General features: G+C 43.5%; 6 protein-coding genes across 16 annotated transcripts; 3 read left to right on the top strand and 3 right to left on the bottom strand.

Moving 5' to 3' along the window:
* Positions 1–10,543: 10,543 nt before the first annotated feature.
* gal3st3 (galactose-3-O-sulfotransferase 3) lies at positions 10,544–12,712 on the bottom strand. The gene is made up of 2 exons (XM_071523543.1): positions 12,630–12,712; positions 10,544–11,876 (listed from the first exon to the last, which is right to left on the bottom strand). The coding sequence occupies exons 1-2, from the start codon at positions 12,710–12,712 to the stop codon at positions 10,544–10,546; spliced, it is 1,416 nt and encodes a 471-aa protein (XP_071379644.1).
* Positions 12,713–42,061: 29,349 nt separating this feature from the next.
* ccs (copper chaperone for superoxide dismutase) lies at positions 42,062–48,168 on the top strand. Its single transcript, XM_071523542.1, has 8 exons — positions 42,062–42,190; positions 42,533–42,605; positions 43,268–43,405; positions 43,700–43,874; positions 45,418–45,478; positions 45,893–45,970; positions 46,190–46,293; positions 46,580–48,168. The coding sequence occupies exons 1-8, from the start codon at positions 42,062–42,064 to the stop codon at positions 46,737–46,739; spliced, it is 918 nt and encodes a 305-aa protein (XP_071379643.1). The 3' UTR covers positions 46,740–48,168.
* A 564-nt stretch (positions 48,169–48,732) lies between these two features.
* On the top strand, positions 48,733–59,894 carry rbm14b (RNA binding motif protein 14b). Of its 3 annotated transcripts, none has more exons than XR_011695527.1 (5): positions 48,733–48,766; positions 50,698–51,050; positions 51,613–52,675; positions 53,202–56,686; positions 59,022–59,894. XR_011695527.1 is itself a non-coding variant. In XM_071523498.1 (4 exons), the coding sequence occupies exons 2-4, from the start codon at positions 50,702–50,704 to the stop codon at positions 53,503–53,505; spliced, it is 1,737 nt and encodes a 578-aa protein (XP_071379599.1). In that variant the 5' UTR covers positions 48,733–48,766; positions 50,698–50,701; the 3' UTR covers positions 53,506–56,869. The 3 variants fall into 3 exon arrangements, 1 of the variants encoding a protein (XP_071379599.1); XR_011695526.1 differs by having other exon boundaries at positions 51,592–52,675; XM_071523498.1 differs by lacking the exon at positions 59,022–59,894 and having other exon boundaries at positions 51,592–52,675; positions 53,202–56,869.
* Positions 52,496–102,439, top strand: actn3b (actinin alpha 3b). 9 transcript variants are annotated; one of them, XM_071523496.1, is made up of 22 exons: positions 52,496–52,504; positions 60,846–60,917; positions 80,084–80,198; positions 80,822–80,941; positions 82,293–82,379; positions 84,480–84,567; positions 85,222–85,300; positions 86,271–86,352; positions 86,772–86,857; positions 87,466–87,558; positions 88,869–89,099; positions 89,939–90,086; positions 91,782–91,932; positions 94,156–94,264; positions 94,504–94,644; positions 95,332–95,514; positions 96,656–96,790; positions 97,578–97,757; positions 98,319–98,465; positions 99,177–99,242; positions 99,502–99,660; positions 100,562–102,436. In XM_071523496.1, exons 2-22 carry the CDS (start codon positions 60,849–60,851, stop codon positions 100,718–100,720), a joined length of 2,628 nt encoding a protein of 875 aa, XP_071379597.1. In that variant the 5' UTR covers positions 52,496–52,504; positions 60,846–60,848; the 3' UTR covers positions 100,721–102,436. The 9 variants fall into 9 exon arrangements, with proteins under 9 accessions (XP_071379597.1, XP_071379590.1, XP_071379592.1 ...); XM_071523489.1 differs by lacking the exon at positions 52,496–52,504 and having other exon boundaries at positions 60,596–60,917; positions 91,746–91,932; positions 99,177–99,255; positions 99,500–99,660; positions 100,562–102,439; XM_071523491.1 differs by lacking the exon at positions 52,496–52,504 and having other exon boundaries at positions 60,596–60,917; positions 99,177–99,255; positions 99,500–99,660; positions 100,562–102,437.
* A 38-nt stretch (positions 102,440–102,477) lies between these two features.
* On the bottom strand, positions 102,478–119,599 carry prkd4 (protein kinase D4). The gene is made up of 19 exons (XM_071523497.1): positions 119,485–119,599; positions 118,651–118,799; positions 114,444–114,582; positions 113,319–113,450; positions 112,977–113,131; positions 112,498–112,681; positions 111,374–111,457; positions 110,322–110,481; positions 109,340–109,463; positions 108,865–108,942; positions 108,176–108,395; positions 107,564–107,592; positions 107,367–107,439; positions 106,812–106,918; positions 106,565–106,726; positions 105,766–105,864; positions 104,649–104,916; positions 103,812–103,897; positions 102,478–102,927 (listed from the first exon to the last, which is right to left on the bottom strand). The coding sequence occupies exons 2-19, from the start codon at positions 118,786–118,788 to the stop codon at positions 102,763–102,765; spliced, it is 2,403 nt and encodes an 800-aa protein (XP_071379598.1). The 5' UTR covers positions 118,789–118,799; positions 119,485–119,599; the 3' UTR covers positions 102,478–102,762.
* A 3,689-nt stretch (positions 119,600–123,288) lies between these two features.
* klc2 (kinesin light chain 2) lies at positions 123,289–137,303 on the bottom strand. The gene is made up of 14 exons (XM_071523505.1): positions 137,179–137,303; positions 133,901–134,146; positions 132,642–132,969; positions 129,725–129,941; positions 128,842–129,031; positions 128,385–128,558; positions 127,748–127,847; positions 126,685–126,734; positions 126,362–126,429; positions 125,633–125,741; positions 125,048–125,200; positions 124,609–124,733; positions 123,734–123,791; positions 123,289–123,610 (listed from the first exon to the last, which is right to left on the bottom strand). The coding sequence occupies exons 2-14, from the start codon at positions 134,126–134,128 to the stop codon at positions 123,527–123,529; spliced, it is 1,884 nt and encodes a 627-aa protein (XP_071379606.1). The 5' UTR covers positions 134,129–134,146; positions 137,179–137,303; the 3' UTR covers positions 123,289–123,526.
* Between the last annotated feature and the right edge of the window lie 5,743 nt (positions 137,304–143,046).

Here is a 143,046-nt window from a genome sequence, read left to right as displayed (position 1 = left end):
GCGTGGTCGGCTGTGCAGGGGAACAAAGTGTTGTTTGTTTTATTTTAGATCACAGCTCCTGTGTGGGCACGGGGTCAGAGCGTGGCGCACTGCAGAGGGAAGTATGAGGCGTTGTTTGAACTGCGGTCACGGGAGTCTCGGTAAACAATAGGGCCGTAGGTGGAGGCTCTGGGTCCGCAGTGGATTCGGCTGGAGCCACTGCAGGATGATGAGCTGGGAGCGCAGAGAGAGAAAAGGAGAGGGGGCCGGGAGATAAATAAGCCTTTACGAATGAACGCCGTGGGTTGCTCTCTCTCTCTCTCTCTCTCTCTGTGTATGTGTGTGTTTTTTTTTTATGTGCGTTTTTTTGCCTTTGTGTGCGCATGGATCTGTGCATATGGTGTGGAAGGGCATGTGGGGCAGGAGGGATGTGGATGCAGTCATTTCTCTCTTTTGGTGTGTGTGTGTGTGTGTGTGTGTGTGTGTGTGTGTGTTAGTGTGTGTGTGCTGTGAATGCATTTTGAGGGTGGGGTGGGACTGTGGGAGTTGATGGGTATAAGTTTGTGTGTGCGTGTGTGTGTGTGTTCGCTTATACATGTGGGCTTGGAAGAGTGTGCGTTCATTTGCATGGTTGGTGTACAGTGCAGCTGGGCTATAGGTGGGGTATGCATGCTGTCAATTGTGTGTGTGTGTGTGTGTGTGTGTGCGCGTGTGTGCGTGTGTGTTCATGGCAGGGTTAGTGATCAGCAATCAGCACAGACATACGATAACAACAGACATTCTCTCACTTAATATACAATATATCCTCTCCAATCTAATCCTTTTCCCCTCAACTCACCATCCATAAATATCTGCCTCTTTCCCACTCCTCTCCACTCTACTCCTCTCCTCTCCTCTCCACTCCTCTCCTCTCTTCTCTTTCACCTCGTCTCTCCCTCTTCCTGTGTTTGCTGTTTTCTGCTCTCACTTTCTGCCCACTCCCCACCTACATGCGGCACCCTCAGCCCTTCTCCCCGCTCCTCCCTCAGGCTTTCTCTGTGTCGTTTCCAGCCTTTTTTTTTTTTTTTTCTCTCCCTCTGCTAGCCTCCCTATTTGCATACACAGATAGCTTTGAAGGTAGCCATCCCACACTGCCCCTTCCCCCTCTGATGCTGTTTAATTAAGCTGTTTGTGACTCTGCGTGTCTGTGCGTGTCAGTTGGCGCGTTAATGCGAGAGGCTGCGCTTTCCCTGTGATGCCTACGAGTGCGCCGCTTGTGCTCAAGTATTTGTTTATTTCATTTAGTTGTTTATGCAGAGCCGATTTAGCTCCCCTCTATCTCCCCGAGGCATGCATCCACATCCCAAACACACACACACACACACACACACAGCATGAGGCCGGGCGGGGGGGGGGGGACTAATCAAGTAGGTCACAGAGCTGAGACCTCACCTCCCTGCCTTCGCTCGCCCCTGTAAACAAAAACAAAACAACAAACAGCGACCGACTGCCGTCCGTCTGCCGGTCCATCCGTCCGTCCCTCTGCTGCGGCCGATCAGAGCTTCAGCGCATCAGGCTTCCCTCTCATCCCCGATCCTCTCATCGCTCCATCACTCTGCTCCCTTCATCTGTCCAACAAAGTGACTCTATGTGATGGGCAGAGAGAGGGAGAGAGAGGGGGATGAGGTGAAAGTGAGAAAAAGAGAGTGCAAAAGAGAAAGAGAGAGAGAGAGAGGGTATGGGGGTGTGAGGGTGAAGTGAAAGTCGTGAAAAAGGCAAATATATTAAAAAAAAAATACTCTGAGGCAGATTGGAGTTTTAGTTCGACAAACATTGCTCGGAGGCAGAGCCGCTCCGGAGGCAGAAATGATCCAACACAGCCTCGGAAAGTTTTGTGAGATATGAGCTCAAACTGTGAGATGCAGGTTGTGTTGTGGACACGAATTATGTGAAGATGACGTTCCTCCGCCACAAACTGGATTGGACATTTTCACCTGTTCGTCACGTGGAAAGGTTAGCTAACGGTTAGGGAAAACAAACAACTTGAGTTTTACGGGTAGGATTAAGGTTAGGTTGAAGCAACTGTGGTTAAGGTTAGGCCACTAAAACAGTTTGGTTAAGTTTAGGGTAAGGTTTTCATCATGGTAAAATAAGAATAACTTTTGGTAAAAATTAAAACTTCACTGAGTAGAAAATTTCGCGGCACGAGTTGGGAATCGAATGCGGACAGTCGTAGTTGAGGTAAGTGTAGGCCTATACATTTCACGAAATTTCAGGAGATTCGACTGAATAATCTTATTGGTTGAGTCAAACCACAGTTTTTGGCAAAGTTGAACGGCAAAGAAGAAACTGGTCGAAATATGATCTCTTGGTTTCTTTCATTCAGGTTCAGCAGGCTAACTAGCTAGCTTACCTAGATAGCTGTAAGCTAGTATGGCTAGTTTGAACTTGGAAGCTGGGCTAACTAGTCAGCTAGGCTAACTAGCTAACCAAGATAATTTAGTAGCTAGATTGCATTTTGTCAGTTAGTAGCAGAGCGCTAGGCTTCATAATTTTAGCTCCCTCCTCTCTTACCTCTTTTCTTTTTCACTGGGCTTCAGTTGAAAGTTACTTAAGCCCTATTCGCACGTGACTAGTATTACCTGGGGACCTCATGTGATTTAGAAATTAACGTTACCACCCCACGTCTGTGTTTTGTGCGGCGCATTTGCACGGGATAAGCGAAGTCTGTATTTTACTCGAATTTACTGACATTATAACCCGGATATGATGTCAAGGCTCTGTGTAACATCAACAAAAAACCTTGAAAAAAAAAAAATACGACCCCAAATCACCGAGATGCCGATTCGCATGGGACTAATATTATCACATGACCTCTGTGTTTGGCGAAATATGGTAGGTCATTTGCGGTGGAATTTTTACTTTACAAATTACGGACATGGCAGATTCGCACTGGATTAAGATCACAGACGACCTCCGCAATTATTACAAATTACTAGAGGTCCCCAGGTAATACTAGTCCCGTGCGAATAGGGCTTTAGTCTGTAAAACTCTGGTTCTTTGGCCACGCCCATCGAGGTTTAGCCCAACCAATGAGATTATTCCTGTGAAAAAGGTTGGTATAACTAAAACTCCTGTCTGCAAAGAGGAGAGAGGGAAAGTGAGACGCTTAGAGAGGGGATGAGGGCACATTATGAGGGATAAGCTCCTCTAACAGCCCACCCTGCCTGCCTCCTGCGCCGCTGCTTTGTTCCAACACACTCTGACTCACAACACGCAGGAGTACAGTCAAACCCCGGCACTACTGTAGCTGCCTTGCTCCCTGTGCTGTGACTCACAAAGCCGGACTACATTTAGCCTGCAACATCAGCCGCCAACATAGCCTGACTAAAGAGCTGAAGAGCTGCGTGTAAAAGCTATGATAGCTGACATTATGAAGCAGTGCATGAGGGGGATTTTAGCTTCGGCAGAGAAGAGGGATGGGTAACTCAGGTAGAGATATTGCTATAAGGAACAAAAATATAATGAAAAGGGCACTAGTAGTTATCATTTTCTAATGCATATTGAAAAGAGACAACTTCTCTTATAAATTTGACTAATAGCACAAAATGAAAACAAATTATGGCACTTAATAAAGGATTGTTGCCAAAATGATTTCAGTTTCAGAGACTGGATCTTCCATATTTTAGAGATATTGAATGAACTTGAGGAAATTATTTTGTTCCATGATGGATGTATAGCGTTTAGGAAATCAATTTTAATTTTTGGCAAAAAAAAAAAAAACGGCCTCTATTGCCTTGAGCTTTTGCCGATGTATCATTTCCGCAAGCTGTCTGACATGATACCTGAACACTAGACTTCAGTTGGAGGAACTCCAAGGTTTGCACATAGATTAACTACAGTGAAGAGCCTGCTGCAACACAATATATCCATTTTGAAAAAAAAAAAAAAAAAAAAACATTCGAAAAAGTTCATAATTTGATATCTGTAAAATGTATAAAGAATCCAATGAAGGTTTAATCATTTTGTAAACCAAGGACTTCTCTCTCTTAAAGTCACGATGAAATGAAAAATGACTTATTCACCTTGGTAACGAATTCTCCATATAATAACATACACCTATTTACCTAAGTAAATGCCAGGAAACTACATCTTTATTTTCTCTCAGTTTTATATCTATCATAGAGCTTTGAACAGCCCTCCTCACTCCTGTCATATAAAACCTGCAACTTCACAACGTCCAAAGTGACAGAAGTGGCAACATGATACGAAAAATCTAAGTCACCATGGTTGCACCCCAGTGACTAGAATGAATTCATTTTGAAAAATCTGTAATATGTGAAGCTCAAGACACGTGCAAAGCATTTTTGAACTTCTGAACCCGTATGTCCCGCCCCTCCCTGCATTATGCCCCGCCCCTCCCTGCGTTATGCCCCGCCCCTCCCTGCGTTATGCCCCGCCCCTCCCTGCGTTATGCCCCGCCCCCAACATCCCGTTCCAACCAGAAAAATCCTTCGAATCACAGAAGCAAGACACCACTGAAAGGCAATTTCCTCATGACGTAATAAACTTGAAGTACTCACAATGTGTTCAATCTGTGCTTCTGTACGAGTGGGTGTCACTTTTTTCTCACTTGGGAACAAAACTCTTCGTCCTGTGACACGCGGCAGGCTGCGGTCGGTGCTGGAGCTCAGGCGTAAACACATCTAACCCCGGTGCGAGGGTTCGGCTCTGTGATTACGGCGCTGTGAATCACGGAGGCTTAAATGCCGGCAGGAAGACTTCCTCCCTGCCGACGATGAGCCGCCTGGCATTTTAGGCTCAATCATAGCGCAATCAAGGCGAGGCGCTCCTACAAAACTGTGACAGTTTACCCGCAGTTCCGCTTGTGCACTTTCAAATAAATAATTCCACAAATTACTACACAGAGCGACATGTGCAGCACACATGAAAGATACGGTTATGGAATTAATTAAAGCAATTGGAGTGGAGTGCTTGGGCTTGACTTTGCCTTGGCTGTACTTTGTCTCTTTGTTCGTTGTGTTGGTGTTTGAGGTCTTGTTGTGTTGTTATGTCATTAGGGAATTTGTGTGTGTGTGTGTGTGTGTGTGTCTGAGGCCTGTGTGTGCAAGTGTACAGGCCTATTTACATATTAACAAGGGAAATAATGTGTTTGTGTAATATACAGTATTTGCCTGCGTGTGTGTGCTTATTTGCGTGTTAAACAAGGAATTAGTGTGTGTGTGTGTGATGCCCAGGCCTGTGTGTGTGTGTGTGTGTGTGTGTGTGTGTGTGTGCCTACTTGTGCGCTAACAGTGGGGCAGCAGAATGAGTTCTGGGCTCTCACTGTCTCCTTTCAATTTGTGTCTCATTAGGCGCCTGCAGAAGGCGGCTTTGCGGTTTGTTTGAAGTGACAAAGATCTGAGACGCCCAAAGCAGCCTGATGAGACGCCACCGCTCAGCAGAAAGAGAGAGAGAGAGAGAGAGAGAGAGAGAGAGAGAGAGAGGGAGGGAGGGAAGGGAGGCCGGAAGAGAGAGAAATGGGTGTTGACAACTTATTTGGATTTTGGGCAATTTCTGTTCCTTTCTTTCTTTGAGCATCCTTTTTTATACAGTGATTATTATTATTATTTTGAATTGTCTTGATGAATGATGTGAAATTCCATGACAATAAAGGCCACTGAATTATTGAAAGAGACTGAAAGAGAGAGAGTTAGAGAGAGAGAGAGAGAGAGTTAGAGAGAGTAAGGGTTAGAGAGTAAGAGAGAGAGAAAGAGAGAGAGAGAGAGAGAGTAAGGGATGAAGTGTAAGAGAGAGAAAGGGAGAAAAAAAGAGTAAGAGTAGGGGAGAGAGAAAGAGAGAGTAAAGGTTAGAGAGTAAGAGAGAGAAAGAAAGAGAGAAAGAGAGAGAGAGAAACGCTTGTTGACAACTTGATGTATTTAGATCTGTTGTTGCCAATCAACAGGCACTTTATTTCATGGTCATTATTTTATTGTTATGATTATTATGATTACAATTACTACTATTATTATTAGAGAGGTGGAGTGGGAGAGTGGCAGAGAGAGAAAGGTAGCAAAGAAAGACTGCAATATCTATATATAAAGAAGAAAGAAAGAGCAGAGAAAGCAGACGAAAAGGGAGATGTGGCGAGGCAGCCGGTCCAGAGGGCCGCCTCACAGCAGGCGCCGCCATGGCAACAGCAGACCGTAATGACAGGGGGGCAGAGGGGGACACAGCATCATGATTGCTCTAATCATAGTCATATCAAACACACTGTTTTGCATTTTGTTTTTTGCCCCTCTGAGAAGCAATTTGTTCATTCGTTTAAGCGGGGCAGGCTGGATGGAGGTAATTTCCAACGACTGATTGCATTCTAAAATGTCTGGTTTGGGTCTTCTGGGAAATAGAAGCCATTTAGAATCTGAATTTTAATTGAGCTACTGTCGCTGTATGTTACGCATTGCTGCTGATGGAGTGTGTGTGTGCGGGTGTGGGTGCATGTGTGTGTGAGTGTTACTGTAATATTCTGTATAATTCGACTCGGTGCATATCTGCATAAATCTGCATTGAACGGAAATAATGCAGTAATGGCAGACGCAAAAAGCACTCACACACAGCTGAATTGAAATCATTCAAACTTTATTCGTCGCGTTTCCCTCGTTACAAAGCTTTGGGGCTCCTAGCTGATTGTCGCTAGCCATTTGTTCAGAGCCCACCCATCCACCCATCCACCCAACCACCCATCCACCCAGCCACTCCTCCACTCAATCACCGAAATGAAAAAAACTCAATTCCTTTCAGTTTGTCAGTTCTTTCAGTTCCTTCCTTTCAGAGGTCCATAAACAGAGAATGGAAATAAATTGGGAGCAGATCAGAGAGGAAAATATGGTCATAGCATGATCAAGTATGTCATTTTCACCCAATGATAATGAACTATTTGTTTTTTTTACTTCCTGGCAACATAAAGACTCAACAGAAATCTGAAAATTTGTTTTGACACCATGAGAAAGAATCCCACGTTTCAGTTTTAAAAAAACAACAACAAAAAAAACCAAAACAGCTTTGCATTGTCACTCTAAAAGGAAGAGGGGGGTGCGAAACGTTCCGCGGCCCCTCTAGCATTTCCAAAGAAGAATAGCCGACACTCACAGATGACGGCGAGGTTGTTACTGGAATTCTCTCACAAAGAGGCAGAAGAGCCGGGCGGACCGACTCGCACAATCAAAGAGCACTTAGAGAGTCTCACAGCCACGGAGAAATGGATCATGAATGAACAGTTGAGGAGGAATGAAGACATATTCTTCACCTGAGTCCGGTCAGACACCACAGACCTCGGCCAAGTAGTATTTGCAAATACCTTTCGTGATTTATTTTGATCCTGCTTACTTTGCCAGTGGGGTGTGGTTTGCCACAAATGACGCAAAGCATTTGAAAGTCAATTTATTATACTCTTTATGCGAGTACTGACAGTACCTGACACTATCTGTGCTGTGTGGTAAACCCCACCCATCTGGAAACCCATGCAGGTTAAAACTTATGCTTAGAGTTGTGTGCCAATACAAATTGACCCAGATCTGACAGACAGACTACTTCAGTGTTTCCCTGTTATTGTACAGCGAGTTTGGGCTCAATTCACATTTAGTTGAATGAAGTCAGGAGCTGAATTATATCCAATATTCAAATACTGAAACACTTTTCACATGTAGAGGTTGTATTCAAAACTTATCAAGAAATAACTGAGAATCAGCATCGTTAGCAAATTGATGAAAGTTTACAAGTGATTTGTCCCAAAGCCTGTTTTTACAGTGTATGTTACAGTCGTACCTGGGAAGAAATACATATCTGAACACATCCGATAAATAAAAACTCTCGCCTATAATTGTGCATCTCGTGCTTTTACAGTTGAGGTTACCTGTCAAGTTCAATTGAGCACACTTTTGAAGCGGTCAAATATTCACAACCACTTCATACACTGTGTATCCGCTCCATCCGCTCCACGTTTTATTCCTGTAACATTTACAGAGTAGTGATTTGTGTGTTTCATTATTGTAACCTACAACAGACTCTTAACCACAAAAGCATTGTGTGGCTGAGCACTTAAACAGCCAAATGAAAGATTAATTTTAAAGCGAGTACACTTGTTTCAACGTGCGGTTTTCAGAAGTGGCCTTTGTAGTTTTGCATTATGTAAAATATGTATAAAATTAATATTTTATACCATCACCACATGCCTTGTTCTGTTTCTATTGCCTTAAGTGGTATGCTCAACCTATGATGGACCAATAACTCGATGGCAAAACACAGTTTTTATCCAGTGATTCATGAAAAATAAAGTTAAAAATACAGTAAAGGAACTCTTTAAGTCCCAATAATAAATAATACACTCTTGTAATAACACTCGTACACAATATTTCCTCATGTTGCCATGTCAACTAGACTGGCCACTGAAAAAAATACAACATGAAGACCACACACACACACGCACTCACACACACACACACGCACACACACACACACACACACACACACACACACACACACACACACACCCTCCCTCTCCCTCCACCCCCAGTTACTTAGCAGTACCCTGCTGGTCACAGGAGGAATAAAAGAACATAAATGACACATTAAATATGAGCAGAATGCATTAAAAATGGATCACAGCTGAGATAAGCGATGACATTTTAAGATGGCAGCCGACTGGCCGGCCCACCAGCCTGCGAGGCTTCAGGCTTCCTGCGTCGCTCGCTTCCTCCCTCTGCGCTTCCGCTTCTGCTTCAGAATAAGCAGTTTTTTCGCCCGGTCCATCGCGCCCCTAATGAAAATGTACTGCTGTGTAACCCAAGAGCGCGCAGTCGATGATTAAATATTCAAACACCGCTGTGTTTCGCTTCTCAGCATTCCAGAGGCTTCAAGTCTTGGTCCAGTCAAGTTTTTTCACCCTCTGTTAGCATGAATGTGTGTATGTGTGTGTGTTGGATGGGGTCGGTTTGCTGGTAGATTATTAGATCCACGCCTTTCACACAGGACGTGACCTGGAGATCTTATTGCAATAACACCCAAGATAAAAAATGCCCACACACGCATACACAAACATCACCCCCCCGACATCAAGTCCCGACTCTACAGAAGTCCAGTTGCCCCGATGCGAGTGTGTTCTGAGCTGCTGGTCCAGAGGACGGAGGGCAAACTGGGGTGAAGAAAGCAAGATGTCAGGGCCGCTCTCTGTACCAAGCCGGACCGGAGGGTAAGAGGCAGGGATGTAAGGAGGGAGGATGGAGAGACGGACGGAGGGGGGGAAGTTAGAGAGGTCGAAGGCTGGGAGAGACATTGTGTGTGTGTGTGTTCAGTCTTTGTGTGAGTCATCGCTATAACAGCAGCCAAATTGAGTATCCAGCAGGCTTTATGTTAACCCCCTGGAAAAGGTCTCTCACTCTCTCTTTCTCTCTCTCTCTCTGTCGATCTGCCTGTCTTACCCCCCATGACCTAAGGGCCTGGAGTTAAGAGGAGAGGAGAGGAGAGGAGAGAACAGCAGAGAAGAGAAGTGAATAGAAGACAAGAGAAGAGAACAGGAGAGAAAAAGACAAGAGAAGAGAGAGAAGAGAGGAGAAGAGAAGGAAAGAGACGAGGAGAGGAGAACAGCAAAGAAGAGAACAGGAGAGAAAAAGAGAAAAGAAGAGGAGAGAGAAGAGAGGAGAAGAGAAGGCAAGAGACGAGGAGAGGAGAAGAGAACAGCAGAGAAGAGAACAGAAGAGAAGCAAATAGAAGACAAGAGAATAGAACAGGAGAGAAAGAGAAGAGAAGAGAAGAAGAGAAGAGAAGAGGAGGCAAGTGACGAGAAAAGACAAAAGAAAAGAAGAGAAGAAGAGAAGAGAAGTGTTGTTGGTTGTGCTGTTGTATTACCGGTTGAAGGTGATGTCTTAGTCTCTTAGATCTCTTAGACAGCTGATCCCTTAGTGTCATTATGTCTTTTTCAAGGACTTTAAGTGGCATATGTCAGGGAGAGAGAAAGAAAGAGAGAGCGAGAGAGAGAGAGAGAGAGAGAGAGAGAGAGAGAGAGAGAAGGGGTTGGAAAAAGACAGAATGAAAGACAGCAACATGATACTAGGCCAGTGTGATACACACAAAGCCCACTCTGTGCCTCACAATAGAGCTGATATCGCCACTTTGCTATTGAGTCCCAGTCACACATACAGTACAGATTTGCTTCAGAGTACCACGTTTCAGCTAAAACTCTCTCCCATCCGCTGTGGTTGGGCTGTAGAGGTGTGCAGTCAAGCCGAGTCCCAGCGTAGATTTCTCCCCTCCTTGAGTCCACTAGCCTCAATAGAGAGGGAGAGCTTCAAGTTCAAGTCCAGATATGTCTAACCTCCTTTCCCTCTAAATCTCCTCATTTATATTTATCCCAAAGACTGTCTAGGAGGGACAGGAGAGACACTGATTCAAGGGTAAACCCAACTTTTTCCCAAGGACACCCTCATGACCACCCCACCCCGCCGCTATTGTCTTGTGGGGCGGGAGGGGCAGGATATTGCAGTCTGTTGGGCACTCTATGTACTCTATCTTCAAGTCTCTATTATCCAGTCTATGAGGCCTGGGTCTGCAGGGATCTGGGCCCCAGCCTTGTGGTCCGACCCTGGGTTCCCGCAGCGGGCCGTGGGGTCGACGTGGAGCCCGGTCCCGACCCGGGGCCTGGGGGTGCAGGGGGCGGCTGGCTGCGGTGGACCCCGACTTGTAGATGCCGAGGCAGGACTGTGCGTATGGGCTGCTGGAGCGGCTGCAGCTGCTGCGGAGGCCGGAGTTGGTAGCCCCGCCGGTATCGCAGCGACTGGGAGCGTAGGAGAACCCGCGTGTACTGGACCTCCGGCATGATAAGCTTGAGGCAGAGCTCCTGGGCCTGGATCGAGGTTCCACGGCTGATGTTAGCCGGGAGGTCGTAGCCCACGATGTCGACCTTCGCGCTAGGCTGCCAGGGGCGGAGATCTTTGTTTTTGATCTGCGCGGCCGAGCGGAGGAGCGGCATCCGCCCGCCGAAGCAGCTCCTCATCAGCCGCTCTTGGGCTCGCCGAAGGAGCCGCACCTCCCTGGCCACGCAGGCTGGACCCAGCGCCGACAACTGCCGCCACAGCGAGGCGTTGAAGTGGTCGTAGAGACGCGCGTCCAGGGAATTCCAGGCACGGATCTTGCCGGGGAGGCCCGGCGTCAGGCTCCGCTTGGAGCTGGGCGTCCGCATGTTGAGCTTCACGTACAGGACGTCGTCCAGGTCCCAGGAGAGGAGGTGGCGAAGGAGAACCAGCGACTCGTCAAAGTGCTCGGCGATCATCACCAAGGAGAACCCCCGCTCCACCTCCGCCACGAAGGCCCGCGCATACGCCACGTCTGTTGCTGGCCGGTCCTTGTCCCCGCCCAGGTCAAAGGTCAATGTGTTGCGTGCGTACATGGAGTCCTTCTCGTCCGGCCGGTAGTAGCGCCAGGGCTCCGCTAAAAAGGCCTCCAAGGACCCATTGGGGACCCTCTTAAAGCTCTGACAGTATTGGTTGTAGTAGCTAAACAGCGACTCGAACATGGAGCCCGGCTCTCGCAGGATTGTAATGTAAACTGTGTCGTTGGGCATGAGGCGCTGCAACTCGGCCCTGTTGAAGCGCATGTGGCTGGTGATGATGCTGGGCGGCAGCGTGTGGGGGTGCACGAAGTGAGAGGTGAAGGAGCGCGGGTAGCAGAACTGGTGGCCGCAAGCCTGGACGGGCAGCGCCACCGTCAGGTTGTTGCGCTCTGCGAAGCGGAAGAGCAGGTTCTGCATGGTGGTGCTGGCCGTCTTGTGGGTCTTCAGGAAGGCCACATTGGTGTGCTTAGGCTTCAGGCCCGGGGAAGGGTGGGAACGGAGGGCAGAGCAACCTAGGTGGAAGGCTTCCATCGTCCTGGAGAGACAGGGGGGGAATTCAGTTATTTATTTGGCCCTATTAACTAAAGAAAAAGCAGCAGCTATTCCATTTGAAATTATTAGCTTACAGACAGAACTGGACAGAAGATGGGAGAGACGGAGGTGAGGAGTGAGAGGGTAAAAGTAGAAGTGAAACGGTAGATGGTGGAATATAGAGGTTGGAAAGAAGAAAGAAGACAGCGAGAATAGGGGAGGACAGGAAGAGGAGTGGAGTGGGATAAAGCCTGCTGAGGGACGGAGAGCGCAAGATATACAGTTGGATTTAGAAAGGGTGAGGAGACACTACGTGAAAAGCAGAGAGAGGAGGGGGAGAGTGATAACGCTCAGTGGAGTGAGACAGAGTAAGGACAGGTTTAGAAAGGAAGACATAAGCAAATCGGGAAGGTCAAAAGGGTGCAAGAGCAGAATACAGGCCTGTCAAAGATCTGTGATCCCTCTACTTTTATAATTGGTCCCAGGACCAACTCGGCAGAGCAACAGGACTCCAAGTCTCCATATCTGACTATTATAATGAGCCGGTCCCGCTACGTACATTTCATTTAGCTCCAATGGAAGAAGACATGAGCTGCCACTGTCAGATTTTCCATTGTAATTAGCACCGTATGGACTAATAACAGAGAGATGAAGAGAGATGGAAGGTATAATGTGTGTGTGTGTCTGTATATGTATATGTGTATGTGTGTGTGTGTGTGTGTGTGTGCACATGTGTGAGTGTGTTTCAATCGCTCACCAGTTCAAGTGGCCCCCGTGGTGCAGCAAAAGACTGACAGTGCTGATAGCAACGAAGACCAGGAATATCTTCTTCTGCGACATCTCTCTCTCTGTTTCACTGGGACTGTGGGAGGCAGGAAAGAGGAGAGAGAGAGAGAAAGAGAGATAGAGGTGATTAGAGAACATAAGCGAAGGTGGGACCGAGTGAGATCGAGTGGAAGAGCGAGAAAACGGGGGCAGGTGCAGGTGTAATGAGAAAGAGAAAATGAGAAAGGTGGAGGGAGAATGACGGTGAAAATGGGCTCTGGGGAATTGGGGAACAAGAGGAGAAAACGAGAGGGAGGTTCAGAGGGAGAAAAGATGAAAGGGAACAGAAATGAGGAGAGAAAGGACGGGGAGAAAAGGGGAGGGGGGGGAAGCGAAACCTAGAAAGGGAGATAGAGCGAGAGAGAGAAGGATTTATTCAACAAATAATTGCCGGGATCCATTAGCAGGAGAGGGTAGTGTGACTTGGCTTTTGTCACTCTGCAATAATACAGTGAACAGCGATACCTTCATTACCTTTCGCTGCAGTAATAGGCACATTCACGGTTATACGCTTTTATGTTCTCTTGGCTCAAGCCCTGTGCAGATGGCCCTGTCCATTAGCTCCCATTGGTAACGAGGGACATGCATATGTTAAAGACGAACAGGACTCCAGAGTGAAAGTCCTCTGTGGCAGAAACTCCCCGTGTCACTTGACCCGAAACGCTACGAAAGCGACGGAACCTGGGAAGGAATCCAAGCCTCTCTCGGCGGCTCCTCACTTGCATAACAATGGCCGACGTCTCTCTCCTTGATTACACCGTCCCGTTACCCTCGACGCACATGCCAGCAGACGCAGCGCCCGGCTCGTGTTACTCCTACTAGCGGTATTTTACACTGCGCAAACGCCATTTGGCGGATGCTTTTATCCAGATCATCTCCGAGCGCCATGGGGACGTGAATTTTTAGCATGGGTGGCCCCACTGGGAAAGCGGTGACCCTGGCAGTGTGTTAGTGCCATCCGGTATCCACTGAGCTGCACAGGATCACAAAGGGTTGGTTTTACCAGCACAAATTTCAGTATGGGGCTGAAATAAATAAGTTCTTTAAGTGGAAATCTCCAGTTTAATGCCTAAACTTAATCCAGGCCTTGTAACCTGGGAGTCTTTCACAAAACAGGATTAAAAAGTAAAACAAAACTTGAATATTAGGTTTAGGAATATGATTCAGTTTATGAATAATAAACAAAATTTCACATATGTCATAAGACTTTTTAAAGTTATCTGGCTAACTTGCTAATCCAGCTTTATAATACCCCCCTAGGCTTTATTTATGTTATGTTTTTCAATCAGTTCAGCTCAATTCAATAAGTAAGTGTCTCATAAGGGATATTTTTCAATCGATTCAATTCAGTTCGATTCCAAATGAATTGTTCCATAAGGGAAATATGGTGTGGTTACTGTGTTTTTGTAAGTAAAAACACAGTAAAACACACAACTAATGAAAGCAAAACAAAATAAAAACAACCCAAACACTAACAAATTGCCACTACATATACTATACAAACACCAGGGAGATGGGGAGTTAACAGCAAGCAATGTCATCCTTCAGTTCAAAATACAAAGTTCTTATACAGGCATGAGGTGCTACATCATTTCATGTGCAAATTAAGCAATCTAATTGCAGAGGGGATAAATGAGTCCCTGGTTCTTTCACTCTCGAGTTTAGATTAGATACAGATGTAAAATCCAGATATATTTCCCGAATAGTGACTTAAAGCGCTCAGTGAAAAAATGATAACTAATCTCATGTCATCTTGTAGCTGATTAAGAGAGAGAGAAGGGTAAATTGACTTTCATTTTTCCAGTCGCTATCGCTCTCAAACGCATGAACAGCTGGGATTGTGCTGCTTCAGTGGCTGTGCTCAGTAGGAATGTGCACACACACACACACACACACACACACACAAATACACATGAAACACAAAGATGCACACATCACACACGTACACACACATGCTCTGACACGAAACAAGCACTCTCATGCACACACACGCTAATTTATGCACAGACTGTTGGTTGTACGCACACAGGGCGATCAGTCTGTTGGCTAGTTATTCTCACCATCACACCAGTGATGGTGCAGTAGACCCTCTGCCTTAGTACTGACCCGGTAGTCGGATCAATACTGTATCTTTTCATCCATATCCACACAGCTGTAGTTATGAGAAAACTAGTTGACATTTATTTATCCGGGGAAAGTCGACTGAGAAGGCTACACTTGCTCTTTTCCATCGATGCCCAGTTTCGCATTCACACAGCTACACACATTCACATCTGGGAGCTGCCCAGTACAACCAAGAAGTACCACAAGTGCCATGCTCAAGGGCACCTCGACAGTTGTTGAGAAATTACCCATTCATAAGGGGAGAAGAGGATTCATTGTTCCCAGCCAGTCTGGGGCTTTGAGCCGGCAACCCTCCGGTCACAAGCCCGCTTCGCCAACCTCTAGATTATTGCTGCTTTTTGACGTTTCTTTTAAAGGAGAGAGGGTAATCTACTCCCTTCAGTATTTTTCTTATCAGTAGGAAGGCTGAGAGGAACAGAGAGAGGCGGCGGCACACTAACAATAAAGTCAGACTTGGCCGAAATAGAAACAAAGTTGAACACAGCGCCACATACAAAATTTGTGTACTCACTGCAGTTGCGTATTGGCGATTTATATAGGCTCCATGCCAGAATGAAGGTTAAAGAGGTAACCACAAAAAGACTAAAGTCATAACTGTAACCTAAGGGAACCAGAAGCAGGGGACAGCAGTGACAAAAACCCAGAAAACAACAACAGCAATGGTGGCGGTGAAAGAAGAAGCCGTTTGATCAGTTATAAAGGTGCAGATATCCTCTAACAAGCTCAGCAAGTCGAGCCTCTAAACAATTAATTTTTAAATAGTGGACCACGAGATGTTAGCACAAGGCAACACGACCAATCATGTGGTATTTTAGAGCAGGTGGAGATGGTCAGTCGGGGCTGGTGTGCGAAGACTTAGACTAGTTCAGCCAGTCTGAAGCCAACGCATAAACCTGCCGAAATTTGTTTCCGCAAATAAGTATAAAGTGGCTTTGAGAGGAGAGATGTTTCTGACAAGATTTGATCCTACACCTGCAACATCTTTGGGCATAACTCATTGCACTTATAAGAATGCAATAAGGTTCCCTAGTACTCTCTTAAAGGATACTACCGGTCTTTTTTTTTAAGTTTATTTAACATTATTCCTGGTGGTTTCCTCCCTTCAGAACAAGCCATTTGCTGCCATTCATTCTTGTACAGCATGAAAAACAGCTTCCACAGACTTCCAAATCCATCACAGTAAACATGAAGCCTTAATGCGGTTTTGTCAAAGTTTCTGTTTTATCGTTATTTCATTGTGCGAGAGTTGAGTGTTTTCATATCAGCACGCGCGTTACTTTGCACTCTGAAATGGAAGTCTCTGCCAGGAAATAATCCCTCAAAAACAGGTCGCCTTATAGACTTCATTATCAGACCCGTGTCTCCTTATTATTCGTCTTTGCACACCGAGGACGCCAGTTAATTTCAAGCTAGGTTTGACACCGCAAAGTTTGCATTAAAAAAAAACGCTGAAAAACGAGTAAAAAAATCGAATTACATAGGGCATGCATTGCAAAGTAATTGAGGGAAATGTAAGCTACACACAGACAGAAGCTAATGGGCTAAAGCTCTAAATGAAACTGAATCTGAATAAAATGGAATGGCCTACGAATATCATCCAGCTTTCCCATTTGCATATGAAAATGTCATGGAATGATTGGTGTTTTTTTTACTTTTGGATCCGGTGGCCCCTTGTTTTTCGGTAATACAAAATGTCAAAAGCGGTGGAATGATCCTTTAGTGGGCCGAGGCTCTCGAACAAAGACCAGTCCACCTCAGTCCGGAACGTTAGAGGGATTCAGAAAGAGCAAGTCCGAGGCTGATGCTAACCAGAGATAGGACCTAGGTAGCACAAAGGACCCAAGCAGCAGCGATGGAGGGCCCTTTTCTTGTGGTAAGAGGAGACGTTTTATAGCTGTGTGTGTGTGTGTGTGTGTGTGTGTGTGTGTGTGTGTGTGTGTGTGTGTGTGAGTGTGTGACTGACGAGGGGACGGAGGTAGATCAGGTGTCACGGAGAGTTAATAAGAAAGGGATTTAAGTGGCTTTCAGCAGACAGACACGACCTCTCCCCTCCTTCTTCCCCTCCTTCACTTGTCTGCTGCCATCTTCTCTCCTCCATCTCCCCTCCCCTCATCTCCTCCTTCCTTTCCTCCTCTCCTCTTCTTTCCTTTCCATCTCTCTTCTCTCCTCCTATTTTCCTCCTCTCCTAGCCCCTCCTCTTCCCTTACCTTTCCTCCTCTCCTCTTCTTCCCTTTCCTCTCCTCTCTCCTCCTCTCCCCTGCTCTCTTCCCCCTCCTCTCCTCCCCTCCTCTCTCCCCCCCACTCCTCTCCTCTTCTCCCCTCCTTTCCTTTCCTCTCCTCTCTCTCTCCTCTCCCCTCCTTTCCTCTACTCCTCTCTCCTCCTTTCCTCTCCTCTCTCTCTCCTCTCCCCTCCTTTCCTCTCCTCCTCTCCCCTCCTCTCTCTCTCCTCTCCCCTCCTCTCCTCCTCTCTGCTCTCCTCCCCTCCTCTCTCCTCCTCTCCTCTCCTCTCTCCTCCTCTCTCCTCCCCTCTCCTCCTGCTGCACCAACACTCTGGTCCGGCCTCACACATAAGGAGGCCTCTTTAATTAAAAAGGCCTGATTAGGTTTCTCTAACGATCGGTGCAGATATGAAAGCATACAGGGACGAAACCCGATCCCTCTGTTAGTGGACTTTGATTTCGAAAGAAGCAGCCGGAGGGAGAGAGGGAGGAAGACAGAAAAATGGATGCATATCGTATGCCCTTCGATAAATTTGTCTGATTCAGTGATTAATAAATATATTATTGAACCATTTGTTGTTGTTGATGTCACATAATCTCTTTTACTTTGAATATTTTTTCTGATTGTGTGGATTTGTGCTTGCGCGCGTCCACACGACTACATCTTTCAGTGTTTTTCCATGATTGCGTGACATATCGGCTTTTGCTCGTCTGTGTGCGCTTACGCACAGAAATGCATAAATGATTTTGGATCAAGATGTGTGAAGGAACGAGGATTGTCAGATTCTCACGTCTCTCTTTGATTCTCCCAGCAGGTGATTCAGACTTTCTCTCGCTCTCTCTCTCTCTCTCTCTCCCTCTCCCCCGCACTTCTTTTCTCTCCATCTCTCCATCGGTTTGCCTCCACCTCTCCCAGCGGTCTTCAGACGCGGTATCTCCAAAATGTCAGCTGCTCAGGAAATCATTTAAAACTTATGCAATAGGTTTATGAAAGGGGTTTTGTAATCTCCGGTTTTCTGTTGGAAAGTTTGCAGCCAGCAGCGTCGACGCGGCCGATTGTCAGCGTCCCCCTGCCTGGCCCGCGCAGATACTACAGCGGTGACAGCAATTACAGTTCAGAGACGTACGCTCATAATGCACACAACACACACCGACACAAAGACACACACACATAAAAAAAAAAACACACCCCCTATTCCCAGAACACACTCACACACAGACACAGATATGCAGACAAACACAACACGCACTATTACCTCTGCACATGAGCACAAAAATAACAACACTATTCCCCATACACTCACCTACTTACACACACACACACACACACACAAATAACAACCCCTATTCCCAATACACACTCACATCAGGCACAAAGATACACACACACACACACACACACACACACACACACACACACACACGGTTGACTACAGCCTAATGAGGGTATGAAGGCAGCTTCATGCTCAGCCCTCCAGGGTGATAGCAGATGCTTCGCTGCATGATCCTGTCATCTGTACTGATCTCATATGATGACCTTTGACCCCTCCTAAAGGACCTCCATAACCCCAGCGTTCTGTAAGTTTTAAGAACAATAACTCACACGCACACACACACACACACACACACACACATAGATGTCAGATGGTTTCCTCAGCTGTTCATCCCCCTCCCAACTCCGTGGTTTTGAGCTCCCATGTTTTAAGAAATATGAGAAAATGAGTTAAGGCTTAAAATATATATATCACCCATAATCTACCTATCTAGAGGTCACATGATCATATGGTCATATGGTGTGTGTGTGTGTGTGTGTGTGTGTGTGTGTGTGTGTGTGTGTGTGTGTGTGTGTGTGTGAACTAGCCAACATACTGAGCCATGACAGCTGATGGCTTATGGCACATATGTCAGCTTGTTCCCCCCTTTTCCCCCTCAAACAGACTGCAACCACATACACACGACACGCACGCACACACACACACACACACACACACACAAAGCTGTTCTGTGCCCAGTCACCAGGGAGATGACCCATAGTGCGGCCACCAGGAACAGGATGACTGTTGCTGCGGGAGACCAAGGGCAAAGCCCAACGCACCAGCTAACACTGTGAACACAAACACACACACACACCCCGACCAGCCCTCAGACCTGAGGGGTACATTAGCATTAGCATTGCCCTAGCATTGCGATGTAGAAAACGCCAGATTGCTAGCACGCAAACGTGCAAGCAAACTGTATGCAAACATAAACAAAAACATTCCTCCGATGATAATTCCATGCTGATTTCCATTCCCAAGGTTAATGCAAGCTCCAGTGACAGTGATGGGTGGCTCAGTGAGCAGGGTGCCCCCCCCTTCAATCGAACGACCCAGGTTCACGCCCCTGTTTTGGGCAGCACACACCCTGCTGAAGTGTCCCGCAGCAACACACCTCCCTCCCAGCTGCAGGGCGCTGCTCTGTATCTGGACTCCCTGTGGAGCGAGGCAATTTTCCTCCCGCGGGGATCAATAAAGTCTCACATTAAATTATTATTATTTACAAAGTGCGGTGACTCAGGCTTGACTCTGTTTCCGAGGTGTAGGGTTTCGCGAGGTGACCTTGTGCAGCTTCTCTCCACTTCCGTGAGGAGAAATAAAAAAAACAAAACAACAACAACTGGACAGGCAGGCGAAGCTTTGCTCCGAACAGCTGCAGCCCGCGACAGAAATGTGTCCTGTCATCAGCATCTACAGCTGCCACCAGTTACTGCTCAAGGACAAAGGCCTTTAAGTGTTTTCTTTTTTTTTTTTAAGATTTGAGGATTTACTCGAGAGGGGGACAAGTGAAATGCTGAGAAGAGATTTTTTTTTTTTTACACCCTGTAGAGAGCTACTGTGCAAATCTTGGGTGGGAGGATAAAAAGGACAGTTAAATTCTAAGAAATCCTCTGTCATAAACTCAAAGGCTGTAATTCTAGGAGATCTAAGAAGACCACTCATTTTCCTGGAAAGTTGTTTGCTTGCGTCTGAGGCTTTATCTGTGAAATCCTCAAAATCAATCTGAGATATGAGGCTTGAAATTATTCTCTACGGTGGCGCCCCCTCCGTTGCTCCACCCATCCATCCACCCTAGAAAAAAAACTTTAGAAACGCCATTCGGTGGAGTGGAGAGCTGAACTTCGCTACAGCGCCGCTCAAGTCCTGGATTTTTCAGCCGCGAGAAGCGCGAGAAGAATGACAGAAAGCGTGGACCAGGTGTTACTCAGCTCGACCCTTTCACATTGTTGGGCGACCTGTGTACTTCCGGTCACCGGGGTGAAAGAGCTGTCATGCTGCTTTCAAGTGCTGTGGGAAAAAATGGAATACGGGAGATGCTGAGATTTGAGTTTACAGGGCGGACAGGGTAGGAAGTGGTGTTAACAACTGAGAGTAAAAGTGATGTATTTTATGTTATTGTTTGGCATTACATGTAAATAATTGGGACTGTTGTGTTTCTATTTTCAGTTTTTTTAACCTTTGATTATCACACATATGCAACTGTTTCCTAATAAATAAATTAAAATGTCATATGTATTTATATGCAAATTTTCTTGTTTTCATTCTGTCGCTGCAGCACAAAGTAGTGCCGCGCCTTTTGATTTCTAAAATAGAACAACAGCCCCCAAAACAGTTACAGTTCAGTTTTGTTACTATTTCCAACCAAAAGCACTTGAGGGTGCAACAAGTCGTATGTATGACTTCTGAACTCTGAGGTACACTGCAAAAAATGACAAGCTGTCCAGTGATTTTTAACTTGTTTCCAGACCTATCGAGAATATTTCGTGGTATTTTTAGTCAAATTATCTCACTGCGCTGGCAGATAATCTTGCTGGTTTCAATAAGTTTCACTTGATACATGCCAAAATGATTCTTTCAAGAAATCATCATAACAAACACAACAAAGAACATTTTGAAACAAGAAACTTTCTCCAAGACAATTTCACTTTCAGTAGTAAATAAGTAAATGTCCTGAAAGTTACATAATCCTGAAAAAAGTCAAATTTGTTGAAACCAAACAAAATAAATCCTACAATAAGCTTGACCATTGAAGACAGGATTAGTATATGTGGCATCAGTGGGACTGGAACCCTTACCGCCGGCATGGTGGGCGCCTCGAGCTTCACAAGACCTCAGCTTCTGTCTGAACCCCCATAAAGACACTTTCTCTTATCACTCTCTCCCTCAAATCCTCATTACTTTAATCTGAACTGCACCTCTATCTCCTCCTCCTCTCCTCCTCCTCCTTCGCTCTCTTGGGCTTTCCCTCTCCATCACCCCCCCCCCACACACACACACACACACACACCCCAAGTCTTTATCTTTACAGTAAAGGCAGTCAATGCTCTGGCTAGAGTCCCTGCGGTGCTTTTTAAGCATCTGCCCCACCCTGTTCCTGGACCTGTTAGAGGAGCACAGAGAGAGGGAGAGAGAGGGAGAGAGAGGGAGAGAGAGAGAGCGAGAGAGAGAGAGAGAGAGAGAGACAGAGACAGAGAGAGAGAGAGAGAGAGAGAGAGAGAGAGAGAGAGAGAGAGAGAGAGCAATCGAGTGTGGATGCATGTCTGTACTCGAACACGTGTGTTTGTGTGTGTGTGTGTGCGCTGAAAGGGTTAGAAAGAAAGAGAAAGAGGGAGAGAGTGTGTGTGTGGGGGTGCATCTGGGTTCGTGCGTGTGTGTGTGTGTGTGTGTGAACGAGCGTGCTGAGAGTGTGTCTGGCTCATTACTTGTCTGCAGGGTAGACTCCCTGTGGACCCACTGATACAGGCTTTATCTAGCCCTAAATGACCCCCCAGAGAGGGGGATGAGAGAGAATAGATAGATAGATAGAGAGAGAAAGGGAGAGAGAGAGAAAGAGAGAGAGAGTGAGAGTGGGGTGAGAGGAGGATAGGGTTAGAAGAGGATGAGGGCAAAAGAGAGGGGCGGCAGCAACGGAGAGATGAAGGGAGACAGAGAGCGAGAGAGAGAGAGAGAGAGTGAGAGAGAGAGAGAGAGTGAGAGAGGAGATTTGAAGATAGACAGCCAGACAAACAGAGAACAAGGGAACAGGGAGGGTGAAAAAAAAGAGGCTGAGACTGATTGAGCCGGCAGAATCAACATCAGGCCTTGTACTTGTGCGCTTATTGATGAAAGCCTTTTAGATCATATCTTACCGGCAAGTGCCTTAAGCCAAATCCAGTGAGAGAGAGAAAGAGAGAGAGAGAGAGAGAGAGAGAGAGAGAGAAAGAGAGAGAACAAGAACAAGAGAGATGAACAAGAGGGAAAGACAGTCGGCATCAGCGGGACATGTTCCCTATGGCGAAGTCAAATGACAAGCACATCCTCTGTTCTGCCTCTTTGTGTGTAAACACACTCCACATCTTCTACTACTGATCCCCCCCCCTCCCACACTGGGATATGATGTGTTTTGCATAAACAATGTTTTTTTCTGATAAGGTCAGAGTAACTGTGTCGAAGGGTGATGGAAAGCACAGAAAAAAAAAAAACACAATGTGCTGCCAAGGCCAGCAGTGAGTGGTTGTGGGGAGGCAATAACGCTCTCAGATGTTACCCACTTTTTTTTCTTTAACTACACTAACAATCACTTTGTGGTAGCTTTGGATTGTCAGGAGCAAATGTTGTGCCGGGCGAAATGATAAAGCCTCTCCGAAATAGGATACCCATCCCGCGTTGAAGTGTCTTTGAAATGCAGACACGTAAAGTTTTTAAACAACACTTCAATTTTCCCCGGGCCTCGGCCAGGAACGAGCAATCAAGCCGCTTTTACTCTTTCCTCGCAGACTTCTCGTCCGAGTCGAGACGCAGCCGACCGCTTCAATCACCACCGAAAAATAAAAAAAGCAATTTCTACCACAAACACTCTGCGACGCTCAAAAGGTTGCTGTTCCGCTTCTTTTGTTTGTGTGTGTGTGTGTGTGTGTGTGTGTGTGTACAGTTCAATCCAGTGGGGGTGATGTGTGTGTGTGTGTGTGTGTGTGTGTGTATGGAGGAGGCTCTATTTCCACATATCACCCCCCTCTCTCTCTCTCTCTCTCTTATTTATCTACATTTGCATTCTGCTCAGGGAACACAGTGTGATCTTGCAACTCAGCTGTTCATTTACATAAGACGCACTCATCCTCGTTGCCAAATTAATTTGATGTTCCGAGGCGCAGCCCTAAAGCACCTCCACTAGACATAATCACCCTCTAGCGCTGGACGGCTTCCCGATCGGCCCGACTGGCGCGACCCGCCGAGTTCACATCGACCGAAATAACCAGAGCGCCGGGCACACTCCGCTTTTTGTTGTTTCCCCCCGGTCACAGAACCGCATTTGTGGGCTTTTTCACTGCGCCGCGCTCCAGCTCGCCGCCAATTACTAGCGCGGGGGCCGAGGGGGCCGAGGGGGCCGAGGGGGCCGAGCGGTCCGGCAGGTTTCGTTTGGAACGCGGCCTATTTTGTCTCCCCGGCTTGATTGGATGACAGTTTATATTCTGCCGCAGTGTGCCGCTTAGGGTTTTTTTTTTTTTTCTTTTTTTCTTCCTCACTAAAGATAAAAGAGAAGGCCCCCGCTTTAGCAGCATGACAAACGAGCGAGATTTAGGAATCTAAACACGCCGCCTTGTCTCGGAGTTACTGTATATTTTCAGCATTACCCCCCCCCCCCCCCCCCCCCCCCCCTAACACCCTCCACCCCACCCCTGCACCCCCCCCCCCCCCCCGCTGGGAGTAATGCAACCCGGAGAGCTTTGATTCTGCTGGCGCCGGAGTCGGAAATCAAAAGAGTGGCCTGCACGCTGCAATTAGGGAGAGCTGCTGTCAGGTTTGTAGACAGAGGGAACATTAAAGGCTCCTCAGCACCGGAGCAGAATATGTACTTGCTTGTATGAAAAGCTTGTCGGCTTTCATCAGCGAGCTGCAACTGATGCTGACGTGGACAGACAGGATGGCCTATGGTAATTAGTACAAAAAGAGACAGCACCTGTAGCGAGTCTGTGTGGATATAACCAGCAGCCTCAGTCAGGGACACGCTCGTATTAGCGATGCACCGATCGGGGCTTCTGGGGCCGATTCCGACTGCTGATGTTTTAACAGTGCGATCAAACGATGGCCGATTCCAAATGATGCATTTTACCCAGACTTTCTACTAACAACGTGCAAAACATCATGTAAAAGGAAGCATACATAGTAAAATTCCATTATAACGCTATATTTAACAGATTGTTCTTATGGCTGCATGACACAGCTGGCCTATCCATGTGTAAATAATTCATAGGTTTTATCCAAACAGTAATTACATGTTAGCGTGTGCTTGATAGCGCATGACATCACATACTGTACTGTACATACACAATAGAGTGACCTGTATCAGACATTTCGGAAAATTACCAGATAGACGACAAGCCAAGGCTGGTAACGTTCTGCTGGCTGCCACAGATTGGCCCACTTTCCTGATCCGGCAACCGAAATCTGGCAATTTTTTTTTTATTTGATCTGGCGGTTGATGACCTATTTAGAATGTTCATCAGCTGATTATAATGAGTGGCCGATCGATCGGGGTGCACCCCTAATTCACATGCCTGGGGTCAGGAACGAGTTTCCACCACAGCCTCCACTTGCAGGAATCAGATGTGGATGTCATTCGAGGGAAAAACAAAATGGAGAAGTGTACACCGCATGAGCAACACTTGTATTTTCTCTCTCTTCTATTCTCTTCAAAAATAAATAGCAATACCACCGACTCTAAACCCATGTCAGCTTTCATAAATCAGCACAGAGACAAAGAGGCTGGCTGACACACCTTAAATAACCTTTATTTACCCAGGAATGGTTTGCTTTCAACACTCTGCTTCACATTCATACAGAATGGATATTCACAGTACAAACACTGTCTTCTGCTGCTGGTGACTGGATCAAATGGGGGTTAAGTGCCTTGCTCAAGGGTAGACTTACCCTGCCCAGATTCTCCCAACCTGCCCAGGGATTCAAACCGGTGACCTTTGTTGTTTGTCTAACCTTTAGGCTGCTGCTGTCCCGTGGTAATTGGCCCAAAGAAGAGGGTCCTATCTAATAAAAAAACACCTGCTAACAAGAGAAGGTATGAGGCGAACAAAGGTGTCAAAGCGAGCACTGAGTAACCTTTTGCATGCAGAAAAAAAAATCGAGTGCTAATTAGCTAAGCCAGTGCATTAAGGCGGCCTTGTTATGATCCTGTATGGCTCAATAGGTAGGGCATGACACCGACACCGCCAGTTAGGAATTCAACTGCTACTGGGGCCTCTCATACTGAAAACATATGCATTCATTCATTTGTGTAAAAGCATCGACCCAACAGCAAAACAGTTAAAAGATAAAGGAGTTTGTGATTGTCTTCATCACGGGGAACGCGTGCATAACAAGCAAATGGCTGGGAAGCTCCATGCAATAGACCAGATCAGATCTTGTTAACAAACATCATTACTGCCGACACTGAACCCTAACCTCGCTGTGTTTACAAACACCACGTAGGCTAATGAGCCAATAAACCCCGCGCAAGCAGCAATAAGTAAGATCCATACATGCCAGATCAATATAACACCGCTATGATAGTGAAAATCCCTTCAAGCAATTATACGCCACTTGAGAAGCCTCCGTCCTCATTCGTACCCAATTATGACTGGGTCAAACGGGCTTAATTGGGTGTCTAGTTTGTTGATTATTGCTGAGGCGAGCGCATCACCCCGTTTATCATATTGATAGAAGAGAGGTCCCTTGGTAATTCGCATTGCGTCTGCGGTGCTAATTGGGGAATCAAAAAGCAAATAAGCGATAATATTTGCGGTCGGCATTTCAAGATAACTTGAGGGGTAATTAGTGGGAGGTCTGGGCAGAAAGGACGTCCAGTCCTGATTAGGACTTGGAGTGAATATTACTCAATGTAAAGGGGGAGAATAAGAGATACTGATGATGATGATGGTTTCACAGCTGAACCGTGCAAGCATGGAAATATCTCTTGATATCCTGGTTTGTATGCCACAGCAGAGACAGGAAGAAGGGCAGGAGATTAATGTAGTGTTAAATGGATTATGTCGGACCATGTGGCATGCACCGCACACAGCATGTTGGAGTAGTTAGAGTAATGGGATTTTTGTTAAATGGTGACGCAACGGCGGTGGATCTGGGCTGTGATAAACTTCTTGCCTGTGCATGGAGCTGCATTCATTTTGTAACTTTAACAATAAACTGTCATTACTGCTTCTACTACCAGGGATAAACTCAATTCTCTCTTGTGGTCCTGGTCCGGTGTTGTCTGTTCAAGATTTAAGAAGTGATCTCTACATTTTTTTTATTTTTTCTATCTCTGTATATATACTTTGTGGGGTGGGAGTGATGCTGGAGGACCTGTTTCTGTGTGGGAGGGAGAAGTGGTGTGTATGTACAGTATGTGATAAATGTAAGATGTAATATATCTTATTATGGCACTGGTTTTATGTTATGTTATTTTTTGTTATACTGTGAATATGGAAAATGAATAAACAGAATTTAAAAAAAAAAAAAAGAAGTGATCTCCACCCCCACGACAACGCACCAGCATGCTCACTCTGACAGAAGTCACAGAACTCAAGCAAACATGGAGGAAAGCTTGCAAAGTTTGGCTTCCATTTTGAATGCGTGAACGGAACATTCCCTCCCAGGAGAGTTGAGTATTTATCTCAGAATTAGCAGAAAAAATACCCTTTATTCAAGAATTCATTTTCCTTTCCTTAACAGAAGGAAAAATGTTGCATTATTTGTACTTTATTTATTTTTGTATTAAAACTTATAAATTGGCCTTTTGTTTGCTGTTTGCTATTCTTAAAATCAGCGCTTGGAGTTACCTTTTTGTCACTCTGAGCTATTTCGATGCTCTGTTAACAACGCAGAGTTTGGAAACATCTGTTGCTGCTGGCCACTAGGGGCGCTAAACCGTCCGTCAAAACATCCTCCATTGATCTCCATCGAACCAGCGGAGCGTGAAAACGACGTGAGCGAGGTGTAAGACTTCTCCCTCCGTGAAGATCTTCCATCATGAATATCTCATTCGTACCCTGTGGCCGTAATGCTCTGAGCCTCAATCAGTCTGTGTGTCGAGGTCAGACGGTAACTGACAGACTGACAGCAGCACGTCTGATCCCGCTGTCGGTTCCGACCCTCAGTTCCGGAATGGAACGGAACGGAACGGAATTGGGACGACGGGTTCTAAATTCCTTCTTCTTCACAGAGCGTCAGCTGCGCTTTGTGCCGGAGATGCCTCCAGATAGTCGGCCCGCTCCGAACGGGGAGCTGGAGTCTGAATAATTAACCACAATGGAACAATAAAGGCGCTGTTCTCACAAGTTCTCCTCATTCTAAAAATGTCAAAAGCAGATGGCACGTTGCCTCTGGCGAAGCTTTGGTTGGAGAGGGAAGAGAGAGCAGAGGATGGAGCGAGATGGGGAAAAAAAAGGGGAGGGGAGATGGAAAATAAGTCAAGGATGGAGAATTTAGGGCGAGGCAGAGGAGGGGAACAGGGAAGTGGTGGATGGCTAACACACCTTTTTACGGATATATCAATTTCTGATCAAATTTCCCTGTAGGGTAAGACATGATGCATAAAAATAAAACATAATACTGCTCTTAAAATATGATTCTTTATATTCATGGTTATAAACAATGGTGGCCACCAACTGGAGCTCAGGTTTTTATTTACCACTGCATCACTGTAGGGGGAAATAGAGGGAAGGACGGGGACGGAGGAAACAGAGCAGGGGGATAAAGAGAGAGAATTGGACGGCGGGGAATTGGCAGGCGGGTGATCACATAGGTGAGTGAAACACAGGGAGCGAGAAAATGGGCAATTTGTGAATAAATAGAGAGAGAGAAGGTAGTCCAAAGCTGCAAAAACACCAGAGGAGGATAAAAAGACAAGAGACCTGGGAACAATGACTGTAACACAGCAACATGCCGGATGGTGGATGCTTTTACCCAAAGTATCTTACAGATCCATGAGTGAGAACATTTTTTAGTGTGCAGCCCCAATGGGAATCAAACCAAAAGGGTTTGTAATTTACTTTTTTGGTAATTTACTTCCCCCCAACCTGCCTCCCCTACTTCTACCTCAGTTAGGGATTTCCTACATTTCCCAAAATGCCTTTCGACAAGCCCCCAGGGAATGGGCGTGAATTTGTTGCATTCAGCTGTTTGTTTTACATATAGGTAGAAAGAGCGATAGATATAGTGAGAAAAAGTGATGAGTAATGCCACTTACTCAAAACGTAACATGTCTTGTAGCTGCATTTCATTCTGGTCTATAGAGGCTGCTGTCGGTGGAGAAATTGGTCTCTCTGCCTTCTACAATGGATTTCTCCCTGTATGATTGTTGAACGTCGGTGTAAAATGGTGAGTCTAGAAAGAAGCCTTTGCACCAAAAAGATATAAACTTTTTTAGTGCAAGTTTGTGAAACTATTCTGCTATCAAACTCCATTGCAGCTACACTGGAAATATCTGTTATCTACAGGAATAAGAAAAATACCCCACCAAAAAACAAGGACCCAGGTATCCAAAGTACATCTCCATGAAACTGCATCTTTACTCCCCTGATTTGATGTATTTCCTATTGAAACAGGATGTTGGGGCGGGACATAAGACAGTGAGGGATCATTCAAAAGTGTAAACCGATGGAATATCAGTCAGGGAGAGAAAGGCAGTTTGATTTGAGGGGCAGCATGAGGTCACCATTAAAGATATTCTGTTTTCCAGGAAGTAAAGGTAATGGGAGTTCATTTCATGGGGACTTTAAACAGTGTTCAGGTGTTTTAGGGTGGATCTTTCCTTTAACGTTTTACAGTGTCTTGCTCACAAACACTTCAACAGGGCATGCTGCTGCTGATAGACGCACATCGGCTGTTGTGGGGATCCGACTTGTGAGCTTTCAGCTGCGGGACGGTCTCTCCAGGCACAGCCACAGTGATGCAGAGCAGAGGAGCGGAGAGGGGCGAGGGATCGGGGCGGGGGGGCAGCTAGACGGGACAGGCCAGGCGGCAGTAACAGTGATAGCCCTCCCGTCGCTGAGGGAAGCTGTGTAAGACTGTAATCAGATTTCACACGCCACTCGAGCATCGCAACCAAAGACCCAGACTCCTCTGTAGTCAGCCAGCCGCAGAGATGCTTATGTGTGTGTGTGTGTGTGTGTGTGTGTGTGTGTGTGTTACAGAGAAAGAGAGAGAAAGAAGAGAAGATGTCTGTTTGTGTGTGTTTATGTGGAGAGGTGTGTGTTTGTGTGTGTGTGTGTGTGTGTATAGGTATATGTGGGTGTGAGTCTGTGCGTGGGTATGTGTCTGTGTAAATGTTTGTGTGGGTGTGTGTGTGTGTGTGTGCATGGGTGCATGTGTGTGCATGTGTGTATGCATATGTGCACGTTTATGTGCTTGCACACCTGTATTTACTGTGTTTCTGTGCCATGCTTGCCTTTATACGCCTGTGTGCCTGTGTGTGCCTGTGTATGCCTGTGTGTGTGTGTGTGTGTGTGTGTGTGTGTGTACCTGTGTGCTGCACTCTGTGATCATGCTGTTAGGACGCAGCCAGGCTCTCTGTAATGGCCTGATAACAGAGACCCTCCGGTCTGAAGACGGATTAATTAACGGGCCAGACTAGAACCCCCAGGGGAGGGCGCCCTCTGCACCACCCCTCCACCCAGGGTACACACAAACACACACACACACACACACACACGCACACACATCCTCACACAGAAACATGCACACAAATGCACATATGCACACACACAGGCAAGCAGGCCTCAGAAACCCACAGACACAATTGTGCTTTAACACACACAAACACACACGCACATTCATAGATACGGACAGGCAAGCATGCCCCAGGAACACACACACACACACACACACACACACACACACACACACACACACACACACACACACACACACAGGCACAGACTGCAAAACAATCCTCACTGCCCCTCTGGGTCTTACCAGGGGGAGAATGATTCTCTCTGCTGCTGCCGGCTCACTGACACTGGCAGGAATCGTGCGGCTCCTGAGGAAACACCTTTGGCACTTCACACAGGGTTTCACTCTCTGCCTGTTGAGCCCAACACACTTATCACGTTTCTCCAGTTTATTGGACAAACTTTATCGCTCCAGGATGAAATAAGGTGTGGGCCAAAAAAAAAGGCTTTTTTATTTAGTCTTGAACAATGGGAAACTTGATGTGATGACATGATGTGAAGGAAAGGAGAGGAGAGGCGAGGAGAGGAGAGGAACTCCACAAGTCCACATTTTAACACAGTATGAAAAATGACACCTGACACATGATGTTAAGGAAAGGAAAGGAAAGTAAAGTAAAGGAGAGGAGAGGAAAGGAAAGATATAGGAAAGGAAAGGAGAGATATAGGAAAGGAAAGGAAAGGAAAGGAAAGGAAAGAAAGGAAAGGAAAGGAACCTCACAAGTCCATAATATTCCAGGTAGCCTCAACAATAACCTATTCTGGTATAATCAGGTTGCACATGGGGGAAAAATCCTTTCAGCATTATCATCTTATTTTGCCCCCGAAATGAATTCTGTCATTTTTTCAACTGCTGAGAAGAGTATGATGTAGAAGAGGCTGTATCCCAATTCATATCCTGATGATCTCCCGCAATATTCGACAAACAAAAAAACTGTCCTGTAATATGCCTGGTCCAAGAAATCTCCTTCAGCGCTCTCCTCATGTAGGCTACTAAATAACAGTAATATAATGGAATGTAATAAAGTGGAAGCTCAGTTCAATAAGGAAGAGACAGGCTATAGTCCTTGAAGACTTTTTCAGAGATTTACATAATGTAGGCAAGTAGCTAAAATAATAAGCACTATTTCTATTTCACAAGCTCTAACTCAGCGAGGAAGGAGCAAGAAGCCGGTTTAAGGATGCAGGACCGCTGTGACTATACACTATTAAAACCACACTACTATGGAAATAGGTGCCTAAAATGTTGTTAAGGGTAATGGTGTCATGCATTCATCACACCCGGAACTTTCTGAATAAACCCTTCATTGAATCAGACAATGAAAAGTGATACTCAGTTTGGAGTATCTGGTTCCCGGATTATTTTGTGCAACCGATGCTATAGATAAAGTATCAAATGGCTTGTTGTTATAGAACGAGGCCGTGGAGCTGATAGCCAACACGGTGTGTCCTTACTGACCGGCGTCACTTGTTCTCTTAGGCGACTGTGTTTTGTTTGATGTCCCTTTTCTGTGCCGTATAAGTCTTGTCTTTCTCCCCTCCGAGAGGCTAGTGTTTCCTCAGGGTTCATGGGAACAGCCCCGCTCGGAGGGCAACCCCGCAGTGTAAATACAACGCCCAGCTTTTCCGATCACAACCGCTGTCGACAATCCACCTAATTCAGCCGTGCCTCCAGGATGTACCAACACACCGGCTGTTCCTGCCCTTGTTTCTGCTGCTCCGTGCGCTCCAGATCAAACCCCCCCCAAATCAATAGAAGATTAGGGACGGATTTGACAAAAACAAGCACCACCTCCAGAAACTCAAACTTCATCAACAGAAAATCCGAGGGATAAGACGTCACAGTGCCACACTGTTTCACTGCCAAGTGATTTCTGGGAAGTGCAGTGCAGAAACGCCACAGTAATGAGCGCCGAGCACCAAAGACGTCAGATGCTGAGTGTCTAAAGTCTGTTTAAAGGCGGCTGCAGAAGTTAGGGATCATCCAAATCACTAGAAAACCTGAGGAGCTTAATTCCAAAATGAAATAGCACTATTTACTTCACTTTTACCACGTTTAAAGTAAATTTCAATGGTTACACGCAGCCTTTTCTTACAAAAAAGTAATGTTTCTGTAGATGTATTTGTCAGAGTTGAATGAATACTGGGCAAGGAGTTTCAAGCGACATTTTCTTTTTCAAAAGGGATATGGCATTATGTTAGTTTGGACTGATAACCCACTGTTCAGACACCAGGTGATCCATGTCACACCAGTGCGCAGCAGCAGATGCCCAGTGTTCCCACTGCGCTGGACGGGTGCGCCAGGCCTTTTGTGTTGTGATGTACCACAGGACCGTCCAGATACAGGACTTTTGCCTCCGTAATCTCCCACGGCCAGACCATTTAATCCAGGGTCTGCTGAAATCTGGCTGTCGGACATCTACAAGTAGATGAAAACGTTCGCACCAAGGGCAGTTCACTGGACCCGGGCCCAAACCCCTACAAAACCCCTGTCCATCTGTTTTCATTTGGCACCAACAGCCACAGTCAGAACAACACTGGTTAGTGTGCCACCACAATAAAAGCCTTTTTCATTTCTCACAAAGGACGAAGAGCACTTTAGAAATCTTTTTTTTCATTATTTTAAAAGAAATTGTAAAGCTTTGGTCCCTCGTCAACAATCGGGAACAAACCTTGGAAGCAAATTATTGATTTACAGGTCAAAATAGGAGTAACAACTAAATCCTGGCAACTGAAACAAACACAGCTTTGCTTCCAACTCCGGTGAAACTTATTTAATTGGGGCGACAGGGTCACTGGAGGGGGGCGTTCAGTTTTGGCCCTTTTGACCCGATGCTGTGCAGCAGAACAGGAGATGACAGTGTACGCATCACCTCATCTTGATCTGGTCAACCTTTAACATCTGTAATGTGGTGATGTATGTGTGTGTGTGTGTGTGTGTGTGTGTGTGTAAATCAATTTGGGCCAGACCCACAACAAAGCAAAATGCACCTATGCACTAATGCATCTAAGTGTCTGAAAGTTGGCCAATATTCAATGTTTGTTTGTGTTTATGTGTGTGCATGTGTGTGTGTGTGTGTGTGTGTGTGTGTGTGTGTGCGTGCATGCACTTATATGGTTCTGTAGGAGGCTTGCCCATGGCCAGCATTAACCCAACAGGGGATCAAATGAGTTGCAGGCCGGCCAGGGTCAAACCAGGAGGTTTGTTAACATGGGGCATTAATCTCGCTTGGGCTCACATCCACACACTGCAAAAAATGCCATTGCAACACGCACACACACACACACACACATTCCCTCACTTCTCTGCGGCAGCTGAGATGCCCACAAGTAAATTTTTAATCACAAGCACTCTAATCACTCCGACTCGCCATCCGTCTTTAACAGCAGTCTCAACCTACACTGATACATATGAGGAAGACCTGATGATCCCGGCTGTGTGTCTTCACTGCCCCTTTAATGTCCTGCTGACCCTGTAACATGTGTGCCTGTGTACTTGTGTTGTTATTTTAGCTGACAATATATCACAATATATCACAATATATAACACTTAATTCTCTATCGGTGCTGCCATACGTTTTTTGCTGCATGTTTGTAATTGCTTTTAGTGGCTTCCTTGCTGTCTCCAAGTCCTTATATCTGTCCTTCCAGCTCATGCCTGTGCTACTTTACTGTCTTTTTCAACATTTCACTGCTTTTATTGTCTTTTCTGTTGCCTTTCTGCGAACCGCTACCTGTCTCGTCTTGTCTCCCTGTTTTGTTTTGTTTTTCTGTCCACTTTCACCCTCAAATTCCCCATCCAGAGGACATATTCACCTCTTGCTGTGCCGTTGTCGCAAATAAGATTTTTTCTCTTAATGGGCTTGCCTGGTTAAATAAAGCTTAAATAAATAAATAAACTTGGCGAATTAAGCGACTCTGATTCTGGTAGAGCATGGCATTGGATACGCTACGGTTGGCAATTCTTATTCGAATTTATCAGTTGTTGTTGTAAATAAAATTATGAGTCGATAAGTCGACAAGTCAAGCATATAGGCAAGTCCTTTTTAAACAGTACAGGCTAAATGTGCAGCGAAGAATGAATGTAGATGTAGATGTGTGATTTAGGACACATACAACCACCAGGATATATATTTAACAAACAAGTTGTGCTGTATCACAGTGTTTTAAGCTAACATTACTTAGTTTCCAACACCGATTCTTAGATATCCATGTACCTAAGGGTCAGTTCTGCAGTATTGGACACCGTCAACACTGGGGATCGAACCGGAAAACTTTCAAACTACAAGATGACAACCAGGCTGCCACTTGAAGGAGGAATGTACATTACATACCAGGATTTCTGAGTCTTTTTTGCTTCCAGGAACCAGTAAACAGTGGTGCTTTTGGCCCGGGGCCAAGGGAACTGTGGTATTACTATCTTCAGGGCCACTATACAGCAAGCAGCCACAGAGCCGTACATCATAGTCTAATATTGTATAAATACACTCCATTCCCAGAACATCGGCCTTTAAAGGGCACCCTCAGTCTAAAAAGACTCTTGTGATGAGGTTTAACACGCCGATGCAGTGAATCTTAGTCAGCACCGCACACTTTATCATATTGACTTTCTCCAGAAGCTTTGTGTGTGTGTGTGTGTTTGTGTGAGCATCTATTTACGAGTGTGCCAGTGCCTATGTGTGTGTGTGTGTGTGTCACTGTTATAACCCCCGTCTCCATTGTTATTCCCCGCATTGCTATTCTCCAACAGAGCACACATTCATCACTTGGTCTTGTGCCTTTCTTGTGGACATGCCAGAAGAAAAGGGAACCGTTTCAGGTCTGTGCTTGTAAATGACCTGCTGCAAAGGGTTTATTAAGTCGCCAGGAGAGGCCCCCCCCCCTCTCTCTCCTCCCTCCTCCCTCCTCCTAACCTAGTTCCTGAAGAAGACAGAGAGGGAAAGACAGACAGACAGACAGACAGACAGACACGGGCAGCAAAGAATCAGAGAGACAGACGATCAGAGAGGAAGAGGGAGAGCGAGATGAGCGAGAAAGAGTGTTAATATTACATCTGTCCTGGGTCCAGGTTCTGTTCAAGGCAGATTGTATCAAATGGGCTGCTTGACTGTTAAATTTGACTCTTCATTATCCACAAATTGAACTGACTGAGCCTGTTGTCTACATGGCAAATATAGACCAGGGTGACATATTGCAAAATGATTAAACTTGATTGTAATGATGTAACATCCCACAGGCCAGCTGGATAAACTTCAACCAACTTCCATGTGATCCGGAGGTTGCATATCCACTCACACACCTATTAATGGGTGGGAATCAAATCTGGGTTATGGAAATATTGAATACAAATGCAACAATTGGGCTCACTATACGCCTAATTTAGCCTATCTAAACGATTGTTCCAGATATTCATACTATTCGTTAATTGTTTTCTCCCTGATGCACAAAAGGTTTAGTCTGATATCTTGCGCGATTAATCTTTGCGTGCAATTTAATTAATTTGCCGGGAGAGGTGTTAACAGTTTTAATCTGATTGAACGGGCACAAAAAAAAAAAAAAAAAAAAAAAAATCAATCATCCCCCTACAAGCCTGCAGGCGCTTCACCCCTCAAGGAGACGATCACGATAAACAGACAGCCCCCTCCTCCCCTCCACACACACACACACACACACACACACACACACACACACACATCACCCCCTCCACCCCATGACGCTTGTTACAGGACACAAAAACAAAAAAATGTCACCGCCACCAGCAGTCTCACACCCAGACACGAATGAATGTGGGCCATCAGATTATATCGGGGTCGAGGAAATCACTCCGCGGCATCTCCAAATGCCACATGAATATTATTCTGGTGTGTGTGTGTGTGTGTGTGTGTGTATGTGCGTGTGTGTGTGTGCGCGCGCGTATGTGGGTAAGGAGGTGTTAGTGTCATCGCTTTAATGGCATCGGTGCGTCTTGTCACAACATAAGGAGAGAAGAAGAGGCGCGCTGACACGGCAACATCCCCGGTCACCGACAACGTGACCGCGCAGACCCCCGAAGGATCAAACCGGGCTCTTCGTTATGAAAACAAACAAAAACGCCTCCTAAATGCCCTCTCGTGCCACGCCGGGCCCCCTTTTTTTTTTTTACACCACACCAGACCCGAACACTACTACACTACTGTGGGGAGAAAGAGGCTGGGATGCGGTGATAACAACTACACAAAGGCACACCGATGGGAATACCGTCACCCACCTTTGTCATCTCGGGGTTTGGAGCTGTGATGGTCGGTGCGGTGATTTCTCCCGGTTCAGACAGCCAGCGCGTCCCGGCTGCCCGCTTCTTCTTTTTTTTTCTTTCTTTCTTTCTTTCTTGTTTTTTTTTCAGCAAAGAAGCCTCCGTTCCTCCTTGCCTAGTTTTCTCTCCATCTGTTTTCTGTCTGTATGCACGCACGCACGGTCGGTTTTAGGCTAACCTACTATTTGGCTGTTGTTTAGGTGTCGCAGGGAGGCAGGTCTCTGCTGTCTGTCATCAGCGCTCCGCGACTCATGCTACAAAACGGGAGACGGTCTCTCTCTCTCTCTCCCTCTCTCTCTCTCTCTCTCTCTCTCTCTTTCTCTCTCTCTCTCTCTCTCTCTCTCTCCCAGCTCTTCCCAGTCCGCTTTTCCTCAATAGTCAATGTGCGCGCACTGTGCACGTGATGCGGAGAAGCGTATTGGCTATTGGCACGCGCGCATTCGAACGCGCTTATAGGCTCGTGTGCACGCACGCGCGCGCACACACACACACACACACACACTCGCGCGCATAAACAATCTGAACGTCAAATGACTTCAATATTCCAATGATATTGCTATAATATTCCTAAAATATTCCAATAGGGATTTATTGTGAATCTGTGGTACTCAATAGTGAGTTATAGGTATGGTATTTTTTATTTCAGGCTGTCTCTTATGGTATCACTATAATCACTATAATATTCCTAGGGACTTAGGGTGTTTATGGTGAACTTATTGTATTTAATGGTATTTTTAAATCTCCTATGATAGGCTATGTCTATAATATATCTTCAGAAAACATTATTTCATATAGGGACTTAGTTATGAGTTATAGTGACCTTATTGTCATGGTATTATTATTTTTTTGATCTCCTATGGGATCACTAGCCTACAATATTCCTACTGGAACTTTTAGGCTTAGTGTGTCTGTGGTACTTTATAGTGACCTTATCATAGCATACTTAAGTGTAATTTTTATATATATATATATATATTCCAATAGGGACTTATAGTGAGTCATTGGTACCCAACAGTCAGTTGAGTGACCTTATTGTACTTCATGCCCTTTTTTTTTTTTTTTTTTTTTTTTTTAAATCTCCTATATTCCATATAGCTTCACTCTCTATAATTTACCATAGGATAATTGTAGATCGTTTCGACAGGCTCAAGGATGCTCGCTGGATCTTGACAGACGCCAGATCGTTTGAGTAATGATCCGGACCCTCGGGTGTAATGATTTAATGAGGTGTTGTGTTTGTTACCCACACAGCGCCATATTGCCTCCCCCATATGGGTCATTCTAGGGGACGGTTGGAGGGACAATAGACCTTGATTAGGCAATGCTATCTCTGCTTATTGATCCTCTGCGTCGAGCTGTAGAGTTTATCCATAGCTTGTTAAACATCCCGCTTGCATTGTAATGCATTGTTGTGGGTCAGCAATATTTGACATCGCTTGCTCTCACTCCTGGCTTTCTTTGCTGAATGGGCGATTTATGATTAAGTGGATGTTTTATGATTGATTGGATGCTTTCTTTTGTTTCCTCTCCCCTGTTTGCGGTGTGTGGTTGATTGGATCGGAAAATGCTGGGAAAGTTTTTCCTAAAGATGAGTTATGATTAGTTTTCCCGTCCATACAGTGAATTCAATATTAATTTTACATGTCAGCTCAGTTAGCAGCGGCCTGGCTGGTTGTTTGTCAATACCGTTTGTTTTTTTATGAAGAGGTTTTAGTTGTAGGCATATACATCTCAAAAGCAATCACATTTTAAAGACAACAAGCTCTAATAAGTCACTCCCCTCTCAACTAAATGACAACCAGCAATATGTTATTCCACGTTTCACTACATTACCCTTTTCTATAATTACTTTTATTGACTCCATCCAGACATTAGGAATCAGGGGAACATGAAATGAGGCAAAGTGTAGAAGTGACTGCAGCTTCATGGGAATCATCTTAAACTGTATTTGTTAGGTTATTTATCATGTGGTTTATTCAGACTGATGTTTATTTGGCTTTTGAGAAAAGGGAGCAGCCTCATCCATAAAAGCTTATGCATAGTTTGCTTTTACTTAACCAAATCATACAAGCATTCACCAGCACACAGGATGTGGTGAGTCTTGCCAAAATCCATCAAACAAATCATCCATCATTTTTCAATGTATAAGTGCTACGGATCTAACTTTCTTATGCTTTATTTTCTCTTTGAAATGATGTAAAAGTGAAACTAGGACAAAGTCAAAGAGCGTGGACGGCTATAAACAAGGCCCCTGCACCTTGTGTGCCTGCAGAGGCGAGGCGGGGTGGGGGTGGGGTGGGGGGGGCTCGGCTGCGAGGCCGTCCCCCGGCCACGCTTCACTTCATCTTCCATCTGAACTGTCAGGGTGCAATCAGCAGACGGGGAGTGCACTCCGGCTGGACGGTGACATTGCTCTGACCTCGGCGGGGTCCCTCGCACCGCTAACAGGCCCCACCGCATTACTCTTCCTCTGGAGAGATGAATAATTAAACGCCACAAGGTCAGGGGCTTGACTCCCACTGGGGCCACACATGCTGTTAAGTACTGGTGGAGCTGTATAATATAAGTGTGCACTAAAGTATGTATATACACCTGTTACTATTACTGACTTTGATCATTGCAGTCTGTCAGGTTCCAACAGAGAACCATGTGCATAGGCTACTGTATAGATCTACTGTATCTTTAATGTCTATTTTACTTTTTTTTTTCTTTGTGTACTACCTCAAAAAGAGACATATCCCATAATGTCTGTTTTAAGGTAAGCTAAGTTGTGCTCAAATAGCCAGAGTCGAGGTGCTGCCTGTAAATAAATGTCAACAGAACAAAAAAGTTAGGCACAAAACTGACTCAGTAGAAAAATATAGACACTATTTTCATGTTTTTAGTGCAATAAATAGTCTATATTTTTCTACAGAGGGAGTGTTGCATCTAACTTTTTTGTTCCCTATAATGTCTATTTTTAAAAGTGTTTATATCACTGTTGCAGTGTGAACACTCCTAACTCTAAATTTTGGTAATTTTCATGTCTGGCTCCTCTGTGGGTGGAGACAGTCACACGGCCTTTTGGGCTGATGAAACCCTTTCAAAACCCCAATGGATAAACTAAAAAAAATGCATCGTCATCAAGCTAAAAACAAGGCTGATTTTCTTAGTCTGAGGTCTGAGGTGACAGCGATGATATACTACTATTTAAAATAATTTTGATGTTGTTTTTGTGTTTAATGTGACCTATAGGAGCAACACACCAAGTCGAATTACTACTAAATCTGATTCTGATTCTGATTCCGATTCTAAAGTGCTCCTTGAGGAATCTGCCTACTGAGCTGGGATCTGCTTCACTTTCCTTAAGTTCCGCCTGTGTTCTTTTAATAAGGAAATCTATCAGACTCCAGGTCAGTGCTAATGGAGGGGAGCCGGTGCCTCATTTAGCACGGATAAAACCTCCACTGTTCCAACCAGAAAGGCTGTCAACGCTTTCTGTCAGCACCGCCCTACACTGCCCTCCAAACACACACACACACACACACACACACACACACACTCACACACACACTCACACACTCACTCAGATGGACGCATGCACATACTCTCTCGCTCTCCCTCTCTCTCTCTTTCGTCCTCTGTTCCTCTCTCCTCCTCTTGGCTCTCTGTCAACCTCTCTCTTTTGCTTTTCTCTCCTGTCCACCTTTACCTTCCTTTCTCTCTCTCTCTTGCTCTTTCTCGCTCCTTCTTCCCACCTCTCTCTCTCTCTCTCTCTCTCTCTCTCTCTCTCTCTCTCTCTCTATACCCCTTCCCTCTCTGACACCCTCCATTTCTTCGTCTCTTTCCCTCCCTCCTTCTCTCTCCTCTCTCTGCTTCTGCGGCTGCGGACAGCGTTCGTGTAGTGATTAGGTTTCACGCAGCTCTCCGGCCTCTCTTATGTATGCGTGCCTCTGTGTGTGTGTGTGTGTGTGTGTGTGTGTTGCAGAAATCCCACTCCCTTGGGCTCAGGTGTCGTTGCAGAGCTCTCTCTCTCTCTCTCTCTCCCTCTCCCTCTCTCTCTCTCTCCCTCTCTCTCCCTCTCCTTCTCTCCCTCTCTCTCTCTTTCTCTCTCTCTCTTAGCACTCCTTTTAACAGAGAGCTCAGTGCTGAGGATCAACGTAAGGGCAAAGGTTTTAGACAGTTTTCCATGTACTGAATAAATTAACCGCTGCTGTGTGGGCGGTTTGTGTGTGTGTGTGTGTGTGTGTGTGTGTGTGTGTGTGTGTGTGTGTAGGGGGGATTTAGAGAGAGCAGAGCACACACACATAAAATACAGTGCTTATGTCTTTTCAGCCTGAGTGCGTTTGTGTACACTTGTATTTGTGTGTGTGTGTGTGTGTAACAGTAGCACACACAGGCCCGGTGTTGCTGGAGTGACACTGGACACTCACAAATCCTGTGGACACGTTACTGAGCGCAGGGTCAAAGGTCAACGCCAACACGCCAACAGGTACAGAAAGACCTGTGTTCTAACAGAGTCTCTCTGTAAATCACCGGCCTCCCCGTATCATGTTGATGTAATGACCGTAGGTTTTCCTGTATCAGATGGAAGGGAACACACACACACAAACACAAACACACACCCCAAACACACACACACACACACGTACACCAGCGTGTGTGTGTGCCATTCTGTACATATTATTATTGGCGCAGAGTCCAGAGAGATTTTATTTTAGTTTGCAGCGCAGCCTAGATATAATGCCACATCACGCTCATCTATATCCTGCTATCAAGAGGTATGACTGGGACGTATAGAGAACACACACACACACACACACACACACACTGCTCTCCCCTGAGCCTCTGTACTTTGAAAATCTGGGTGGCAGTTATCATCTTAGCGGTGGTCTCCCATATACTGAAAATGCAGTGCTTTAATCTGCAGATCAACTTGGTAACAATAATCTATATGCAGATAATGAAATTGAAAGCGAGGCTGCCACACAGAAAGCAATTACCATTACTGCCTACAATCTTCATAGTGCTCCACTTTTATCCATAGGCTACAGTTTCCCCCTCCTCCCCCAGTCTGCCCCCATTCAAAACTGACTGTAATGTTTCTGTTATATTCCTATAAGCAGGTATAGTGTTTCTCAATGGTGGCCTGTTTTTATCTCCTATGGTATCACTGTACTATTCCTATAATATTCCTATAGGGATGCATAGTATGTCAGTGGTACTCAGTATTGCAGTTTAATCTCATTGTACTTTATGGTATTTTTATCTAGTATAGTATCACTATAGTATTCCTATAGGGGCTTAAAGTGAGTCTACGGTACTTACTAAACTTACTGTATAGATCTTTTTCATAAGGGGTTGCTTGAATGGTTTTCTGCTCTTTATACTCCTTTTCTACTGTTGTTACATCTTGTATTGTACTTCACTATATTTTAAATCACATCCATTAAGAATACAGATTTTGTGGGTTCACAATATGCATCAGAAACTGGACCAGTGTGAATTAGCCAATTGTGGAGCCATTCACAGTGAAGCAAAGAAGAGAAGAATAATCTGTCTTTACATTATTTTGTAATTTCTAAATTTTCCAATTAAAAGATTCGAGTTTGTCTGTCCTCTCTCCTGTCAGAATTGCATGGGAAAGATCACAGCTAACAATGCTGTCTTTTCTAAAAAAAAAAATAACTCAGTAACTTTTACTCAGTCTTTGAGTAGGCTATATTTTAAATGAGCTACTTTTTACTTTTGCTTAAGTAAATGATAGTCATGCAGTTCGGGACAAAATCATATCTAACAATAAAAAATATTCTCAGATTTGCGTCTGAGAGACAAAATCTCATCATGTGGGGGTCCGTGGCCCTAATGTGGACTAAATTAGGGGTCCTTGATATGAAAAAAGGTTGAGAATCACCGCTCTAGACTCCTCCACATGGGAAACCCGTTGCAGTGACAGAAACCCGACACCGGGCGGCAGCACCGGTCAAAACGCACGGGCATGCACGGACCTCACAAACATGGCGTCGCCCATCGCCAGGCTTGTTTCCGTGTCTAGAAAAGTGGGAAGTTGTCTAATAAACTCTGTTTTCATCACCCAGGCGGCGGCGGTGCGCGTCCCCAAAATGGACACGGGCAGAGAAACCAAGGTTTGACGCAGATATATTCATGTTTTCGGTTCATGTCATGCTGTGTCATGGCTCACTCTGTCAGTAACAATGCTGTCAAAACAATACCATGCCTTCTGCTGCTGCTGTTGTGATGTTCATGTAGCTAAATACGCATGGTTAACATACATTTTACTGCGGTACCGTTAATGTTTAGAATGACTAACTGCAGTATTGTTGCGCTACACAGTATAATAATAGATAACAGATAATGTTACAGATATACATACTGCCACTTATCGACATGATGCTGGTCAGTAGCTACAGGTTGTCAGGTTGTTACATGTGTTTTTGTTTCATAACAGCCTACTTTCTCCTCCTCAGCTGGAGTTTGCAGTACAGATGACATGTGAGAGCTGTGCAGATACAGTTAGAGCGGCACTGGAGGGTAGACCAGGTAAAAAGACATATTAGTCCAGTTCCTAGTATTTGACATAGCAGAGGATCGCAGCGTACAATATCAGTTAGATCTTATCTGTCATGTGGTTATTATGAGTGCCCATGGTTATTGGACTTGGAGATGCAAATCAGATCAAATCAAATCAAATCATTATTCACTGCACTTTACGCTTTACACTTCCCAAAACAAAGCTACTGCATGTCATGTTAGGCTACAGGTTGAAAAGGAGAAAACTGCATTGTCATGGTGTGTTTGCGCAGATTCAAGATAACCACAGGGCCTTCAAAAGTCAGAAAAAGACTTAAATTATCCAAATTTAGGGCCTTAAAGAAGTATTAAAGTATTAAAAGTATAGTCGATATTATTTTTCACAATGCAGTTTCTTTGTGCTTCATGTCCACACTTAGATGAATACAGAAGAGAGTTAGTTGTACAATAGACCAATGATCCCAAGAAAGTTAATATTAAATTCAATTCCAGGTAGCATTAAAAAGGTCTTAAAAAGTCTTTTATTTGGGTTTCTGAAACCCATAGATACCCTGATGTTGTTCTGCCTCATTTGTTGGTGTGTATGTCAGCATATTTGTGTGTTTCTGTCTCTCTGTCCACCTGCATGTGTGTCTGTTAATGTGTGTGTCTGTGTATGTTAATGTGTGCAGGAGTGAAGTCGGTCAGCATCGATGTGGGGAAGGAGGAGGTGTTGGTGGAGTCCGCTCTGACCAGCGCAGAGGTGCAGGCTCTGATAGAAAGCACTGGGCGCAGGGCCGTACTGAAGGGCATCGGAGGACCGGAGCAAGGTGAGGAACCACAGGAAGTGTGTGTGTGTGTGTGTGCTTGTATTTCTGTTCAAAGGATGAATCTTGGGTAAAAGAACAGTCTATTACTTATTAATTCTGACTATTTAAACTCAATATGGAATCCTAACATGCATTTTAATTCATGGAGGAACAACAAAATTTTGCCTAGGATGTGACGAATGTCTAGCGCCCATGCAGCTGCAAGGGATTCAGTGTCTTGCTCAAGGACACTTCAGCAGGGCGGCTGCTTGCTGCCACAGGCTTGAACAGGGTGTCGCTGTATCTCTGTGACAGACCTGGGTGCAGCGGTGGCCATGCTGGCCGGTGTGGGTGCAGTCCAGGGGGTGGTGCGCTTCCTCCAGCTGTCCGAGGAGCGCTGCCTGATAGACGGGACCATCGACGGCCTGGAGCCCGGGCCCCACGGCCTCCACGTCCACACCCTGGGCGACCTCACACAGGACTGCCTCAGGTGGGACACACACCACTGTTTCTAAAAATATACCTGTCTTATCCGCCTAAATCACAAAGCCGTAGATTCACCTTGTTTGCCCAAATGACATTCTGGTGTCAGGTACGGTCACTTCTCCACCCACAGAGAGTGACAAATTCAAACTTAAAGGAATAGTTCACCCAAAATTTTAAATTGTGTCATCATCTACTCACCCAGTTTGTTAGTCCATATAAGACATAGGGAGTTTGCCAGCACCACTCCGTAGCAGCCTTCTCCAAAACAACTGAATTCAGTGGGGACCGGTTCTTTAGCGTTCCAAAAACATTTTAAAAAATACCATAAAGTTACTCCATGATAATAGTTATAATAATTCAAGTCTTCTGAAGCCAAACGATCACACAGTGAGTGGAAAAGCCAGATATTTACACCAGTATAGTTGCCTCATTTGGATCTAGCGTTACCGTTTTGGTCTTTGGTCTGTTTCCTAGCTGTTGCAGCTTCTCTCCCCAGCGTCAATATTTAAAAAATTATCAGAGTGAGAAGTCTTCCCTGATGGTTCAGCATAAGTCTCAGTAGGCAGGCATCATTGCGGAATACAGAATTAAAAAGAGAATTACCTCTTCTCTGCTATGAACAGAGGTATGTGATTAATAATTTACATGTATAGTGTAGCCTGTTACTTTATCGCTCCTGTAAATTACTGAGGGGGCGTGTTGTTCCCGTCAGATTTCAGAATGCATCTACTGCACAGAGTAGGCAATTTGAAATTTATAAATCATATACAGATATGATTTATATATGATTTACCACCAAGCAGGCTGGTGGAAAAAAAAAGACTATTCTGCGTGATGGGGATGCTTTTGTGTGTTTTTATTGCATCCTTTATCTTGTCTTGTTCTGTGCTTTATGTCTCTTTATTGTCTCACCGCATTGAATTTTCCAATGTGGCATACATGGTATAATAAAGTTTATGTAAGTCATTTTTAACTCGCCAACGTTTGATCTTTGTCCTCTCTCATCTCGTTGGGATAAAGCATCACAGACCGGCCAGGTTGGTAAACATGAGCATGCTATGTGCAGTTTACTGATGTCACTTTACAGGATTTCTGCAAATCCTGTAGCGGTTACCTCTGGCTGCCAACATGAGAATTTGGCTAGTGCAGCTTTAACCAAAGGAACGCTCTTTGTTTTGGCCCTCTGCCCTGTGGTCGGCCCCCATGTGGCAAGACTGTAGTTTGTTTTGGTGAACCTTGTTCCTCAGGGTGTAGTATAGTTTACTCTACAGTATTTGGCCCCGGGTTGAACAAGCTGAAGTTTAAAAATGCCAGGCAACAACATGCAAAACGATTTATTGTCTCAAAGGAAATCCAGCTTGCAAGGGCAGCACAGAAAACAGCATCATACACAACAAACGACACATTCAACAGCAAACCCAGACTATTGACCGTTGTATGAAATTGACCCTGCAAGATATCTTATTTCTATTTACATATGAATAAATAACATTTCATTTTCTACCAGAAAAAGGAAGAATGTCTTTTTGACATTATATCTTTTACAGCTGTGGAGAGCACTATAATCCCTTTGGAAGACAACATGGCGGACCAGGAGACTCTGAACGGGTACGGCCAAATCTACTTCTTAGAGCACTGTAAAAGACAATTTATGGTAAAAAAAAAAGAAAACATTTATGGTACAGCTTCCTTGCTACATGCTCTGGATCAGAATGTATGTATGATTATTTAGAAATATGAACAAGTATATAATATCTTCTATTAAAACAATGAGTACAATCTGCAAGCAGCGTTTCACGAAATCATTCCTGAGATATAATTACATTTCAAAAGAGGTCAAATGTAAGATGTGAGGACCAAATTTGGCCCATAGTTACATTTTCAGTACAACTGTGAAGCAGTATTTTCCGGTTTTGATGTTATATAATGTGTCTAGTGTATTTCTGGCTATGCATCAGTGTTATTTAAACAGTGTGTGTGTGTGATGTCGTTATGTTTAATTCTCACATCATTTTTGTACAGCATGTAGGCGATTTGGGGAATATTGTTGCTGGACCAGATGGCAGAGCCTCATTTAGACTAGAAGACCCTCAGCTAAAGGTAACACACATGCACACACACACACACACACACACACACACACTCACACACACCGCCACATTTGACACTAGTGGTTAAGTCAGGTGACCATACTGACTTCCACTTAGGCTTAGGAAGCAAAGCACTCGTAAATCTGCACCTAATTTCTAAAACACCTTGAGACTGTGGGTTTTAATTTCCTCTTGACCGATCCCTTGCCCCCCCCCCCCCCCGCTGCAGGTATGGGATGTGATTGGTCGATCGCTGGTGGTGGACGCATGCGAGGATGACCTGGGTCGAGGCGGACACCCCCTCTCCACACAGACCGGAAACTCTGGGGACAGGTGGGGTCACGGAAATTAGGAGAGAGAGGTTGAGGCTGAGGCGATAGGAGAGGTGGGAGATGTAGTCCGTGCCAATAATGCATTTGATTTCAGCTCCTGTAGACGTATTTATTTTATTTTATATTTATCTAGCCAGGATATTATCGAGATTTTAAGTCTTTTTCAAGAGAGACCTGGTCAAGAAAGGTAAGATCATGATAAAGATGAAGGTTGCAGACAAAAAAGGCTGTAGTCAAATGTTGTTCCTCATTCATCCATTTTTCCGTCTCTTCCTCTCTCCCTGTAGGCTGGCCTGCGGGATCATCGCTCGATCGGCGGGCCTTTTCCAAAACCCCAAGCAGATTTGCGCGTGCGACGGGATCACGCTGTGGGAGGAGCGAGACAGGCCGATCGCCGGGAAGGGACGGAGCAAGGCCAACGCAGAGATGCCTGCAGCACACCTCTGAACCCCCCCCCCCGGGGATGAAAAGAGGGTGTCAAAGAGAAATGGAGAGGGGACGTTTGTTGACAGAGGGTCAGAAAGGGAGAGAGAGGGAGACAAAGCACTGAAGAAGAAGATGTTGCCAGACAGCTGGGCAAACGACCAAAGAAAAGTGTCCTTATTCTTGAATTTTTTTCCACTGATACTATGAAATGCATTTGCTCTCTGCCCCAGCTTCCTTTGTGGATTATAAAAGCACTTAAGCAGATTATAACACAGTTTGGGACTTTGCGAACGCTCCGATTAGCTAGATGGTGTCCATTAATATTGTTTTATGTACAGTATAACCAGACGCCTGACACAGCTTGTTTCATCGCCATCTATATTGATGCGGCAGGAAGATTTGAGCAATCCGTTTGAGTTAAACACTGGCATGTAATCTGTGGCTTGAATAAATGGGCTTCAAGCTGCCATTAAAATGTCCAAGTTAATTATCCAGACTCCTGAAAAGAATAAGGAGTAAAAATTCATCCCTGATGTTAGTAACCACAAAATCCACCCTCCTATTCTCACATAAGGCACCGGATAATTCGTAACATCCAGTGGGAAGCTGCACCACACTATTATTGTATTTGAACTACATCCATTCCTGCCCTAGTCTGTTCTTTTTAAATCCATAAGGTGGTGTGAGCGACTTGGGTAAGAGAGGTTAGAGAGAGCAGAGAGAGAGATAGAGAGAGAGAGAGAGAGAGAGAGAGAGAGAGAGAGAGAGAGTCAAATTCCAGCCCAAAGAGAAAGGGCAAGAGGGGGTAAAAGCGAGCGAGGGGCGAGCCTCAAAGGATTGCATGGTCAGCTGTCTTTCCAACATGGAGTTTCAGTGTAGGATTCCCCCATCGTTGCCGCGGCAGCAGCCACCTTCAGCGCCACACAATACAGCAAACAGAAACCTTCTTGGACATCTTACGCTATCGATCCTCTATCGACTTTTATTGTCAGAATTTAAATCTGGGCACGACGGTGAAAGTATAATTGGATAATGTGTGAAACTTCTACCTGCTGACACTTGTTGATATTTTTTCTTCCTTGATGAAGAGATCAATATTGGGACGTCGTGTAATTGTATTGCTATGCGACAGTGTAATATTCACTAAGTTTTGCATTGATTTGCAAATTGAGCGTCTGTCTTGTCCCGGTGAAGCCTGAATAAGCTTATTGAACTTTCCTCCAAATGTGCAGTCAGTGTCCGTTCCATTTCAAAGTATACAGACTTCATCACCAGGAATGATTTTGCATTTGAAGAGTTCCACCATCTTAAAAAAAAAAGACACCCACTCTCCTATATTGATTGATTGATTTTATTTGACAGATTTTAAAATATATATAAGTTTGACAGCCTTTAGGCCACAACCACACGCACATGTAGTGAAATTGTATTGTATGTGATTGAATTTAACACTCAATAAAGTAATAAAAAAAGACTTGTTTCCATTGTGGTCCTCGTGTTTGACTGCTGGCAGCACATTATGGGTTTAGTATTGAAGTCAGGAATCATTTTCAGACATTTACTTATAAAATAAAGCATTTTTTTATGACTGAATCATTTAAGTTTTTCAAATATTGCCTCATGAATTCCAGGAAGCAACATTCCCCCCCCAAACGAATACATACAATTGAAACCCATGCACTGTGCTATGCTCTGTACTAGCTGAAGAACCGTGTCACAGCGTTTCATCAACCTCCATAATTACATTTACTCACTTGTTGCTTCCCCCCCTCTATTCAAACGCAGTTACCCTTTGACCCCTGCGGCTTTGCGCTACCCATTATGCTTCCAGTATCTCTTTTAATGTATTAAACGGGCATTGTGTACGTACTGTGTGTGTGTGTGTGTGTGTGTGCGCGCGCTTGAGTCATTTCATGTGTCATTTTGTGAGGATTCAGCAGCATCCTCTGGGTGCAGCACCCTCCCCCTCCGCAGCCTCTCGAGCAGAATGCCCGACATTCTAACAAACGGAAGCAGGCGCTACCATTTTGAAACACAGCACCGCTTAGGTAAGATGGTAGATCCTCTTTTTTTTCGCCCTTTCTTCACTATTATTCTCATTCGAACCGTAAGGGACACGCTTAATTGTGATTTGTGTTAATGCTCAGGTTTGTGTTTGAGTGATAAAAGACCGATGGACTGTGTCGTCGCGCTGGAATCACTCGGTGTTGCACTGTATTCATTCCTGTGCGGAAAAAAAATGTGATTGTCCGTTGTTACATTGTATCGATCCCGTGTCTTTTTGTTCTCGGTTTTGCTATTGGAGCGAGTATGAATAATCCTTCTTGAATGTTACAGTGTGTATTAAATGTTTATGTATCATTTTAGACTAAAATGTTCGCCTCGGGTCTTGTTTTGTTGGGACACACAAGCGAAACCAAGCATCCCCGCTCGCCATTCATATTCACGGGAAACATGTGGACAAAACATTTAGCCGTTAAACGAGCGTAACTCGTGTTTTTTCGCCCTCTTTGTGCCTGGAAATGGCTTGAGCAGGGAAATATGTTTACTCAGCTCCGTGCTGCGTCATCAGAAAACCAGCTTTCCCCTGGTGATGCCTCAGATGAACCCAGTTTCAATGCAGCAGCCATATGCAATGCACACTCAAGCAAACAGCTAGCTGCTGATTTAACTTGTTTCCTATATGAATATCATCCCCAGCTTTGTGTGCGTGTTGCGCCGAGCGCAGCCGCCCGGGCTAAAGCCTAAACCAGAAAATAGAAATGTCATTCTCTGGTGTCGTGTTCCACTTTGCCCTTTGGTTTACAGCCAGACGTTTAGGTCATTCAGGAAGAGAAAAGGTGTTGACCGACCTGTTGGAGCACTGTGCAGTTTGACCTGCAGATTAGAGGCTGGTGGGGAAATACTTGCTGGAGATTTAGGGCAACTGTGCAACGAAAAGGGGCCATTCTGTTTCATGGCATTCTTGAAATTCTTCTTATCACCGTATTTGTCATGGGAATTGATATACAGGGATCCATTAGAAAATTATCTGTGTAAGTAATTGTGTGCTTAAATGTGCTACACTTACATAATCCATTATTTATTGCTCTCACTTGCCAGACTTGGTGCAAAATGCGCTTTTTCCCCTGGCTGTCTGCTGTGTATGACTGTGACTCATATGACTATTGTTCAGATGAATGGAAAGCCAAGGTCTGTTCTTGAATACAATAAAAATCCCCCATCAAAAAAGTGCATTTACTCTATGATTGAGGCTGGATTTATCCTTTCACTACTGTTGTTCCTGGAGTAGCGATGATCTTATCCCTGAGATTCCAGTGGGACCCCCCCCCCCCCCTCTGATTTTGCATAATCTGAGTTAATCTGGGTTTATCATGTGTGAGTAGCCAGCTCACAGCTCGCAAAGATGTGGTCTGTGTGGTATTTAATTTGTGAAATTAGAGCTTTAATCTGGCTGGTTATTCATGCACTCAGATCCCTTATCAAGAGTGCAATATTTATTACTGCAATTTACAAATAAGATGTGCAGAATGTCTTTTTCTTAGAGTGAAAGATGGAGGCTTTACTAAAGTTATTCTACTGCTCTGCTGAATCCCTAGATTTGCATGTTGGAGAAATGGAGAAAGTCTTTATGCAAACTTAGCCTTTCCATAGTGTCAGCAACACCCCTCCCCCACAGACAATGTTAAGCACCGAACTAGGAGTTATATAGAAAATGCTGTGTCAGCTATGTCCACATGTTTTGCAATTCCACCCCAATATTCAGCAAAGACACTGCAACATGACTCTTTGTCCGTGTCGTGCAGCCCTCCCCCTCTCCCCTTACCATGCAGACTGCTATAGAGCCTAAGGTGTGGCGTTGTCTGCGCTCAGTCGTTACAACTGTGACAGCAGATAGTTGCATCCTGTAGTTTATCTCCTCGCTTATCTCTCACTGCAGTCGAACTCATCCCTTCCTCGCTCCTCTGTGTCTCTGCAGCGCCATGGACAAGAGCAACACAGTGAAGCTCTTTGTGGGGAACTTGGCGTTGGACACCACCCAGGAGGAGCTGTCGGCCATCTTCGAGGCTTACGGCCAGGTGGTTAGCTGCAGTGTGCTGCGACAGTTTGCCTTTGTCCACCTGCAGGGCGAGGGCGCCGCCGAGCGCGCCATCCGGGAGCTCAATGGACGCGAGTTTCGTGGACGGAATTTGGTGGTGGAGGAGTCGCGGGGCAGGCCGCTGCACTCCACCAAGGTGTTTGTGGGTAATCTGAGTGGGATGTGCACCACCGAAGACCTCCAGGAGCTGTTCCAGACCTTCGGGAAAGTTCTGGAGTGCGACAAGGTCAAAGGTGAGGCAGGACTGCGAGTGACATAGTGAGTTGTTGGCTGCATTTGAATTGGTTTAAAATGGTCCACTTGCTCCCAAGTTGTCCTCAAATTCACTAATATTGTAGAGCTAGTCTATGAGAGAAGATTGAATTTGACAGTCTTGATCCAATAGAGTTGTTGAGAGGTTGGAGGGCCTAAGAGTGCCTGTAAATGTTCTACATAGGTTTAATAGCTTTGCCACGTGACATGTGATATACCAGTGTAGAGTTCTCAGTGCCGAGAACAAGATCCACTCCCACTCCCATACTGTAAAGACATAGCATGCAAAGCAAACAAACAAAAATATATGATTCACCTATAAACTCTCCCTGTAATCTATTAATATTTGATGACAACATTGATTCAATTCAAATTCAAAGATCTATTTCTCAGTGCCACAATTGGACAAAGTGGTTCCTTTATGGCTGCATTCATACTTTAATGTAGAGTAATAAGGAGTATGAGTGTGTGCCTGTGGCATGCCGCTGTGATCCTAACTGTTGTCCCTGCGCTCAATGACAGCCAGGCATTCCTCTTCCGCAGGCTATGCCTTCGTTCACATGGAAAACAAGGAGGACGCGCTCCAGGCCATCGAGGCCCTGCACGGCACCTCCTTCAAGGGCCGCCCTCTGTCCGTGGAGCTGTCCAAGGTCCAGCCCAGCAAGCAGACGCCCACGGGGAAAATCCCCTGCGTGAGTTGTGGGAAGCAGGGTCACTACGCTGGGGAGTGCCCAGTGGGGAAACCCTCCCTGGAGCAGTACCAGAGTCAGGCGGCCGTTCTGGCTGCCGCCGCCGCCGCGGCCGCCGGCCTGCCGCTACAGGTCCAACAAAGCGTGCACAATTCAGTCTACAACACCTCCACGTTTGATCCCACCTATGCGGCTCTGACCGGGCTCACCACTGGCACACGCACCGACGGCAACCCGGTGAACCCGGCTGTTTACGGTGCCCTCGCCAGCCAGGTGTACGGTGCCAACGTTGCCAATCAGCTCTACGGATCGGTGGCCAATCAGGCGGCTCTGACATCAGGCGCCACGCAGATGTACAGCTCGATGACCCCTAACATCTATGGCCAGGTCGCAGCTACTCCTGCTGCGGCGGCGGCCGCCGCTGCAGCCGCTGCCTACAGCACTCCGGTTTACACCCCGACTATGGCCAATCACCCAGTCTATTTGGCCGCCGCTCCTGGAATAGAAATGCCAACAGCAGCCGCAGCAGTCAACCCAGCCTACACCGTATCTCCAGCGATATATGGCGCCGCCGCGCCGGCCTATGCCCATATAGGCGCCATGGGAGCAGCGGCAGCAATGGGAGCGACGGACCCTACGACAGCCATCTTTGAGGCAGCCAGGCAGGCGCATTACTTTGCCCAGGGCCAGCAGGTTCTGGCCGAGCAGCAGACGGTAGCCGCCGCGGCAGCGGCGGCGGCGGCCAAGTCAGGCGAGAGAGACCGCAGTCCCCTTCGGAGGTCGGCGCCGCTGCTACCCGACCCGGTGATGAAGCCATTCATGTACCAGAGAGCCAAGCCGCGCCGGCCCCTGCTCCCCACGCCGGCCGGCCGAGCAGCAGAAGAGGCAGTGGAGGCCGCAGAGGACCCCATGGCCAGGTAGGAGATGGCCTCCGATTCCCTACCTGTCTCCCTCTCTACTTTTCAACTAAGTAAACAAAAAATACTAAAGTTGAGTAGAATTCCCACACCAACAACCCTAATGTGTGGTTTCTGCTAACTTCAGGGATCAAATTTTTCAGGTTTTTACGGGCTCATTTCTCATGGCAGATTCATGTTTTCCTGCGTTTTCCCTGCTTTTTGTTTACTTGGCCACATCCTTGTTACTCCCTCTGTGTTGCCAAGTACCACCATGAATGCCCTCGCTGTCCTCCTTCCTCTGCTGTCCTTCCCTCTCACTCCCAAGTAACTGTGGATGACTAATAGTACTACTAGTACTCGGTAATCTCCCTGTAGCTCTCATACCTATAAATCCTTTTCTCTGTCTCTCTCCTTCCCTTTCCTGGAACTATGTGGTGCACAACCGTAATGCGCTCCTACCTAAACCCTCCTCTCTCTGTCCCTCCCCCTAACCCGTCTGTCTCCCCTCTTCCCCCCCCCCCCACCTGTTCCTCCCATCTCCCAGGTACTACGCAGAGTACTACCAGCAGCTGCAGCAGTACCCCCAGTTCCAGTATGCCTACCCGCCCCCCAGCGCGGTCACAGCCCTCCCCGGCATGCCGACCGTGCCCACTGTCTCCGCGATGTCCGCCCAGCCGGTAGCCACGCTGGACGCCCTCAGGCCAGTGGTCCCCACCGCTGCGGCAGTGGCAGCCGCCATGGCCGCGCCCAGGGTGTATGAGCCGCCGTTGCCGCCGCCCACGCGCAAGGAGGCCATCCTCCGCCGCCCCGAACTCTCCCTTCACACGCCTGAGCCCCCCTTCCGATAGTCGCACACAACTCTCTGCCCTCCCCCCCCCTCCTCCCCTCCCTCGCGACCCCGAATCCCCATCCCCGACCCATCACCTCTTCCTCCCCAAACCCCAATCTTGACCACCTTACAGCGGCTGTGTGTGTATGTGTGTGTTTGTGTGTGTATGTGTGTGTGTGTGTGTAGGGGCTCTAAGTGTGCTGGGTGGGGTTTGACATTGGTTTAACCTGCTTGAGGAGGGACTTTGATCAACTAACCTTGGTCCTGATCGCTCACACAGTGCAACCAAGACAGGAACAAATTGCTCTCATCTGTTGTACGGGCATTCTTAGTGCTTCTCCGTTTTACTTTTTTATCGTGCCAGTCAAGTCTCACACTTGTGCCAGTATTTGACTGACCAAGTCAGTCGGTTCATATGCCTTTATTTCCGCAAAACCAGTCATGATTTTCTAAGGCCAAATCTATGATAAAAGATTCATCAGCCATTCTCCTTAGGCCTAGATGATCAGTTAGGGCAGCTAATTTGAAACCTTTTTTGCCTTATGTTGAAGTGTTTAGATTTCTGATATGTTTACCTATCAGATGGGAAGTAAGATAAACATACATTGTGTACCGGTTGCATTGCATTGTGTCCAGCAGAACCAAGGTTGACGGGTGGGGTGGGGGTGGAAGTCTGTGTTGAATGTGATGCGACTGTAGCATGAGTGTGTGTGAATGAGAGAGAGAGAGAGATGTGCAGGCTCCTAAGCTGCGATGACCTTGCAGCACACAAATGCAGCAGCTAAGACTGCGCCTTGCAGAAAAACCGTAAAGCACACATATGCGTACTGTAATGTATGTTTGGATTTCTCTGACCCTTCCCTACCTCCACTGTAACTAAGACACTGAAAGACACTGCTTCACCTCTCTCTCTTTAACTACAGCTGCCTACCTCTCACAATGAATTTCAGTGGAGATAAACAGGCTCTATTCTATTCTACTCTACTCTATAAAGTTAATGCTTTGGTAAGCTTTCACCCAGTCAGCAGTTTATCTCCTGCCTCTCATAAAGGTTCAGCGTCAGCAGTTTGGAAAGGGAGGAGACACATTTTGGTGACATTGATTTCTGTATATAAATATATATATATATATAGTCCTACTGTATGTTCAGAGGCCTTTTTACATAGTGTATGTGTTTTGTTTGTTTTCGTGTAGTTTAAATGTAATGCAAGTCAACCTGGGGTGCAATGAATTGTAAATGGAAAACCCCTTGTATGACTACTGAATGAGCTGTTTACAAATAATCGTGCTACTTTAGACTGCATCCTATTTAGAATCATGATAATATGTGATGAGCTCAACTATGTGCCTATAAGCTTTGAGTGAAGTGCATTTAGCGGAGGGATCTCCCATTTTTTAAGTGCTTTTTACAGATTTCTTTTTAATGGTGTTGGACAGAGCTTAGTAATCGGCTATGAACAAAGCACAGTGGAGCTTTCTCATGGACTCCTGTACGGGATTTGTTTAATATCATAAGGTTTTAACAAAGCCACAAACCGGGCCTCGCCTGCCTGACAATTTCCTAATTAGCTACTGGTTCAAGCAGAACGCTAACGGCGATAGTACCAATGAAGTGAGAGATGGGCCAGTGTCTTCCAGTTACCCCAACTATCTTCCTTTTTCCATATACCAGACCTGCTGCAAATGGTAGTTACAAAAAATTCTTAGCATTTGTTTTAATGCAATTGCAGGATGAGATGGGTGGGGTTTACTGCATCAGGACAATTCGGTGAGTGTTACAAAAGCTGTCAGTCATAGAGGAGTATACTAAATTGACTTGCAAATACTTGTTTTATTGTCCTATGTGGCAAACCCCACCCATCTAGTACTCCAGGCAGTTTAAAACAATCGCTCAGAGTTATTTGCAAATACTATTTGTCCACGGTCTGATGCACACACAGACACACCCTCTTAAATCACCTTACTGCCTCGCTGTTTCCCCTTCCCCTCTCCCCCTGTGGTTTTTAGTGGTTAAGTGACTTTTGCATCTCACAATGTAATCTTTCTGTGTCGTATATACACACACACATACCAGTTGCATCCTTTGTAGAATTCTGTGGTTGCGAAATGTCTTGTTTGCCATGTCTGAGACCGTATTTTTTAGAGAAGTATTTTAATTTTGCCTTTTTTTAAGAAAAGACAAAAAGAAAAGTAAAAACCGGCATGCTTTTTATTGAGAATATGTATACTATACACACCATTATAATAAAGAATGTTTGGCTGACTACTGTGGTAAAAGAAAGCACAAGGGTTTGGACATTTCCCCTTCTTCTTGTTTACGTTTTTCTTCTCCACTTCCTGTTTCTCTTGTGTAAAATGACCACCAGACCCTTTTGACTGGGGACCCAGGGGGAGACAGGTGTAGATGCTGCCCCAGCTTTGCTCTCTTTGGTCAGGGTAAGTCTGGGTTGGTGCTCCTATCTCTCTCCAGCCTCTCAAACTGCAAACAAGCGAAATCTTTCACCGTGCATTGTATTACAACAGCTTCTTACTGGTATTCTTTGCTTTATTTGGGCCATACTGTCTGTGAGAGGACCAAAAGAGGATCTATTTGAAAGAACAGGAAATATATTTCAGTATTTAATTCTGGAAAATGTTCTGTCCATCATAAAATAAATACTGAAATATATTTCTTGAGTGCAATCCCTCTGTACAGATAACAGTCTGACAGCAGTGGCCTTTTTACAAATCGACCACAAGTGGCAAGAAAGCAACCATCTAACTTAAATTGATTTTCACGCAGGGAGGGCATCACACACACACACACACACACACACACGCAGTGAAATTACCCTGAGAGCTGGGGAGAGGCACACAGATAGAATGGCCTGGGTGCATTTTGATCTGTGGGGCAGTCCTGTGGCTGGGGGTTGAGGGGTGTGCGTCTGGTCTGGTCTCTCCTTACTCCACCAAAACCTCCCCGTGTGTCTCTGTGTCCACTCTACTTCTAGACCTGCATGTGTTTAATATCTGTGCTCTGCCGCCAAAAGCCCGTGACAGTCCAGCCCTGACTAACTATCTCAACTGAATTAGGTCACCGTGCCATCTGGAACGCCCACTGTGCATCCGTGCGTGAGCGTGGCGGCGCGAGCCAGGGGGAAGACTTTTAGCGTGTGACGCCAGTGCAGTGAGAACTTGTTCTCTCTCTCTCCACCATCAAGGTAAATGAAAAAATACAAAACAAAACAAAGCACTGCCCCCCCCACTCCCCCTTCCCCACCTGCCGCCCCTCCTCTGACTGTGCCTTGACCGAACACTCCTCCCTCCTCTCCTCCGCCATCACCACCTCCCCACCCCCTCCGTAGCTCTTCCTCTCCTGCAATGGCAGTGCCACACCTACAGCCTTGGGCTTCTCCTCAGTGTGTGTGGGGTGTGGGGGGGGGGGGCGGGGGCGGAGGGGCGGGGCTAGCAAACCCCCTCCACCAGACCAAGTGATCTGACTTGTCCTGTCTCGCATCAGCACAAGCGACGACTGACTGTGCCCTCTCTGTCTCACTGTCCCGCTGGTGTGTGTCTGTGTGTAGGGGGACTGAGGAAGTGTGTGTGTGCCTGTGCGTGTGACTGCTTTGTGTGATCAGAAGTGTGTGTGAGAGAGAGGGAGAGAGTATGGGTCATGTGTGTTTTTGTGTGGTGTTTCATTAATTGGTGTATTGAGGCTTGGCACATGCGGACTCCCCCCTCCCCTGCCCGCTAGTCAACTCCTCTCCACCGCCGTATTCGCCGCCCTCCCCCCTCCCCTCCCCTCCCCCCCTCCCTCCCTCCCTCCCTCCCTTCCCTCCTCTCCAAACCCTCCTCCTCCTCCTCAACCACCCCCCTTCCTCCCTTTGCGCCTCTCCTCTCCGCCGTTCACACACAGCGCTTTCCGCCGCCACCGCCGTCGCCATCTTGGATCTGGGTTCGTGGCTCTGGCTCGGACTCGACTTTCCCCCGAACCACCCACCTGACCCCCGACCCCCTTGTATTACCATAGAGACCCGGGCGTGACAATGGACAGTGTATGTGTGGTGGCCCGCCGCCGGACACAATAACATTACACAGAGACTTCAGTGTTGGACGAGTCGCTTTGCTAAACTGTGACTGCTGGGTTTGCTCTACATGGCTGTGACAGGGATCTCAACCTTGCTCTTAGTCTCACTCCCATTTTTCTCCATCAGATCTAAGCCGATAAACCAACCTCATGCTTTCGAGGTGAACAATGGCTAGTTTTCTAACCTTTGAGTCCCTCACAGCCTGTGCGCCTATCAGAAACGTCCTATAAGATAGGCCTAGGTATGAGGCCAGTCTGACCTGTAGATTCTCACCAATCTCAGGATTCCTATAGGACTTTTCTGGTATGGCAGCTCTATTCCTCTCATACTGGGATCAGCTGGACTGGCTGGATATGCGCTCTGACTGATGTGTGTGTATTATCTGTTAAGAATGTCCCTGTGTAAATGCGCACACACACACAAACGCACACAGGGGCGCACGCAGAGTGGACTGAGTTGTCCGGCATTTGCTCTGACAGCTGCGAGATGTGGTGTGGAGTCGAGACAGAAAGAGGGTGTGGCCTTCTGTCTGCCCAACCTGTCATACAAACAAAGGAAGGGAAGAAGAAGGAGGAGGAAAGGAGGGAAGGATGAATGGATAGATGAATTGATTGTAAGGTGAGTTGGTAGTGTAAAGGATCCTCTGTCCAACGCTGCTCCCTAACCTCACTATCCTGATCTTGGAGGACCATTGTGCTTATGTCTAATTTTTTGAACAACAGTGGGCTTGAAAGGGCTGCCATGACAGATATATTGGGCAATCGTGTAATTTAAACATGGCCTATTTATACTGGTTCCTTTTTTTTTTTTTACATAGATCCTGCTTCTCTTATGTGTCATCTTCCTGGATACACCCCACCTTTGTTCTCTAACAAAGTAGAATTCCACCAAAATTGACTTTTTTTTTTCTTATTGTTATTCTGGAAAAGTATATGGGGTTTTATTAGTCATGAGTTCCCAAGATAAAGGAAAATTCAATCTTGTGACAGCAACAAATTGCACTGCATGAGATGACAATTACGCAACTAAGAGACAATTTTAGTAGAATTCCCCTTTAAACAATGCACCTGCAGAATGAGTAGAAACAGGGATGAGTGCCTTTCTGGCCTCCACGATCAGGGCGTGGTGCTCAAATAGCCCCCCCCCCCCCCCCCCCCAAACCCCCCAGCTCCTCACTGAAGGTTTTTGGTGCTTGTGAGTGCGGGCCTCCTATGCTTGGGTGAATGCAGCCACGCATCTCTAAACTCCTGCTCTGTATTCACAGTCACACTCGTACTGACAGCCAAGCTCGCTGCAGCCTCCTCCCCCCTCCTCCTCACCCCGCCACCCACTCCCTCCTGCCTTCTGTGTTTTGGACAGCTGAAGATGTGCCGGCTGTGATCCAGATGCTCAAGCTCTATGTGCGCACATCTACGTATTGTGTTATTTTGATGGGATCCTGCAGGTTACATCTGTTATCGTGCTGCAGGTATCTGCTGAGATGTGCAGGCGTGTGCATCTGGAGCACAACCCCCTCTGCTGGTTTGAGCACAACCCATAGACCATATTGCCTTTGAGTTCGCAAACGGAGATTAGGTAGGTTTAACCCATACGAACATGACCATGACTATTCTAGCCTCACAAATGTATGAGCTACAGACATCATACTCTACTGCAGCTTCTCTACTGTCTTCAGATAAGCATGCTAGAAAGGTAGAGTTTTGTGGTTACCTTACACATTACCTCATCGACATGTTTAGTAGCCACCAGAGGCCAAGTCTGCCTTTAAGCGGTGGTTCTTTTTATTAGTAGGACTCCGCAAACACTTAGTGTGCAGCAGTGCATTATGGGTTCTCACTGACTGCTGCTGCACCTCACCATTTCATTATGTTTACAGTTATCACTTCCTCTCACTCATTCAATTCCCACAGCTCAGTAGTAGCACAGTAATGTAGACTACCTAATGGTAACTACACCTAGTTACACAGTAGCTAAGCTTCTCCAAGTAGGTTAATGGACCAAGCCAAGTGTAGTTACATTTAAATGCCAAGTAATTATGATATAAATCATTCTAGTTTCCAAAGACACCTCAACACCCTGTGCAGCAAGGGTAACTGAACTATGTGTTTCCTCTAGAGGAGAGAAATCTGGATCTGATCATTTCAAGGTCATTTGTTTCAGCACAAGATGGAAGGGGGTTTTAATTTGATGAATGTTAGATGAAATGTTTGAGAGTTGACATGCTTACTGTGAATGACAAATCCTGATATAACGGAAAATAATATTGTAGGCTTGTGTATGCATATATGCCTTTTCCTTGCATTTCTCAAAATGTCCTGAGGCGTTGTTCAGTCTGCATGAAAGTCACAAATAAATTAGTTTTTTTTCTCATAAAAAATGCCTGATTCTCTTTTATTCTAGTTGAATTTCTGCACTGTGACAAAAGCAATTTGCAATGCCATATATTTCCCCTGAGATACATTGTTAGGTAATTTGTAGTTCAATATATGCTAGTAAACAGTAAACAAAGAGCCTTAAACTACACATTGACTTACACATTTATTTTCAGCAGTGCAACAAGGTAGTTTTAGCTCCTATCAGTCATTGCAGTACATTAGTAGGCCCATGGCTACTTTTCTTGGAGGCTTGGATAGCTGTTTGCATATTGGAGAGCCTCACAAAGCATTTTTAAATGACTGTCAATCACACGTCAAATGTTTTTGGTGAATCGCAGAGCTAATTCTTTGATCCTGCTTTGTGGAACACCCCTCAAACTATCCCAGGCCTGGGTTTGCCATTGAGTGTCACTAACAGCAACAGGTGCATCGCACAAGCCATAAAAACCTCTCTGCAACGAGGAGGCGTGATTGACGTCCCTTCTCCCCAATCACAAGCCCGCCTGCCCTGCCCCGGCGCCAACAGCCCCGCCCTTCACACCTTTTTAGGGTCAGAACCCGATACTTAGGCTGTCGGATCCCATACTTATTGGCGTGCGGTCACGTGTGCCACTTTTGACCAGGAAAGGAGCACCGGCCAGCAGGGTCTTCTGGTAGTGGGAGCACCACCTCCGCACAGGCACCTCGCACCAGTGGAGTCTGGTCTCTGCAGCCCCTCTCTCTCTCCCCATAGCGAGACCTCTTGTCCCAAGGAGGTTCCTGCACTCACGGCCCAGACAGACGTCGTCGTCGTTGTTGATTAATTTTTCTTACTATAAGCTGAGGGGGACGTACGAAGTCCTGACAAAGGCGGCAAGATGACAGCTGTCGAAACCCAAATTAGTTACAACTCCTACACGATCCAACATGAAGAGCAGTACATGACTCAAGAGGACGATTGGGACAGGGACCTGCTGCTGGACCCCGCCTGGGAGAAGCAGCAGAGGAAGGTAGGTTGGATTTGGAAACTCAGGAGAACGGGGTTATTTGGTGCCACCGTGCGTAATTACGCACGGCTTGACCCATGCCCTTACATTATCAACGAGCGACTATTTATACATTAAACATGTCAGTGTGACAAATGGGTTGGTTGTCGGATAGAACGGGGCCCCTGATTGTGTATGTAAAGTGTAAAACAGCCCAAAACGAAACACCAGGGAGTTGCGTCTGGCTTGGCCATTAGTTGTCTTCGCACCTGGCACTCCAGTCCTGCTGGAAGCTGTGTGGGCAGATATTTTAGGTCGTGCAACTTTCTCAGTGTTGTCTTTCAGTTACCCCCGACTGCCTCGCGAAGACTGTCTAAATATACCCTGCCAGTCCTCAGCCCACATCTGAATGCTAAGCTATAAAATACATTGGAGTTTTGTCTGGGTTCATCACCATCAAACCCATCTGGAACAACTCAAAACTGAGAGGCCGGGGATGTAGTGGAAGGAGGGTTAAAAAAAAAAAAAAAAACTCACCTAAAGTTAGTTTATTAGCTACTGCAGAATAGAGTAGAGAATAGAGTTTACCCGCCATTTTAGTTTAACATATAGAGAGAGAGATATAAATTAACAGTATACATCATCGCAAGTGGAATCAAAGTGATGTAAAATATACAAGTATTGGTTATTTTAAGGGGGGGAAAAGCATACATTAACTATTACTTACTTATGTACTTAATTTGTGGTTCTGTAGGTGGTGGTTTACCTTATATCACCGACTGGAGGTCACAGTTTACGTCACCGATACAGGCCTAGCATACATCTAACACTGACACTAGCTCAAATTAAATCAAATGCAACTCATGTATGAATGCAGCCAATGGATTTTTATATATGCTAACTGTTGCATACTGTCTAACAATGTTAAATACCTGACTACGAAGGCAGAGGACGCGTCAAAATTGGACTTTTTACACACTTAAGCTAGCCCGGGGTGGTGTGAGGGGAGGAGGAGGCCAACCGTTGCCTTGGCGACCAGCTGGCCTTGTCGCGAGGACGAGCGGGACAGGTGCGTTTAATGAGCTGTCAGTGCTAAAAGTCAATGGACAGAGGTGACGTCTGCCGCACCTAAACTGAGACAGTCACCCCACCACAATAATAGTCAATACAGTCTTATGACTAGCATAAATGTTTACCTGACACACGCACAAGCTGACGTCCCCGTTGTCCCCGTTGTCGTCATTGTCTACCAATGAGATTTATTATCCTTCGCTGGCAGGCAGGTAGGTTTGTGCTGCTGGCTACTACTTGGTGGCCATGTTGGATATCCATTAGCAAAGAAATGACTGCAGTGCCTATTCTCAACCACAAGCTAATGAAGAACAAGCTGAAAATAGCTCCCAGGTAGATCATTTAGATCATTTATTATATAACTATATCTTAGAGTGGATTGTTTCCTTTTCAAATGCTATTATTTTACATACATGCTGCTATTTATACATTTTTCATAGTTTCATTCATATATTTACACTTAATACAATGTATTGTTGTAACTGTTGGCTATGTTATGTTTGATATCACCCCATTTGTTCTAGTCTTATTATATCCTATTTTTTCTTTGCTGTATCCTTTTATTGTACTGCTGCCACAGCCCCATTCCCCCACAAGGATCAGTGAAGTTTAATCTAATCTAATCTAATCTAATCTAATCTAAAAGCACCTAATCTGCATTACTGCGTTGCATTACAGCAGCACAACACAGTGTAATGGGCATGTTCAGATGGCACCGGTTCCCGTGAATCTGCAGAATTTATCAGTCTATGCAAAATGCGGCATGCCCCCCGCTTATAGAGCTGGAGCACTGCAGTTCGCTCTCAGTGTGACAAGCCTGAGAGACCTCAACAGATGGTGGCAGCCAGAGAGAGAGAGAGAGAGAGAGAGAGAGAGAGAGAGAGAGAGAGAGATGGCAAGGCTAGTAGATATACACCCGGGTTGGTTTCACAGACCCACAAATAAACATCTTCCTAAAAATACTTTTCAACTTGCTCTGCTCCACCTCCCCACCCTCCATTTCTCTCTCTCTCTCTTTCTCTCTCTCTCTCTCTCTCTCTCTCTCTCTCTCTCTCTCTCCTCCAGTCAGGTCCAACACTTCCTCTCTTGCCCTCGTTTCTGAACTGCCCCCCTCACACCTTCTCTCGCCGTCTGTTTTTCTTGTTTCTTGTCTTATTCCTTTCGGGAACAACTTTGGACTCTCTTTTTAAATTATGTGTCTGTTAATCTTTCTAATGTAAGACGATATAATCGGCCTTGAAAAATCCACACGGAGCAGCGCCTTTCTTTAGCGTTCACCTCTCAACCTCTCTGGGGAGTAGGTCACTATACTCCATTGCTCTCCTCGGCATGTAAAATACAGCTTAAGGAGCTGATATCAGTCCATAAATATAGACGGAGCATCATTTTGCGGTGTAATGAATATGAAAGAAAATCCCCGCACCACCTGTTCTCTCTCCCATCCTTGAGATTTCAGTGGAAAAATCTGCTCACTGCTTGACACAGTAATAAAGTGTTTGTCAACACACAGTGATGTTGAATCTGATACGAGACATTAGAAATAGAGTTTGTGTGTGTGTGTGTGTGCGTGTGTGTGTGTGTCGGTGCGCGTGTCTGAACTGTAAATTTCGACATTGGTGTATATCTGTCGTGATGAGACTCTTGTAGAGTGTTAGCTGATGATTCCTGACTCGGTTTGGAGAGGGAATTTCATTTAATAGGACCTGGCAACCGTTGTGTGAGATATTGCATCTAGCGTTGGCTGTCAGAAAGAACGAGATGCATATGAAAGGGAAGAGTGATGAGATCTGGCTGCATCCTTCGAGATATATCCTTTCCAACAAAGCGACTGTAATACTAGAGAGGGGAGGAAGTGCAGGGATGACAGTTCAAGTCAGTTTTATCTTTGCTCTGGTTACTCAAGGGTCTGTGTCTATTAGAGAGTAGAGAGAGAGATGCACAAGCCGGGGACAGAAGTGGATGTTTCCGTAAACTATCCAAGCGTATTGATGTCTGCTTCTCCCCGGTGCTGCCCCGACAGCTTAGAGAGGTCTTACTCGAGTACATCCACGTTGAGAAGGAGCGATCGCTGAATGAGGGATCAATAGCTGTTTAAAAGATTAACTCTCACAGCCGCAGACTGCTGTCACAAGGCCATCTATTCCTCTTAAGCACAATTAGAGTCTTTGCATGGCATACAATACTGTAAAAGCTTCATAAAATGACCTGCACGTATAATAGCATCCATACGTCATAGTTTAGCTACTTTTGGTGTTTACATAATACACTGAAATAGTTTGAATGCATCTTAATAACACACCATAAACAGTTGAGCGCTGTGGCTGAAGTCATCTCTGCTTCACATAGTCTGGGCGTTCAGCTGCTAACTGGCTAAGTGAATGACTGGCCGCACAGCGAAGCTTATGCTAGCACTAACCTATAAATACCCATTACATATGGCTATCAACAGCCTTATTGGCTCAGCTGACCTATTAGCCGCAGAGGATGGTGGGTGTTCTGTAGACGTACACACACACACACACACACACACACACACACACACACATAGGGCAAAGGCCGTCCCTCCTGTTCAAGTTGACGTTTGTCTCCGGAAGTGTAAAAATTGTCACCTTCTATCTTTGTCAGTTGTGATACTTGTGTGTGTTTTACACTATATCGCTTAAGTAGTAGGTAAACTGTGTAATCATGTCAATTAGTCTGACTGATGCATCAAGTCTTAGGCAGAGTGAGTGATCTTTTTAGCACAAGGCCTAATTATAAACATTTATTCCCAGCATTAATTATATAATCTTGTTGCATCCCAGTATTTTAAGCACTATGCTTTTCACACTTTTTTGTTATTTTTGTGCCTTTTCCCACACTTTTAAAAGGAGCCTTACAACGAAACTTTAATATTTTCGGAGACTTGAGTTCTTGTCGACTGCTTTCTATTCTATTCTATTCTATTCTATTCTATTCTATTCCGCAGGGTGTAAAATGAATGAAGTGGCCAAAGGATTGATCTTCATTAGCGTCAGGTGTTATAAAGTTATATACAGTAATGCGATATTTATCCGCTCAGGCTGATGTAGTATCTCCTCTGTGTGGGCGAGCTGAGATCTTGGGGTGCTGCGTAATCTAATCTATTCTGGTCTAATCTCATTTTGCACCTTAACAACTCAGCCAGTAGTGCGGCAGCCAGATGGGGTCACTGATCTCACCTCCCCTCTGACTCTCCTGGAAACAATGTCAAAACAATGTCGGCTCTTTCTCAGGAGATGTCGAAGTAGCGATATGCATTGGCTTTTGAAGTAAATCCAAAATGACGCATTGTAGTTCATCTTGTTCTTACACAAAATATCATAAGAGAGTAAAGTAAGCAGTTTTGCCAGCATCTCTTTCTTCACTAGATACAGATTATCTATAGCAGTAGCCTATTGTTGTTTGATGACAGAGATATTCCAGGTCCGTCCAAGTGCTTAAGACATTTAAGTCTTCAAGCCCCATATTCTCACCCATATTTTCACTGCGTTTGGTTGCACTGTTCCCATTTATTTATTGCGATTGTGTAGAAAAGGTGCATTGCAGCAATATTGATTGGATCCAGCATTGGTCTTTTGCCTTCTCTCACCCTCCTGAACCCTTCAACCAAAACTCTGTGACTTATAAAATGGGTTATAAAACACAGTATGCTTGAGATATGCATCAGGCTGAATATCAGTGTGACTGGAAATGCTGGTATCACATGTTACCATTGGTATTTATTCCCATTGGTATTTATTTCCATGATGATGCAGCATATTGGCCAAGTTGCTCCAACTTATCTCATGCAGTTAGTCCCGTTGACATTTCAGGTCTCTTTTAGAAGATGAAATGATTGAAGATGATGAAAGAAAAGACACTTTAGCCTAATTTGTCACTGAGCACTAGCTTGAAACCAGCTTTCCCTCCTTTCAATCCAAATTTTGACCATTACTGAGGAATTTGCAAATCCTAATTCCCCCTATATATATTAGTCTTGCTCCATTGAGGTGTGCCCGCTGCCCTGGCTACCTAATCCCAGGATGCAATGGGGAAAGGGGAGAGGGGGGCGGGAGGTGTGTGGGGAGGGCATCTTAGATTCCCACCCATGATTCACTCTGTCAGGGTCATGTGATCCCAGTGCAGGAACAGTTACTCTGCTGAGGTGATCTCTGGACCTCTCAGCATATTTCCACTCACATATGCTGCTTATCTACACTTCTTCTATAAAGGATTATTGAGTTATGAGTTAAATATTCTCCAGATGTCCCACAATCTATGAGTCGCTTTTATGAAATCTCACAACACAAGGTTTGGTTTTAGCTGGCCCACTGACCAGTGAATTTAAGACATTTAAGTCCTCCAAATTGTACCAGATATTTACATTTATATCCCCAAGCGAGTTCTATCAAAATAATAAGATTAATTAATATAACGTGCTGTGCCCGTGTTGTGAGATACGTGTGGAGAGTATGCGTACGGGGGGTAAACGTAAGCGGAGAGGTGAGAGAGCCTGCAGTCAGATCAAATAGCAGTTGCTATTCCAGAAGCTGTGTCCATGTAGGGAGGCTTCTATAAACTGCTTTAGTGCAGCCACAGGAGCCCTGGGAGGCCATAGGAAGGGCTGAGGAGTGTGTGTGATCCGTGTGTGTGTGTTTGATATATTCTCGATTGAGTGTATTTTACTTGTATAGTTCATTTGTGCGTGAAAATCCGTGTTTTGGTGAGTTCTGTGCACGGATTCTGGTGAGGATCAGGACACAGTTTGACAGAGTGTCGTAATGGCGACAGCAGACACACTATACAGCCGCGGTGTCAGAATCCACTGAGCGAAAGTAGAAATGTTGATTGATGGGCTGAGAGAGCGACCATCTTGGATCTCACCGGAGCGGTCCTGTATGTTTGTGAATGTGAACCAAAATGGTTTCTCGACGCGGTGATTTGACTTTATCACTTTTGTTGTGTTTATAGCTTGTAATTATAGTGATTGAGTGGAAGATGACGATGTTTTTAACACACTTAATGCGTTTTAGTTGTAATACATTAGCTTGGCTCACTGTACCTGAGCCAAAAATGTTCCTATTACTCATTTGTAATATTAATCATTTATATATAAGCATTAAAGCTTTTAGTAGCAAGGGAAAGGTCTAATGGCTCACAATGCGGTTACCGCCACCATTATTTAATCGCTAATAAATAAACTACACTAAAACTAAGCATGAGAGCATTCAGTGTCATCAATAGAAGAGTCAATCAATAGTCAGTCAAGTCTTTATTGTAATACTTTCTACAGTCCAAAGCTGCAACCATCCTAGTTTTAGTTGTTATTATTCCCCAGGATCTAGTGCTGGAAGTGAAAATGGAGATCTGAGGTTTATGAGGAAGCAGATCGTCACAAACTGTCTAATCTGTGGCTTCAGTAACAATAGACACACAGTGGATACACGGCTGAACACCAACACCTACAAAATGTCACCTCATCGTCTCTCATGTTGAGTTTAAACCATTTTCGGACCGCTCAGCTACCCGCAGTAATGAAACCGACAGTCAGAACACTGAATTCGTCTTTTGTGAAAATGAATGCTAAGCTCATGATGTGGAGGCTGATGCCAGCTGTGTGCGGCGGGTATTTATAGGTAAGCGGTAGCAGAAGTTACACTCGTCAGTATGATGATAGGTCTCTTATAATAGGACTCAGGTCATGAATATATCACAATGTCTGCACTCTCAAAGTTTTCTGAAATAACTCCAGAAACAGCCTTGCCAGCTCCAGTTCAGATTGCCATAATAGCTTTCCTTGACTTTTTGCTTTAGATGTAACTTTAGTTTTTTTTGTCAATATGAGTGATTGAATAAACCACGTTAGATAGATAGATAGATTAATTTGACAAAAATTGAAAAACATACATGATAGACAATCATGATAACAGTCCCCATATAAGATTTTTAACACGTTCCTGTTTGGTTTATCACATTCTAGCTGCATGCAGTCAATAAATGATTGAAATGATTGAAAATATTGTCATAGCCCGGTGTTTGGAGCTGTTTAATGCACAGTGAGATGTTTATTAGCTGCAGCATTATACAGTACATAGGTGTTAACAGCTGTGTGTCAATGCTAACTGAGGTCTTCCTGAATGTCAAGGCGTACAGCAGCAGTCACATGTGGTCAGTCTGGAGTCACTCTGGTTTTATACACTAGAACTAAGTTCTGGAACAGATAACAAAATGAAATCAAAGTTGTAGATCATCCAGACTAGAGAAGTTAAATAACTGATTGTTTAGTCACAATGTTGATAGTGACTTGCTCTTTTGGCAAAATTAATGCTAGGTCGGTTGCAGGTTACCATAGATAACCTCAGGTCAGTTTCCTGCAAAGGTTCCTGTTCAGACAGAATTAGCTGATCCTAGATCTGCCTGGACAGTTTTGCCTCTTATTTCAGAGAAAGAACACGCCTACTGAAATTAGACCCCTTCACCTCCCTCCACCTCCCTCCACCTCCCCCCTCCTCCTCCGAGACCCCCCCCCCCCCCCCCCCCCCCAAACACACACACACACACACACCTTCTCAGGCCAGGCGCACGGTCATAAATCCTCGACAACCTCTTACACCAATTTATCTCTCTCATCGTCAATCTCCGAGCCCGGAGCTCATTAAATGACAAAGGAACTCGGCGTGCCGCTGCCGCCGCCGCTGCCAACCGCCGACCTGCCCCCTCACCTCTGTTCTCCGCCATCGATCACTCTGTCAGTCAATTCATCTGTCGGCTCATAACGGCGAGAAAGAGGGTGAAAGCAGTACTGGAGTAAACAGAGTGAGATGAGGACGTTGTAGGTGGGAACCAAGGCTGATCACATGAAAACTCGCTGAGGATTAAAGTCACAATGAAATGAAAAAAAAAAAAGACTTTCACCTTGTTAGCTAATTTTCCATGCTGTTATATACACCTACTTAACAATACATGCCAAAAAAATTACCCAAACAAATATTTTCTTGTATTTTTATACCAAAACCCCATTACTTTTCCTTTGAAAACTGTGTATTTTTAGCGGTTACTGAAAAATCCCAACCAATAAAACCAAACCATTACAGATTTTTTAACAACCCCCCTCCCTTCCTCCCTCCACCCTTCCCATTATATAAAACTGCCTTCCTCTCCCAAACTGCTATCCCATCAGTTTATACTGCCAGCCACTTTTGAGCGATCCTTCCCCGCGTTAAGCCCTGCCTCAACACCCCGTTACCACAATTTGAAATATGTCAATTACGGAGGCAGGAGCGCTCTCAAAATGCCACTTCATTGTGACTTTAACAAAAAAAAAGCAGACAGTGTTGTTTTTTTTGTTGTTTTTTTTATAAATCACCTACACTGTTTGTACTGCCAAGCCCTGCACCGCTCCGTCCCATCCTGCTCTCTCTCCTTCACACCGTCGATAAAACCAGACATCTGAAGGCTGCGGCACACTGTTCCTGCTCTTCAATTCTTGTCAGTCACACACACACACACACACACACACACATGCCACGCTGCTGGAGGAGCACATTGTTAAGTTCTGGCTGGCATTTCGGGCCGGCATCATCACTCCGGTATAGCACAGCAAACCGGAACAGCGTGGCAGTGGGATACAATTTAATGCGGTAAAACGGAACAGAACAGGATGTACCGCAGTGTGTCTCCCCGCATCGAAACGAAGCAATTAATGTGACGATGCAGACAGATGGTTGTGTCAAAACTAATGATTGACTGAATCGGGTTAGCCGTTCGTCTCTTGGGTTCCCGATTGAATCAGCCGCGGGCAAAAAAAAAAAAACGTACTGTACCTCATTTGCGGATGATGCTAAGCGGGATTGTCACACACAGTACCTGCGCCTCCCCGCTGCACAAGTCATATTGGGGGTTTTTTTTGGTCATAACTTTACTTCTTAGAGCACAGTGAGGCTTCTTCGTGCGCTCACGTAATTGTTGGTTTGGATTGATTCGATGGTTGTGTATTGCGGTTGTCGGGGGAAAACCAGCCTTGTATCTCCAAAATGTAAACTTTTCAGGAACTAAGAAAAGCTGCCTTGTTTTCAGCTTGACCACCATGTGTTTTTCAGTTCATCCAATGAGGTTTAAAAGGTTTTCAAAAGACCAAGAGTTGTGGAATATTCTCAACCTGTTGGAGAACATGTAATCCTTCAACTGGAGTTAAAACATGAAAGTCAAAATCATATCAAAATTGGAGTTACAAGGTTTTCACTTGACAACAGCTACCTGATGTGTTAATACAGCTTGGCATTGCAGATATACAGTAGATTTCAATATAGAGGCTAATATTATGTACTTTATTTGCAGCCTTGAATCTTCAGGTTTAAGTCTAGTGGTAGCACATGTTAGAATTGTTTCCCTTTGTCCTGTCTGTGTGTGTGTGTGTTTGGTGTGGGTGGAGGACTGTTGTCTTTCATCAGGTGTTCCACCTGTTCTCTCACTAGCCAGAATCCCTTGTGCCCACTGCATATCTCACTGGCATCTGGCAGAGGGTTGGCACACACACACACACACACACACACACACACACACAGAGGCAGGCAGATTTGGACTAGCAGAGGTGTCCTAGGCCTTTCATCCTCTAAGCATAGACATAAATCCTTGGGTCTGGACCCGGGCCCTGGCTGGCAGGCCGGCGGTGTGTCAGCAGGGTTTCTGGGACATTAGCCCCGTAAGTCGACCTTCGTCCCCTCTGATCCCCTTCATGAAGAAGACGTTGAATCGAAATCACGATTGGGATCGATTCACTTACAATTCAACCTGCTGAAAATGTGCTTTGAAACTGCCTTTCACGTAATAATCCTGGATTCCTGAACTGAATTGAGAGCAGATTGATTGGCCATGGTTAATATTCAGGGTTAAGGACAAGTTGAGCTGTTCTGTTTGTTCTGTTTCATTTCCTCTTTGTCCTTAATTACAGTATTGCCTCAGCTGTGTTCACCTTGTTCTTTATGACAGGCTGTGTTCACCTTGTTCTTAATGACAGAATTTGCAAATCTAAGATTTTATAATCCCTCAAAACTGACCCAAACTGAAGCATCCTTGTAGCTCAGTGGGTTAAGGTGTAACGTTTCTCTTTTTGTCATTTCAGCCCTTTTTATATTCCATTTCTCTCATTTTTGCACCATAATCCTCAGTGTGGACTTTTCCCAACAGTGTATGGGTTCGTTTCCTGTTCTGATATTTTTTGTGGTTTTTTGTGGAACAGACACACTTGTGGCTGACATTTATACAAGAGGTTTCATTCTAAAACGTTATAAACCCACTGTGTAAGAATGTTGAAATGCATGAGTCAACATTACACAAATTCTGATGATTATATCCTCAAAAACAACACTTACAACGTTTTTGTAAGCGAAGGTCTTCAAATGACTCATAACTTTAATAGAAAACCGTAATCCATGCCAATCATTCTGCAAGATTAGGATTAAGATTTTTTCAGATTGTGAGCATCTCATTTTGCCACAGATCTCTTTGTATGGACATGGTGACCACAGACTTACTTCACCATTTCTCATGAAATTAATAAATAATGATAAACATTGCCCCAGATCATCTGTAGTGACAGAGATGACATCATCACAGAAACCTATTTCTTCTCCCAGCTGTTCCATCCCATGTGTTTTTTTGATGTAATAGTTGTTGAGGTGTTAAGGGGGGGATTAGAGTTGGGGTGACGTGGTTGATGGGTTCAGGTTGGTGTATCAGAGGTGTGTATGGGGTGGGGGTGTTTTAGGGGGCGGGTGAGCGGGTGTCAGGGAGTTAGAAGTGGGGTCTCAACTCGTCTCTTATGTCATTGTCCCAAATCGTCCCTATGGCACCCAAGTTCAGGGCTTCAGGTCTCTGTGAGAGGAGGGATATTTAAAACCCACAAGGGGAGGAAGGGGACGAGGAGGAGGAGGCGGAGGGGGGGTGGGGTGTGTGTGGGGGGGGGGGGGGGGGGGGGGGGGTGTACAAGGAGGGATTAGTGGCTCCTCAGTGTCCGTCACACCTGTTGTGTGTTGTAACTCCCCCTCTCCCTCCACCACCTCCACCGCCGCTGTATCAACTGTCGAAACTCGGTGTAGGAATTCAGGGCGACTATTGTTTACAACAGACCCGATTACAAGTTTCCCGGGACAAGGACATGATGTCAGTCGTGGAGTTAGGTGCAAACAAACCTAAAAATACTGATTTGTCAATAAAACTGTAGTTCGCTTTGTAAAAACTTCAGTGTAGATCCTTTGAAAAAGTCGGTTTGCCTACAATCACTGTTCTGTGCTTAGGAAACAACAAATAGTGTGTTTTTCAAAATATATTTTATAGCTGATTTCACTAACAACACATTACATGGACTGTGTTCTGTGTCTGTGTTTTTCCTTAATGTTTATGTTCACCATGTTGTTTCTGCTCATGTCTGAGTCATGCATATCACCTTTGAGGCGCACAAAATAATTGTCAGTGTTAATTGAAGTGTGAGAGTGTAAAAAACCAACACAATGCCGGTGTTTATATCACTTCACACCCATCAGAGCCTCGTCATCTCTACGAGCGGACAAACAACTCACAAACAACTCGTCGCTGAGAAATCAATACTTATTTACGCTGGGAAATTTGCTGTGGTCTGCTCTTGAAAATCAGTCATGATGGCAAAATCTTGGATGTAATCAGCCACGGACACAGGAAATTTCCCAGTGTTAAGTATTGATTTTTCAGTGACACGGTACAGCTGTTGATTGGAGAGTTATTTGTTCACTGATTGAGCTGATTGAAGTGTGTTGAATAAACTCTGATGGGAGTGAACTTAACCAAACACTGGCATTGTGTTGATTTTTACACTCTGATTTGAATTAACACTTGACGATTTTGCTGTGTGCAAGTCTAAAAAACGTCATGTCAACAGTATGTGAACATGGTTAAAATGGTGTAAGTTCAAAGTTATCTTGATCCATGTTTGGATATTGTTGAAGCCACCTTTTTGTGGAAGGTATGGATGAATAGAAGTACAATATTTTCACTCAGCCTGACAGATGAACAAATTAAAGCCAGATCCTCTGCTCTATTATCTGCTGATGGATGGACAGAACCTGTTATACTTCTTACCTGTCGAGGGATTGCGTTGCGTAGCTGCCTGTTGGGACGTTCAAACGATGGGAAATTGCAAATGTCAGCCCACAGTGTTAAATACTTACGATGCTAAAAGAGTGAGAGAATTTCCAAAACACTATATAAGCATTTTGAAAAGAAAAAAATACCTGAAGTTTGTCATTCAATATCTGTGAAACAGGGAGGATACAGTCTGTTTAAGTCTTATGATTTTGTCATTTGGGACCTACGTTACTTACAATCCTTTAAAAAATACAATAATTAGTTTTAATGCTGTGCTATGAATCATTTAATGAGAGTAGGTATCACTTTTTTCACATGTGGGCATCTCATTTTGGATTGAAACTCATTAAATACTTATAAAATCTTACAGCAAGGCGTAATATTGTGTGTTTGAGCTTGAGCTTCCCTTTGTGCTCTGCGTCAGTGTTTTAATATCCGCTGACCTGTGGCTCGGTGGCATTGGGAGCCGCTGCCTTCTTCATTGTGGGGGAAGGGTTGCACATTCCCTCTGCCCTCAGACCAGTATATTACTGTCGGACAGGTGGGCCAAAATCACCGGGCTATTATTAAACCGGGGCTTCGGTTTTGCACTCAAAGCTATAACTTACATATGTTTGGTAGCTGCGGGCGGTTTGTGTTGGGAGATTTGTGTGTACAAGTCTCAAACAAGGTGCATTATTTATTGATACTTAGTGTATTATTAAATATCTTTCCTGTTTCCCGGCTGGAAATTTGATGAATGAGCGACTAAATAAGTTAAAAAATGACTAATGGCTTTGTTTTTCATTATTAAAAATTGTATACCTAGTTTTTAAACACTGTATTTTTCTGTGCGTGTGTGTGTGTGTGTGTGTGTGTGTGCGCGTGTGTGCGTGATGTTATGTCACGCATGTATGAATGTGTGTGTGTGTCCATTTGCAATACGACACAGTGACCTTATAAACACAACAGCGCTGTTTATGTGTGTCTATTTGTGTGTGTGTGTGTGTGTGTGTGTGTGTGTGTGCGTGTGCGTGCATGCGTGTGTGTGTGTGTGTGTATGTGACCAGGACATGGCTGCTGAACAGGTGTGTGACAAAGGTGGCTGAGTAGTGGACAGGTGTGTGTGGTATGAACTGTCAACCTTGCAGGCAGACTATTTTTACACCAGTAGTGAGACACAAATACCTGTGGTATATTAAGTTGAGGCATAAATATATATATTTATATTTATATATACCTGCTGTATGTTAGCTTAGGGCGTGTGTACATATAGCAGCTTATTCACAGTGACACACTACAAATGAGACTAGAAGAAGGGAGAAGGGAAGAGAGCAGAACAGAAACAAAATAGAATTTAGAACGTTATTTACTTTTCTGTTGCCCTTTTTGTTTCTATTTGCTGTATTTTTCTTTTCTGGCAGTTTTATTTTATGTAAAGCACTTTCCAACTCCATTTTGAAAGGTGCTATACTCATAAAGTTTATTATTATTATCGTTAATCTTTTTTATGGGCAGAGTAAGCCTGATTTGAAAGAATGGGGTCTTAAGAAAAGAATGGAAGAGAGCAAACCAGAAGAAACAAAATAGAAAAGAATAGAGTAGAACACCTTTATATGAACCTTATGTATGTCTGGATTTCTTTTTAAAAAACTAACTGAACTTGAAAGAATTAGGTCATGGGCTTAATGTTCAAGCTACAATAAAAGCATCCTGTCTTAGTCTATCATGGGGATACAACATGATTCTCTTAGATGCTTCTGCACAATGTTATAAGATTTATAAAATGGATTACATTGGGGTTTTTTTAGTTTTGTTTTGTTGCTGCGAAGTCAAAATGTTCACATATTCTGACTCTAGCTTCTTGTAGATCGGTAAAAAAAATACCCATAATCTCAAAACCCTGAGTATGGATAAAGATAGATTGGGATTATGGATAGGAATAGATGGATAAATGTAGGAAATGTAGGTTTCCATTCCAACCAAACACCACACCAGCATATTTCACTAATTAGTCCGCCCCTCTCTGCTTGAAGGTGCCAATCAGCTGCTGTTAGTTAGAGTCTGGTTGGAATAAAAAACCTGCGGACTGTTCCATGGCACAAGACGGGACACCGCTGGCTCAGGGGGAGCATTGCTAACAGGCTAAGTGTAAACCGAGACCGTCCTGTAAAGTTATAATTATCAAACTCATTAGCTGAAGTGTAAAGTATGTATGTATGTATGTTTTTTGTGTCCAAGAATGGGCCGAGATAGAGAGATGGGAGAGTTGCGATTGTGGAGAGCACTCACACTGGGCTAATTGTCAGGTCAGCCGCTGTTGACGTATCCGCATTACAGTGTGTGATGAATTCGACTGGTGGGCACACAGGCAGAGAGGGAGGGAGGGACGGAGGGAGAGAGGGAGGGAGAGAGGGAGGGAGGCACATACCTGTAGCATAGCAGCGGGACAGGAAGCCGGTCAGACCAGACGGGGGCGACCATTTTGTGTCTGCGCCCTCTGTGGCGACAATGATGTCATGGGTGAACACAAACACAGTCCCGGTTGGGACGTCCTATGGGGAGACAGCAGCCTAGCACCCAGGACGTTAGCCTCCATCTCATAATGAAGGAATCGACACGTTCATAATTCAAATGAAATGTGTGCACAAAAAGGTGAAACATGAACATGAACAGGGGCTCGGGGCAAAAATGCCATTGGAAGTTCATGAAATACCTGTAAAATTAAGAATGAGGGAGGCAGAATTTTTTTATACTGCTGTCAAATATTCACTGTTGTCCCCCGTGGGCCACCATAGGTGATGCGTGGGAGACTCTGACTGGGCGATTCTTCACAGTGCGATCTGGGTGAGAAAAATGGAGCGTTTTTTTTATCAGAAAAACAACCGACCACGCAGCCAGAAGCAAAATGTTGGTACCAAGCAGCCAGCAGTAGAAGAAAATACCAACCTCGCACAAACCAGTGCATCAATAATAAAATAACACAGCTAATATGGTAAAAGTCTGAACAATGGAGGGGCGGAAGATGGACCGGTTGGGGACAGAGAATGGGAAACGGCACCATCCTGTTCTGGAGGGCCTGCTGCCAGTTTCCAGCAGTGGGAAAGAAGTTAAAATTAATCACAGTGGTACAAATTGAGTGTTTATTTGCCAATACTACTACTAAAACTAATGTATTATTTTATAGCTCAATAAAATGACCAGCAAAAAGAACCAAAATGCCCTTAAAAAATCAGATCAAAGGGGCAAGAAATGAAAATTCCCCATGCCCTATGAAAAAAAAAGTTAATTTCTTACCCTGGTGCACAACATTCCCATTACTGTAACTATACTGCATCAGGGCTGTGGTGGGATAAAATGCCCTTAAATGTCAGTGCAGTTATGGAACAAGCCCATTTCAAAAAGGTACTTTGCTCAGCGCTGCCCCTCTGAGGCCGGCAGCAGCAACTGCAGGCGGCGTTGTGGTTGCATCAGCTCTTTGATGGACAGCCGTTCGAATGAGGAGAGGTGTGTGTGTGTATGTGTGTGTGTGTGTGTGTATGTGGGGTGTCAGCTGTATGGAGGGGTCAGCAGCCCCGATTCCCCCTTGGGGGGTGTAGCTATGGCAGGCATTCAGCTGGGCAGCCGTGACTTCATTTTAACAAGAGGGACTGGAAAAAGGCCCCGGTCGAGCCGAGCGGAGCCGAGCCGAGCCGAGCTGAGCCGGGCCGAGACAGGCCAGACCGACAGGTGTGGAGAGACAGAGAGGAGGAGGAGGAGTAGAAGAAGAGGGGGGGGAACACCGGGAAAGAGGGTGACTTCATGCTAGTGGACTCCATCGACCCCCACAGGCATTAAAACAAGCCCATGGGATGAGATAACAGAGTATTACAGATGTAGTGGAATATCAATAATAGCTGTAGTTATTATAGGTATTGCAGTCAATTGTTTTGTTCTCTAGGGTTCTCTAGCATTCAGCATTTTGGATCAATCAATTTGTGGAATATGTCAAACTTAATTATGCAAAGTGAACCCGTGATTTCAATTACTGCCAGACAAACTCAAACAACTCTCCTTTGATGTTGGCGAACACTGGTCACCCCTCCTCCCTGCTCCCCTCTCGTCTTCCCCACACTTTCTCAAGTTTATGATTTTATATCTTCCACATATCCTTCAATCCATTCCTTCCTCTCCTTCTTTCTTGCCCCCCCCCCCCCCCCCCCGTCTTGGACTCTTACACTTCACCTCAGGAATCCTGCCCTCTCAGCTGTCCGGCGGTGTCCGTTAGCCGCCCGATTTAGCCTCCACCCGCTTCTACCCCAACCCCCCGCCTCCCTCCACCCCTCCTTCTGCTTTGCCGTCTTTTCTTCTCCTCCTCCTCTACCTAATTTAGCCCCCCCTCCTCCTTCCTCTCCCTTACTCCCTGCCCTCCCTCCCTCCTTCTCCTCCTCCCCTCCTCCCCCCTCCTCGTCTCCTCCCTGGCTGGCCCGGTGGCCTGTGTGTGCCGGATTAGGAGCCTGTCTAAATTTGGTCATGCGTGGCAAAGGAGACAGCACCTGCTGGGACCCCGGCTGGTTGGACAGGCCCTCTTCTCCCCTCCAGACCCTTACATCAAATTACACCGGGGCCTGGGCATTCCTGTCAGTCCTCTCACTTCTCTACTTCTCTCTCTCTCTCTCTCTCTCTCTCTTTTTCTCTCTCTCAGTCTCTGTCTTTCGCTTTCAAATTCTCAAATTTAATTCAAATTCAAGGATGCTTTGCCGCCGCGACGTGTGTCAAAAAACTAATGATATTGCTGAGGCAGTTTGCGCTGCTTTGCAATTTTCATGTCAAAAAAATACAAAGAAACTTTGCTGTTTCCCTCTTTCTTTGTCTTTCTCTCTCTTTCTCTCCCTCTCTTGCTCTCAGCTGATCAATCGATTGATAGTGTGCTTTCTCTTTTTCTCCCAATCGAGTGCACCATCTCTCTCTCTCTCTGTATTGCGCTCTTTTTTTTTCATCCCTCCAATTATCTCTCTTTCTCCCTCTCACCGATCAATGGTGTGGCTTCTCTCTCTCTCTCTTTCTCTCTCTCTCTCTCTCTCTCTCTCTCTCTCTCTGTCACTCTTTTTCCTCTCTCTGTCTCCGGTGCTTTGCTGCTCGGTCCACCCACGTAGTTGTACAATCAGACACACACACACACACACACACACAAGTGCAGCAAACAACATACATGCATGCACATGTACATGCATGTATGCGCACGGCATGCACATAGGCACACACCCACACACACACACACACACAGATATAAACATACATATAACATATACATATACATAGTTAGATTTCTAGATTCTATTATGCAATCTGCTGTAACGGAAAATTTATGCTGTCACCTTCTGAACACAAACCCTGTTTCATTGCTAATTTATACATCTCTGTCACTCACTCACTCTCTCTCTCTCTCTCTCTCTCTCTCTCTCTCTCTCTCTCTCTGTCTCTCTTTCTCTCTCTCTCTCCTCACTCCACCCACACTATCATCTGTAGTTAGTTATTCAGCTCATGCACTTATTCTGCTTCTACGCCCCCACATCCTCCAAACCCCGACAAACTTTTTGCTTCAACTACCCCCCCCTCCTCCCCTCCAACACACACACACACACACACACACACTCACGCTCTACCACATTCACATTTGAAGCTAAACACCATGAAAGCCTCTCAAAATACCATTCAGTGATTGATTGCAAGGCCTCATGGAACCAATTGAATTGTCCCCAATGTGCAAGACCCACGCCATTAGCCAATTTTCCAGCCAGACCGAAAGCAAGCACTCAAAGTGACTGAGAGCCGTTTCCATCACCGTCACACCGGCGGCTTCTACACACACACACACACACACACTGTCATCAGCATCGAATGAAGAGTTTTGTTCCCAAATGAGATAGCTGCCTTTTGAATAAAAGCAACATCTACTCTTACACAATGCTTGGCTGCACAGAATTAGGACTGTGGGACTTTTTGAAGAATAGCAGGTAACGTCCTCGCTTGACAAAATGCTTTTACAGACTAAATCCTCCATATTTCATAGACACTGAATGATGAACTGATGAATATACACTACCAGTCAAAAATCTGGACACACCTGACTGAATGTACTATGTTTTTCATTCTCTTAAAGCCATTTTGATCTAAAGGCTTCTGCTTAAATGCTTGAAATTTGTTTCTTAGACAAATATAAATAGTGAAGTTGATCCTATGTATGAATTTCTTTCCAAAGCCTTTGTCTTTCCATCAAGGCAAAGGGCGGCTACTTTAAAGAATCTAAAATATAAGATAGTTTTGATTTGTTGAACACTTTTTTGGTCACTGCATAATTCCATTTGTGTTATTTCATAGTTTTGATGTCTTTACTATTATTTTAAAATGTGGAAAATAGTAAAAAATAAAGAAGAACGCACCTGTCCAAACAATACACTTCATATAGTCTTCTAAACCAGAAGCCAGTTTCAACCAGTCCAGAACTGCAGAGTCAACAATGGCCGTCAAACTTGAGCAGGTCGACACAGTGTGCATCGGTGATATAAATGTTTGTGTGTGTGTGTGTGTGTGTGTGTGTGTGTGTGTGTGTGTGCACCCTCAGCAGCCACCATGATAACCAGGTCACATATTAGATTGGACAGTTGAGGCCTTGCTAAGCATTTTTGACCCCGCTCTCAAAAAGCAGGAGACAGCAATCCGGGTGTGTGTGTGTGTGTGTGTGTGTATGTATGAGTGTGTGTGTGTGTGCGTGTGTGTGTCTCTGCACATGATGTGTTTGTTTACCACAGGATTATTCTAGCTGTGTAGAGGTAAAGTTAGGTTTTTTTTTCTGTTGCTGTCAGTGTGTGTGAATGTATTTGTCATACAGTCAGGATGACTGACTTCGTAGTCTGCAGTGTTGACACTAATCTAATTCCCACTATCCATTTCTCTCCACTCTTCCCCTGTTTCTGTCCCTCTCTCTCTCTCTCTCTCTCTCTCTCTCTCTCTCTCTCTCTCTCTCTCTCTCTCTCTCTCAGACTTTCACAGCTTGGTGTAACTCCCACTTGAGGAAGGCTGGCACACAGATTGAGAACATTGAGGAGGATTTCAGAAATGGCCTCAAACTCATGCTGCTGCTGGAGGTCATATCAGGTGGATCTCATTAACACGCACACGCACACACACACACACATGCACACGCACACACACACGCGCACACACACTCTTTACTGAAAAATTATGGACTAATATAATAATAATAATCTTTATTTATATAGCACTTTTCAAAACAGTTACAATGTGCTTCACAACCAAAATAAAGTTAGAACATGCTTCACAATCAAGAGAGATAAAAGACAAAGGATGGATCAATAGATCAGTGAGGTTATAATGATAAGAAGAAGAATAAAAACAATAAATAAACAAAAGGTAAGGTAAATAGAGCCAGCCATAGGGATATAGGGGAACAGGCAAGGCAACATGAATGAAAAATGTACAAAATGTACATTATGCATGCATGGTGTAGTGGAGTTTAGAAAACTCTTGATGTAAAACTTTGGTCTTTACTGATTTACTTCTTCTACAGTAGTGAACAGACTCATACAAATGTATTAATTCATACACTTGAAGGATCATCTTACTTTAAATCTATCTTTGTTGACCGATGCATAACATGATCGCTCAAATGCTGAAGACGTAACGAGACAAGAAGTTAGTATTAAGTTAATATTGCTGAAAATCCCTGATGTGAACCTAAAGGTGTGTCTGCTCTGCAGGTGAGAGGCTGCCCAAACCCGACAAAGGCAAGATGCGTTTCCACAAGATCGCCAACGTGAATAAAGCCCTGGACTTCATCTGCAGCAAGGGAGTCAAGCTGGTGTCTATTGGTGCTGAGGGTGAGCATCCAGGAGTAACATCACTTTTCCTTCTTTCTCTTTTTCTCCCTACCGATTTTCTTCTCTTTAGATAATTAAACCTACTTGGAGCACCATATAGCTGCAGTTTATTGCGTCAGGACAATTCCTATTGTGTCAGATAAGTAACATAAAACTATCCTGTTGTAGAAAACTGACTTCCAAACACTCAAAACGTTCTGAGACTCATTTCATTTTCCGATGTTGCAAACATAACCCACCTGGAACCAAGCAGCTTTAAAACAGACACTATTACTTATTTACAAATACCATTTAACCCAGTTCTGTTTTTAACTTATTCTAATTCACTTTGTATGTTTGTCACTTCTGCTATCCTGAATCAAATGACTGTTAAAGGTACTGTTTCTGTTATTTTATTTATGTGCATAAGAAGGCAGTGGAAAAATCGGTTCCCAATGGGTCAGAGAACATAAAGTAGAAAAGCTAGGAAACTGTATAATGCACAAAACAACTAGTTTATTTTCTATAAATAGTGCTGAAAAACACAAGCACTTCAAAGCAATAAATGAGCACAAATATAGCTATTCAGAGGTAAGTAAACTACTTGTTTTGTACAGAAAGTTTCCCACTTTTTCTACTTTATTTCATTTACGTTTAAGTTTGATTGTGTTTTTGGTAGACAAGACAAGTGATTGCCTTGAGGTGTTAGCTAATAGACATCCTTAACAGAATAAAATAAAGCATATTATTATTTGTAGTAGTAGCAGTAGCATTAGTATTAATATTATTAGTACTAATAGCATTATTAGAGATTAGATTAGATGAAAATATATTGATCCCTGTCATCGCAGCAGCAGAAAATTGGATATAGATAGAATGAGACAAATACTGAGTACTGAAGATGATAAAAATATGAATAATCACAGTGATAAAAACCAAACTGGAACAGGCTTTCGAGGGTGAAAGCGGCGATGGGCACGTCTCCAGCCGCCAGACGCTCGGAGGTGAAAGTGTCGGGGAAACGGTTCAGATGCAGGTGGGTCAGGACAGACGGGCTGAGAGGGTTTTGCTCCGGCTCCGCTCACATTGCCGCACTTCAATAGCAGGCGGCGAATCTCTCTAGGACTTCAATTCAACTCGCTTTGATGGCGGTCGAGACCCTTTTTGAGGTTTCAGGCGGCGTGTGAAATTCAATTTATTCCAACAGCAGAGTGATTCAGACCTCGCACACTTCAGCTTGTTTCAATAGCAGGTTCAGTTCTCTCGCCGCACTTCTAGGCCTTGTACAACTTCCTGCCTTCAGTCTTTGTGTGCGTTGTCTGTTGCCATGATTACTGATGGGTGTGTGTGTGTGTGTGCGTTGTTTTTGCAGAAATTGTTGACGGTAACGTGAAGATGACCCTGGGTATGATCTGGACCATCATCCTCCGCTTCGCCATCCAGGACATCTCCGTTGAAGGTGTGTGTGTGTGTGTGTGTTTATCTCTTACATTCGACAGGTTGCTGACACTCTTATCCAAGACTAAAAGTAATGTACGTGTGTGTGTGTGTGTGAGAAAGGAAAATGCGTGGGCATGTCAGATTTTATTTGTATAGTAGCTTTTCAAAAACAATTTAGAAAATGCTTTACAAAGCATAAAAAGACAGTAAAAACAAGAGATTACATTCGTCAATAATGAATAAAAGTCTTATAAGAGTCTTATTACAGAAAGCAATTCAATAAAAATGGGCTTTAAGAAGAGATTTAACAAACTGCCTGGCGATAATGACTTTATCTTTAAATCTCTTTATTGGTGAAAACAGCACTAATACAATTCAATTCACAGTTGCTGACAATGTTATCACCACTTTTCTTTTAAATCCCTCACCTTCACACCCGTACATATATCAGCCAAAACAAAAGAAGAAGAAAAAATGCTAGAAAAGACAGGGAAATCAATAAATAAGGAAGCATCTGTTCACACACACACAAACACACACATTGTATATCTTGATGTAGCAGAAATATAGTAAATTTCACACTTGGGGGGGGACCAACAGTACAAATGCCACAGAATACACATAAGGCATTGTAAACACATTCAAATTATACACACCTCGGTTATTTAGATGTACAGTTACACACGTGAAACACTCATCAGCAAACACACACACACACACACACATCCTGCTCTCAGGTCAGTAAGCTTTCACTGAGGCCTATTGTGTGATTTATTGCAATATATAATAAATCATATGCTGCGATTCCTCTCGTCTAACACATTTCCCTGAACTTTCTGTCATTTTATTCGCCCTTTACATAATCAGACAAGTTGATTAATTATGAATTCTTGCTTCACAAAGACCCGGTCCCCCCCCCCCTCCCCCCCCCCTTCTCACTCCTCCACCTCTCACACTAAACTCTGCCGGATCGTTGACCTTCTCTCATCCTCTTTAACTCTCCTTTTATTGCCTCCTCTCTCTCCACTATCTTCTCCCGTCATGCAGCTTTTCATCACAGCCTTCCTCCTTCTCACCTCTCATACCTGCCTTCCCTCTGAAGGAAATCATTTCATATATATGACAATATCTGGTAAAAAAAAAAAAAAAGGAAAGTCACATGTTAAATACTCAAACTTATCTCATTTTGTGAGAGATTTTAATTAGTATTTGCTTTTTATGATTAAGTTAGACCGAATAGATCGTTAGACAGAATTGTGTGTCACGATAACTCAATATCATTATTTCACCTTGATATGATTCTATTGAAAGACGATGAACAATAATATTCAATTATTTCAATCACTGGCCACACTGGCAGGTGGATCCAAGAGCTCACTAGTTTACTTTTCACCAACCATACAGGTAGAAAAGAGGGATGCACCGATATATCAACTATCAGTATCAGTCCAATATTACTTTTACTGCCGATATTTAGCCGATTGTGGAATTGGCATTTCTGTGACCTTTTTTTTTCTAGGAGTGTGTCACTTAATACAACTGTTAAATTAGCAGCAGAACAAAACTAACATGCTTTTTTTGGTTTAAAACCATTTAATTATCTTAAAAGCTTAACCTGTTTTTGCACCTGCATTTGTGCTAAGATTCTTACAAAATTGCATATCCATATTGGTCGATATGGGCGGGAAAATATCGTTATCGGCCTCAAAAAAACACTATCAGTGCATCCTTAAGTAGAAATTATTCTGAAAATGATGGTTGCATACCTAGAGCAGACAGATTTAAAGGCCACAGCCAGAACTTTTCGTCATTTCGGATATCTGATCTTAATTTCCCCACGTAATCCTCACTTCCCTCTCAACCTTTACCTTCTCTCTTAAGACTGCTTTCCATTTTATATCAATTCCTCACCATTTCCCTCCTTATTCCTCTGAACTTTCGCCCCCCTTTCCTCCCAGTCAAACCTCTCTCTCTTAATCTTCTCCACCTCTCTCTCCCTCTCCCTCCGTTATCGTCTTCTTGCCAGGCCGCCGTCCCCAAATAGAAAAGAACCCGCCTGCCTTCCTGTTTAAATAAAGTTTTGTGATATTTCTCTCGTCCCTCTCTCTGCCTCCTCCAGAGACGTCTGCTAAGGAGGGCCTGCTGCTGTGGTGCCAGAGGAAGACCGCCCCCTACAGGAACGTCAATGTGCAGAACTTCCACATCAGGTGCGTCCGCAACGCCACCGACTGCGGTCCTTTTCCTCTTTTTTTTTTTTTTTCCTTTTTCCTCTAATCTAATGTTTATTTTTTTCTTCTCTTTTCCCCCAATCTGTTGCTGTCTTTGTCCCTTGCTCCCTCCCTCCCACCCCTCTGCTCTCTTTTCCTTCTACCTTTCCCATCTCCCTCCTCCTTTGTTTTTCCCTCGCTCTTCTCCTTACTCTCACTGCTCATCTGCTCCTCCGTTCGCCGCCTACCTCCACCCTTTTTTCGGTCCACCCTCTCCTCTTCCCTCCCCATCTCTCCTCTCCTCTCCTCCCCCCCTCCCCTTTCCTCTCCTCCCTCTCCTCTCCTTTCCCCCCTCCCCTTTCCTCTCCCCCCTCTCCTCTCCTCCCCCCCTCCTCTCCTCCCTGTCCTCTCCCCCCCTCTCCTCTCCTCTTCTCTCCCCATCTCTCCTCCCCCCCCCCCCTCCTCTCCTTTCCCCCCCTCCTCTTCCCTCCCCATCTCTCCTCTCCTCCCTTTCCTCTCCTCCCCTCTCCCCCCCTCCCCTCTCCTCTTCCCTCCCCATCTCTCCTCTCCTCCCTCTCCTCTTCCCTCCCCATCTCTCCTCTCCTCTCCTCCCCTCTCCTCTCCTCTCTCCTCTCCTCTGGTTGGATGACTCAGTTGGAAGGACGGCCTGGCTCTGTGCGCCCTCATCCACAGACACAGACCCGACCTCATTGACTACTCCAAACTGAGAAAGGTGCCCTGTTCTTCCTCTTCTTCCTCTGCCTCATTTTCTGTCTCCACATTGAAATCAGGATCGGTACTCGTCCTCAGCCTGATGATCCTTTCTGCTGTCTTATCTTTCCATAATACCTCTTATTTCATGGCTGTTTCTCCGCCTTTCATGCAACATTCTGTGAAAATACTTAAATACTCTGTACTTTAAAGTGTTTCTCTGCAAGATATGCAGTGTAGTATTTCACAACAGAGGATTAAGTGTCCTAAATCCTAAACGTCCAAATTCAACATTGTTGGATTACAGCTGCAGATAGATAATAATTTGTGCCACTATTCTTACTGCCGCTATATTTAAATTTGACCGTTTTCATGGTAACAAAATATTTTTTTATTTGCATGCTGAGGAAGGCTTGACAGCCGAAACGTCCGTGCCAACAAAGAAAGAAAAACAAAATAAGAAGAAACAGAGTGAGGGCTATCTTTGTTTATTTCATGACAAAACAAAATATAGAAAAAATCTAAGTATTCTGTGTTTGGAGAAGCATCTGAATCAGTATTTAGTCCATCTCCATTGAAGCCCATACTAAGGCCTTTGGTTTCGGGTTAGCAGCTCTTTAAGTTAGGAGGAGGCAGGTTTGCAGATTTTACAGACCGACACCTGAAGCTGTTAAGTAAAATATATAGTAAGTAAAATATCCTCACCTCCATCTTATCAGCCGATATCTGAATCTTATTGAGAGGACAAAAGCGGCAAACCAATATATCGGTCTGACCCGAATAGTAAGACAAACTTTAAAAAAGCTAGTTGCCAGGTTGTGCCATTACCCCCCTTTTGTACCTAGGACTACTCCAGCCTCAGAATGTTTCTTCTCAAGTACAGTAGTTTTAACGATTTTTTGTTGTGGATCGTGACACTTGCTTGGTATAATGATGATATCTGGTCAGGTTGGTGTCATATGGTAAAATGCGGTTGTCGTGTCTGTCTGCAGGATGACCCCATCGGTAACCTGAACACCGCCTTCGAGGTGGCTGAGAAGTTCCTGGACATCCCCAAGATGCTCGACGCTGAAGGTGAGGCGGTGGAGACCGGTTTCTTCCTGTTGATTTAAAGACACTGAAAAGACAGCAGAGCCCGAACCTCTCCTCTTTGTCTTTGTCTGGCATCAGTCCAGAAACACACTGAAAGCATTTTAAAAGCATCTAATTAAAAGCATCTATCGAAGCATGGATGATCCTGACCTTAAAAACAGAACTATTTTGTAAGCAAAGGTCCTAAGATGACTCATAACTTTAACAGCATGCCAGCAGTCATTTTGTACGAGACATTTTCTTTTCAAACGATAGAATGAAAGTCCTCATGTTAAAAACATCAAAACACAGGAGGAGAAACTGATGCAGTGTGTATCTGAGACTTTTGTGTATATGGACTTTCATGTGAAGACATTTTTTTTCTGAATACTGTGCGATGTTGACGGTGTTTCTCCCCTCAGATATTGTGAACACTCCCAAGCCTGACGAGAAGGCCATCATGACCTACGTGTCCTGCTTCTACCACGCCTTCGCCGGCGCTGAGCAGGTCAGACGCTGCCTCATGATTGGCTGTTAGACTGATCGAAAATAAACAATGTAGTAATTGGCTGATTGATTCATTTATATGGTCCTGTATAGTAATAATAACAACAATAACCTTTATTTGCATAGCACCTTTCATACACAACATGCAGCAATAGAAGGCAGATAAAAAAAACAGATAAAAAGATACAATTTATATAAAAGAACAAGCAAAATGCAAATTAAAAGAATCAAATGAAGTAAAAATACAAAGATAAAAGAACACAATCAATTTAAACAGTTAAAATGAAGGCTAATTAAAAGTTAAGGTGAAAAGGGTTTTGAAGGGTACTATATGGGTTTTTTGGTACTATAAGTTGCTTTGGATAAAATGTGTTAATATGTTATTACTTTTTAATTGATTGAAGCATCTGGCACAGAAAATACTGTCAATATGATTTAACAACAGTCCAGATGAATAAATATGACAGATGTCCGTATTATCTCTGTATTTATTCACAGATCGATTTCACTCCAGTACCTTCATAGTAAATGTATATGAATTGATTTCTCTCTCTCTCTCTCTCTCTCTCGCTCTCTCTCTCTCCCTCTCTCCCTCTCTCTCTCCGACAGGCCGAGACAGCTGCCAACCGTATCTGCAAGGTTCTGGCTGTCAACCAGGAGAACGAGAAACTGATGGAGGAGTACGAGAAGCTGGCCAGCGAGGTGAGAAACCGCTGCAGCCAAACACACTCCCACTCCCCCGGTCTGTCCCACACATCCTCCGCTGCACAAACACTCTCTGTTCCAAAAACTTACACAACAGGAACTCAGACTTTCTCTCACCTTATTGCTCCACACACTGATTTTTATACAACGGAGCTCTCTAATTACTAAAACAAGCAGCAAAGAACAGTATAGAAATGAAGACAATATAAACAAACGCACACGTGAGCACAGATGTACAGTGTATAAATGTTTATATATGACACTAGAAAGGCTAGTGGCATTTTGGGGGGTCTAATAGAAGGCCAGCCTTAGACAAATAGGAAAACAATTAATTAATTATTATATGCAATTATTTTAGTCCAAGAAAACATCAAAGATGTTTCGGTCTATAAGACATTCCTCGGTTTCCTTGGAATAAAGTAATTTTTGCAAGTTCAGGCAGTGAGCAGGACTTGTTTTCCTATTTGTAAATATAAGGTAAATATTAAGTATAACAACTGTTTCCTTGTGTGATTTTGATAATCGAACAACACTGATTTGCACAGAAAGCAGGTCTAGGAAAAGTAATGATTGATACATTTTGAAAGCGATTTTGCAATTCTAAAATTCTAAATATCCATTAATTGGCCATGGCTTGGCCATTATACTGTTAACAGAGAAATGAATGAAGACAAATCCTTCATTTTTGTTACCTCTTGAACACTTTGCCAACCTGTTCCAGTCATCCTGACCTCTACTGTAAAAACACTTTTCATAGCAGAACTAATACTAAAGGCTTTTACAGACACAAGGTTGTGCTGTTAGTGGAAAGAGGAAATGATGCAACTCTGTTACAGGACAGAAGTGCAAACACATACAGAATATAAACATTAACATACACTACCAGTCAAAAGTTTGGACGCACCTGATTGACTGTACTATGTTTTTCATTCTCTTAAAGCCATTCTGATCTAAAGGCTTCTGCTTTAATGCTTGAAATGTGTTTCTTAGACAAATATAAATAGTGAAGTTGATCCTATGTATGAATTTCTTTCCAAAGCCTTTGCCTTTCCATCAAGGCAAAGGGCGGCTACTTTAAAGAATCTAAAATATAAGATAGTTTTGATTTAACACTTTTTTGATCACTGCATAATTCAGTTTGTGTTATTTCATAGTTTTGATGTATTTACTGTTATTCTAAAATGTGAAAAATAAAGAAAAATGTGTGTCCAAACTTTTGACGGGTAGCGTATATACTGTAATACAAAAATGACCGAACCGCTCCTTTATGTACCTGACTTATCTTCACCCCCCCCCACCCTCTGTAGCTGCTGGAGTGGATCCGCCGCACCATCCCCTGGCTGGAGAACCGCGCGGCGGAGCAGACCATGCGCGCCATGCAGCAGAAGCTGGAGGATTTCCGCGACTACCGCCGCGTCCACAAGCCGCCCCGCGTCCAGGAGAAATGCCAGCTGGAGATCAACTTCAACACCCTGCAGACCAAGCTGAGGCTCAGCAACAGGCCCGCCTTCATGCCCTCCGAGGGCAAGATGGTGTCGGTGAGCAGGATTTTCACTTTGTTTGGGTGCATATAAAATGATAAAACACAAGGTGGAAAGGTTGGTGTTTATGCAGGTGAAATGGGAGGAAGAATACACAAGAGATGATAAAAATTGGATGGAAAACATGTTAGAAACACAGAGGCTGGGGTCAATTCACTTTAAAGTCCATTGAAATGTAAATAGAAACCACATTTCATTTGCTAATGATAGAGCATTCATTCTCAGTTATTTCTCAGTGAGTTGGACAACATTCTCATGGCAGACATTTTGATGAAAAACCTGCTGCCTGAATTGATCGAATTGAAAGAAAATTGTCCCCAACCCTGACACACACACACTGTCTCTCTCTCTCTCTCTCTCTCTCTCTCTCTCTCTCTCTCTCTCTCTCACACACACACACACACACACACAGATGCACATGCCCATCTCACACACTCACCATTTCAGACAGTGGGAAACACCATGATGGCACCAGCAGTACCCAGTGGGTGGAGTATTCCCCACAGAACATTACAATAAGTGCAATTTAAAGTTTAGATAATCACAAGAAAGTATTTGAAAGTCATTTAAGTATACTTTCTTGTGACTGAAAACACACCTGAACAGTCTGAACAGTCCTGATACAGTAAACCCCACCCATCCGGCACTCCAAACAGGTTAAAACAAACACTAAAAGTTATTCATCTGTACCCACAAATCACTTCACGTCAGCATTGAGCAAACCTCAGAATGATCAATTCTCCCAAACAGCTGCCTAATAAAACACCCACAAAGCAGGTTAAAATCCGCTGTGACTGTAATGACACCCCCCTCTCCCCCCTCTCTCCCCCCTCCAGGACATTGCCAACGCATGGAAGGGTCTGGAGCAGGTGGAGAAGGGCTACGAGGAGTGGCTGCTGACCGAGATCCGCCGCCTGGAGAGACTGGATCACCTGGCAGAGAAGTTCAAGCAGAAGTGCTCCCTGCATGAGAACTGGACCTCAGGTAGGGAGGGGGGAGGGGGAGAGGGAGGGGGAAGGGGGGGGGGGGGTCTTCACATAGAACACCAAGTCAAGCCCAAGTCAAGTCCAAGTCATTAATGTCAAGTCTCAAGTCTAAATGTAGAACAAGTCAAGTCAGAACAAATCAAGAGTCCAGTATCAATTTAATATCTTAAAGAAAACTAAATATCTAGGACTTTTCAATGCAATATGGTTTTAATAGGATAAAAACTTGGTAAGAGCATCATGAGTTTGATTTATATAATCAGTTTCAACTTACAATAAATTCAATCATTCCATACAAATTCAGAAAACAGAATTTAAATTCAGTCGTCTGCTGGAACAAATCTCATCACTTTCAATCTGAGTCATTTACACAAACACAAGATCTTTTGTCAAGACTTTAGAAACCTGTTCAAGTCATCAGAGTACAAGTCAGAGTCAAGTCCCAAGTCACCAGAACCCAAGTCAAGTCAAGTCTCAAGTCTTCTCTTCATGCGTCAAGTCTCAAGCAAGTCATGTGATATGTGGATTTCCTCCCACAGTCTAAAAACATGCAGGTGGATTGGATTGAATGAGAGCGTCAATAATAGTCTGTCTATCTGTGTTTGCCCTGTGATGGCTGCCCCAGTGCATGCTGGGATAGGCTCCAGCCCGCCGTGACCCTGAAACGCAGATAGTGGGTAAAGAAAAATAAATATTGTGAAAGAAAGATTAAAGAACAAAAAGCCTACAGGCGAAACGTTGTCTTTTCAGTTTGGAAAGCTGTATATTTTTTATTTTAAAATGTGTAAAATAAATCAATCAAAGATATATTTTTGAGAGTGATATCTTTTTGAGTGATTTCCCTTTTTCTTTTGTTCTTGAAGGAAAGATTAAAGAAACGGATATTGGAGGGTTTTCTGGTTTAAAATCTGGACTTTGACCTTTGCAGCCTGTCGCTCCCTCGTCTCTCCTCCATCTTTACTGCCTCTCTCCGCTCTACATTGTCTAATAAGGAACAAAATGCCATAAAAAATAATCATAAAAGGAAATAATTGATAAAATCACGATCATAAAATTATATAGGGGGATAAAATTCTATTGAGTGATTTATGGAGATGTTAAATAGATATTAAAACGCTATAGCGAGTCAGAGAAAGGGAGGAAGACAAAAGATCAGAGGAGGACAGACTGAAACGAGAGCCATGTAAAGTTGGAAGCTCATAACCTTTTTTTTTCTTTTATATTTTGAAAATTACATATTACGACTATCTTAACCAAAAATATCTTGATACACAATATTATCACAATAATTATTAATAGGATGAAAATCTTAAAAACAGCACTAATGTAATGTAACACTTTAATGTAAGAGTGTAGAACAGACAGTATGTCAAATATTTATGTAAAATATTTGACATTTTTCTTAAAAAAATAAATTATAAAATGCAGGTTTAGCTTATAAAAATAGTAATCAATAATAATCAAATAATAAATGTAAATATTTAGTTTTTCAGAATATAGAACATACAAACTTAACATAACACAAAAAAAACAAACAAAAACAAGGTAGAGACATTTAGACCAATTTCATGATTTCAATTCCAATTTATATCTGTATTTATACCTTTCCATTGCACTGTGAGAAGTATCCGTCAAAATGCTCCCACTCCACATCAAGCTGACCTGTGTGTGTGTGTGTGTGTGTGTGTTCCAGGTAAGGAGGAGCTGCTGTCCCAGAAGGACTATGAGTCGGCCTCCCTGATGGAGATCAGGGCCCTGATGAGGAAGCACGAGGCCTTCGAGAGCGACCTGGCCGCCCACCAGGACAGAGTGGAGCAGATCGCCGCCATCGCCCAGGAGCTCAAGTGAGGAGGGGGAGAGGAAGGGAGAGGGAGGAGGGAGGGAGGGGACTGATGGTGAAACTGAAAGAAAGAGAGAAGGAAGGGTTGAGGAGCAGCAGAGGGAAAACCGGCACAAACTCATCTTATAAACCCGCCTGTTTATGTGTGAAATAGAGTTTACCTTCATTTTTAAGATGATGTCATAGTTTACCCACCCAGCATTACATCACTGGTAGAGATGGGACGATCGCTATTACTATACACTACCAGTCAAAAGTTTGGACACACGCATTTTTCTTCATTTTTACTATTTTCCACAGTTTAGAATAATAGTAAAGACATCAAAACTATGAAATAACACAGATGGAATTATGCAGTGACCAAAAAAGTGTTAAACAAATCAAAACTATCTTATATTTTAGATTCTTTGAAGTAGCCGCCCTTTGCCTTGATGGAAAGGCAAAGGCTTTGGAAAGAAATTCATACATAGGATCAACTTCACTATTTATATTTGTCTAAGAAACAGATTTCACGCATTAAAGCATAAGCATTTGGATCACAATGGCTTTAAGAGAAGGAAAACACAGTACATTCAATCAGGTGTGTCCAAACTTTTGACTGGTCGTGTATATTGCGGTAAAAACACAATAACAGTTATGACACCACCCCTAATTTTTAGTCTCATCTGTCATCATTGATGTTTTACTTTCCCCAAAAGGGGGAGTGCTCTAATAAATTGTTATATTCACTTTATTTGAGACACATTTGACTTTATTTCAGATGCTGTTATTTGGATTTTTATTCGTGTTGTTTAAGATTACCCTTACGGTTTTTATAAGCTAAACTAGCATTTTAGAATTTTGTTTTTTTAAGAAAAATTGTATATTTTTCATAAATATTGTATGTAGACTGTATGTTCTACAGTCTTACATTAAACTCATTATATCGAAATAATTTTGGTTGTAATAATCTTAATATGTAATTTTCATAAATCACTGGTAAGGAGCGATAGAGGATAGGAGCGTAGAGAGAAGGGAGTTCAGTAATGGAAGGATGGAAGGAGAGAAGGATGGAAGGAGAGATGAGGAGAAAGAAAGGGGGAAAAAAGGAAGAGGAGAGAGATTATGTCAGACTTCAGTTGAGATGAAGGGAGGAAGGGACCTGGAGGCTGATGGGGAAACTGTAGGAGGGACAAGAGTGGAGCGAGGGAGCGATTGAAGTGCGGTGGCGGCGGCAGAGACGTGACACGGATGTGATTAAAGTGAAGAACAAAAGACAGCAACAGATGAGTGAAAAGCATGTTAATGAGAGGGATGAGGAGATGAAAGGACGGCTCATAAAGGAGCAGAAACCTCTGATCTTGCTAATCTTCATTCCTCACCACTCCCGAGGGTTTTTTTATTCCACATGAGCAGATACTGACGGTTTTGATTTCCTGGATACTACATACAATATAATATCAAGCGTTTCATTCCAAAATTCAAAAACATAGATGACTTCATCCTCAAAAGCATAACTATTTTGTAAGTAAAGGTCTTTAGATGATTTGTAAACTTAATAGCGGTTGGGTAGCAACAGGATACTTACGTAACAGCGTTATGAATGTTAAATACAAAAAAAGTAACTATTTGTTACGTTACCTTAAAAAATAATGCATTCTGACTGTAGATACATTATGAAAAATAAGGGAATAAAATGAAAGTGAGAAACTCCATTTAAATAGTCTTTATAAAATGTGGCACAGAAAAAAAAATTGTTTGTTTGTAAACCTAAAAATACATTTCCATACACAAATCTTTCACTTTTTCTTATCTGACCCAGTATTTTAAGTATCTGAAAGTAACTGAAAGTAATCAGAATACATTACTGAGTTTGGGTAATCCCTTGCATTACATTACTGGTTTAAATTTAACGCGGTAACTAGTAATCATAAAGGAATACATTTTTAAAATAGTAATGCAATGTAACACTTTTAATAGTAATAATAGTGAACCTTAATGTGTTTTACATTCATGCCAGTATTTCTTTCAAATGGTAAATAACTCATTTTTGGAAAGGAACTCTCCTCAGATTTTAATATCGGTGGAAATTTGATATCATCTGACGTTAGATTTCTATGCTCATGAGTATAGATTACTAACAGTGTTGTGTGTGTGTGTGTGTGTGTGTGTGTGTGTGTGTGTGTGTGTGTGTGTGTGTGTGTGTGTGTGTGTGTGTGTCCCCTCTCCTCCTCCCCCCTCCTCCCAGTGAGCTGGACTACCATGATGCTGCCACAGTGAACGGCCGCTGCCAGGGCATCTGTGACCAGTGGGACAACCTGGGCACCCTGACTCAGAAGAGGAGGGACTCACTGGAGGTACGTCCTGCAACACACACTTATGAACTATTAGTAACGAACAAAACAAAAATATGACAGTACAGTAGTTAGATTTTTTTTATGCTATTGCTCTTTCATGACTTTGGAGCTGTAAAATTCCACTTGATTTTTTGGTCAAAACTGAATTATTCCTATAAAATTGCTCCAGTAACACTTCTTAACTAGAGGGTGGAGTTAGATTTTTGAACTAACTCCTGTGTCCCCCCCACCCCACCCAGCGTGTGGAGAAGCTGTGGGAGACCATCGACCAGCTGTACCTGGAGTTCGCCAAGAGAGCGGCGCCCTTCAACAACTGGATGGACGGAGCCATGGAGGACCTGCAGGACATGTTCATCGTCCACAGCATCGAGGAGATCCAGGTACACACACTGCCCAGGCATCAACACACACAGGGTGTCATATCATCATATATATATATCAAGTATCATGTATCAAAAACTTTTTCCTGGGGTCATGGTACATTTCAAATAAGAGTTAAGATAAGATACATTCAGAATCACAAATAGTTTTATTTTATTTCAGTAAATTTGCACATGCAGACATGGAATTCGACTTGATGGGCTGCTCAAGATTATAAAAACTTTGTATGTAAAACATTTAAAAAGTAGAAATTAGGGAATTAGGTGTCTCTTTAAGGTAGTGTAAGTAAAGTAGTATATAAAATGTATGTAAGTATAAAAATTACTATATAACAAGATTAAAAATTGAAATTTAAGAAACTGGACTCTTATCTATACAGTATGCACACATGGTTCTTTGTTGGATCCTCATAGATTCCACTGATGGGAAGCTATGGAAGTCAGTAATAGAGAGAAAATAAAGAATAACTTAAAATATATACAGTTCTAGATAATATTGCACTGGGTTCCAGAGTATAAATGGGTTTAATTATTATAGTGCTTGAAACATAACACAACAGCGCAAGTCTAGTTCATGCATCAGAACTGGGAATTAAAATATTGAAATAATAACAGTAGCAGTGTAAGTAAATACAGCTCGTCCGTCTTCCTCATCTACTCTTCCTCCGTTCTTCTTCTGCCCTCCAGAGTCTGATCACAGCTCACGACCAGTTCAAGGCCACTCTGCCCGAAGCCGACAAGGAGCGCATGGCCACCATGGGCATCCAGAACGAGATCCTGAAGATCGCCCAGACCTACGGCATCAAGCTGTCCGGAATCAACCCCTACACCAACCTCAGCCCCCAGGACATCAGCAACAAGTGGGACGCTGTGAGTCCAACCAAACGCACCCAGAACCACAATTTGGGATTCAGTTTTTTTTTTCTAGTTTTGCGGCAAGTCGATGTTGTGTGAACTGGAAGTGTCAGCCTGACCCGCAGTCTGTCCGCTGCATTTGGTCATCTGGCTAATAATAAGCACATACATAGCGACGGGTCAGAAATAGTGCTGTATATTTAGGCTGGAGTGTCACTTCATCCCTCTAGCTACAAGCTCTCAGGGGAAATCAAAATAACTTGTCAGTGCAGCGTCAGTTTGACACACATCTGACCATCTGGGCTGTTTCCTCCAGAATAAAAACAAGCAGATTTATGTTTCTGTGGATGGAAACCAGGAAACAACTAGTTATCACTGGAAGAGCTGACAATAGACACAATGCTGATACTTGACTTTTTATCAAGTGACTATAATGTGTCACTAAAAATCTGATACTCACAATAGTGAGAAAAGTACAGTACATCTGTAGATATTCAGTAACTGGGTTAGGGTTAATCTTAGTGTTGAGGTTAGGGTTACATTGTCTGTAGATGCAGCAAATAAGTAAGAGGCACTTTGCTGAACATCTACTTTTGTCACCTGATAGTTGCGAATCAACACTGGACTGTGCAAATAAAGTGTTAAAGCGTTAAAGAAAAATTAACTCATGTTCTGTTACCTGGGTTATACAGGGGTTGCATAAAATAACAGTCAAGTATGTCTTTGAGTCTAGCTGGTTAGAAGATCACAACTAAATTTACTGCTGTTGAAATTAGGGCTGAAACTAACAATTTTCATTGATTTCACTGATTAATCTGTGGGCTTTTTTTTTTAGATTAATTTTTTAATTGTTTAGTCTATAAAATGTCAGAAATAATGACAAATGCCCATCACAAGTTACCAGAGCCCAAAGTGATTCTTAAAATGCTTTTGTAATGATATGAAACGGAGAAAAGCAGCAAATCTTAGCATCTGTAAAGCTGTAACCAAATGTTTGGTATTTTTACTTGACTGAAACGATTAATCAATTATCAAAACTATTATCGATTAATTTTCTGTCAGTCGACTAATCGTTTCAACACTAACTGAAATTAGTTGAATTCCTCCTTCTCGACTCCTGACTCCCTGTGTGTGATGTGCCTCCTCCCTCCTGCAGGTGAAGCACCTTGTGCCCCTCAGAGACCAAATGCTCCAGGAGGAGGTGGCCAGACAGCAGGCCAACGAGAGGCTGAGACGCCAGTTTGCTGCCCAGGCCAACATCATTGGACCCTGGATTCAAACCAAGATGGAGGTACAGTGTGTCTGTAACGCCGCACCACACCAGCAGTGATAGACATGGAAACTGCCAATGTGCTTGTGTGAGGTGCTGCAGTGCGATGTGAGGAGAGCAGCACCACTGATCGCCAGACTCTGTTCAGAGTCAGAACCAGAAACTATTTAATCGGCAGATATAAGAAATGTAACAGTAATTTGTCCTGGTGACGCTGGTACGTGAATACACTGACAACTGGAGTTTCACAATAAGATGATGATGATACTTTAGTGAAAAGGCAAATTAAATTGTTGCAGCAGCAGCAAAAGTAATAGGATTCAGGAAGGAAAAAGAAAATAGAAACACACAAATATAATATAAAATAGGCAATAAAAACAGTAGAAATAACAACAATAAAAGCAATATACAATAAAATAAGATGTAAATGATTTTGGGATTGTGTAAACATATACTGCAATTTCTACACTTTGAGTTTGATTTGGGAACAGATTATTGGATTATTTACATAAGTAGTTGTTACTTACAGATGTTGCTAATGGTCTCAATTTCTTACTTAAAAACTGATTAACAGATGAAATATGAGCAGTACATACAAGTACATATAAATATACACACTTACACATGTATAAGGACAACAGGACTGCATATACAGCACAAAGGGACTGTAAGGTTTATGATAGACAGCAGACTATACATTCTACTAAACATACATAACAATCAACACTCACTAACTACATTTTAGGACTTCATTTTCATTCTGATGTCCTCTTTCTCTCCCTCCGTTCCTCCCCCTGCACCCCTGCAGGAGATCGGCCACGTGTCCGTGGACATCGCCGGCTCCCTGGAGGAACAGATGAACAACCTGAAGCAGTACGAGCAGAACATCATCAACTACAAATCCAACATCGACAAGCTGGAGGGAGACCACCAGCTCAGCCAGGAGTCCCTCATCTTCGACAACAAGCACACCAACTACACCATGGAGGTACGGCACACACACACACACACATTCACACATTCACACACTCAAACATCCCGGTTGACTCGCCTTACTTCCTCACCCCGCTCTCTTTCTTCTTCCATTCCTCACTCCCTTGCTTTAAGTGTGCATTACCTCCATAGTAGAGCTGGGCGATATATCGTAAAATATCGATATCGTGATATGAGACTCGATATCGACTGGGATTTTGATTATCGTAATATTGTGAAATAACTTCTTAAAGGCTGCGTTACAGTAAAGTGACACAATTTTCTGAACTTATCAGCCTGTTCTGGCTGAGTAAAATGAACAATGATCGGCTTTACCTGCTCATCATATGCACATTACTTATTACTGATTACACATTACTGATTACTAATGGACATTACTAATTTTCAAAAATGTTCTTGTGTGTAAATATCTCATGAAAGCACGAATACTCATCCACAAAATATTGTCACATTATCGATATCGAGGTATTCGTTCTAAAATATGTGATATGTGATATTTTAGACCTCTAGTTTTTTCACTAACCCTCCCTCCCTCTCTCTCCCTCCGTCACTGCAGCACATCCGCGTCGGCTGGGAACAGCTGCTCACCACCATCGCCAGAACCATCAACGAGGTGGAGAACCAGATCCTGACCCGCGACGCCAAGGGCATCAGCCAGGAGCAGCTCAACGAGTTCAGAGCCTCCTTCAACCACTTCGACAGGGTGAGGCGTTCACTGCACTCAAAAAAAAAAAAAAAAAAAGAATTCCTGACCATATGTGGCCTGGATCTTTTTCTTTTTTTTTTCCTTATTTGACAGGGACAGAGCATATTCATTAGCATTGTTGTAAATGCGGTGGGGTCAGCCAAAAGTTGGCTAACATTCAGCCGTACCCCTCGGCCAGATGGTAAAAATAAATACTAAACTTAGAAGCAAAGGTTAGAAAGACACAGAGGCATGCATAGAAAAACAGCACATCAACCAACAGCACATCAACCACAAGAAAGATCTGACCTTTTCACTGATGTGGAAAAAGATGGAATTGGGTATTCTTGGAGTCAGATATGCATGTCTCAAGTCTGATATTTGGCCATGACATGTCCTTTGTGTTTGCAAAGTTAGATTAGACAGTTTTAACCTTAAAAATGTAGTCAGAGTTAAGTAACGCAGCATGACTAAGGTGTTAAGGCTTTGTTTCTCATGGTCAAAGCAGCTATTCAAGCAAAGTTACAGTAGCTGAAATAAACCTTTCAGTATGTCTTTCAAGAAATGTTAAGGCATTCATCTGTTCATCATGCTAGCCCCAGTGATAAACTGAAATGTGAGCCTGATTCCTGTGATCAAAGGCCACACACCAGGGATTTCATCATACAGCATCAGATTATAATTGTTTATCTGTTCAATTGATCCAACAACGCTCTGTTTCCTTTGCAGAAGAGAAACGGCATGATGGACCCAGACGACTTCCGTGCCTGCCTCATCTCCATGGGTTACGATCTGGTAAATACAAACAATAAATTTACCCTCAGTGGACAAACGCTTCCTAATGTCAAGTTGAACCTCCTTTTGCATACTCCATGTCTTATTTCAAAGAGTGATGTTTAAAGACCAAGTCATTCAGTATTCACTATTCACTATTTTATTATTTAATCAATGACATACAATTACAGTGCATTGTTGTTCCATCAATGTAATATGTAACATTTGAAAAAAAAAACAGTGAAGCTAATAGGTCCTGTTCTGTGCTGCTGTCCTACAGGGTGAGGTGGAGTTTGCCCGCATCATGACCCTGGTGGACTCCAACAACACAGGTGTGGTGACCTTCCAGGCCTTCATCGACTTCATGACCCGCGAAACCGCCGAGACCGACACCGCAGAGCAGGTCATGGCCTCCTTCAAGATCCTGGCCTCCGACAAGGTAAGAAGATGACTAAACTACAGTATTGTCCTTCTGTGCGGCTGCTGCAGCAATTACCTGCCATTGTCCGTTACATATGGATTAAACAACATGATGATTTGGTTTGGTTGCATGCAACTGTAGGTTTGTCCCACACTTAAACGCTCATAGATCGATTGTTTCAGTAATTTATTCTCTTACTTAAGCATAATGCGAGTAATAATGATGTATTTTACCAATACACAGCATCTGATAGCATACACTACCAGTCAAAAATCTGGACACACCTGACTGAATGTACTATGTTTCTCATTATCTTAAAGCCATTTTGATCTAAAGGCTTATGCTTACATGCTTGAAATTTTGTTTCTTAGACAAATATAATTCTTCTACTTTAAAGAAGCTAAAATATAAGATAGTTTTGATTTGTTTAACACTTTTTTGGTCACTACATAATTCAATTTGTGTCATTTCATAGTTTCGATGTCTTTACTATTATTCTAAAATGTGGAAAATAGTCAAAATAAAGAAAAATACGTGTCCAAATACGTGTAGATATCAAGTGGGCAACTTCCCATTACAGGTGTTTGGTTGAATTAGAACATTTTCACACTAGAGATGAGTGAGCTAACTAGAGCATAAATCCATGAGAAAAGTCTAGTGAAGAGATATCACCATGCTAAATACTATAGTAATTCTGCTTTGCCATTTGCTTCGTAACTGAAATGCCTTGTGATGCCAAATGCCAAAGGCTCACTCAACACTGCCAATGGGTTTGAAGTTTTTGTTCCAAAACAGTAATGGTTGAGTCAGTGGTATTAATCACCAACCCTATCAACCCCTGCAGATATATGATGGTATTTGTGCTATGGGACGGTAAAAATCTTCCTTTAAATCACACCCTGTCTCCTCCCCTCCCCAGTCCTACATCACAGTGGACGAGCTGCGCAGGGAGCTGCCCCCGGAGCAGGCCGAGTACTGCATCAGCCGCATGACCAGGTACATCGGAGCCGACGGCCCCGCCGGCGCCCTGGACTACATCTCCTTCTCCAGCGCCCTCTACGGAGAGAGCGACTTATAAACAAAGCCCCTTCTCTTCCTCTCCTCCTCCTCCTCTTCCTCCTCCTCCTCTCCTCTCATCCCTTTGTCCCCAGCTCCCCCCTCTTTCTCCTATGTGGAGAGAGCGATTAAAACCCTTCCCCTCTCCCTCTATCCGCTTTGTTCTTATCATTATTTCTCTTTCAAATCTTATGTTCTTCCCTTATATTTATCCCTCTCCCGATCCTTCCCATCCCCCCCCTCCCCACCCTCCTCCTTCATCCCCAGATTCACTGCCCAGAGAGGTTGAGAGCGGCGGGCTTTGCTCAAATCTCAGAGAATCTCATTTCTGTTACATTGCCTTTGAAAACCAGGAATGTGTCAGGTATTGCACTGAACTTATGTGAGCAGCAGGCATGTATAACACACCTGCCTTTAAGAGAGATCAGACAGAAGGAGGTCAGGAGGGAGAACGGAAGAAGTCACGAAGAAAATCTTAAAGTCAATTTTGAGCAAAGCCTCCCGCTCTTCACCTCTCCTACCCTCAGATGACATATTTTTTGTAGAAGGGTAATTAAAGAAAAAAACATGAAAAAAAAAAAAAAAGCAGTTGGTTGGTCCGTTGGCTTGGTTGGTTGTGTATTTGTGCAGATGCATGCTATGTTTAAGTGTAGAAACGCTGTCTTTGTGAGCCGATGAGTTGTCGGCTCTTCCTTAATCCTGAAAAAAAAAAAAACCTCTGAACCTCCGAAGCGAGCGCGCCGCCGTCGTTGGGAGGCTGTTACACGTCAGTCGGTGTAGAGGAGGGAATCCCAGCAGGGCTTGAACCAGCAAATCAGGTGCTATGATGTTACAAAGCCAGTCTAACGCTACGAGTTCTCACTCTGACAGAACTACCACCGCACTGTGAAACCTGAATATTATGTTAGCACTAGTCAGTATCGGGAGATCTTAGGAAGCTTAGGATCAAACGGAAAGGGGGATGTGAGCGCCTAAACTTTATGCCTGTGAAGCACCTGCTGATAGGAGACCGAACACTGAATATTGAGATGAAGACGAACCCCCCCGCCCCCCCCCGACAGAGAGAGAGAGAGAGGGAGCGACCCAGAGCAAAGCATTGTGGTTAAATGAAATGTGGGGGGGGTAAAAAAAAAAAAAAACGAAGGAGAGGCCATGGCTGGATGGGGACTCGGGAACGAAGACAGAAGGACAAACTGGTACGGCCAGAAGGGGACGATCCCACGCGCCTCTCTCCTCTCTCTCCTCTCTCTCCTCCCTCCTTACAGTTAGGGAGGCGGCTCGGCTCATTTAAATCCCGTGATTTTGTGCGCAATGGAGGCGGGAGAGAGACAGAGAGAGGCGTCGACAGGGCATCAGGAAAGTTCTGCACGAAAATAGAAGAATCGGTACTGTACGTGGGACCATAGCAGGCCTATGTCAGCGAGTAAGCATATAGGGTTTTGGTCCCATTTTTAAAAGACAGGTCAGCCATGATATGAGACGCAGCAGTGCGAGTCGACTCCGCCCTAGTGCATGATGATGATTTTTTTTTTTTTTCTATCTCTCTCTCTCTCTCTATTCATCTGTGCTCCATTCTACTTCTCCTCCTCCTCCTCCCTCCCTCTTCCCCCAAAGTCACTCTGTGTCTGTCATCACCGATGCCACACAAGCTCACTTTCACACGAATCGGTTTCAAAGTTTAAAAACCACACCTTGGAATAAAAAAGGAAAATTATATTACTACGTGACAGTTGTTTGTGTTGTTTTTTTTTTTTTATTACCTTCAGTAGATAGAATTTTCTGTCAGTATGCAAGTAGGAATAGTTCTAGTGTAAAAATACATGACTCTTTAGTGATGCATGTAGCATTTTGTTGCCAAATATGTAATACTGGACATGGGTAACATCATGAAAGACTAACAAAAGCACAAAACAGATGTTTAGATTTGGTTCACTTTTGATCTAAAAACACATGGTTTAAATGTGATTGTATGAGCCGGGGAACGCGTGTGTCTCTGGTCATATCTATCCTGCGCATCCTCGACTCGTTTTTTCCGTCCCTCCCCCTGACCTTTACGGCAAAAGATCACACGTCCGGGTCGTTGCCGGGGTCCCAGGACAGGCGGGAAGGGAAGTCCAGGCCTTTCTCTCGGGCGTGGCGTCTCCAGTGCTCCTCGTCCCCCTGGTGCGTCAGGTACCGGCAGCCCAGCTTCTGCTCGAACTCCCTCAGGTCGCACCACAGCTGGAAGTCCTGGAGGAGGAAGAGGAGGAGCGCAGGAGACGGACAGAGTGATGAAGGATGGAGGAAGGGAGAGGAGATGAAAAGATCTAGAATGTGTGTACAATGCAAAAATGATCAATCTATCAATCTCAACATGTCATTTAGACTAGAAAAAAAAATCTGGCGGAATGGGAGATTATTTGTGATTATTTTATTTATTTATTTGTTCCAATGCAAATCAACTTGCCTTATCCTGTTAGCAGTGGGCTGATCTGCCTTGTTTGAAAATACTGTCACTCTTCACAAAAAAGAAATCTCTGAACAAGTTGATTTGCATTCGAAACAAATTATCTCACTCCACTGGTAGATATTTTAAGGAAAACAAGATTTTAAGACTCAACACCTGCCTAAATTACTTATTAAAATGGACATATGCAAGATAGTCACATAAAATAACATTACATTAAAAAGACATAATGGGTTACAGCTGATTCTAGTTAGAAGCAGTGCCCCATAAAATCCTATTAAGCATTACACATTGTATCTTTCTTCATCAATGAGTGGGTTTTCATCAACATCGTATTGCTGATATTAGCTCATATCCAAGTTAAGGTCATATTTGGGACACAATGTTTATGTATCCCAATCATGAATATCCCTGTACACATGAATAAACACAATACTCCAGATACTATGGAAAAAAGCCTTTGACATAGTGTAAAATATTACTACACTACTACTACTAATAGAACTACTATAAATGCTTCAGTATCCTGGCTAATATCGGCATATCCCAGCAATCATATTTGGGTTGCTAAGAACTGTTGTAAACGGTATTTACATGAACCAGCCGTTCAGCAGAATCCTGGTGTATTCCACATAATATGAGAATATAAATGTGTGTAACATCTGACCTGCAGCCACGGGTGTCCCAGAGCTTTTCCCACACTGAACCTCCGTCTCACCGACACCTGCAGCAGGTTACTGATCAGACTCACCGCTGGAGGGGGGGAGAGGGAGAGCAACAGCAGGGGGGTGGGAGGTTGGAGATGGAGGAGTAGATGTGAGAGAGAGAGGATTTATTCGATACGTTTTAAAAGCAGTCCGCTGGTGTCACCCAGTGGCCGACAGCAGAAGGCTGGGAAACAGTCAGGTGTGGATGTAAAAGTGCATGAATGTGACAAGCAGGGAGCTGCTGAAAGACAGCACACATGTTCTGCAATCCTTCCCTGGAAAAATAAAAATAAATGCAACTTTATACACACATAAACACTAATTTGTATTACTCCGCCTAAACTTAACCCTAACCTAAACCTAATCCTAACTCTAATCTTTACCCCAAACTCATGTCCTAACTCTAAAATATCCTCTTAAAGATGTGAGAATTGGCAAAATATTGTCACTTTGGAGGCGTTTCCTTGACTTTCTATCCTTGTGAGAACATTTGGTCCCTCTAAGTATAGAGACACAAGAACTCTCTCTCTCTCTCTCCCTCTCTCACACACACACACACACACACACATAATCTAGCCAGAAACTTCTCAAAATACTGTCACTGTTTTGAGAAAACCTTGTATCTCCAAAATGACAACTTTTTTTAAAGGGTTTCTTTCATAAGGAGGTCGAAGAATTGTCTCAACCCACAGAGAACCATGAAATCCTTCAGCTGAAGTGAAAACATGAAAATTCACAAAATTTGGAGTTAGGAGGTTTTCAGGTTTTACAGCAACAGCAATATGAGTCGTCCCTACCCTCCAGTGAGATGGAGGCCCATGGTTGCCGTGGGTACATGAAGGCAGCGTTGGTGATCTGCTGGCTGATGTCCTCGTCCTCGTTGAAGGGGAAGGTGCCGCTCAGGCTGACGTACATGATGACGCCCGTCGACCACATGTCCAGCGAGCGGTTGTAGCCGCTGCTGCTGATGACCTCGGGCGCCAGGTAAGCGGGCGTGCCCACGACCGACCGGCGGAACGACTTCTCGCCGATGATGCGGGCGAAGCCGAAGTCGCACAGCTTCACCTGAGAGGGGGAGGAGGGGAACATAGATAGGTGAGGTTGAAGTGAGTGCTAGAAAATATACACAATCACAGGAAAGTATTTGAAAGTCAGTTTAAAGTACTTCTGTGACAACTTCCTTGACACTAAACACACACGTCTAGAGCTCCAAGCTGGTTAAAATGAATGAAGGGAATCATTTAAACGCAAATCCACATATGGCGGTTGTGTGAAAACCTCACAACTCCTACTTCAAAGATTACATAGTCTTTTATGGGAAAATTATGAGAATAATATGAGAAAATTTGACTTTCCTTGGGTTTATAAAACCCGGGGCTAAAAGTAGCAATACCATAATGGAAAAATGCTTCATTAAAAGTAAAAGTTATGCATTCAAAAAATGACCTTACTTAAGTATAGAAGTATTAGCAGTAAAATGTACTTCAGTATCAAAAGTAAAAGTAACTAATTCTGAAGAACGGTCCCTTTCAGACTGTTAAATTATTGATGCATTAACCTGTAAAAAGTATTTTAATGTTGTAGGTCTAACTGCAAAGTAACTAGTAACTACAGCTGTCACATAAATAGTAAAAAGTACAATATTTCCCTCTGAAATGAAGTGGAGTAAAAGTATAAAGTGTCACAAAATGGAAATACTCAAGTAACTCAAGTATACTCTAGTACCTCAAAACTGTACTTAAACAGTACTTGAACAAATGTACTTAGTTATTTGACAACTCTGGTAAAAACCCTTTCAAAAACCCACTGGAATAAACCTCCTAAACTTTTTTTCTTAGTTCGTGAAAAAGTGACATTTTGGAGGTACAAGTTTTTCACCCGACAGCGACGATATAATACATATAACACAATCACCTGAGGGAAAGGGTCTGCGGAGGCCAGCAGCACATTCTCAGGCTTCAGGTCACAGTGAGCGATGTGTTTGAAGTGCAGATACCGCAGAGCCTCCAGGATCTACAGCAGACAGGCAGAGGGAGGAGAGGAGTGAGTCTGAGACAGACTAGTGGTGGAACAACAGATTTATGAAGCTTTATTCAACCAGGAGGTCACTTAAACATATATTCCTGCTTTCAAGGACGGCCTGGCAAGAAGAAATTCACCTCTTTAGGTGAGTTAAGACAGACAAAAATAACCCTGCTGAAGTGTCCTTGAGCAAAAGTGAACTTCCCTATAGGCATAAAGAAAGTACTACAAAAAAAAAAAAAAAACCCATTCACTCTGTCATGATGATAAACGAGCATTACAAAGTTGTTGACCTTTTTTTTGGTAAAAGACACCAAATGAATACAGTCGTACATGACAGTATGAATTTTCCCCTCGTTTAAAGCAGGTTCTCTACGTGGGGTCCGGGGACCACCAGGGGTCCTTGAGGGGGTTCCAGGGGTCCCCAGCAAATTGATGAGTTGTTAAACATCACCATTATTTCATTTACAAGAAGTTAACACAATTAGAGAATGTAGAAGAATGACTGTTTTGATCATAGTTTCTCTATTATCTCTCTACCTACAATACAGATAGTCATCTCTAACAATAAAAATATTCTCAGATTTGGGTCCAAGAGACAAAATCTCATCAAATGGGGGTCCGTGGCCCAAATGTTTACTAAATTAGGGGTCTTTGATATGAAAAAGGTTGAGAACCACTGGTTTAATACCTGCATGACCAGGAAGCGCGTGTTGCGTTCCGGCAGTCGGCCTTTCTCATTGGACAGAATCATCTCCAGCATGTCTCCGTGGAGCTTCTCCATGACAACGAAGACGTACTCCACGGTCTCGAACATGCCCTCCACCAGAACCACCCCGGGGTGGGACAGATTCTGGGGCGACACAGACACAAACAAGAAACACGCTGTCGTTAACAAATACTGTGCTGGTATACGCACATAACGAAATATATTGTACCTGCAAGATGGCCACTTCGTTCCTCAGCTGTCTCTCCAGCTTGGTGGGGAAGCGCGTCTTGTCGATGACTTTGATGGCTACCGGCCGACCGGACTGCCTGTGAGTACCTGGAGGATCAAAAAACACTCAGCTGAACTCCTACGACCAGACAGAGACACTTAAAACTGTGGAGAAAAGCACTCTTTATGGTCGGCGATAACAGCAGCGTGCAGACCTGGGTCAAACAGTTTCAATATTAGCAAATCATTCTTGGCGTCTGCTAATTGAAACTCATTAATGTCTCAGACGGGTGGGGTTTACTGCATCATCAGGACAGCTCAGATAGTGTCAGGTAAGCTGTCAGTCACAGAAAAGTATACTAAAAAAAGTGCTTTCCGTCAAAACTTTCTGGCACTCTTTATCTTTTCCTATGCAGAGGAGGAGGAGAGTACTATGTTTTATATCTTTTTCCAAGCCCCGCCCACCTGGTACTCCAAACAGATGAAAACAAACACTTTTCTTTGCGCTAAATCTGGTAGGATGTTTTGATAATAATTAGGTTAAAATAAGCTTTACCTCTGTAGACGACTCCAAACTGCCCCGACCCCAGCACCTCATCTGTACAGATCTGATACACTGAGCTGACGTCCTGAAACACACACACACACACACATTAACACTGTACACACACACTTCACCTTATCTATTATAAGTTCCCTATGGACTTATAAATAGTCTTTAACTATATCAGAGGTATACAAGTTGATACTTACCACGCTGTCTCCACACACTGAACCTTCATCTGTAATGAGGGTGAGACAGATTCATTAAGAGTGCTGATTCCATCACTAAAGGTTTACAGAGCGATGCAGCACTTCTCCAAAAGCCTCTGCTCTCACCAGGCTTTGTTGTGGCAGCCAATCTGCATCTCATTTAATACGCATTTCATTTCTTTTCAACCGCGGGCGCAAAATGTCATCAGCGAAGGACCCATTGTCCAACAAGCCCTTTAAAGTGTTCCAGGTTGTAAAATACTCTCTAATTCACCAAAGAGGTTATTTACGGCTCATTACAAGTCATATTAATGTGTATCTTGGTTATATGAATCCGAAGAAGCTATATTTCACTCATTACGTTTCTAAAAAAATCAATATCCAGTGGGATTATTTTTGGCTCACGGTCCACTGCCCATGTTAAATTTAGTCTAATAAGTTATTAACAGAAAAAATGGTTCATTACAAGTCACATTAATAAGCATCTTGGTTACATAACCTTGAAAAAGCTATTTTTCACTCATTACGTTTCTGAAAAAAAAATGAGTATCCAGAGGGATTATTTCTGGCTCACGGTCCGCTGCCCGTGTTAAACTGGTATTTCGGGCTCACCCTGGTTCTCCTTGGCCAGCGTGTGTCCTCCGCTGCTCTGGACGGGCATCAGAGCCTGACGGATGGCGCTCTCCCAGGCCGGCCCGTCCTTGCCGGCCGCGACGCAGTGCACCGCCGAGGCCGTCACCACCTCCAAGGAGTGGGCGCCGTTGCCTGGCGACAAGGGCACCGAGAGCTGGGCGGGGCCTCGAACCTGCAGCACCTCGGACAGAGGGATCTCCTGGTGAGGAGGATCAATTAAGCTTTACTTAACCAAATAGTCCCATTGAGAATAAAATATCTCCTTTTCCATAGAGTCACAAACAAATCACATACCATGATGCTCATAAGTAAAAATACATTTAAAATCACTAATAAAGAGTGGGTAGTAGGTAAAGTGAGTAAAGATTGGAGTTTGTTTTATTCAATCGGGGTGGAATTAAAGGTTCTGTTGAATGTTTGCTCATGTGACAAATGTCAGTAAATTTAGTTTTACTTAACTAAGTTACTCTTACACATTTTGCCTCTGACCGCTCCTGTACAATTACTTTTACTTCTGAATTTTACATAATGCTTATTGTTTTGAACCAAATCAAAGCAGATACTCATCAGTACCCGACCTGCCCACTAGGTGCCAACGACACTGTGGTGATAGAGGCCAGTCACACTGTATTAAACCTAAGAAGAAAACCAACAGTGAAGTATTCTACCTTGTAGTACTTGGTGCTGCTCTCATTCTGGTACAGAGTGATGCTTTTCCAGTCCAAGATCCAGTAATGACGTTTCCTCTGGGACAAGTGATGGTAAAGATATTCATAACTCCTTGTGTGTGTGTGTGTGTGTGTGTGTGTGTAAGAATGCATTTTTGAATGTGCATGTATTTGTACAATCTACGTTTTTGCTTCCCACATGTGCCCACAAGGATAGGAGGATAGAAAAAAATGCAAAAAAGTGGTAATTTGTGGTGATCGTTTTACGCATTGTTAGAACTGGATTTATATTACAGTTTAGATGAGGATTCAGGTTTGGCAGGCAGCTGCAAGTTTAACATTTAAGTTAAGAGTTAGGGAATGAATGTAAGTCAGTGTGATGTTCTCGCAAGTACAACAACACAAGGGTTCATATTCTCACCAGTGTGTCAGCTGTGTGTCAGCGTGTGTGTGTGTGTGTGTGTGTGTGTCTCACCAGTGTGTCAGTGTTGGTGTGATGCAGCAGCCATCCTTCCCGCAGAACTTGACTGCCTCTCCTCTTGGCATGATGAACTGACTGCACCACCCTCATCAGGGGAATGTAGCTGCTGAAACAAGGACTGACGGAGGGACGGAGGGATGGAGGGGCGGCCGGCATGAAGAAGGAGGAAGGGGAGGTGAATAAAGAAGAGAAACAGACTCACTGAAAGAGGAAAACTGAACACAAGTCAGCACTACCAGAGTTACTGGCTGTTATTCAACATATATATATAATCTCCGGCTTTTATATATTTCTATTCTTGTTGCTTTGTCTGCTATTTATTCCTTTTGATATATGATTGTGGCTGGAACCATTGTTTTTATTTTATTTTATTTTATTTTAATATATATGTATTTTATCACTGCTCTACCTCCTTGTCCTTCTGTTTTATTGATCTGTCACTGGTTCCATCTTTCTCTTCTCTTAATTGTGTAGCACTTTCTAACTTTGTTTTTAAAAGGACTACATTAAAAAGGATTATTAATATTATTATAATTATTATGAATGGCAGGATTTGCCTGTGAAAGTACCCTCCAAATGCCTCTAGGTGGCAGTGTGGGCCAAGACTCCCTGGTTTATTTCTGCTTTTTTTTTTTTTTACACGCCAAGGTGTGCAGTGGAGAATAACAGCAAGCAAAGATGTGTGTGTTTGTGTGTGTGTGTGGACTGTCTGACACTTAAGCAAAGGTTGAGAGTCAGATTCAAACCCATGACATCATGAGGACTGTGTGTGTGTGTGTGTGTGTGTGTGTGTCTTAAGAACAACCAGGCACCCATAGTCACCTTTTAGATAAAAATCTATATTCACCGAGCGTCTCCAATCAGGATCAAGTAGCAGAGGTTGTGTCATTTTGAATGAAGACTAATCAATAACTGTTCACTGGGCCGAGATCAACACAGACCCAGCGGTCCAGGAGTAATTTGATAATCCTCTGACCTGATTGGTTCTTGCTGGAGAAGGACTTCCTTGGTCTCAGTCAGCGAGTCGTCGTCGGCGGACATGTCATCGTCAAAGCTTTCTAGTGATGTCATACTACTGTTGAGCTCTGACTCATCGTCCCCTGAGTCTTGTCTGTAGCACTGACCGGCTGTGGATTCTGGAAATGTGACATCATACTCAGGAAATATATGACTGGAAACACAATTATCCATGAAGAACTGTTTTCATCAGTGACAGGTGCAGTTTTTACTCTCACTTAGGGCTGGGCAACACAGACAAGAAAAAATATTTTGATTTCAATATCCGCTAATGTTAAATAATCAATCGCATTGAAGTGCACAGTAGTGTAAAGTATGATAAAACTGTAATTTTCAAATAATATTCCCCAATTTGTTTCAGATCTAATTTTGCGAAAGATTTTATTTAGTGTTGGTTTTCTATCATGAATTTAGCGAACAGATCAACTATTGAAAGACAATAACTGATTATATTGAATTATTGCCCAGTGCAACACAGCAGGAACCTAGAATAGCACAAAATGTACCGAGATTGTGAGCAAAAGTTGGTTGTTTATGCAGGTGTCATTATTTAAACTGTTTGTTTTAACATAGAGACAAGTGAAAACCCTTAGTAAAAAGCAGTCTCCTTTTTTTCTTCATAGTTTTTCATTAGATGTAAAAACCATTATAGTGTATATTCCAGTCTCTATGTCAACAGTAAAATAAGGATTACTTTATCTTATAGCTCTAATACTGATATCTGTGACCAAAATCAGACTTGTTTCCCTGAATCATCGAGGCACTAATTATCATTATTGAGGCCGACAAACATTATTTTTTGGGAAATCTACACCGGAGGGAGGCTTGAATCTGTCAAACACTCTTGAGAAGGAGTGTGAATCAGTTTTGACTCACCACATTTGATGACTATGGATGAGAACATCAAAAAGGGGGGGGCTTGATCAAAGATTCATGATCAGCCTTTGCCTGGACTACAGCACAAGCCCAGAATACAGAATTGTAATGGGACCAGCAGGGATTTTTCCTCACCTTCCCCGTTGACGCCTCTCCTCTCTCCCGGACAGTCTCTGGGGATTAACGGCTCGCAGCGCCGGTGACAGTTGAACCTGCAGTCTGAGAAAATGGAGATAAAGGAGAGGTGGTGCGTTGAAATACTGAGAGAAAAAGGAGGAAGAGAGTGTGAGGGATTCAGTCAATTCAGGACGTGGATTGTCTTCAGATTTCAAAAATGGGAAATCTATGGAAAGAGATTAGTGCCAGCAGAGACTGTATTTTAACTGCAGAAATTTGAATTTGTCATGCCCATATTGAACCGTTGAATTCAACATTTTAATTTGTAAGGCACGATTTGAAAGTGAATGCAATGGCTTGACACTGAATGTGATTATTACTGAATATAACTTTGAACTATAATTACAAATTCTGTTTTCTCAATTTAAATACAGTTTTCTCAATTCAGATTGAGCTCTCTGAGACACACATCCTGGGACTTAGGAAAAGCAAACGAGCAAAGATTCAATCCAACATTGTGGAAAAGTGTACAGATAAAACTACTATTCAATTCAATTCAGTGTGCTTTATTGGCATGAAAGTTCACAGACAATATTGCCAAAGCATCAAGATGAATATCAGTCTAGGTGTGTGTGTGTGTGTGTGTGTGTGAGAGAGTCAGTGCCTGGACAGAGGAACTGGGTTTTCAGCTCCCGTACCCAGAGCCTCCATCACAGAGTGAGGATCAGTAAACTATGTGAAGGAATTAATGTTTGTTGGTAACAAGGGTTACACACATTTTATATGCAGTACACAATAACATTCAAAGAGAAAAATATCAAATATGTGGGGTTTCAAGATACTACTACTATTTTTTTTTTACACAGATTTTTGCTGTGAAGCGTCTTTGAGTACCTCAAAAAGCACCATACAAATAAAATGTATTATGATTATTAATATTTTCACAAGCCACTGAGGCCAGCTGCAGACATCCGCTCTCTGATGTGGTTTCCAATCTGTTTGTGCAAATGTTTAGACAAGTTCCCATCCAAAGACAACCAAATTAAAGTGCAGAGACTCTGAAGTGAAGAGACTCTGAAGCCTCAACCATTACAACATGAATTGCTGTTTTAGTTCATGTAATTTACTGTCACCCGACCCACCGGAGCACTGCAGGCCCTGTCTGAACAGCCCTTTGAGCAGGCGGTGGCAGTGCTGGCAGACTGTGGGCTTGGTGTAGCTGTGGATGTGGAAGGTGTGCGGGACGCGCGGCTTGGCCTCTTCACCGCACCACACCGGAGGCTCGGCCCAGGACGGAGGTCTGGACCTGGGCTTGGACATGCTGATCTGGGTGGAGGAGAGGTATTGGAAGATATCAGGTGTACAGACTTTCTAGTATTGCTTCATCCTTGACATGTGATCTTCTCCACTTGTGTGAAGGAGTGTGTGCTCTAGGGGTTTGTCGTAGGACTGTGTAAACCCTCGACAAGGTTTTGGTAAATGCATTTCATTAATGGTAGACATGTAAGATGTGAAAAAATCTGAATTGTTTCCTGTTTTAATCCTGCTGCAGCACATTTAGGAGGATAGACATAGTAAATTTGGTCCTCTGTGCTACTTGATGGATAGTATTATTCTTTACCTCTTCCAGACTGCCCCCTGCCTGTGTGGAGAGGGAGTGCGCACGCGGCCTCCGGGGAGGGAACAGGGAGAGGCTGGGGCCGACCTGCCGCCGCACACGACTGCAGTCACTGGGCAGCAGGAGAGCGCAGCGCTTATGGAAGTCCAGTCCGCAACCTGAAGACCGGGAGAGATGGAGGAGGAGGAAGAGAGAAGCAGACTGGAGTTTTGGTTCTGCAAACATTTCTCAGAGGCAGAGCCGCTCTGGAAGAAGAAATAATCTCATTGGCTGAATTAAACCTCAAAAAACAGATACCATGAATATAGGTACTACTGATATATATGATGCGGTGAGCAGCCTTGCCTTCACATTTTAACCCCTGGCGAACGAGGCCCCACAGCATTTCTCCACAGTGGTGGCAGAAGGTCGGAGTCCGATACGATTGGACCGCCAGGGAGTGTGGGCGGATCTTCATCTCGGTCACGGCGGCCAATCCTGAGTCAGATTAGAATGAAGAGAGAGCGGTTCAAACACACAATACATTACACCGGCAGTCTGCACCCCATGGGCCACGGAGGCTCCAGAATCTGCAGGTTTTCATTCAAATCAAACAATACAGCAGCTGATTTAACTGATTAGTTCCTCCTCTCTGGTTGAAGGTGTGCTAATCAGTGAAATCAGCTGCTGTAGTGTTTGATCTGAATGAAAACCTGCAGACTCTGGGGCTTCTATGGCACATGATTGGAAACCACTGCACCATTTAGCTGAGTCAAGAAACAGGATGCACATTTGTCTTCTAATAATCTGTAATTATATTGTCAGTGAACCAAATCTGATTTTTTTGTTTTTTTTGCATTTTTGTTTGCTTGTCATGATATTAGTCATTTCGAATTTTACATATCTGCCTGATACTGCTGCCAACAGACAAAAAAATTGAATTAAGAATAATTAAGGAATTACGAGTAGTTGTTTGCCTGATGTGGCCATCAATAAAAATGAGTAGCTTTGTAAAAGAAATACTGGCAGCATCACTAGGGAGTCCGCTGTACCCCACAAATACCTGGATGGCCTGTGTGTATCTTTGGAGTATTAAAAGGTATTCTGGTACAACTTTACCCACTAACTAGGTGCGTGGAATAGGCAAGTAACATTGAAATTCCAGCAATTTATTAGTAAAACCGATGCATTTCAGCACGTGGCCTTTGTCAGGATTTGTAAAACAATTAATCCGAAAGCATAAATAAAAACAAACAAGAAACAGACAAAAATCACCCAACAGAATAAGATACAATAGAATAAACAGCCAACAGATTACTGACACATACAGTCGCACTGAGCCATAGAAAAGCAGGGGATGTGGTCAGGTGACAAACCACAGCAGCTTGGTAACACTGTCTCCATCCTCCTTATATAAACGCCCCCCACCTGGCTGATGAGAGCTCAGCTAGTGGCTTCTCTGAGTGTGTGTCTTACGGGTTGACCTCTGACCTGAGACGACGAGCTCGATGAGGTCTCCGTCCTGCAGCTCGTCCTGCTCTGTGAGGCGGTGCAGCAGCTGCTGTGAGGCGGGCCGGTGTCTGAACAGCAGGATCTTCTCCCCGACGCCCACCACACTGCAGTCTGGAGCCTGCAGGCAGAGACACGCTCTAGCTCTGTTTCCATCCGACTCACAAACAAACTTTTGAAATGTCTCATGAGACGCAGTGCAGTGTGGATTAGCATTAATTCCGCCGAGCTGGAGTGACGCTATGTCAGAAAGCACATCCACAAGAAAAGGGGAAAGTCTTTACGCTACATCATTATTCATTCAGCAAATGTCTTTCTGTCACTATTTATCCCATAATTTCTCTATCGACAAAAAAGTTTTCTACCTCGAGTGAGCATAAAAACTTTTTTTTGCGATATTGAGGACATTTTTTATCTAAATTTAACATTTCCATCCAGCCGGTCTGATTTTGATACATCATTATTTGCATAAAAATACTTGGATGGAGAGACAGCTACTGTAATCTGGAGCCTGCAAACAGAGACAGACAAAGAATCTGAACAGGAAGATCTTCACCCTACACCCAGTCTGAGACTTGTCAAGCTTATTTTTGGATTTTTTTTAGTAAAATCAGCTTACTGCACTGACAGATAATTTTAGCGGTTTAAACAAATTTCACTTTTTTTCAGGATAATGAACTTGTTTCAGGACATTTACTTGGTAAAAGTGAAAATGTATTGCTTCTTGTTTCAAGATTTTCTTCATTGTTTGATGATTTCTTGAAAGAAGTCATATTGGCATGTATCAAGTGAAATTTATTGAAACCAGCAAGATTATCTGACAGTGTAGTGAGATAATTTGACTAAAAATATCACAAAATAAGCTTGATAGGTCTGGAAACAAATTAAAATCATCAGACAGCTTGTTTTTCGTTGCAGTGTGGTAGCCTAGAAGTTAGAGAAGCAGGCTTGTGACTGGTAGGTTGTCCGTTTGAATCCTGGCTGGAAAACACTGGGAAACTTTGGGTGGGAAAGTGAATGAGGAAAAACACAAGGCTGTCAAACTGTCTTTTAACAATTTTCTATGTGCATTACCATCACAAAAGATGACCTAGTTACAATTTTGAAAAACAGAGATGGGTCTTATGTGCTTGGGAGATATGAGATAAAAGATGATACAGTCTGACATAGATTGCGGTTGTACTTCACTCCTGGTTATCTGATCAATCAGAATAAAGAAACCTGCTCGGCCGCGGTATGTGATGAGAGCAGCAGACCAACTTCAGAGCGGAGCCAGGAACAGAAAGACGCTACGTGAGAAAAATATCCATAAAAAAACACACAGATCAAAGAGAAAACCGCTGTAGCACCAAATATTGAATCCTGTTCTATTTGCAGATAATAACGCTATCTGCCCCGTTTCCATCGCCAGACCACAGCCGGCATCTGGTTTTGAGATAAGAGGGAAGGGTTGAGAGTGTTTTCGCATAATTTCTTTAGCTCTAATCTGAGTTTCATCCAGATACGCATCATCAAAAGCAGACAACCATTTATCCCGCCGCTCACCCACCCACCCATCCATCCATCTAACCAGGCAGTTAGTAAGAAAGAGACAGAGGAGTGAAAAGTGTTCTCTACTGACCTCAAAATTAGACAACAGGACGATATGACTGGGACTGGCTAGTCATGGTGGAAAAATAACATCTTCATTCTATATTTACATTATGTCTGCAACCTTAAAAGGCGCTAAAGACTTTGCCAAAACTCCTTCAAAATATTCAACACGCCTGAGAAACGGTTTTAAAGAGAGTGATGTGTAATTCATGGCTCAACTGTCTTACATCAATGCTGTCAGTACAAAATTTGGATCCTGCTTCATAAAAAAGTGACAGTGAGACAGGTAGAGAGAGAGAGACAGTTAAGAGAGTTAAGAGAGAAAGAGTCCATCCTCTCCTCAACCAACAACATAATCAGGTGAGTCTCTAAGTTTCTGGATGCCATCTCACTATGATTAAAGAAGGCTTAGTTCCTTGTTGCGGCCTTCTATCGTCTATTTTAACAATTTTCTACTATACCATACACAGAACAGTCTACTGCATAATGCCTTTGGTGATTTTCACGTTTTAACGTCAATTGAATTGAATTGACTCCATGCTCCTCTATGTGTTGAGAGAAATTACACAACTTGGTCTTGTGAAACCCTTTCAAAAGCCCCACTGGATAAACTCTAAACTGCATGATGGTCAAGTTGAAAACAAGCCCGTTCCTCTGAGTTTCTGAAAAGTAAACATTTTGGAGATCCGGGGTTTCCACCCGGCAGCGATGATAAGCTAAACGGGAGACATACTGTATATTTGCAGTGGCAGTTGCACATGTTCTCAGGTTTGAATTCAGTGGAAGCTCATAATGCACAAGCAACGTGTGTGTATAGATGTATATACACACACACACACACACACACACACACACACACACACACACACAGTCCCCGTTGACCTGCTGCCTGGAAACGTATCAAAAGATCAAAGCAAAGAGAGTGCTGGTGTGAGCGAGGCAGACGGTGTGTGTGTGTGTGTGTAAGACAAGGGCAGAGGCTGTGGTTGGAAAGTTTGCTGTATGCCTGTCGACCACACAAGTCCCTGTAACTCAGTCAGTATGAAGACCAGACCAGATGACACTACGAGACAAAACACAGAGCCAGGCAAAAGACCAGCACCTGCAATTCATAATGTAGCTTCTCTATTTAACCACAGCCGGAGTTGTTTAGTGTGTCTGCTGTGTTCACACCATCAAAACTATCTACTGTAATCTAATGCAGGAGCTGCCAACATCAAATCCTGTGGTCCAGTTACTCAAGACAAAAAGGAAGGAAACTGCTTTGAGGAACAAACGTATGACCTTAGGCCAGTTTCAATATGTAATATTTTTCACATGGATTTTCTTTACATTGGACCAAAATTCTACATCTGACTCTGTCACACCTGTATCCTGCGACACGCTAATTAGTGGCCACTAAATTCATCCAAGCCAGGTTTCTACATAAGCATTCAACCTAATTCAAAAGCATACAGGTCAGTTTCGTCAGATGCTATGTGTTGGTGAATGAGATACATAACACCTAAAACCACCAGAACATCCCACTGAGCAAGTTGACGTTGATCAGCCATTTATAAGACATCTAGGCTAAAATTAGAGTTTAAAAGTGAAAGTTTAGTAGGTGTCTCCGCCTTCTAGGGGTAGAAGGCGGAGATAAAGCATTATTTTGTACATACAGACTTCTCCGGTGCATTTATTTGATATTTACAGCTGTTCATGCATTGTTTGTCTATGTAATAGTGTATTTACTGCCTGGTCTGAAACTGTATATAATCTATATATAACCGAAAAGACATGAGAGCTGAAGCAAAGTCGTTGAAATCACGTCGGATCCTTCCAACACTGTAACAGTCGAGGATGTGGAAACACATGGCGGCCTCCCGCTCATCACTTGGTAACCTTCAAAATCCTCCTCCATGCATGCGGTGACCTTTTCACAGTGCACTTCCTGATGCATTAACCAGCTTCATACCCAGAGAGGCTTGAAACGTTATGTGTCTCTCTTCCTGGTGGGACTTTATTATGTTAGAGTGGGGTGTGAGGAGTCCCAGTGTTGCACTATAAACCCTCTATGCTTGGTACACACAGTCACACACATTCACACTTTGGAGCTGCTGAGAAGCCTCACTGGAGCAGCTAGGGGTTAAGTGCCTTGCTCATGGGCAACTCAACAGTCGTTATTACAGAAGGGGAGAGAAGTGTTCATTTGTCATTCACTTTACCCACCCAGATTTACCCAGCCAGTCCAGGTTTTGAACCGGCCACGTGAATAGTGTTTTTAAGTACTTTTTACGATTTGTTTTAGCTTACTTCACTGATGGGAAGGATTTGCCACATAGGAAAACACCAGTGTCAGAGTTCGAAAATCCCCGGCAAAATTTTTTTGATTTACCTGAGACTACCTGAATGTTACTTTTGTGGCGAACACCACCCATCTGGTACTCCCAGCAGATTAAAACAAACACCACGACCTATTCGACAAAATATTTGCCCCAGGTCTGGCTTGCTAACCCAACTCCGCTAAGCATTCCCTAACTGAACCAAACAAATAATGGACAAGAATCGCAGCTGCCTCACTTCAGAGAGGAGGCTTCCTGTGTGAAGCGTTCATTACCTTGCGCTCTATGATCTCCGCTGCCAGCCTCTTGGCATGGCGGTAGCTCAGGTTGCCGCCGGGGACTTGGACCACCTCTCTGAACAGGCCCAGCTGGAACTGGACCAGAGCCGGGGAGGAGGGGGTCATCGTTGTCATGGAGACAGTGCCTGAGGGAGAGATAAAGGGTACAGGTAAAAGGCATACAGGAATATGGAGGACTGTGATGTACAGATACGTCAGACTGTCTGATGGTTTCTGTCATGAATTGATTGAATATTTGAGATTCATTCCAAGTGAGATAGCCACAATTTGAAAGAAGCGACACCTGATCTTCCAAAATGATTCTTGGTGTCTCAAATTAAAGCATATTCTGAGTTACTATAAAAACCTAGGAGTCATCTTCGCTTACAGAATGAATGTTTGATCATGTTACCATTTGTATTTTTGAAATTTGATGGATTTCAGGAAGCAGAATCCTTCTAAAATGAATATATAGCTTTTTGGAGAGAAGCTCTTCACATTTTTAGTCCAACTCATTATGGATAAGCATCTTAATCATTAGCTATTTTAAATACCTTTGGCTAACAACTACCATACTAACATTTTTACTGATGGAATTATCTACATTTTTGAACTCCGTATTTTTGAGCAACTTTCTAAAAATTCATATATGACGTTTTAGAATGAAATCTTTTCATGAGCTGATGGATCAATCATCATAAGAAGCTAAGTAAAACAGCTATAGGCTAATCAGGCTCCTCCTAACCTACGTACAGAGAAATATCTGAACAGGTTTTCTGAACTGCCAATGGCTGATGAAAGCACTAAATAACATCTGTAACTGATACCTACTTGAATGTGAGTGAGGCACCTTGCTTTCTTCAGTCCCTTCAACTCCCAGGCTCGTATCTCACCGATCTGGAGAGCTGACAACTTATCAGTCTGACATCGTCTTTGCTGATTCTTTCTGTGAACTCTGGTGGGTTTGGTTTCCTTTTTTGGGGCTCGGCTGTCAATGACACAGGAAGTCAGAGCGAGCCGAGCAGAGCGTCTTACCTCTGTGAAGACCATGACAGATTAGTGTGTACGGTTAACACCCCCAGCCCTCGCTGTAAAGACACTCACACACTCTCTCTCTCTCTCTCACACACACACACACACACACACAATTACACCCAAGGTAACATTCATAACCATTTCTGCAGATGTTGATTCAGCTTCAGAGACACTTCACAGCACTTTTTAATCTCTTTAACTCTTCACAAGTTTTCTGACAGTGATGTGGATGAAAATGGACGAGACACAGGATCGGTTTGAAAAGTGGAATTTGTGTTTATTGAACCTTTGATAAAATATACATGAGGTTGGCCCCTTCACAATAAGATCCGTCATACCATCATTAACGATGCATCCCTCCCACCCGCACAAGGCCCTCATACCCACACCTTTATCATCCATGGCTCCTAGTGGATATACTTATCTCCATAAGCATTTGGACAACAACAGTCTGCTTTATCATTCCAGCTTCGAATGAAAATACTCCTGCAACAGCGATTTCTTTTCCTCCCTACTGTGGCAGAAACTGTCTGTTTTACCACAGATTTACCGAGCAGAAAAAGTGCGCTGCTTTGCAAACATTTATGGAGCTCAGTGTATCGAGCTTCTCAGATGAGGACCGTTGACTTAAGATCAACCCTCTTCACTATCCTCAATCGTAATGACCCGCAAGGCAAGAGTGACCCAAAATCAGGAAGTCTGAGACGCTTGAGAAACGCCGAGTCAGAGTCCCACAGCTGTCACAGACACTTACAGACGAGCACTCACATTGTGCCGACCCCGGGGTGACCGACTGGCTGATTAATACAGTGAACGGTGGACTAGTATTTTGCAGTGTGGTATAGAGAAGCCCTAAGTCTGGAAGAGGAGCGCTAATGCTTCTGGTATGCAAGACCATTTTTTTTATTATAGACCTTCAAAACAAACTACAAATTAGTGTTGCACTAACTTTGTACACAACTAGACAGTGGTTAAGATTGTGTGTGTGTGTGCATGTGTGTGTGTGTGTGTGAAAAGGAACCTTCCCATCATTCTTGTGAATGTGTGTGTGAGAGTATGACATACAGCAGACATATAAAGGTCATACACTGATAATTCTGTACATTATTTGCTGCGAACAACACTTAAAGCACTTTTCTCCCCCAGTATCTTTTTCCAGCGTGTTTCCTTTCATGCCTTTCCCGAAACACGGACTCCTTCCCCCCGATCCTCTCTTCTAGTCTTCATCTGACAGACATATTAAGGCTTCCTTCATGCTCTTCGTTTCTTCATTACAATCCGTAACCTGTGCCACCTCGCACATTCCCCCCAAGCACATACAGCACAATCAGAAGCTGATATAATCGTTAGGACTTTTAAAGTGGACTCAGCAATGTGACTTCACTTCTACACAAAAAGTCAGGGTGCTGCTCATTCAAAGGTGATTTAAAAAAACAAGGGAGACCTCAAATTATTTAGGCATATGGCGAAGGTGTGCATGCACCGACGCTGACAGAATACCTTTACAGATATTTGCGTCTTCCCGTTTTTTAAATCACATTCAGACTGTCTAGAATTTACCTTCCTTGACCTTAATCCTTAAAACGGTTTATGCGCAAGGTTGAGGAAAAGTTACAAACAGAATCAGCTGCATTTTCTAGACAATCTGATCCCAATCCTGAATTCAGAACGTGATGTCAACTTGCCGAGTCCGATTTAAACTTCACATAGTAAGACATGTACATTCTGTGGACAGTTCCCTTGGTATCGGTCTTGTTTTGGCGGAGTTTACACTCCTAGCTTACAAACAAAACAACGCAAAAAAAAGAGCATCACCTCAAACCCAGTGTAAATGCCGCCATACTCCGCCATCAACTTAAAATTCAACATTCAAATGATCAACCTTTCGGTTTTCAGTACCTTGAACATAAAAGCTCACTTGGGGTTGGAGCGAAACGCACAACAAACCACAACAAAATCTGCTGAGGACGGTCACTGGTCAGATTTTCAGCAAGCATTTGATTAAGACCAATTAAATCCATCCCAGTCAACATAAAAAAAGTAACATTGAGGATTGTTTTGCACAGAACAATACAAATTAAGCAGAAATAAATCAGGGACAAATAAACAACTTCACAAGAGAGACCTCAACAATGACCTCACGCACAGCTGACGCACTGCATCGGCTTTCAACTGATAAAACCATCAAAACAACAATTTGGATGTTTACCCATTTAATCAAATTAGAGTTACCTACACCTTGAACTTCCTACTATAATAGGTCTGATTGTAAACATACAATTTTTTTAGTACCTCATCCACAGCATTTTTTCTCCAGCATCAGTCAGACTAATAGGTTTTTGACCAATAGGAAGTTTTTCCTCACAAGAAAAATGAATAGTTAGTGGCAGATTTGGGTCAAATAGTACCTGAAAACAAAGATCAGTGTTTGTTTTAACCTCCTTGGAGTATCAGATGGGTGGAGTTTACAGCTTGAGGACAATTTAGAGCGTCGGGTTAATTGATAAAAGTTAGTAAATTTACTTTCAAATATTTTCCTGTGATGGTCCAAACTTTCTGGCCCTCATTGTATTCTTCTCTGCAGCAAACCCCAGCAATGTGATACCAAGACGGTTTATTTGAAAAACTATTTTTTGTTTGTTTTTTGTTTAATCCAGTGAAAACGATCACCCTAGACTGCCTGGTAGGTACCAAGATGGCCGCCAGTGATATGCTGTCAAACTGAAAGTGCATCATAACGGTTTTGGCTGAAACCTCGATGGCCAGTCTTTCTATCAGCAGCTTATTCAGAAGGTCGACAGATTTCACGGACTGAGGTATTAATTTGTCCCACATCAGCGTTTCCAACCTTTCCCCCTTGGGGATGAGATGAACTAAGTGCCTCCATCTGCTTCTTTCTTTTTTTTTTTCTTCCCTTCCTTCAACCGCTCTTTTCTTCTTTCCTTCCTTGCCAACTTCCTCTCCTTCCCTTCCAGTCTTTTCCATAGTATCTTTCCAGTCATTTTCCCAAATGAGATCCTCTTTAACTCAACAGTGTAAACAAAAACAAAAACAAAATTCAAGTGCGCTATATACAAAGAAAAAAAAAATCAAATAATTTAAACCTGTATATACATAAAAAAAAATGAGAAGGCAAAAAGTGAGGTTTAACTGGTTAGTGCTATTGTTTTTTGAAAATACCCAAAAGATTGCTTGTTTTTGTCTCTCTCTCGATCTCTTTTACATAACCACTGTACCTGTTTTCACATGGTTAAAATCTAAACGAATCATACCGTTTTAGCATCTGTGATATCCATTCAATGGGTGGTTAGCATTAGCAAGTAGTTCATGCTACTAGTGAAATATACAGTGTGCAACGCTTCTCTCTAAACTGAAACTTGGGAGTACATCTAGCCTACCTAAGGTGGAGTGTCTGCACATGAGTGGGTAGATAGAGGATACAAGGATACGGACTCGTCACAATGCGAACATGATGTGCTAGTTTGTTATGGTGATTTGCCTCAAAGACGCCACAAGGAGCGGTCAAGTGCAGAAATTCCACTTTCTAGTAAGCAGCATGCCGGTGATGTGTATCTAAATATTCTCTTTTGTGTAACCGTTTTGATAGACGCCAGCGAATTGTACAGCAAAGCAGCAGCTACTGTGTCTTTAGAAGCCATAGCATGACATTAATTATGGTAATGCTTTTTTTTTTAAGTGTTCTTTAAAAAATATGCTTCGAATGCAAGTGTTTGATCTCGGTCGAGCTTAGGTGTGTTGTTTGATCAAACCAAGCTGCAAACAGCCTCTCCTCATCGGGCCATTCAGTTTCTGCCTAGTCCCGCCTCCCGTCTCCTGTCTAGCCAATCAGGGAGCTGCGTCTTGATAGGTCCACGTTGCTGGCACTTAGTCCCCGGCACTCTGAGAGGCCAGAGTTGGCATCCTGAAAACAGACCAGTAAAGTTAAAACAAAACTCTTTCTTATTTTCATATTGGATAATGCTGTAATAAATATTCTTGGTCTACAGTGATAGGACAGGTGATTGGAAAAGTAAAGCAGTCGTACCTGTGTGGTTTCCTCAGCACTCTTGTTGAGGAAGTTGAGGGAGCTCGCTCTCTTCATTCTGAGGGGCACAATACAATCAATCATGAGCTCAAAACAATAGCAATTAATTATTAGTGACAAGGCTGTGAGTAATTGTACATAGCCCTTACAGTCTCAATCAGTCTCAATCGGCTTCACACACTTGCATTTTAACAAAGTAAATGAAAAACGACACCCTCAATGAGAACAAAAAAAACAAAAAAACAAAAAGCATGAAAACCTCCTTAGGAAAAAATAAATGGAAGAAAACCTTGGGAAGAACCTCAGAGAAAGGGATCCTCCTTCCATTATGGTTACATGTACAGTGAGTGCCAAGAGTGGGCAAACAAAGATTAAATATAACACTCTAAAAGATAAAGATGCACTTTATTGATCCCCTAGGGGAAATTCGGGAAACACTGGAACATAAACAAAATGCAGAATAAACAGAATATCAACGCTGGAGTTGACATCCAGATCTGGTGTGGGAACAAGTGAGGGGTTTCTAGCCATTAAAGGTGCATAGAGAAAGGCACTTTGCAGCCTTGGCTTTTGTCCACTATCAGCTTACTTTCATCTTTGTCCCGTCTACATGGTCATTCTATGGTCACAGGAAAGGTGAAAGGGCACTAAGATCCTGACCTCTGCAGTCCTAACTATTGGTTGCTCACCTGAGGTTTGAGCACTAGGAAAGCCCACAGTAAAAGCCACTGAATCCTAGGTGGGCAAACGGTAAGCACTAGCTTTGCAAACATGGACAGCTGACTCCTAACCAACAGTATGACCATATGGTTTTGGCTGCAGACACACACACACACACACACACACACACACACACACACACACAGCAGTCTCACCCTGGGTTGCGGGGTTCTTGTGGTCCGCTCCCCTGCAGTTTCTTCACCAGCATCTCACTGCTCCTTCTCAGGGCATCGCGGATCTTCCCGAAGGACCCGCTGCGGCGCAGAGACCCGTTACCGTCCTGGGGGAAGAACGTAAAACCAAGTCAGCGTTTACTTACCATGATATTAAATATTAATTTCCTGCTAAGGCTCGTCAGGCTCGAGAGATAAAAAGGTTCCTTCTCATGCTTTTGGTTTAATTACAGCTAAGTTAAATCCTTAACAACCTTTATTACATTATTAATATTACTATTCTATACTATAATATTAATATTCTATACTATTACTAATCACAGCCTGTCGATTTACATTATATGATGATTCAAGTAATTATGATTAACTTATTCATACATTCATTATTATTCGTATTCACCAACGTTAACCATGAACTGACCCCATTCCACTCAGCCGAGTCGTCACCCTCGCAGTCGCCCCGCTGCCCCCCCGGCCCGCTGACACCTTCCCTACTCAGTCGTCTGTCGCCCCCTCCGGCCCCCCCGTCCTTCAGCAGCTCCACCACCTTACTCTGGTTAATGGCATCGATACCCTGGGAGAGGAAGAGGAGGAGGAGGAGGAGGGAAACGTTGAGTGGGAGAGAGAGAAGGAGACACACACAAACACGCACACAAAGAGACAGAAAAACAAAGATGGAGAGAGAGTGATGAAGACAGACAGAAAGAGAGAGACAAAGACAGGCAGAGGGGAACGGGGGAGGAGGATGGGAAGGGTGTATGATTGAAAAATTATGGCTTTTACACAATGGTTACCACAGCATGTAGGTTTTCTTTAACATAGTGTACAAACATCAGCTTAGCAACCGATTCATAAATCAGTTTGGCATGGTTTACAGGCTAATAAAGCACGGTAGGAATGCCTGTTTAACCAATCAGGATGCTTAGCTGAACCCATTGCAAAGGGCCCAGACTACTAATCTAACAGCAGTAATTCAACTGGAGCGCTCTGGGTGTTTGTGTAGTACCTGTTTGCGTGTCTTGGTGGCACACTCCTCCAGTGTTTCTGCTGCTTCCAGTTTGCCTTGGCGACGGTACAGCGCTCCCAAGCTTTTAAGGGTGGTGTTCACCGTGGGGCTGCACAAAATCCAGCAGGAGAATGTTACTTTTTATCCATCTTATTCACTAACTGCATGTGACCAAATGCTTTAAGTGACAGGCCTGGATTTCTGAAAAAGCATCTCTGGACTAATTTAATCTTTGCTCCATTCACTTATGAATGAAACAAAGATGAACGTAGCCTCAAGATGCTTTTGGGAAACCCAGCCCACTGCTATAATAGGGTTAGACCGATATATTGCTTTGCAGAGACTGACCTTTTAATGAAAATTGGATATCGGCCAGTCAATATTGTTCAGCACAATATAATGGAAGTGAGGATATGATTTTACTCGGCAGCATTAGGTGTGGCAGTCTGTAAAACCTGCAATGAAATCTGCCTCACCTTGCCTTAAGGAGCTGCCAACCCACTTAAATTAATTTTATTAGTGGAGCGTTTTAGTGTCTCATGGTCCAAAAGCTGTATCAGAGGCTTTTCCACCCTGCCAAGAATTTTTTTTTTTTTTTTTTTTCATGTTCAAGATATACTGCCATAACATATCGGCTATCGGCAGCCTCAATCCAAAAAATTTGATATGCAAAAACCCATATCGGTCAAACCCTACATGGTTCCACTGATTTTCCAATAACTGACTCACCTGTCCACCTTGCAGGCCTTATACCAACTCCCATACTCTACATATGGGCCGGAGTCCTTACGCTTACCCTGAGAGAGAGAGAGACAGAGAGAGAGAGAGAGAGACAGAGGGAGAGAGACAAAAAAGAAAGAGAGCAATTGAGAAAAACATAAAGAGGGTATGAAATATTACCCTATTATAAAGCCTATTAAAAACGTCCCAATTGTCATTTCCGTAGTCTGCTGCCCTCCATCAGTCTCATTTAGCTCTCCAATCCATTTCTCTAATGGTCTGTCTGCCTGCCAGTGACATCAATGGACAAGGGGTCAGTCTAAATAACCAACCTTGCTCTCCTCCCTCTCCTCTGCGTGCATCCAGATTGGCTTGTTGTCATCTGCAAGACAAGGACAAAAGGCAAATCACATTAACCCTTATTCAGATGTACCAGGAAAAGTTGCAGCAGGATCACAACAAAATGAGGAAAAGATTGGGAAAAGGACAATCTCAGAAAAAACAAATACTAAAAAACAATTACATCCCCTAGATTGACCTAGATTTCAAAGCAAGGGTTCACTGTTTATTTAAACCCATGTGATCTGATATTAACACACGGATCCTACTCGCCAAAGTCGTGCCATCCACGCCCATTCCATGCCGAGTCTCATGTTGAGCGTGTGAGTACATAAGGGTGTGATGGGTTTAGTGGCGGTGAGCGAGACATATCGACATTAAGCCGCTTCGCACACTTTTCGATAGCAAGGTCTAATCCTCTGACCTGCTGAGATAACCGAGTGTGACGGGACGGATCAGGGTGTGGCCGAATCAAAATGCCGAATCCCCAAACACAGACCTGGCAGCATTCGGAGAAACAGGCGGACTAACAACATGGCTCCTGCTCATTTTCCATTTTAATAGTTCCATACTTTTCTCAGATCATAATTTCTTGAGGTTGAAGATTTTGCATTGTGCTCAACATGATGAATGGTAATTGTGGCTGGGCAGTAAGACTGTCAATCTAAGTTACTCTATAGTTTAAGATTATTCCTCACAACAAATTCCTCAGTATAATAATATAATATAATGATGATAGAGGTTCTACAACCACATCAACTGTGTGGTTATATGCATATTTTTTCTGTACTTTTCCCAACTACTTCTTGTACAAGTGACATACTTTGCAAGAGCTGGAAATGATTCATGATTTCCAGTGGCTGAAATCATTTTTCATTCATTCATTTCCAGACCTGCATAGGAAACCTGTAACAGAAATCCCCCTTTCTAACCTGAACCTGTACTTGCCGTTGCTGTTCCCGGCACAGTTGTGGCACTGTAGGGGAATCTCTGACCAGGGAAGTTCAGCTATGCTCATTTCAGTTTGGCTCAGCAGTTTCACTGTTGGTTACTTACTGTTGACAGATCCAAACTCTTTCTCATGTGCCCTGGTCAGGATCTCTTTGTACAGAGCCTCGGCATCCTTGAACTTCCCCTGCTTCAGGTAGCATGTGGCCTGAAGAGAAGCAACACGCACAATATTCATAACATTAAATATAAAAACACTTAATAGCAGGATAGGATTGAGAATACAAAACAGTAGGAATTAGTGTTGTGAGTGAGTCCAAATAACAAAAAAGGACCAGTCAAATCACCCTATGCATTGGAAGTCAGGGTGTTTCATCAAGTAGAATTTTTAAAGACCTTTTTCATGCTAGCTAGAATGAAATATAAGTCCATTCTCACAACTGAAATGAATGTGAAAATGAAAACAATTGTGGACCTAGCAGAATGCAGGTCTGCCTGACTGGGCTGATTTCTCACTAGACAAACAGCGCACAATGAAACCTGTTTTTAAGGCCTCTAACACTGAATTTAAGACTGAAATTGCTTTATTCAACTGCATTCAAGACCACTAAAGGCTGTGAGTTTAGATTATATGTCTTATATGTCTTATATGACATTTTAAGGACCTGCAGACACCCTGTGACTATATCAGATATACAGTATTTGTTCTATTGTGCCAATTGAATAAGGCATCTTAAATCCCCACCAGGTTGTTCTTGGTCTTGGCCACGTTGGGGTCGTCGGCTCCCAGTTTGGACTCGTAGATCTCCAGCGCCCGTCTGTAGTAGTACTCCACCTCCTCGTACTTGCCCTGGTTCTGACACAGCAGGGCCAGGTTGTTCAGCTGCTTGGCCACGTCCGGGTGGTACTTCCCCAGCACCTGGACATGGCAGGGAGACAAGCGTAGGTGGATGGACGCACTCGTAGACACAAGCAAACACAAAGGAAGACAAACAGAGACGTGTGTAGCAGTCAACAACCCCCCCCACATACTGTCTATGTATCATATTCTTGTATACATCACTTTTACATTCACGTTTTGAGGTGACAGACACAAACGCACACAAACAAAACTGTTCACCGTCTTATAATCTCATAAAAACTAAACTAACATAACAGTCCCTCCATTTCAAGTTCATGACAGTGCTTCATTTTGTTTTTACCTTCTCTCTGATCTCCAGCGCTCTCTTGCAGAGGGGTTCGGCCTCCTTGTACTTGCCCCTCTTGCCGTACAGCACAGCCAGGTTGTTGAGGGTGGCGGCCACAGCGGGGTGGTCCTTCCCCAGCGTCTTCTCTCTGATGGCCAGCGCGTCGTTCAGAAGGTGGGCCGCCTCTTTGTACTTGTTCTGGTCCCTGGAGAGAGCCAAAGGATTGCATTATTCACCTTTTCTATTCTTTTTATATGTATCTTTTTCTTCTATTTATATGTAATTGTGTTGTACTGTTTTTATCTGCTATGGCCCTCTTTTTGAAGATGAGTCTTGAATAAAGTTTGAATTTAATTGAATTGTATTAAAAATCTTAATCACTTTATTTGATAAGAACCATAAATGTAGGGGAATTTGTCATTAAGGCAAGACATATGATGGACAGTAGCCTATATATTGTGTAATGGCTGATGTATGCCTGGCTTGGACGCATTCAAACTTTTCTAAACTCTCTTCCAAATTCCATTTTCCCTAAATGAGTATTATAATTATTTATCTAAACATCTATCTGTGAAAACTCTTACACCAACTAAGCTGGAGAAGCTGTTACCTGAAGGTTAGAAAAGAAGGCTTAAGACCAGAAATTTACAGGGTGAAATCCTCACACTGCCTGGAAAAATCTGGTTAGGCGAAGTGAATGAGAAATCTCTGCCCTCCCTCAACAACCAACAACATTAAAAGGCTGTGGTAGAGCTCCCAGGCGTGAGTGTGTGTGTGTTTGTGTGTTTGTAACGCTCCTTCCTCCCACATCTACTCCCTCAGGCCACTGCTATGAATAGGAATGCTGTTTTTAGTCAGCTTGCCTGGTTTGTCGTTTATAAAACAATCCAACAATCACCTGTACACCAAGGCCAGGATGTTGAGCATGGTGGCTACGTCGGGGTGGTCGTGTCCAGACGTCTTCTCCAGGTCCTCCAGGGCCTGCTTGCACAGGGGCACGGCCACCTCGTACCTGCCCTGGGAGGCGTACTGGATCACCAGGTTGTGCAGGGTCCTGAGGCGGGCTGGGATCTCATATCCTCCCTGCTGGGCCGCCACCTCTCCGCTGGGCTGGGCTGTGGGAGAGGAAGGGGGGGGACAGAGGGTCAAAACTGGTGCTGTATCTTATGGGTGATTAGATACTGACCTGCATAGCAAATGACCTGTAATCAGTGAAAACGATGCAAAATACAGAAGAAAGGGTTTCACTTTGGGAAGCACCTGAGCTGCCCATTGTCCCGCCATAATCACCATGATGCATTAAACATCAGCAGTTATGCTAATGATGGTCATTAATTAAGCTAATTACTGCAAACACTAAAATATTTAGCATATATTTCTATGTGAGCGTACTTGTCTTCACATAACACATGGACACATTCCTCATTAATAAAGCAAATTTATACAGCAAGTTGCTCCAAAATGTAAAAAGATCATCTGCTCTACTGTACCATGGTGGCGGGGCATAAAAGTAACAGCTGCTCTTTACACACTATTAAAACAAATGATGAAACTTTAACAGATTTTAAAGACTGGATCATCTATATTTAAAAGATACAAATCATAAACTTTTTGATGATAACATTTTTTTTCCAAAATGGGTCTATAGCCATGTGGAAATGAACTATTCCAATACACAGGATTTGATGTTACAATACTTTGTGCCATAATCCAGAGTGAGCATTCATATACTGTAGAAGCCCAATTCAGATGTCAAAATAATGATGTACTACCCAACAAATGATGACTATAACAGAATAGGAGTTATGTTGCTTGCTTTGCCGTAAAGTATATTTTGACATCTTCCGGCTAAGTGCACAGTTGACTTTAAAAGTGAACACAGAGGAAGCCAAGAGACAAGACTTCAGAGGAAGAGTTATAGGTCATCAGTTATCAATAATTGAAGAGACAAGGAAGTCTCAGTCTAGCACTTACTGTATGGCTAATGGCTGGGAAAGCTGTACAAGATTTGCATTGTACTGCATAATCCATTTATAAGCCGGAGCTGCTGTTTAGACAGTGAATAGGAGTTTTTCATTATATCCCTTTTGATGGAGGGATAAATACTATAGTGCTGATACTTATAAAGGGAACTACTTGTACTAAACTACTTGTATTAAAACTGATAGAGGACAACTTGTGCCTCTGCATTCAATTTGCTCTGAGGGTTTAAGCTTCACAGCAGTTGAAGCTTGAACATGTTGAGTTTTGTTGTTATTTTGACATTCCATAGGGAATAGAAAAGCCTGCTATCTTAAAAACAAAACAACGAATAGTGAAAACAGTTTGACTGTCTGTACAGCTTGACATGGTCAAATTCTGTTTCCGTTTCAGATTCTTGAGGTTTGACTGTGAGGCACGTTGTCCGGCATATTTTTGGGAAATACCACATGGAAAAACACCAGCCTGCTTTGAGTTTGTTTATGTGTGGTGCATTTGGAGACACACAAATGCTTCAACAACACATCTGTCGATGATTATAGAGAATGTATAATAAGCCACATTAACCCACATTCACTCCACAATATCTGAGGTCCAAACATTAATTATCTACCACATTTTTCTCTCATACACATACTGTAAACAATATCAAATTCTGTCTCTGAAAATAGGGGAAATGGTATCTGGGAATGCACAAGTGCCCTCAAGGCCTCCAATTTAACCTCAAAATTGGTTTGTGGCTCGTTAAAACACACACACACACACACACACACACACACACACACACACACACACACACACACACACACACACACGGATGCACAAGTACACTCTGATCTCATATCTTAAAATAATTGTATGTCCTCTCTTTTTGCACCGTCTGCATCTGAGTTTATGTCTTTGTTGCTCTTTAAGCACTCTGATGAACCTGTATTGTTAAGAGCGCTTTATCAATAAATCTGACTTGGCTCATGCTTGGTCATCATCATTGAGGAAAAGGTCAACCATGCTGAATAACCATTTATCTACCCCACAAAGGTTAGGCATCTTGTAGGGCTGCAACTAACGATTTTTTTCATTATTGATTAATCTATGGATTATTTTTTAGATTCATTGATTAATCATTTAGCCTATAAAATGTCAAAAATAATGAGAAATGCTCATCACAAGTTACCTGAGCCCAAAGTGAGGTCTTTAAATATCTTACTTAGTCTGACCAGCAGCCAAAAAAACAAATTATTAATTTTAGAATGACATGAGCAGAGAAAAGCAGTAAATCTTAGCATTTGTGAAGCTATAACCAGTAAATGTTTGGTATTTTTACTTGACAAATGACTAAAACGATTAATTAATTATCAAAATTATAATCTATAAATTTTCTGTTGATTGAATTAAATCGACTAATTGTTTCAGCACTAGTATCTTGTCCCGTTAACTGGGATCTTTGTGTATAAAACCGTTGCTCTTTGTTGACTTTCTCTTGTGTTCACATTCACTGCTGCACTGAGGTTTGTTATGTGTTGTAAATGTCAGAGCAATTTTTCATTTGTCCATAAAATGAATTGCACCGGTGTGGCTGTGCAGCAGTAAAAGGAACCTTAAGGAAAGTTAAGAATCACTCCAGCTGGGTTTAATACGCACTCATACACAGAGAGAGGAGAAGAGAGAACACAGAATAGGACTGCATACATGCTGCCACCTATAGGTTAAAACCCTCCCTCCCTCCTAAACACACACTATAAACTCTTTGCGTGTGTATCTAGCATCTTCTTGGGGTCTCCCAAAGCATAATTTAGGCCTGACCTGAAGTCTAATGATTCCCGCTGAGGTTATACCTGGTCCTTGGTCATCATCGTTGGGGAACAAGTCATCCAAACTGTCCTTTGAAGTCTCCCCTCCTCCGCCGCCGCCGGAGCTCTGGCTCTTCTCCTCCGAGGGCGAGACGTCGTCGTCGAACTTCTTGATCTGGTTCATGAACTCCAGGTGCTTCTTCTCCTCCTCCAGCTGGGCGACGCTCTGCTCGCTGCGCTGCAGCTTGTGCTGGGTTCCCGCCAGCTCGTCCCGCAGCCACTGGTTCTCCTGGCAGAGCCGGCGGACCTGAGCCCGCAGCTTCTGCTTCTCCGACTCCACGGCGCTCAGGTGGCTCGACAGGGCGATGATCACCTGGGGAAGAGGGGCGGGGAGAACACAACTGCAGTTAGAAATGCATTTACATTTAAAGATGTGACACCTACTCTACTCTCACCCCCCCCCTCAAAAACCCTAACCCTAACCCTAACCCTAACCCTTTGGAATGAAACCCAACTCTTGAAATTCCATTATTTTAAGAATTACCTTTTCTATTGTAACTTGAGGAGAGCCACATTTGCGTGAGAGGCAATGGACACATATTAGCTCTTACAGGGATCGAACCTGTGACCTTCTTATTACAGAACAGTCTCTGTAACCACTAGGCCAACCTTTTCGCAAAATTACTAACAAGGGTAAGCTTGCGTCAACATATGCATCCTCAGCATGACTCATCAGGTATGTGATTAGGATTACAACAAGAAGGAATAAAGCAGAACAATCACACAGACACAAATCCTGAAACAGCCTTCATCCTCCATCATCCCTTTTAGCCTGAGACTCTGGATTCATCCACTGAAGGATGCCAAATTATAAAATTAGCTTCCATTATTTATCATCTCTCAGAAGTTAATATTAACTCCAACCTCATCGCCTAAGCACTTGTATATTTGTTTCCTTCCTAGGGCTCCACTTATCCTAAACAGTCAGAATTTGTGTCTCAGTCTTGTTTTTCAAGATTTGCATCCTTTAAGTTTGCATCCTTTAATTGAGTCCTTTAAATTTAGGATAAATAAAGTTGTACTGAATTTAATTGATAGCAAGTACTATGTTGTTTTTGTGATGATTTAATATAAAATACCATGACATAAAACACATAAAAAGATTATGCAAGACTGTTTTTACTGTACACAGATTCACCTGAGAGCACAAAGGTAGATAGATAGATAGATAGATAGATAGATAGATAGATAGATAGATCTTTATCAGACCACACCAGCCCATCAATTTTCTCTCTCCACCGCACCTGTGCCTCTCCCAGGCCGAGCTCGATGGCCTCCATGCTCTTGCGGAGCAGGCCCGACTTCTCCTGGGCGACGGGCGGCTGGGTGCAGTCCAGCAGCGAGGTGAGGAGCTGGGCGTGCTCGCCGCGCAGCGTCTCCAGGCCCTGCATGACGGCCTTGGTGTTGAGGACGATCTCATCCTGGCTCAGTCGCTCCAGGGCTTCTTCACGCGGATACACCATGGTGGACATTGCCTGGCTTCATACACACTGGGGGGAGAGGAGGGGGAGAGGTTAGGAAAAGAGGCTGGAGGGAGGATTTTTCCCCCCCTAACCTTTATTTATCAAGGGAAGTTGTTTTTGCTGAGCATGCATGATCTTTTTCCAGCACCGTCCTGCTCGACATTCATACAATTTACACGCAGTCACACATGGGAGCTGCTCAGCGCAACCGCATTCTTCTTCTTCTGTTTGCAACTGAGCAGCTCCACTGGAGGTGGAGGTGGATAAGGCAAAATGAGAGAGGAAAGGTGATAGGAAAGGAGGAAAGGAGGAGAGGAGTGAATAGAGAATTGAGCATAGGAGACATGAAGATGAGGAGAGAGGAAACAAGGAGCAAGTGGATGAGGAGAAGGACAAAAAGGAAAGGAAGAGGGAGACAAGGGGTAAAGAGAAGAAGAGACAAGAAGGGGACAGAGGGAAAATATGCAAATATAATTCTTACAGGTTTCATTATGATAGTATTCATGAAATACCACCCTATCAAAGACATTAAAACCAATTATTTAAATAAAAAACCCTCCAAGGCAGCATTCACATCCAGTATTCCCCAGCTCAGTGTGCTTCAGTGAGACAGTTTCATTATCCACATGGGCACACATGAGAAATGCCTTGCCATGCACACAAAGGCACTAAAAACAATCTTACTGAAAGGCACAAAATTGAAAACACTGGCTACAGGACTGAGTTAATGTTCCTTACAAGCTTGCTGGCAAGTGATACAACATTATGCCTTGGTGTGTGCTACTAAAACCTTAGATACAACAACACAAAATACTGACCTTTACTAGATGTAGGCTATTACTGACATGATTTATTGTTCATTCATCCATAAATCTATCACCCGGCTTGACTTTCTTTCAGTTTTAGTTTAGTAAATATAATTACATACACAGATGGAGGATAGGGAATGTAGGATATTAAATAGGTATAAAACCTGTGTGGCTAGTTGTGAACAGAATGCAAGCTTTATCTTCTTCTTTCTCTACAGTTACAGGATAATGGCCAAATAATGTTTTAGTCATTGCGTGACGTGCTCCTTGGATGGGGGTGAGGTCAGTAGGAGAGAGATAATAGGAAATATACACGTAAGAGAAGTGTGTGTGAGAGCATGTACGATCAAAGACCATTTACATGACTCAAAGAGAAATCCTCCTACTGCAGCTTGACACTGAAAGAGCGACTACTAGTCACCAATAAAAACAATTAAAATCATTAAAATTAAACTGACATCACTCTCCTCCCTGTCATCAACAGCTGCAGGTGAATTTCACTCTCAGGCTCAATGAATACTGCAGACCACTTTTTAGGAAGCCCAATGGATTTGGGGGTCCAAAAGAAGGCCAACAAGCCATTTTAAATATAATTGTAAATACCATTTCCTTGCATTTGACTTTGTTTACAACATTTATACAGAAAGTGGGTGTAAGAAAAGTCATGGCAGGACATTTTGACAGCTGCGATAGTTCAATTCCAAAATGCAAAATAGCTGTCTATGGCTTTGCCTTTCTAGTGTTAACCATTAATGTGTTAACCAGGTGACCCCAGTGAGATTACACATCTCTTTTTCAAGAAGAGAGATCCGGCCTTATCAATGCAGCCACCTTTCATCCATTGTGAGAGGCCCAATATTGACCAGCTGTAAATGAAACCATTGCAGCAGCAGGAGCACACAGGAGCCAATTGTGCAACATCGTGACTTTCTCCTCTCCTGCTTTGATCGTGGACGCGCACCTGTTCTCCGTCCCCCGCTCGCTCCCACCCTCTCTCTCTCTCTCCCTCTCTGTCTGTCTATCTCTCTCACTCACCCATCCTCCACTCTCTCCCCCCTCCTCTCCTCTCCCCTCCCATCCGCCCCATCCATTGACTGCAATGCACCAATATGAACGCTTCCCTAAAGTGCATCGTTTCCAAACGCAAAGGGGAAGCTAGGAAACGTCAAAAAGGGGCCTCGGGAAATTAATGCCATCACCAATCCATCCATCTTTTAGTGGGGTCATTTGGGCCACATAAACCATGCAATGCACGCGCTGAATAGCCGAGGCCTGTGCGCGAGAGGAGGAGGTAACGCTAGGCTTGGCAGAGGATCAATCAAGGTGACCGATAGTGGCGAGCATTGTTCAGTGGAGACAAAGGTCTTTTACAGATTCGCCTAATTTTTCAAATTTCAATGAGATAATTGTTAACACACAGGAAAAAATGCTGGTTTTGTTGGTGTAAAAAAAAAAGGTTCCGACATGTAAACAGTGTTTGTAAACAGTGCAGGCCCGAGTCCAAAGATGCAACAGCCTTATACAACGGTTAATAAAGAATGATGCGCAATAGGCGACTATAACGGATAAACAGATATGGATAGGATGGAGCAAATTAAGACGCAGTATTTCATAACTAGCTCCACTGTCGACTGCGGGTGACACATTTTACGGACCTTACCTAAGAGGTACATTTGACAGCTTGCTAAAAATATGCCAACACATCATCATCACATTACACATCAATGCCCCCTTCATATAACCGCCACGTCATGCCGATATAACCCTTCTCCATCCGCATTACCTTCATCGAAGACGCTTTAGGCTTTCTCCCATTGACAAGTGCGATGCTTTCTGTCCCTCGAACAAAGCAGGACAATGTTGTGATGCTCTAGACCAGCGTCAAGCTGGCCGAAGTAAAACATACTACTTCCGGTTTCGGCTTTCAAAATAAAAGTCTCCTTTGCTTTGAGCGATGCAAAGCACCAAACTGAAAATTTAGAATACGTGTAAGGAGGAATTTGTAGTAGATGAAAATACAGTCTTTTTGTCTCCAAAAAGTCTTTTTCAAGACACAGTCATTGCCACAGGCCTATACCAGGCTGCTGCCCCACAGCAATGAATGATGTCAACGTAAACGTCAGTCAAATTAGCTGTAGTCCTTCAGTCCAACACGCTCAAAATGACAAGATATATAATATATAATATAATGTATCATAAAGGGCATAAAACGTTGGAGGTACAGACAGCCAAAAGCCGTATTTTATTTACCTTTCTTGTCCGTTATCTTCACCGTCGTTTCACTGATGAAATCCCAAGCTTGGCACGTTATCGGGCCAGCACACGGTACACCAAAATAGCTCACACACCACTGAGTTTAATACGATTATAATCACAGCTGATGTCCTAACGCCTCACTTTTAAGACAACGTTACTTCCTTGGCAACCTCCTAACGTCGTTAGCGACACATTGTTCGCCTCACCTTAGCTAACTTGACGATGGGGCACGACAGGAGTGCTCCTTACCAAATAAATATTAACACATAGATGACTCCAGATACTGCAGTGTGGGCCGTTACCGAACGGCCATCCCCACGAAAAGTTATTGTGCGTGAAACGGCGGGGCTGCCGTGGTCTCGGTGTCGGTATCAAATGTGCTCAAAGTAGGCTGTGACAGCTGAGACCCGAAAAATGGCTGTTGGCCGAATTTCTCCCAGAATCCACAGCCAAAGATGAAGTAAAATCAAGATCGAGATAGTTCCCATCCTCTTGTCCGCTTGACCGGAACAGCGGAGGGGCGGGAAATCATCTCGCACATGCGTACAAACTATCTTAAGTCAGAACATAAAGACCAGTCTGTTAGCCGGATAGATACGAGGCAAGAACCTTCATGAATATTGATTACTCACATAGGATATTACCATGCTATGCATGCGTGGAACAGAGCACCTGCTAAACAAAATTGTCTACTAGCCTATATAAGGTTAGTCAAATAGCCTAATTAATACTCCAGCACACACCAGAATTGCTTAGATTGACACTTTTATTGATTGGCTACATAATGAAAAACAAGGAGTGAATGACGCAGTTGGTTTTTATTGCGTCAACTTTGCTCGAGTCCCAGGTCAGTCCCAAGTCTTGAGACACAAGTCTCAAGTCAAGTCTTAAGTCTAAATGTTGATTACCAAGTCAAATCAAGTCTAGTCCATGTTGTTAATGTCAAGTCTCAAGCAAGTCAAGTCCAAGTCTAAATGTAAATTAACAAATCAAGTCTAAGTCAAATCCATGTTGTTAATGTCAAGTCTCAAGTTGTCTAAATGTAGAACACCAAGTCAAGTCAGAGCAATTTAATATCTTGAAGAAAACTAAATATCTAGGACTTTTCAATGCAATATGGTTTTAATAGGCTAAACACTTGGTAAGAGCACCATGAGTTTGATTTCAGCTTCAGTAAATTCAATTCAATTCCATACAAATTCAGAAAACAGAATTTAAATTCAGTTGTCAGCTGGAACAAATCTCATCACTTTCACTCTAAGTCGTTTACACAAGCACACGATCTCAAGTCAAGACTTTAGAAACCTTTTCAAGTCATCAGAGTAAGTCAATTCAAGTCTCAAGTCTTCTCTTCATGCATCAAGTCTCAAGCAATTAAAATTGCGACTTGAGTCTGACTCGAGTCCAAGTCATTTGGCTCGAGTCCCCACAACACTATCAGCATCGGTTAAGATGATCCAGCTAAAAAAAAAAAGCGGTCTAGTCTGCCTAACGGGATTTTAACGGAAGTAGAGAGGAGTGAACGCTCTTGCTTCGCCTTTATACTCTCTGCTGTGACGTCAGCAGCAGCCTCTAACCAAAGAGGCAGAGGGAAGAGAGGGGGCAACAGGCAGGACAGTGGGCCGCTGTGAGGAATGTATAGGCTACTGTACCACTGACCTATTTCGCCAATAATGTAAACCATTTTCTGTGTCACTTATTCAAATACATTTCTTACCGACAGACTCCAATATTATGTCTTTTAACCAGTTTGTCCCATTGAAAAATCACTATAATATTCCTATAATTTCTGTAGGGAACCATAGTGTATCAGTGGTAAATCTATAGTAAGCTTATCCTACTGTATGATGTGTTTTTTTTTCATCTCCAGTGTTTTGTTTTTGTTTTGATTTTTTTTTACCTGGATGATAATTCAAAGCTTTGCTGTGATAAAAGTTTCTTTCAAATTTTTATTATAGGTTTAATATATAGTTCTTTTTCATAAGGGTTATTCCTGTTGTATTTGCCTGTTTTATTCCTCTTTCCAACCCTGTTTTTATTTAATGTCTGAGATATTTATTATTGTTCATCTTATTCATTTGAAAAGTGCCCAGAAATGCAGTTTGCTATTACTTCTATCTTATTATCAGCATTTAGGTTAGCCTATAATTATAATAACCTTTTAATAATAACTTTATTTGTATAGCCCTTTTCAATACAGGTAACAAAGTGCTTCACAACAAAAAAAAAAAAAACAGTTACAGGGTTAAAATGATTAACCAATAACTATCGGTTTGTAGGCTATAAGACCAAACAACCTATTTCCTGTATTTCAAAAGCAAGAGACACAGAACTACAAATCAGGAATATTTTTATTTTAAAAAACAAACAAAACAATGAACATTTCCACTTTTCATCCCACATCTGTTTGATTGACAAACGTAATCATGAAAAAGCAGTACTACAAAACATGTCAAATAAAAAACAAACCAAAAAAACGAAACAAACCAAAAAAAACAATAACTAGAATAGAGTATAACAAGTACTATTCTGATATGTACAAGCGTTATAGTTTATTAATTATCATTATAGGCAAAAGGCAAAGAAGCTGAAGACTGCTGCTGAAGAAAACAATGGCAATGTGCAAAATACTCTCCACAAGTCCACACGCTCGGGACGCTCCGCTCCGAGCAGAGCAGCATCAGGCGGAAACCTAATGCTCCTCGTTATGCAAAACACTTTCCTATGAGGACAGACTGCAGATTTACAAGCTGTGAGGGAATAATCTTTTCAGATATGGGTTACAATTTGAAAACTAAGCTTGTGGAAACTTGGTGAAGAAGACTCTCTCTCTCTCTCTCTCTCGTCAGAAGGAAATGTAGGCAAGAGAAAAGACACTGCTGATCATTTGAAGGAGGTTATTGATCGACCACACAGTTCCTAATCTCAAAAAGGGACCAATCGTTTTACACCGTCACAAGCACAGGTCGACACAGGTACAGAGGTACAGAGGTACAGAGGTACAGAGGTACAGAGGTACAGAGGTACAGGTAAAACACACAGGAACCAGTTCAAGACGTAACATGTAGAACAACCAGTGTATTAAAAAGAGAAGGTAGGAAAAAAAAGAGGGATGGGGTTGAGAAAGACGAGGAGAAAAGAAACATAGCAAAGGATCCTGTTTTGAAATGAAGACTTTGGGACAAGGATCATTTTGTTGTCGTTGTGTTTTCAGCTATCACCCCCCCCCCCCCCAAAAAAAAACAACATAAACACACAACATCTATATTTCTCACACCCTTGTCATTTTTTTTGTACATGTTAGTTTTGGCAGTGATTTCATTTTCATGCCTCTCTTTCTTTCAGTGGAATATTTCCGATCCCCGTTTTGAGGCATCAGCTCCAACAGTGTCTATCACATTATAGAAATTGAAGAAAACTTTAGGATCACATCATTACAATGACTCTGTCTAATAACGCTACAAGGCAAAGAGCATTTTGAGCAAGGACTACACTTCTCCAAGTCAGTAAAGGTTTCTTCTAACAACAGATAGTCATCAATTCTCCATGGTTAAAGTTAAAAGTGGAGATAAAATATGAAGGGTTTCATTCCAAAAATGCAACATACACTTGGGGAAAAGATTTTGCGTCCTGAAATTGATCAGTCAATATTCATAAACACTGAAGATTGTCAAAAACAGAATTATTTTGTAAGCAAACGTCTTAAGATAACTGGTAAATTTCATAGTAATTGATAATGTGCTTTATTTTCATGCCAACAATCATTTTGGAGTTAGTTATCTCATTTTGGAATGAAACTCTTTGTATTTTCAGCTTGGATCGAGCAGCCTTTACTTCAACCTGCAGCACATCAGCGCCCTCTATTCTTAAGTTACAAATAAAACCTCATACAAACATGTTGTACAATGTTAGTTTAGGAGCTGTGATCGGAGGTCAAGCCATCTGTCAGTCTGTGTGTCTGTGGAGGCCTCGGCTGGTCGTCTGCAACACAAGAGACCAGACCTGCGGCTTTGGGGAGAGCTGCGTTCAAGAGACACACTGACTTGGCTGTTTTGTTTGGTTACACAAAATGGTTGTACAGTCTCCAAGCTCACTGTCTGTACCCTGTTCATGCAGCTTTGAGAGTGATCACTGATTGTACTGGATTAAAGTAAAGCAGTGGAACATTACATTTGTAGAACTTGTAGAACTCTGTCTGTCTTTTGCAATAACAGCCAATTAAACGTCATTTCCCAACAGACAGCGGGCAAATATTAAATACAAATTAATTAAATTAGATATTGTGACTCATTTTTCTTTTTCAGAGGATAAAAGTTTCCGTTTTCACCTTAAAATCAGCTGTTCACAAAGATGCAAGATTGCACACGTAGGCTAAATTCAATACATTCAAATATTTTTGGAACTCTTTAAATCACTTTTTACTGATTGAATGTTCTTCTTATTCTGGACGTCCAGGCTCTTAACATGACAGTATATCAGAGAGTGAATAAACAAATGGGTCACCTAGAAACCCCCCCCCCCCAATGCAAACCCTTGTGTAACAGGCGTCCAACAGAAAGTGGGTCAGATTTGAGACAAACTGCTGACATCACAACTGTAACACTGTAACATCTACACAGAGGAAAAACCTTCTGATCTAATTTGAAACAAACAAAAAAGACAAGTCTAACAGCATAAATCAAGACGTTGGCATTAATACTATAAAATTATTTTCCTAATACTTCACTCTGAAGAGATGGAGAGCGTTACTATGTAGGTGACACAAGGCAGGTTAGCTTTCACTCTCAATTTATAACGTCGCATTTACAACAGTTACTTACACATATAAGTTTATTATAATGCACTATTGCAGATACATTCTTCCATTTGCACCCAAGTTGAATTTCAATCGAATTCTTTGGATAAAACTGAATTTAACTTCTTCTGTCATCAGTGTTCGCTCTGTTGGAAGTTCAGCTATAAAGTCGCTCGTGAAGGTAAAATGCAATCGCCTTGTGCCCGGCTACACAGTAAACATTAAAGACCGCTGCAGATTTCGCAGCCCTAATCTGACATTGATGATATTGATAATGACCACATCATCAACACACACTGCCTACACACACACACACACACACACACACACACACGCACGATTGCATGCCCTCTGTCACGTGGTAGAAAAAGAGGAAAACTGTTTCTCGTATATTTAGATATTTTTGATTTTTTTTTTTTTTAAGTTTCCGACCACAGTACATTTAATTAACCACATACACGCACACTTGGTACCAGTTACTGTACGCTCACTAATCACCTCACAACATCCTAGATAAACTATGTAGCAGACCGGCGCCAAAATACTCACTGAAATCAATCCAAATACTTTATTTATTTATTTATTTTTTGTCCCGGCAAAACGGAGGCATTTAAATAGTCTGCAGAGAAATGGAAATGTTCAGAGTAAAGAAGAGTAACCTGACGAATTTAAATGATTTTGACTCAAGTCTGCCGCTGTTGTCGTCGAAGAGAAAGCTGCCAGTCTGTCGCCGATTAAAAAGGTGAGGGGTGGTGGGTGGGAGGGGCAACTGGCGTTCGACATTGTGCTTTATTGCGGGGCGAGTCCCACTCTTGCGGTATAGATACACATGGAGAGGCGGGGCTTACGCGGGAAAAAAAAAAACACCAGCAGAGTAAACACGTGTCCTGTTTTGTCGATTCTCATCCAAGCCACTGATTTTTTCGGCTGTCAAGTGAACCAAATCTAAATATATCTTTTTTGTATTTTTAGCTGTCATCACGATGCTAGTCATGATGACCGTTGCATATTGGGTTGTCAACAGACTGTAAAGACGGTAAAAATGAATGAACTTTGCTATCGAGTTA

This window comes from Centroberyx affinis, unplaced genomic scaffold (genome assembly GCF_046629955.1).
Source record: "Centroberyx affinis isolate AG114_WGS23_722 - 3 ecotype Tasmania unplaced genomic scaffold, CSIRO-AGI_Caff_v1 ptg001094l_1, whole genome shotgun sequence".
NCBI classification, from domain to species: domain Eukaryota; kingdom Metazoa; phylum Chordata; class Actinopteri; order Beryciformes; family Berycidae; genus Centroberyx; species Centroberyx affinis.
The sequence above is the reverse complement of the archived record's forward strand: the minus strand, read 5'-3'. Positions and strand labels throughout refer to the sequence as shown.

What these genes read in the sequence shown, in the direction of transcription:
- rbm14b (XM_071523498.1), top strand. Translation starts at nt 50,702, where the DNA reads ATGGACAAGAGCAACACAGTGAAGCTCTTTGTGGGGAACTTGGCGTTG. An exon ending in GGAGTGCGACAAGGTCAAAG is followed by an intron (nt 51,051 to 51,591) that starts GTGAGGCAGGAC and finishes GCTCAATGACAG; the next exon opens with CCAGGCATTCCTCTTCCGCA. An exon ending in GCAGAGGACCCCATGGCCAG is followed by an intron (nt 52,676 to 53,201) that starts GTAGGAGATGGC and finishes CCCATCTCCCAG; the next exon opens with GTACTACGCAGAGTACTACC.
- klc2 (XM_071523505.1), bottom strand. Translation starts at nt 134,128, where the DNA reads ATGTCCACCATGGTGTATCCGCGTGAAGAAGCCCTGGAGCGACTGAGC. An exon ending in ATCCTGGCCTTGGTGTACAG is followed by an intron (nt 129,032 to 129,724) that starts GTGATTGTTGGA and finishes GGCTCTCTCCAG; the next exon opens with GGACCAGAACAAGTACAAAG. An exon ending in CCACCAAGACACGCAAACAG is followed by an intron (nt 125,201 to 125,632) that starts GTACTACACAAA and finishes TTCCTCTCCCAG; the next exon opens with GGTATCGATGCCATTAACCA.
- gal3st3 (XM_071523543.1), bottom strand. Translation starts at nt 12,712, where the DNA reads ATGTCGCAGAAGAAGATATTCCTGGTCTTCGTTGCTATCAGCACTGTC. An exon ending in CACGGGGGCCACTTGAACTG is followed by an intron (nt 11,877 to 12,629) that starts GTGAGCGATTGA and finishes CTGTCTCTCCAG; the next exon opens with GACGATGGAAGCCTTCCACC.
- prkd4 (XM_071523497.1), bottom strand. Translation starts at nt 118,788, where the DNA reads ATGACAACGATGACCCCCTCCTCCCCGGCTCTGGTCCAGTTCCAGCTG. An exon ending in GAGAGGCGTCAACGGGGAAG is followed by an intron (nt 110,482 to 111,373) that starts GTGAGGAAAAAT and finishes TCACATTTCCAG; the next exon opens with AATCCACAGCCGGTCAGTGC. An exon ending in CCGCAGACCCTTTCCCTCAG is followed by an intron (nt 104,917 to 105,765) that starts GTGATTGTGTTA and finishes TCCCCCTCTCAG; the next exon opens with GTGAAGCTGTGCGACTTCGG.
- ccs (XM_071523542.1), top strand. Translation starts at nt 42,062, where the DNA reads ATGGCGTCGCCCATCGCCAGGCTTGTTTCCGTGTCTAGAAAAGTGGGA. An exon ending in GGCACTGGAGGGTAGACCAG is followed by an intron (nt 42,606 to 43,267) that starts GTAAAAAGACAT and finishes TAATGTGTGCAG; the next exon opens with GAGTGAAGTCGGTCAGCATC. An exon ending in GACCAGGAGACTCTGAACGG is followed by an intron (nt 45,479 to 45,892) that starts GTACGGCCAAAT and finishes ATTTTTGTACAG; the next exon opens with CATGTAGGCGATTTGGGGAA.
- actn3b (XM_071523489.1), top strand. Translation starts at nt 60,786, where the DNA reads ATGACAGCTGTCGAAACCCAAATTAGTTACAACTCCTACACGATCCAA. An exon ending in GCCATCGCCCAGGAGCTCAA is followed by an intron (nt 91,933 to 94,155) that starts GTGAGGAGGGGG and finishes CCCTCCTCCCAG; the next exon opens with TGAGCTGGACTACCATGATG. An exon ending in AGATCCTGGCCTCCGACAAG is followed by an intron (nt 99,661 to 100,561) that starts GTAAGAAGATGA and finishes TCCCCTCCCCAG; the next exon opens with TCCTACATCACAGTGGACGA.